The sequence below is a fragment of the Natator depressus genome, chromosome 1 (genome assembly GCF_965152275.1).
Source record: "Natator depressus isolate rNatDep1 chromosome 1, rNatDep2.hap1, whole genome shotgun sequence".
Taxonomy (NCBI): domain Eukaryota; kingdom Metazoa; phylum Chordata; order Testudines; family Cheloniidae; genus Natator; species Natator depressus.
The window spans coordinates 202,868,596-202,983,618 of record NC_134234.1 but is presented as its reverse complement, the minus strand read 5'-3'; the positions used below and the strand labels follow the sequence as shown (position 1 = coordinate 202,983,618).

The 115,023-nt window shown below is 47.6% G+C and overlaps 1 protein-coding gene and 1 long non-coding RNA gene across 2 annotated transcripts; one reads left to right on the top strand and one right to left on the bottom strand.

Moving 5' to 3' along the window:
* The first annotated feature begins 14,808 nt into the window (after positions 1-14,808).
* Positions 14,809-92,765, top strand: FSTL1 (follistatin like 1). The gene is made up of 11 exons (XM_074974629.1): positions 14,809-14,976; positions 15,139-15,195; positions 74,187-74,291; positions 75,787-75,916; positions 77,018-77,050; positions 80,742-80,872; positions 84,941-85,059; positions 86,264-86,376; positions 88,028-88,138; positions 89,832-89,929; positions 90,253-92,765. Exons 1-11 carry the CDS (start codon positions 14,974-14,976, stop codon positions 90,295-90,297), a joined length of 945 nt encoding a protein of 314 aa, XP_074830730.1. The 5' UTR covers positions 14,809-14,973; the 3' UTR covers positions 90,298-92,765.
* A 768-nt stretch (positions 92,766-93,533) lies between these two features.
* On the bottom strand, positions 93,534-109,010 carry LOC142000411 (uncharacterized). The gene is made up of 4 exons (XR_012642238.1): positions 106,589-109,010; positions 105,219-105,322; positions 104,521-104,774; positions 93,534-95,319 (listed from the first exon to the last, which is right to left on the bottom strand). It is a non-coding gene; the product is annotated as an uncharacterized LOC142000411 (long non-coding RNA).
* Positions 109,011-115,023: the final 6,013 nt, after the last annotated feature.

Sequence of the window (115,023 nt, the reverse complement as noted above, 5' to 3'; positions counted from 1 at the left end):
AACAGAACTCTAAGAAGAATGTAGGCCAGTTCTGCTCTTATAACTGCCAGACATTTGTATAATGCAGAGATCAGCAACCTTCGGCACGCGGCCCGTCAGGGAAATCCGCTGACGGGCTGGGGCGGTTTCTTTACCTGCAGTGTTCAGCCGATTTTCGCTCCCACTGTCCGCAGTTTGCCGTTCCAGGCCAATGGGGGCTGCAGAAAGCAGCGGCCAGCACATACCTCGGCCCATGCTGCTTCCTGCAGTCCCCATTGGCCTGGATCGGCCAGGGGGAGCTGCGATCGGCCAAACGCTGCAGGTAAACAAACCGTCCCAGCTTGCCAACGGATTTCCCTGATGGGCCGCATGCCAAATGTTGCTGGTATAATGTGTTATATGCTAATCTGACATATGTTTTGGGTAACAGGTCCCCACTTGTCACTCTATTGTTATATCAGGGCGACACCTTTGCTAAATTAATATATGACCCAGAGATAAGAACTTTTGTTTGGAACTTATACTCTTTTAGCAAAATGTGTAAGAGGCTGTATGTAATTAGTACAATTAAAACTAAATATTTTTTGTAATATAAGCAAAGCTTTAAATGCAACTTCTATCCTCGTGTGATAAATTATTTTGAATTTATTTTGAAAAAGTGGATTTAAGCATTATTATAGTCTGACCCATAATGCTACCTAAATGAGGAGTAAAACAGAAATTAGTGACATTACAAGCGAGGTAAATTTCTTGTAATTAGTTACTACACAGGTCCATCCATATTAGAAGTTACCTTTACTGCTGGTTGTCACTAGTAAGCTTTGCCAGGCAGGAGACAGGAGCAGCTAGCTTCTGTGTCTCATTGTACTAGTCTGAGTCATAGTGGCCACACATTGGACTCTCTATGTTATAAGTATCACATTGGCATACATATCAATATCCCTTAGTGGAACATCAAACCATGTGTGGTATTCTTTAGGTTTGCATTATTGAGTGATACACCAGTAGTTGAGGTAGATCCCAACGTTCCTTGGAGATGCTGTCCATTTGGTAGCAATTAAACATTAGTTAAATATTTGAAAGCATGAATTTTAATAACCAGTACTTCTTTTTTAAACATAGCACAAAGGAAAAGAGTATAAAGTTAAAGCAAAATGAAATTTAAATGTAGGTTTATGCAAACACTTTGAGGGTAATAAGTTTCATGACATTTGCTTGTGCTTGTCAGTATTCTGGACAGCCTGTGTCCCCTGGCTGACAGTCCGAACTAATGATGGCTTCTCACCTTCTGGGAGTAGAGGACAATGGTGAATGCCAACAATAGTTAAAACCTAGACTTGGGGCTGTTATCAGGGCAGATGGTTCATCTTGTACAGCAACATATGACCATGGATCTGGCCAACTAAAGTTAGGTATGAGCTTGTGCAAGGTGCAAGACATCAGACATCTGGGTCTCGTCAGTGGGGAGACAGTTTATTCACAGGAGCAATTATGTCCTAATTTTTTTGGGCACTAAAGGGGCCTGTTACTACTAGCTAAAGGACCATCAGCTGTTGCTGTAGCAGGAAATCATGGTACAGACCATGGAACAGTGTACTCACTGAAGGCGCGTCCCCTCACAGCTGGGCGTGGTGTAGTGGCTCTCCTCCTATTTGGCATCCTCTGCTGACTGATGCTCTGGCCCCACAGTGGTCTGCCTCTTCCTGTGTCTTGGCCCTCCAGCCTAGTCACTTTGGGTATATCTACACAGCAAGTAGACACCTGTGACTAACCTGAGGCAGCTGACTCGGGCTAAGGGGCTGTTTAATTGCAGTGTAGACTTCCAGGCCTGGGCTGGAGTCCAGGTTCCAGGATCCTGTGGGGTGGGAGGGTCCCAGAGTTCAGGCTTCAGCCACAGCCTAGAAGTCTACACTGCAATGAAACAGCCCCACAGCTGGAGCCCCACGAGACTGAATCAGCTGCCCTGAGCCAACCCTGAGGTTTTCTTTGCTGTGTAGACATATCCTTTTAGTCCAGCCTCTTCCAGGGAAACTTGAGTCCAACACACCACTGGCCTGGCAGCACCATAGCGGGGTTTGGTCCAACCTCAGGCTTTTGGGCCTTCACACCCCAGGGTCTTCACACCCCAGCCCTAACTGGGCCAGTAGGGGAACCCAGATCTGCCCTCTACACTGAGTTCCAGCCCAGGGACCCTGTATGAAGCAGAAGAGAAGTTTGTTCAGACCCTCTGCTGGATCCTTGGGCTGCTTCCTACTGTGGCTGGCAGCTAGGCTTTCCTCACAGTCTCTTCCCCAGCTGACTCTTCTGCTAATCCCAAAACAAAGAGGATCCGGACTAGTTACAAGAAACAACAGAACGGCTGCACCAGGCCTACCTGTCCCAAGGAGGCTGTGACCCTTAGGAGTCTCTAGTTAGGCCCTGCCCCAGCTGATCCTTCCAGGCAGCTTCAAGCAGTCTCTGGTTAGACTCTGGCCCCAGCCAGGCCTTCCTTCACAGGGCTCTCTCACAAGATCTCTCTCTCCCAATCAGTCACCATTGATTGTGTTTTCCTCTTTTATCTCCTCCTCCCAGGCTTGACACTTTACACATGTGTAATGGCGTGGGGCTGACTAGGCTTACAGGCTCTCATTAACCCCTTCTTGGTCAGTGTGTGGTCCATATACCCCATCTCCAGACATTTCAGTAAAGGCAGAGACTCAAGTTCAATGAACCCTGTGTTCACTTTCTGCACTATGGGGCTAGAACCTGTGGGTTCAGATGAAGTTCTACTGTTGGATCTAGAAACGGGAGCGCTGCACTTCTCCTGCAAATAATTGCCCTACCTCAGCCTTCCAACAGCTGTTAGGCCCCATCCCAAAGTTACCTCCGTAACCTGTCTGCCCTCCTTTCCAGTTCTCCTCTTGTGAGGGCGCTTTCATTATTGCCTTTTACTCCTGTTTTTCTTCCCTCCTCTGTTCCAATCTGGTTGGCTGTCAGAAACGTTACCTCTCATCTCCCCCATCCAGTCATCATACATAGCCCATTAGTGCTTCCTGGAGCATTGTGCTGACCCTGCACTGTGAGCATCATATTAGAGCTCCGTTTCCTGCAATGCCTGTTCGCTGATGGCAACTTGTCCAGTTTGGAATTGCAGCTCCTCATCTTTATTACATCCTGTCACCAGTGTTTCCAATCCAAGATGCTGGCTGCAGCCTCTTCATTTTCCTCCATAGTTGGAAGCTGTGACCGGTTTTTCTTTTACAAATACTTGCTCTGCTCTTGGGTTTAAATGCTCAAAAAAATCTGTGACCATCCAGTCTAATTGAGCAGTCTGGCTGTAATAAACAAAGGCCACCATTTTCAAATGGGGCTGTCTAAAGTTAGACTCTTCATCCATTCTTAGCCCCCTAAATAAGTGGCTAGATTTCCAGATGTGCTAAGCACCTACAGTTCCCAGTCACTTTAGTGGGAATTGAGGGGGGTCAGCATCCCACAGGATGAGACCCTAAATAACCTTTCTGACAGCACCAAAGAAATTCCTTCAGGGATCTTAAGTTTGCAGCTGTCCCACTCTATGGAAAAAAAGGGAGATATATAAACCTTTGGCTTTCACTGAGCTACATGGTGTTGGAAGGAAACACTATGCTCTCCTAGAACTGCTAAACAATGACACATACTTGTCTCTTGGGTGAGCTGTGTTCACTCACACATTTGCCTGATTAGCAGGGGCCAGTTACTTGAACATTATATAACTGTTAATGTGCTAATACACACAGTCCTAGACTGAATCGGTTTAGACCAGTCGATGGCTAAACCCACTTTCATTTAGCTGACCTCATTGTAGCCTGCAAAAGACTTTGGGTTGCCTCAAAGCCTGATCTCCCAACAAACACCCTAAGCAGCACTGAGGGCTAGAGTACTGTCTAGGTGTGTCTGAACATGTCTCCAGCTAGTGGCTGGCCCACACAGAGGCTTAAAGCCTGCTAATGGCTTTTAGCCCATGTAGAGGAGCCTTGGGGTTTTTCAGTGCTAATGGTTCTGGGTTCTGCTGATAATCCATGGGAGGGCTGGGGACAGTTATCATAGGTGCACAGTTAAACAACAGGCGGTGGGGAGCCTAGAGTAACAGTCACAGAAGCTCACTCTGACAGTACTGGTAGGTGTAACAGTAGCTGTGACTTGTTACAAATGTTTGATCTTTGTGTAGTTTCTTTTTTGGTTTGTTTTTCATCATTATACACAGTTCCTTCATGCAGTCAATTTGAGGAAGTTAACTTCCCTTGGCCAAACTATCACCATTAGACCATGGCCCCACCCCTCCTCTCCACCTGTGCTCCACTCCAAGGCCCCACCCCCAGCCTTCCATGCAGCCTCTTTTCCCCAAGGCCCTGACCACTGCTCACTCCTTTCTGCCCCCTCCCTGCTCACTCCTCTCCGCCCCTTTCTCCCCACCTGCTGCTTGCTTCTCTTTGCCTCCTGCCTCCTGGGGGGGGCAGAGCACAGGTGAAGTCGGGATGGGGCCTCAGGGCAGAGCAGGGGGTGGGGCCATGGTCCAGGCGCCAGGGCCCACAAAAGGTTACTTGAGCCCTGCCACTAGCATGAGTCTCAATATGTCGTTGAAGCAATAACCTCAGGAGGGTTTCTTTGCCGCTCTGCAGCAGCAGCACTGGCTGAGCACCTCCTCCCCGGAGCATTCAGGGTATGTCTGTGCTGCAATGTAAGCCCAGGGTTAGTAGAATTTGAGTTAGCAGACATGGGGTTTGTTCACCTAGAGCTCGAACATCTCTATTCATTTGTAACCCCAGGTTAGGAGTTGTTGACCCCTGGATCTCAACCTGGGGCTCCAGTGTCTACACTGCATTTTGCAAGCTGGAGTCAAACCAGCCATATCCCAGGCTTCCTAGCGCTCTTCCAAAATGTAGCTGCTCTAGCCCCTTTTTTGTGAGGCAGTGTGGGAAAACCTGACTGTCCCCCAAACCTGACTGTACTGAGGACAAATAAAATTGGCCTGTGGAATACTTCTGGCAGAGTCCCAAAGCATAAGTCCAGTGGGACTGCATCTACACTGCAAAGCAATAGGGCTTGAGCCCTGGGGTCCTCGCATGACAAAGGCTCAGCCCCTCCACACCCGCAGGATGCTGGGACATTAAATCCAAGTCCTGGGTTAGTGCAGTTTGCATGTAGATGAGAAGGGGGTTTAGGTTTGAACCTGAGTTCAATCCCTGTGCTTACGTTGCAGTGTAGACATACCCTTAAATAGCACTTCAGCTGTGGCTGCAAGCTGCATTGAAGTGGCACAAAAGGAGAAGTGATGCCACGGGAGGGAAAGGTGGCCAGATTATTGGGGAGGGAGATTCAAATCATTTTCTCAGCTCCAGTGGGAGTGGAAGAAAATTAGACCATTTCGGAGGTGGCAACTCATGGTGAGTGAGAACAGCATCACATAGCATAATCACAACAGCTTTGGCTTTTCCTTTCAGAGATGGACTACACTAGACCTTGGGGTGGCTGAAGTCTTTGGCAAAGCAGCTTTGCTCAATGCACAATCTTGTGTTAGCTGCCGGCAGAGCCATTTTTCTTTTGTTACTGTGCTCACCAGGCTCTTGCATCCTATAAAAGGACAAATGTACAAGCCCACACTTCACCCAACTAGCTCTCTGACACAGCATCTAAGAGCCACAAGCACCAATAGCAGAGCCATTAGCAAAAACCTTTGTCTGGTTAAGGGGGTTATTTTTTTCCCTTGTATCAAAACAGGAGGTCAGACTTTAGCATCTTGATGGGAGATGCCGGACTATTCTGCTGACCATAGCTTTCAAATGGCAAATGTGACAACAGCAGCTGGCAGCGTGATACATGACGGATATGTGGAACATTTGTATTTTGTTGCAGATCACACCACAACTGAAAGATTATAGTAGATTTAAAATCTGTTTTAAAAGATGTTTTCTTGTTGTATGAATTAAATAAATCAGTTGTTTTAAAAGAACACTGGACAAACCAGAAATTTTATGATATGCAATCATAAGGATGGCTGTATGGGTTCACAGCAGGGTTTGAACCCCTTACCCCATCACAGACCCCTTCTGCTTGTGCCAAAGGAGGAATTTTTACAATATGAGAACTACGATTTGTCCGTGTATTATACAATTATTTGCTAGTCAGCAACACAATGTTGGGAATAAGGATTCCTAGGATCTACTCCTGCCCCTGGAAGGGGAATGTGCTCTAGTGGTTAAAACAGTCCTTACATACACGGGAGCTAAGTACATCATTTTAGCAGACTTACTCTGAGAGGCTGAGGGGGGTCAAACTCGGGCCTGTCCTAATAGAATCTTGGAATCTAATCTACTAGAAGTGACTTTATGCAACCTCTCAACTAACTTATTTGTAAAATGAGCGGGTGTGGGAAATGATCCTGATCATCTACCTAAGGCACGGGTATAAAGTCATGTTTAATAAAAAGTGCTATGAAGCACACAAAAATATAAACAGCGATGTGTAGAAGAAGTGAGCTTAGAGCTTCTCACTGCTAGCGTAGAAAGTGTTTTGATAACCTACTGAGTGTGAGAAAGGGGAACAAATGAATACACACCCACCCCTGAAACATGGAATGTTCCACAAAATCTGGAACAGTTGAGGGGTTTGCTGCTGACTTGCTGTAGCAACCAGAGCAGGTAGATCTCATTAGCTCCAGCCAGGGGTGGGGAGGTGTATGGGCCCGTGGTGCCCGGGCTCCAGGAATATTCAGGGCTGGGGGCCCTGCTCCACCAATGTTTGGAGCTGGGTCTCTCCCCTGGCCCTGCCTGGAGCATCCGCCCCCAGAGCATCCCCCCTGAGCACCCCCACCTGCTGGCGCTCGCTGCTGCTGCTGCTGCCTCAGGCTACAGCACAGCACAAGAGCAGCGCTGGCAGCGGGCGGAAGCAGCTGGCGGCTGCTGCACCTCAGGAGGTGGAGGTGTAGGCGGAGGCACACGCATGTTCCCCTCCCCTGGCACCCACCAGGAGGAGACGCCACTGAGGGGGCTTCCTGCGGGAGACGTCTGGAGTGGACCTCACTCACCTGAGCAGCTGCTGGGGCTTCAGTGAGTGTTTGACCCTGTGATCCCCGCCCTGCAGCCACCACTCCTGCCCAACGCTGGGCAAGGGGCAGCCCCATCCCCCACCCCCAGTGAGGCTATGGTGAGGGGCAGCAGGGGAGGAAGGAAGCCACATGTGATGGCAGTCCCCTCCCCATGAGCGCCACACACCCCCGCCCCCTCCCAGAGCCTGCACCCCCACCCCTTTCCCACCCCACCCCCCTCCGGCCCCCAAACTCCCTCCCAGAGCCTGCACCCCTCACCCCCTCCTGCACCCTCCAGGCCCCAGCCCAGAGCCTGCACCCAAACTCCGTCCCACAGCCTGTACCCCCACCCCCTTCCCACACACCCCTCCTGCACCCAAACTCCCTCCTACACCCCCACCCCCTTGCCCCAGCCCAGAGCTTACACCCAAACTCTGTTCCAGACCTACACCCCCTCCCTCCGCACCGCCTCTCATCCCCAAACTCCCTCCCAGAGCCTGCACCCCCACCCCCAGCCTGCACTCAAACACTGTCCCAGAGCCTGCACCCCTGACCCCCTCGTGCACACCCACCCCCTGCCCTAGCCTGGAGGATGCATCCAGCACCCAAACTCCATCCCAGAGCCTGCACCCCCACCCCCTTCCTACACAGAGCCTTCCTCCCTCCCAGAGCCTGCACCCCTCACCCCCTGCCCCAGCCTGCACCCAGCACCCAAATTCCATCCCAGAGCCTGCACCCCAGACCATAGGCACCGACTCCGTGGGTGCTCTGGGGCTGGAGCATCCACGGGAAAAAATTGGTGGGTGCTCTGCACCCACCGGCAGCTCCCCGCCCCTCCCCTCTGCCCTAGCTCGCCTCCGCCCCGAGCGCACCGCTGCATCCTGCTTCTCCCCCGTCACTCCCAGCGCTGGTGCTGCGAAACAGCTGTTTCGCGCAGCAAGCCTGGGAGGGAGGGGGGAGGAGGGGGAACATGGCATGCTTGGGGGAGGAGGCGGGGCTGGGGTGGGGATTTGGGGAGGGGTCCAATAGGGGCAGGGAGGGGCGGAGTTAGGGCGGGGACTTTGGGGTGGGGGCAGTGCGCGAGCACCCACCGGCACAGAAAAATGTTGGTGCCTCTGCCCCAGAGCCCATCCCAGAGCCCAACCTCTCAACCGTCCTACACCCCAATCTCCTGCCCCAGCCCAGGGCCTGCAGGTAAGACCTTCTCCCCCGACCCAAACTCCCTCGCAGAGCCTTAGGCAGGTGCGGGGCAGAGTTCGGGGTGGGGAGGGGGCAGGCTCTGGGCATTCTGGGCACCACCAAAATTTCTACAAACCTGCCACCCCGGCTCCAGCTAAGGCATATAAAAGGCTGGGAGTCTTTCAGAGGCTAAAAGAATAAACTCTAAGAACAGTCAGCTCAGGAAAGAGGCTGGAGATAAAGTGCCAGATTTTTAGAGGCATTTAGGTGCCTAAAGATACAGCAAGGTGCCTAGTGGGAGTTTTGAAAGTATCAGTGAGTCAATCAAATATATCAACCACTAATGAATGCATTTTACATGGACCACATTACTTGCAGTGCCAGACTGGTAATAAAAGGACAGACAATGCCCCCAATAAAACCTGTTAAAATGAAGGCATCTGCTGTGCACAGAAAAACAATCACTCAATCTTGTTGAAACGAATAGATTGCGCATGCCCTGAAATACAGCATTAGGACATCAAAGATCAGTACAGCTGCTATAGCTGGGGAAGGAGAAGGATCTGGAGAAGACACAGTGGGGGGGGGATTAAAAGAGAAATGAAGCAAAAAATTAAACTGAAAAAGGAAAAAATTGTTACATTACAATATTTAACTAAGGAAAGCAGAGAACCACATATTGAAAGATGACCTAACTTCAGGGAAGTGATATCAGTGACAGAAAGAAATACACTATAAAAGGGGGGTGTAAATAGTCTAGACTCCATGGTATGTCTTCATTGCAGAGTTAACCCAGGCTCTGATCTGGTTTTACCCCTAAGTCCCCTACCAGTCACACAAAACCCTCTGCCCTGGGTTTGGAAATGCTTTAAACCCAGAGTTGCTGGGGATATACATTAACACCCAGATTCCACTTAAACTCTAACACCCATTTTGCAGAGTGGATGCAGGCTATATTTAACTCTGGGCCTGATCGTCATCCAATGACTTCCCACAATTCCCTTGGGGCCCTATTTTCCTGCCCTTCTACCTACTTCCTTCTGCACCAGCAGTCACCTACCAGTTTATGTACCAGTGTTTAAACCCTACATTTCATGCAACTTGCTACAGTTCTACACAGTACTTGAACAGAGATGCCATTTGGGAAATCATCCTCCCAGCATGCCAGCTCACCAGAAGCTGACATGAAGGCTCCGGTGAACCTCTCGGGTGAGGTCAGTAAGAAGCCTCATTTGGGGAGACACACCAGAAATCATCACGTCTAACCTGGCAGAGGAGGGGATTCAGGGATAGCAAGTCACTGCAGGGAAAGAATCAAAAACCTAAAGAGCATATACCACAAGGCCAAAGACTCTAATGGACAATCCAACAACTATCAACCTGCCCCTACCACAAGGAGTTTGACCAGGTACTTTGTGCTGCTCTGGAGCTCCATGCTGTGCTGGACAGGCTTTTGAAAGTAGTTGGTGATATTACTGGACTAGGGGCTCGTGAATGAGAGGAGCCAGAAGAGACCCTGAGGGAAGATAATCCAGAGGAGATGGGATAGATCCATGGGACAGATGAACTAGAGGAGATGGGACAGATACTTACTGCTTTGGGGCCCAGCCATTATGAACTCAGCCCAGAGTCCCAGGAACTTTTTGGGATGGAGGCAGAGGACTAGCCAGGAGAGGAAGTAGCAAAGGAAGCAGCATCACAATAGCTGGGTAAGATGCAACTGCCATCATTGTTATGGGAAAGATGGGCACTACATTAGCCTTTTTCCAGTCATCTGGGACCTCCCCCGATCGCCATGAGTTTTCAGAGATAATGCCCAATGGCTCTGCAATCACATCCGCCAACTCCTTTAGCACTCTCGGACGCAGCACATCCGGCCCCATGGACTTGTGCTCATCCAGCTTTTCTAAATAGTCCCGAACCACTTCTTTCTCCACAGAGGGCTGGTCACCTCCTCCCCATGCTGTGCTGCCCAGTGCAGTAGTCTGGGAGCTGACCTTGTTCGTGAAGACAGGCAAAAAAAGCATTGAGTACATTAGCTTTTTTCAGCCCTAGCTATCAGAGGGATGCTTGCTGGTTGCCTATACGGGGCATATAAACCAGCACTGTATTTGACTCTTTCCTGGCACAAGCTTTCCCTCTTCTCCTCACACATGTTCAGCAGTGAATGACAGGCCCACATAACATGAATGGCATTGGACACACTAGCATCCAAACAGGGGAACAAGCAGCACCATCTCACATTCAGTTGGACAAATGCAGACTCCATCCCCGGCCTGCAACTGTTCAGGGTGGAATTAAGGCACCTTCTGCTGTGTACTCTTAAACGGGGTAAGCTGTCATGAGCCAGGATAGTAGAGAACAGCCTGGGTATCCTAAAATGACTGTGGGCACACACACATCCCATGGATATTCATATTACTGTGAGGAAATAAAGTCCCTTCTTGTCCAATTTTGAAGATGCCAGCTCTCCAGAGTACCCTAGAGTCATGCATCCTCCCCGTGCATCGGGCATTGGTGTTTATGAACTTCCCTCAGTGGTCGACCAAGGCCTGCATAATGAGGGAGTTGTAGCCTTTCTGGTTGACATACCCATGTGCAGCTTGAGGGGGCAAGGGCAGACAGGGGGCACACGTGTGCCATCAGTGGCCCCCGCACAGTTCAGAAATCCATTCAGTCAAAGCCAGCTACTAGCAATCTTCACTACCTGTGGGGTAAATCACATCACTAATTGTCTTGCAAACCTCCATCACCACAGCAGTGACAGTTGCCTTGCCAACATCACACTTACTAGCCATGGACCGGTAGCGATCTGGGGTAGCCAGTGCCAGTTTCTAGATGGCTATAGCAACCTGCTTCTGTATTAGTACCGCCTCCCTCATTTGCATATTCTGGCACTGGGGGATTGGGGAAAGCTCCTCACACAGCTCCATGAAGGTCTGCTTTCTCATGTGGCAGTTCTGGAGCCGCTGCTGGTCATCCCAGGTCTACATGATGATGTAATTCCACCACTTTGGCTTTGTGATCCTGTTCCAGAACTGCCGGCCAGCAAAGGGGGAATCCATAGCTATTAAAACCTGCATAAGCTGTCCCCACTACACTATATCTGCATGCAGCCTGTGTGATCTCAACAGGGCCTGCCATTGCCTTCTCAGGGTGACAAACCACTTCCAAAATACCCTCCACCATCTTTCATGCCCTTCATTTTCCTGCTGTTGCCAAAATGAGAGTTGCATTAGTGCCAACACCTAGAAGAGGCCATTGTTCTGAGCTGGATCCATGCCTTAGCACCAGTTGGAACGAAAGCTGAAGACAGGAATCTAGAGTGTGGGAAGCCGAAAGTGCTGCACTTTACTGAGTTGTCAGACTAAGAACACTTCCACCCTGCTGCCTAGGAAGGACCGTCAAGTTCTCTCATAGAACACTGTGAAACAATCCATAGAGCAGCACAGTTTAGTGCAATATTAAGACCCATAGAATATGCCCCTACAGGTCCTAGTGCCTCACCTGGGCTATTGCAGCACCAGTGTGGATGTGGCTACACAGGTATCATTCAAGTATGATGTAACAGGGTGGATGATCACACCCAGGCTATGCTAACACAGGTGCCGAGGCCTGGGTACCCAATCCTGGAACACTCTGGAGTGAAGGCATACTCCATGAGACACAGAGAGCCTCATTTACATGTCTCAGAGTTCCAGTCTGGTTCCTGTCCTGGGGAAGCATAGCTATATGCTGTCCCTTCCTCCGGATGGCTTGTAGGGTTATAATCCAACCCCTAAAAAGTTCATTTGCTAATTCAGGATAACACAAATACCTCCACTTGCGCACAAAATGTGCCCCCTAACTACAACCATAAACATCAGCTATGGAAAAAACAATCCACAACACCATATTTCCTCATTACATCATCTAAACAACACTATTTCAAATGTTATAAACAGTAACTTTCCAACATGACAAACTATTTCCACTTAAAAAACAAAGAATTCCTTTAATTACCAATCATCCAATTAAGCATCAGCCAAAAATGTGCCCCATACACTCTAACCATCAGCTTCTGCCCAACAGCACCCCAATGCTCCAGACAATTAGAAATCACCCATTTCTAACCACTCCACACAGCCATGGTTAATGGGTGCACGTTTTGTATGGGGGCGGAAGGCAGAGGCATGTGTGGTGGATCTGACTGAGGTAACGTGGAGAAGGTGATATCATGGTTATAGGCTACAAGGGTTTGGGTGAGGACTTAACTAGTGATTTCCTGACTCTTTTATAGTTGTCTTGGTAACATATGCCCTGGCCTTGAGCAATATCAACTGGCTTTTAACAATGTTAGTGCTTGGGGAAATATATATATAATTTGTGGTCCTTTGTGACTCAGATACTATAGCTGTAAGAAGGAGTTTGGATTAATAGCAACAGTGATTGGAAATACTGATGTATGTAATTTTATTTCTGTAGAGGCAATAGCTTTCCTCTCTCTAGTGCTTCTGATCCAAACTCTTTGTTATATATACAATACATAAACCACAAGGATTCCTGACTGATTATGTTCTTGAGTACAGTATTTAGCTGTTATGTGCCCCTCACCCATGGTTTGCATTGTTAAATGTTAAGTTTTGAATTTTCAGCTATAGAAGTGAAAAGTATATCAAACAGTGTGCTGTAGTCAGTTATGTGACTGTTATGAGTTTGTTTTCTGTGTGCAGCAGTTTTAAATTTTTAAGGACTATGCTGTCTGTGGAGGCCATCAGCCATTTTGTGTACATTCTATGCAAACTGTGACAGAGAGATGCACACTGTACTCTCAGTGAGTTTACTTTTGTTCTTTTTTGTTTGTTCTCTTAATCTAAAGCAAATGTCATTTGGACTGAATATATATGGCTGGTCTTTGTGTATAGAAAAACATAATAATACCATTATTTATTCCTAAACATTATTGAGAGCCACAGTAGAGTGTTGAGGGTCTTTGCATTTTTCATACACACCCCTACACCTCCAGACACTCAAGGCCCGTATCACAGACACCATCTTTCCACTGTGTTGTCTCTGTTAAGCCAAAACGTAAAGGAATCAGAGAGAAGGAGGCCATGGCTGGCACTTACTGCACCCCAAGGGTGTAGGCATAGGTGGGTCTGGGTAGTCCACATTCTTCCCCCAATTACCACCAAAGCTAAGCCTGTGAGTCTGCACCACTGCTGCCATCGAAACTACTGATTCCTCCCTGGAGGAGTCACCACCTCCACTGGAAGAACCCAGCTCCCATCGGTTCCTGTGGGCACACAGCATAAGGCAGAAGGGGGCTTGAGGGCAGCCAGGAGCTGATGCCGGGTTTGTGCCCCAGAGACTCGAGGCACCTGTACCAGAGCAGCCCTGGTCCCGCTATGTGTCAGAGTGATGTGTGGGCTGAGCCACGCCAGCCATGGGGCCTGAGAGCCACCAGCACCACCTCCTTCCTGGAGAGGCCCTGAGCAGCCGCGCTGAATCCAGTCCCTCCTCGACACATGGAGCTAAGGCGTGTGCTGCTACCTGAGCCTGGCTGCTGCTGTCATGTGGAGACCTGAGCCCAGGAGTGAGCAGCGCCAGCAGGCCACTGGCGGCCTTTGCCTGGGGTGGGGCATTGTAGCCGTTTGCAGCAGTGGAAACTGTGAAGTTGTTTTGCCACAGGTTGGAAAGCAGGCGAGCATATGGCACTGGGCTGGGAGGTGGGAGGGCACTGGTCGTATTCCTGGAGGCTTCATCACATGACATAATTCTTACTAACATTCCTGGAGACTCCAGGATAAACCCTGGAGGGTTGGCAACCCTACTTGGAGCCCCCACTGCAAGAGGTCCTGCATCTCTGGGCCTGGCCCCACAGGGCCTCTTACTTGCAGGGCGGGTGTGACTGCCCCTCTGCCCACCAGGGAGCCACCAGGAGCCTCTGTGCCCCTGGGGCGCCTCACACAGTGGGTCAAGCTAGCGTGACTGCCCATCTACCGGAAGTTGGGGCCCCCCCAAAATTCAACTCCTAGCTATGTCATTGCTACACCCCTCTCCCTTTGTGCAGCTCCCACCCACCCAGATCGGAGCAGCCTTGCTTCACTGCTGGGGGAGACACAGGAGAGGACTCATCCTCCGCACCCCGCTTTCTTCCCCCTTCCAGCTGCTCAGCAACTCCCCCCCCACCCCTCCCCGGAGAGCACCTTCCTCTCCTTGTAGGGTTGCCAGGTGTGGTTGGACATGTTCCTGGAGGTCTCATCCCATGACAGCATCTTTAATTAAAGATTCATCTTTAATTCCTGGGGACTCCGGGCCAACCCTGGAGGGGGTTGGCAACGCTGACTCCGTGGCACAGCCTGAAGCCCCCCAGGAGGGGCTGGCAGGCTCGGGAGGGCCTGTGCCTGCACGCTGTAGGGATGCATGGAAAGCCTCCCTCAGCCCCATGGCTCCTAGCCCCATAGCAGCGCTGTGTCCCTCCCACCGAGGGAGCGGGAGCGGGAGCCGGAGCCGGAGCGGGAGGAGTCAGCGGCGGCTCACACACGCGCCGCGGGCCCCGGCTTAGCAGCCGCCGGGGCGGGGCGGGGCAGGGGGAGGAGTGGCTGAAGGGGGCCCGGGGGGGCTGGCCGGGAGGGGCGGAGCTGGAGGTAGATGCGGGGAGCAGAGCGCTTCCCTCCCAGCGCCCTGATCAAATTTCCAGAAGAAGAAGAAGGAAAAAGCAGCAAAGGTCCCTTCTCCGCTTCTCGCCCAGCCCGCCCCACTCGCGCCCCTCTGCCCGAGCCAGGAGCAACATGGTGAGCGGGGCGGCGGCTGGGGAGGGAGAGGCTGGTGGTAGGAGGGGTGGGGAAGGGGACCTCAGAAGAGGGGGATCCTGGGGAAGTTTTCTGGGGCGCCTCTTTCTTTCCCAGCCCCCCCTTGCCCCCTCACACGCATCTCTCTCTCTCTCTCTCTTGCAGATTTGGAAAAGTCTCTCACTCTTCGCCCTTGTGGCCGTCGCCCGGCTGCACGCTGAGGTATGTGCGGGGCTCCGGGCTCCCCTGGGCGCTTTTTACGAGGACTAGATTGCCAGCTCGCGCACGAACACGACATGTTGTTAAGTGTAGCTGCAAACACAGACGAGAGCCCGGGGATAGTTGGGGTGGCTCGTGCTCGTAGTCCAGCGACTCGCCAGCCGCTTTGATCCGCTGCAAAGTTGGGAGCAGAAATCTAGGCAGCGGATGCGCGTGAAAGCAAATGTTTGCCTTTACCAGGGGAGACAAAGCATCCAGCGCAGGGGGATTTGGGGAAAGAATAGATGGCGGGGCTGGGTATTTGGAGGAAGTAATGGATCTGGGGGATTCAGAAAAGCGCCCTGGATGATTTACACTTTCCTTCGAGCAATTTAAACAATTAACAGTTTCTCCCTCCAAAGCTTTCAAGCAGTTTCATTTGGTGAAAAATACACCCACAGTTGGGAAAAGTAATTTTTTTTCCTTGGGGTGAAAGTTTCAGCATATAAGTGTGAATGGAAATCCTTGTTATGTATTCCTTTGGGAGCTAAAGTTACATCTGTCTGGTTTACTGTTAGTGCGTTTTCATATTTTAAAAAGCATAACAGAATTTTGTTCCCATGCGATATATTAGATCTGAAAATCCTCTGCCAAAACCTAAGTCCTGTAGTGTGATCAGCTTGTGTTTATATTACTGCATTTTCATGCTTTCAAGTTTTAAAGTGAGACTGTACTTTTTCTGAACATTTCCTTTTTTACTGCATTGACCTTCTTCAGGAATTAAAAGCCATTAACTCCAAACTCATAAACCCAAAAGTCTGGTGATAGAAAATAAGTGGTATCTGAATTCCCAGTGCTACAGCCTTTGTGAAAGTGAGGTCTGAAACAAACTATTTTATAATTATAGCAGGAAAATGTGGAAGTGATTTAAAGAAAATGAACTCAAGCTGCACTAGGGAGAGAAACAGAATGTGCGTTTATGAAGAAAAGAGATCCCTGGGGGGGATCTTTCTTTCCACTTGCATTTTATCCGCCTTCACATTTGTTACAGATGGCTAGCCGCACCCTGAAGCATCACAATTTGGCTCTGCCTAAAAATGTATAAACACATCTGATTTCCAACAAAACAGCTGATTTTTTTTGCCTCCCATCCATTGTCCTCACTACCATGGTTATGGCAGAGACAGGATTTAGAATAATACAACAGATTTTTAAAAACCCAGAAACTAAAGTTCTCCAGTAAACTCCCCCACATATCAGCATCTTGCTGAGGAGATGAAAAATTCGGAGTACTGTGGCATGCCAGGAATGGAGGCGATATGGAAAGGTGATGGGGTCACAGCTAACACTGCCAAACCGGCCTTAGTGCAGTGTCCATGAAAACTGAGAAGGAGTGGATTTGAGCTATAGCATGCATTAACATTTCACATGTGTATGTGCATAATAATACAGTAATACTAGCCTTCTCTTAGTGCCTGACATACTTACACAGTCAGTATTTCCATACATCAAGAAGCTGGAATTCAAACGGGAAGCAGTTTTATTCATCTTCTTAGGCACGTCTACACTTGGAGCTGGGGGTGTGATTCCCTGCTCATGTAACCATACTTGCACTAGCTCTCATCAAGTTAGTGTGCTAAAAAGAGTAGTGTAGCTGTGGCAGCACGAGTTGTGGCAATCAGCGGCATAGACTATTTGCCTTGGGTACAAACCTCCCCGGATCCTGCAGGTACATACTCGGGGAAGCTAACGCATGCTGCTACTGCGGCTGCCCGTGCCACTGCAGCTACGCTATTGTTTTTAATGCACTAACTTGATGAGAGCTGGCACAAGTATGTCTGTGTGAGCTGGGAATCACGCCCCTAGCTCCCAGTGAAGATGTAGCCACAGGGTAGGTCAACACTAAGGCTATATCTACGCTACCGTGGTAAGTTGACCTACGCTACGCAACTCCAGCTACGTACCTTAGGTCAAGTTACCGCAGGGTCTACACCGCGGGGGGTCGTCGGGAGAAACTCTTCTGTCGACTTACCTTACTCTTCTCGTCGGGGGTAGAGTACAGGGTTGACTGGGGAGCGATCTGCTGTTGATTTGGCGGGTCTTCACTAGACCCACTAAATTGACCGACGGTGGATCGATCTCAGAGCATCAATCCCACCTGTAGTGTAGACATAGCCTTAGAGTGGCGTGTAGAGTACAGATAATACGTGCCCAGATAGCATGGGTATAAATAGCAGGGTAGGTGGTGAGGCACTGCTTAGGTGAGTAGCATAGAGTGCCATACATGCATGACCCCCAGGGTATATATTCTACGTGGTTCTCTAGAGTCTAAACACCCAAGCAGTGCTTCCCAAGTCTACACTGCCTTTTTTAGCGGTGTAGTGTCCCGCTGTCGGAGCCTTTCCTCACTGCCTCCCCAGGCCGGAGCCTTCCACGCGTAGGTACACACTGCAGTGAATGTGGACTCAGCCTGCCTCTGTCACTGTGGCGTATAGCTACATGTACCCTGCACGCCACCACAAGGGTAAACAAGTGTGGACAAGGCCTAAATAATAGTAAACAAACTATAATTAATTCTGGTCAATGTATAAGTCAAAATCTCTTTGTAAGACGGTGTGCTTTGGTACAACTGCAACATAAATGTTAAATAATAACCATGATAGTGGTCTGTGCACAAGAGTAGGAGCTAGTGGATTTGGATCAGGGATGAATTTGGACCCTGATGCCAGCTGTGCTACTAGTATTCTGGGTAGCCCAGGGGTTCTCAAACTGGGGGGGTCAGGAACCCTCAGAGGGTTGCAAGGTTATTATGTGGGGGGTCATGAGCTGTCAGCCTCTTCTCCAAACCCCGCTTTGCCACCAACATTTATAATGGTGTTAAATATATTAAAACATTTTTAATTTATAAGGGGGGGGGTCACACTCAGAGGCTTGCTAATGTGAAAGGGTTTGTAGGTGCCTTAATTTTTTTGATGCCCAAATTTAGGCACCATAATATCTCTGTGCCTTAATCTTCCCATATATAAAATTGGGATAATGAAAATTTTGGCCATTAAGTTTTTAAAACCAGGTTTAAAGTTAGGCTGTTCAGTGTGGATTTAGGTATCTGAATAGATGGTCTGATTTTCAAAAGTGCCAGGCACCTTGCATTTCCACTTCAGTCTATGGAAGCTGGTGAGTGCTCAGCTCTTTTGAATATCAAACCATTTAGATACCTATGTATGACTGGCACACACTGTGGGAAATCTTGGCCTACCTGTCTTATGAAGAGCTGGTTGTCTTTGAAGACTAACTAGTTAGTGTTTAGAAAACACTATGAAGTTAAAACCCCTTATCTAAGTGCTATGTATTATTATGTCTGTGACATGCAATAATATTGTATAAATATAAGTATGTTTTGTTCTGCAGTTAAGAACACATCATAGAAACATATTGTGTGCCTCTTTTAGATTTCAGAGATGATCACTTCTCTAGCTGTTGTCTGCTTTTGGTGGATTCTGTGTTCAGTGCCATTCAGTGTATTCATAAATTAACACTGGGCATTAAAACCTGTAGTCCCTATGTAGGCAAAATTGCTACTAAGCTCCACTGGAGTATAGCTCTCCCTACCTGTCTAGATTTTTATCCTCCGCTCACCCCAGTGCTATTGTTAGGCCCATTAGTAATCTTTCTTGAGAAGAAATTGTTTCAAAAAAGGTTCCTGGGATTCTTTTGTGAAGACTGGAAAATTGTAGACTTGCCAAACCGTGGGAGATTTTCTTGGCCAAGCTCAGAAACAATCACAAGAGCAATAGATCCTGAGCCCTACCACCCAGATGGAATCCAGCCATCAAGCTCATGTAGTTCTGTTTATCTTTCTCTTCTGGGGTCAGCATCTGGAATCCCCCTCCTGCCCCTGGTCGTGTTGGATGATTCAGTTGGAGGGATCAGGATCTCAGTGCAAGATTTGTATGCTAGTGTCGCAGGGGCTGCCATGAAGATAGGTCAGCTATGAACCCAAGCAGTCCCTTTTCTGGGTACAGGGGATGGTTCTGGGAAGCAGAGTTTATAGTGCGGTGACTGGATGGGATAGAAGAGAGGAGAGGGAGAGAGACTCAAAATATCTTTTACCTTCTCCATATCCTCTCCCATGGGAAAGAAAATGAGTGTATTAAAAGTTAATCCTTAAGCCTCTAAGTCTCCTATATGGTGCACATCTCATCCCTGGGTGCTGAAGGAATAGTATGTAAATACCCAGTTAACAAGAAATAAATCCAGACACTCTGTTCGGTTGTCTTTACGGGGTCAGAGGACTTGTATATATTGGAAAGTTTTACAAGGTTTTAACATACAGTATAACTATGACATGTTAAAACCCTATTGTAGACAGGACAATTTGTATTTGAACATGTGTTAGCTGGCAGGTGTCAACCCTACTAGTTTACCTTCACCAGCTAATGTGTGTCAGAACTACAGCATGCCTTTGTCTACTGGTATAGACATTGCTTCAAGCTAATTGGAATGTTGCCATTGACTTCCCGGGAAGCAATATCAGACTCAACATTTATCTGAATTTTGTCCTGTCTGATATTTGTGCTCTGACACCATCCACTGCCTTGGAATCCTACCTTTGCATCTCTGCTTGGCAGGTAGTTGGACCTACATGTCCATGGTGATGGGCACATTATAAATGCATTAGACAGAAAGAGAGAAGTGACTTAGCAAGTGCCACACAGGCCTGCTCAGGGTGCTCAGGCCTGCAGGGTGTTGAATCCTTTGGCCCAATCCAGCAAAACACTTAAGCATGTGCTTAACTTTAAGTGCTGCGCTGTATTAGGCCAGAGAGCTGAGCACCTTGCAGGACTGAGGTCTAAATCGGCAGGTGAGTCAGCACTAGAACCTCGGAGCTCTGTCCCAAGAACCCAGTGCCATGCTCTAACCCCTACACCATACTACCTACACGTAGGGATGTTACCAAGCATGAATTCAGAAGCCTAAATTCATGGAAGGGTGGATATTGCAAGCTTCAGAATATGACAAATGTAAGGTGTGTAATGCATGAGTGTATGTGACTCTGTGGCATCTGTCTGCAAACAAGCTGCTGTTTACTGACAAGTCTGGGCTGTGCAAATTCACCAGCAGGCAGCGAGGGCCTTCATCTGCCAGAGCACAAATTCTTTGCCTTTAATTAACAGGGAGCTGCTGGTGAGAGGCAGCGTAGTGTGCAGATCCCCTCCCCACACAAGACGAGGGGAGTGATTGAAACTCATAGTGTTGCCTACTGCTTGGGCTCCAGCTGCTGTTATTGGAGCAGCTGCTTCCCCATCAGGAGGGACTGGGGCACCTTTGATCTTTCTTGTGTGGTGTTACATGTTGAAGAACATTTTTCTTTGAACAGATGAAAGTTTGTGACAAAACTCTGCCAGATGCATCCTTCCAAAGTAATGTGACTCCTGTTAACCAGACTTTGTTTTCACATCCCATCCCATGAGCCAGATGAGATTCCCAGAAGTGCCTCGTTCAGCCAGATTGTGTCTGTCTCCACGGGGGCCTCTGTTATAGACGTTTCTGCCATATTCCAGAGTCTGAGCTGATCTAAGAACAAAGTGAACATTCTTTGTAAAGGTTTATCCCTCAGGCTGGTGTCTTTGGTGTTATCAAAAGAAAAGACTAAAACTGTTAATACTCTGGTTTATTTTAGAGACGGGTCTGAACAGCAGAGTTGTATCTAGATCTAAACTTTTGCAGAGTTTGTGGGTGCTCTGAGCTGTGGATATGGGTTCTTATGTATTCTATGTCATCCTGTGTGTCCTATCAGTTATGAGTTCTCTGGAGCTGGAACTGTCCTCTTTGTACATATCTGTACATACCCAGCACAGTGGGACCCTGATCCTTGATTGCAGTTCCTAGGCGCTACTACCATAGTATAAATAACTAGTAACTGAAAACCCTGGCTGTCACAGGGGTGTAAGTCATAAAGTCATGTGTTTAAAAAAAAAAAAAGGGCCAAAATGGTTGAGAACTTAAAAATTGGATGGTAACGGACCGCAAATCCCAGTGATAATTGAACCTGGTGATATTCTGAACAGAGAGAGTGCTCAGCCGTTCGTGTGGCTGTTTCCATCACTTCACACTGATGGAGCAGAGGTAACAGTGACACACAGAGTGACAATCCTGGAATCTTTTTATGTAGATAATGAATAAGGTGCTGGATTACCAGGCCTAGAGGCTTATGTCCTGTGTTTAAGCACAGACAAAACACAGTACGGGCTGTGGCGGTGCAAGCTTTTCCCACCTGTCACTCCATCAATGTGCCTCAATCCTGACCTTCTTTAGTGGTCAGAGGGGAGTTCCAGCCTGTGACCCATTCAGTCCTTGATCTCTCTGCTGGAACTGCCAGTTCAGATACCAAGGTGCTTCGAACGCATGGTGATGGGCACTGTATCAGACTGCAGATAATCGTTGTCATTTATGCTGGCACTGATAGCAATATGAGCTCCTAACAACTCTGAATTGGGCTGAGACCAGGCTACTGAGCAGACATCAGATAGTAATAATTGATTATTATTTGCTTGGTCTGCAACTCAAACCAGCTACTTAGAGGTCAATGTCTGCAGAGCCTATTCCCAATCCCCTGAGCCCTGTGAAGTATGATTTCCTATTCCACTCCTTAGTTCCCTAACTCCAGCAGTAAATACTTGGAGGCCAAGAATGTTGTTGCTGATTACTGTTAGTTACTGTACAGTTAAATTAAAGAATAGCCTTTGTGACCAGTCAGTCACAGCAAAGATATTGGGACTCACTGGGCTGGGACTCACGCTGAAGGCTCCTTTGTGACGAGCTGGCTAGGAAAGGGTAAGGGGTCAGGTGGATTTGCAGGGAAGGGGATCTCATGTCTCCTTAGCTCAGCTGTATCTGGATCCCTCAATCCCACTCTCAAGCATCTGAGCAAATGTGGTGGTGAAGCAAACTAAAGGCTGGTTTGAAAGCAGGAGCTAGCTTAATGGCTTTCATATCATTGGGGAGTAAACTACTCCTCCCTTGCTCTCTGAAACACACCCAGAATGCAACCAGACAGCCAAGAGATAGGAGTTACAGATGGAAAAGATCTTAGGTCCCATCCAGTCCATCTCCTGCTGAGTAGCACAGGGTGGTTCCCTATAGTGTGCGCTCCAGGGCTGTACCCAGTCCACTTTTGTCCCAAATGGTATGACGCCAACCATTCCCTTGAAACACTATTATACTGTCTAATGTTCTCATGGGTAGCAGGCTTTTCCTGCTGGTCAGCCTAAATTTTCCTTTGCTTATTTCATCCCATTACTCCGAGTAATACCACCCGAAAACTGTAAGCTCTCTGGCGTGGAGATTATCTTTTGGTTATGTGTGTGTACAGTACCTAACCCAGTGAGGCCTTGATCCCTGACTTGGATCTCTAGGTAGGTGCTCCTGCAATTCTAATAGATAGAGGGGGATCAGTGCAGACAGAGGATTTGAAAGACTAGGTAACATGACAAGAGAAAGGGGCAGGTTTCAGAGTAGGAATGCAGGGTGACTGTGCACACCTTGGTGCTCCACCATAGCTGTCCCAAGCTAGGCTAGGGCAGGGTTTGGAGCAGGCCAGAGGAGGGACTGAGGTGTGACCAGGGAGTCCATGAACTTTGAAGCATGGGCACCTAATCTTCATCCATTTACAGGAGATCATCAGTCACCGTCACCAGTGCAGTGTCTGCACAGCTCCCACACCAGAACCCCAACTAAATAGGTCAGAGACATTTGGACTCTAGATACTGCTGGAGTTATCTTGTTCTTGATGATTTTCCCCAGAAATTGGCATTTCAAGATATGCTGATGGCTGGAAAGATTATCTGCAGCCAAAGGTGGTTTCTTCATAATTTTACACTCTAGGTCACACAGAATCTGTGACAGAGCTAAGACTAGAAGCCAAAATTCTTGATGATGTAGCCAGTAGGTCTCACTCACTCCCCGCAGATTGCCTGTAAATTTGTGTGAGTATTTCTTTAACTGGCCTTCACTGGTAAATATTGGTGAGAACTCAAAACCATAAGCCTTCATCACAAAGCTCCATTCACTGTTGATTTCATAATTAAGTCTTCTCAGGTGCCTGTCCTGCCAAGTAGGAAAGTCCGTGGAGATTCAGAATGTCAGTTGGAGTGGGAGGTAGAGTAGCTTGATGCGAGACTGAAGCCCGGAGAGAAATGTGCCGATCTAAGAAATCTGTCCATCCTCAGGACACAGTATGGGACAATAAATATCCATCTGTAGCAGTGGCCCAACAAACTGCAATCTCAGGGCCAAATCTGACTCTCAGGATCCTGTAATACAGCCCTTGGCTAGTCCCTCCTTGTAACTTCTGCACAAGGATAAAGCTGATCAGCTCCTAAGACTTCAGGTGAAAAACGAGGAGTTTCTATGCATACATCAGGACAGATACAAATGAGGCAGAGCCCTCAAGTTGCTGGCACATTGCCAGCATGGCCCTTGGTGGTGCACAGTTTGGGTGTTGCTCCAGGTGTACAGTCTGGGGCTGTTTACTAGATGACTAATCAGTCTGGAAAGCAATTCCTAGAGGCCTTTCTGTGCCACTGGGACCCCTGCCATTTGAGCACAGGTAATTGTAGCCCGAAGCCAACTGCTTTCCTGCTGCATGATGTAACTCTTCACAGCTGTGCCAAGCTACCTTTGGGCTTTCTTCTTCTGCCTTGTCTTTGGCTGCTCTTTTCCTTTGTGGTTGAGGAAAGGGCGCTGTATATGAAGAACTGGTTTCCAGCCTTCAAAGCTCAGGGGTCATGTTGGCCACATCTGGAGTGTTGTCTGTGCTTGGGAGAAGGAACATCCTCCAGGGACAGTGGGAATGGATGATTTGAAAGGATTGTAATCCAGTTCCAAAGGGGGTAGACTGATGTTAGAGAACAGTTCATTGAATCCAGGAATCTGGACAGCTTAGTAATGAAACTGGACCATTCATCTTAGGTCACTGGTCTGAATTTGGCCTGTAACAGCAGAAACTGTAATATCTTACTGACGGGCAGACCAGTGTCAAGATAAAACCTTTTATTATGAACAGGGACTATGTACAGAAATGAGGTAACAAACTTCTTACTACCCTGTGTACTGTAGCTTGTGACTGCCCTGTCCTGGGCTGCTTTGTTTCTGACCCAGCAGGAAGTATGTCCCAGGAAACCCAAAGACTGCATGAGAGTGTACAGGAACTCTTGTAAGTGCATTACTACACTTCCTGGAGGATGTAGGCCTTGTCTACATTGCGGGGACTCCGGTTGTATAGCTAGGTCGGTGTAGCTATGCTGGCATAACTCTGTAAACATAGCCTACGGTGATGGAGGGGGTGTTCCCATCGCTGTAGGAACATCACTTCCTCGAGCGACAGAAGGTAGGTTGACAGAAACATTCTTCCGTCACCCTGGCTGTGTCTACACCAGGGGTTAGGTTGGCTTAACTACGGCACCCAGGGGGGTGGATTTGTCACATGTGAGTGCTGCAGCCTCACCAACCTAAGTTTTACAGGTGGACCAGACCTGACTCTGTAGGAGAGAAACTGCAAGTTACTCTCCTCTGATGGCTGTTTGGTTGCTGCATGTGATGTGAGCTGGTGAGCTCGTTCCTATCCCTAGAGGTGGTGGTAGGAGGCATAATAAAATAACCTTCCATATAGGGTACTCATTGGGGCCGTCTCAGCAGAGAGGCCAAGCACTGAATTGCCACAGAGACTCCATTTCCCTTTCGCCCCTGCAGGTGAGGCTCCAGGTGGGACTAAGTCATGTCATGTCAGAAGCTTGCTCTGCCACTGCCCAGGCTGCACCTATTCTGTGGCCAAAGAAGGGACTTCAGTGTTCAGGGTTGTCAGATACAGCACTATATCCACCCAGATAAAACCAGCTTCGCCTGGGAAGAGATCTGATTATTGTTACCTTGTGAAAACAACACTGTGGGCCCTACCACTGTGAGTGTCCCGGCTCACCAGGAGCGTGTGTGTGTGTGTGTGGTCTTGCTGCCAGCCCCTTGCTAGTCCAGTAACAGTTAATAGACATTCATCTCAAAAATGGCCACCTGGACTTCTAACTCCACGTAGCAGAGTGTGGCAGGGCCCCCTTGGCTTCTGCCTCTGCTAGGTTCATAAAGTCACTCTGAGACCCTGGGTTTAGTAACCACTGGTGCACATTATTTCAGGCTTGTTCCCACCACTGTTTCACCATGTACAAGTAACCCTTCACTATCTGCAGGGAGGGGAGAGCTACCTCTCTGCTTCCATTCCCTGCCTTTTCCCTTTCCTCCTGCTCTCCCCGGGCTTCCTTCCCCTGAGGCTTTGATGCAGCCCCAGGCTAATTAGCAGCTGTCTCTGCCTCCCCAGTTAGGGTCAGGTTACCTCCAGCCCGCTCTAGTTTGTTCCCCTAATGAGGAATGGGGGTGACAGAGGGCTGAATATGCAACCCTCTGCCCAGCACCCTGTCACACTCCACAACAGAGAAAGTTTGTCACACATTGTAATTGAAGGTGCAGTCAGATTGTCAGGCCATGACCTGGGGCTGGGTTTTCTGAGTTAGGCCCAGTGAGCTTCTCTGCTGCCCCAGCACCACCTCTTAGGAGAAGCGGGCAAACTTTTTTTATGTCACCTAAGGAGTCTGATTGCTAATGCCTGATGGAAGTGCTTGGAGACCTAAGTTCACTGCCCTTCTTTCCCAGGTGACACAGTTCTTTGGACAGGTGTGTCAGGGTGGGGGCACCTCCAGCAGGGGGCAGAGAAGAGGTATCGTACTCCTCATCACGCTGTTACACATCCCCGACTCACTCGCACTGTCTGTATTGTGCTCTTGAAAGAATCCTTGTGCAGGTCTCTGTGGTCACTATGCTGAAGAGTCAGGACTCTAATGTTACAAAATAAGGGTGTGCAGATGGCTGGGTTTGTTGTGTTTTCTCAGTCCTGTTACCTACAGAGCAGCCAAGTTAATTATAGGGCAGCCTGACAATCTGGTGGTGCAGGGCTGGCTCTGATTAGCCGAGAGGGCCTGTTTGGAGTATAATAAACATGGCCTCATGCTTTAGAGGCAGGATGGCCTAATGTTTCAGTCACTCAAGAAATGTGTGTAGACAGGATAAGCACACTCTCTCTCATGCAGCATTGTTTCCTACAGTGCACTTATTAAGCCACACTTTTCAAATGTGGCTACTGCCCAACCTGAGACACTTTAAAGGGGCCTGAGATTCAGAATTTGCTAAGCACCCACCTGCTGAAAAACTGACCCTTTCACAATGTCTCAAGTTGGTGCCAAGAATCAGTAGTCACTTTTGCAAATCCTGGTCCTTAGTGTCTTGTCTAGTCTAGCTTTCTGTGTCCCATATTATGCTGCCTCCTTCCTATTCTTTGCAGAGGCAATGCCACAACCTAATATCTCTCCAAAGTTTTTTTCTTCTTCTCAAATAAATAAATAAGGTAAATAAATAATCCCTTTCCTTATTTCATCCCATTAGTCTTAGTTATAGCCCTAGGTTCATGAATACATACCGTAATTCCCCTCCCTCCCTCTCTCTTATCTCCACCCTTCAGATATTACAGACCTATGTTGCCTCCACTGCTCCAACCTGTACATGTTTAGCTCTTTAATGTCCTCATAGCACAGTCCCTGCCAAAGAATGGTCACTCTTTCAAGTGTCTCCAATTTGGCCATATCTTTTTGGTAATGTGGTGCCCAGAACTGAACAAAATTGTCCAAGTGCATATAATGGTCTCTCCAAACACTGTGGAGGAAAGTGATTGGAGGTGCAGTTAGTCATGGGGCGGTGGGGGATGACATGTCAACCAGATGCCTGCATGGCAATGAAGTAAAGTGGGTTCCTCCCCCCTAGCTCTGTTATCTAATGTTTTGCCATTGACTGAAAAATCTCAGATGCTCTAACAGCCTAGGAGCGTATGAGACATCAGCATAGAGTCCTTGGAGAGGTGAATTAGCTGGGGTCATCATGATTTTTATCAGGACAGGTTTACATTCCGTCCACAGTATTACATTGTATGGGGCCCCTCTGCTGAAGCCTCTAGCCAGGACTTGCCAGAGTCACAAATGCATTACCGTTAGTGAAGCTCTTTGAGACCCTTGGATGGAAGGTGCTGTAGACATGCAAAGGACTATTATTACTTCTTTTATATTATCTGTTGTTATATTAATAACATTTTTCCAGCCCCACTGTGGGCTAAATTATTGACAAATGAACAGATGCACATGGGGAGTAACAATGAAATCAAGTTCTAAAATGGGGACGCCCCTCATTTGTGGATGGGATGGGGTACACTTGAATGCTGTCGACTGACCCAGAGATAGAGACAGACATCCATGGAGGTAGAGCTGAGGTAGTGTATGGGGGGGAGGTGCGTTTTCAAAGCTTGCTTCCTCTCTGAGGGGAGCAGGAAGCAGCTCTCATGGCTTATCACTTATTCATGGCTTTTGTTAGTAGCACAGAGATAACAAATGGAGACATGCTGTAGGGATGGCACTTGACATTATGATAATGTAGATTCTCCATTAATTTAATGTTGTAGTTAGGCAGCAGCTCTATGCAGAATTGCTTACTTTCCCTGACAGGTCTATCTAAGGTTGACAGGAGAAGAAGATGGGTTAGTGATTCCCATTAGTTGCTATGGCAACCAACGGAAATTACTTTCCTTCCTCCACTTTTTTCCTCCCCCTCTCCCCCAGCAGTGAAGATGTTGTTAAAACAACAAGGTAACATTTTTTAAATATTTCAGCTGCTGTCTTCTGATTTTAAAAAGTGTGTTGTTCATATTTTTATAGCAAAATCTTTGTGTATAGGAAAGTAGAGGCTATAGACTAGTGATTAGAGCAAGCAGCTACTTTTCAGAGACTCTGTTCCATGCCTGGCTCTGCTACCGATTCACTGTATGACCTTATGCAAGTCACTTATATCCAAATTTTTCAACTTGGAGGCCTAAAAGAAGGCATGAAAAGCCATGCTTAGGCACCCAAGTAAAAAATGGTCTGATTTTTTTAAAGGCGCTGCAGATCATAGAAGATTAGGGTTGGAAGAGACCTCAGGAGGTCAGCTAGTCCAACCCCCTGCTCAAAGCAGGACCAATCCCCAACTAAAATTATCCCAGCCAGATGATTAGTACTTCAGAAATATTTCCACGCGTAAGAAAGGAGAATACTCATACTTGCCTACTGCACAGTAGATCTTGAGGATTAATAAATTAGTGATTGTAAAATGCTTTGAGAAATTCAGATAAAAACACTAGCAAAATACAAAGTGTTGTTGTTACTGTTTTATGTAAATAAATATATAATCCTACCTCTAAAAACAGAAGTAATGCTGTGCAGAAAAGTGACTGTAAAAGTAGTACTTTTATATTTGTACAATACTACTATCTATGCTCTCTGAGATTCCAGAAGTAATCTGCTAAATTTAATATAATTAAATGCAAAAATCCTCTGTTAATGTAATACTGAGCCCATATGCAGAAACACTCAAAACTCAAGAAATACAAATGCTGACATTTTCCTAATAATGTGAACTCACTCATCTTGCACATATATACTATTTTCGTATTAATTAGGATCTGCAAATCATAGCACAGTATGTGTGACTTTAAGCACATGTGTTTTCCCATTAAAGACAATAGGAATAGTCACATGCTTGAAGTTAAACAGATCTGTAATTGTTTGTAGGACTGGGTCCTTAAAGCTGTTAAAAGCTACCTTTACTAATGTTAGTGAGCCCTTATTCACACAAGCAGTTGAAGCACAGTCTAGCCCAAGATGAACATCTAAATATATTGTTGCCCCTCTTCTGACCTTAGTATCCCATTTGTTACACCATGTTGCCCCTCTGCTGACTGGTAGCAGAGTTTTGGGGCCATACAGGTTGGCTTCCCAGGACCATGGAGTCTGGGTATATTCTAAGTGTAACTTGTTTTATTTATACACATGCACCAGTCCTCCTGGAATAGAGGTGGTCACAAAGAGCATGCACACAGAAATCACAGAATTCCCCTCTCACAGAAATCTCAGTGGAACACCAATGATAGGTTCCTACCAAGCTGCGCTGGCTCTCAATCTTGCTGATTAGAGTCAATCTAAGGTAGAGAGCAAGTTCTCGTGCTGCTCCCCAATGCTCTCAGAGGATTCTTATATAACCAAACTAACAACAATACAAGCATTTCTTCTAAGACTGAAAACTTGCTTGCATGCTGAGACAAAGAACTTGGAAGGCTATGTATGACCGTGCCACTTGGGGACACCTAGCAGAACAATATACAATATTTGCAATGTGAGTAAATGAATAATTTCTTCAGCGCGCAGATCTTATCTTCAGATGTGTTTGTGCAGTGCCTAGCACAATGGGACCTTGTCTAGACCAAGGCCTCTGGGTACTATTATCATGTGTATATATATGATACAGATACTAACGTCATTAGGACAACCTTTGTTTTTGCCTTCCCTGACTTTGTGTTTAAGTCTATAACTTTAATACTGTATCATTTTAGGGTTTGGCATTCAATTACCTTGTTTTTCCTTTTAAAGAAAGCAAAGGTAGAAAAGAGAAATTGCCCATGCGTGTTAGCATTTGAATGGACCCTGTTGGGCTCTCTGAGGGGAATAGGGAGACATGACCGTACATTCCCCCCCCATTGTTGCTGCTTTTGTTTGGTTGGCAGCATCTTTCTGCAAGGCTAGGTTAACAGGACAGCGCTATGAGTCAAGGGGCAGATCACAAGTAACATAAGGCAATGCCATTTTTACGTTTTTCTTACTAGTGGTGGCATGAATTTTTTGAACTGGGAAGCCTCTCATTTCTGGTTATGAAGCAACATTTTCAATATGTGCTCAGGATGTGAGCTCAAGACCCAGGATGTGAGCGCCTAATGTGTATCTGGCAGGAAGGGCGAAGGCCTGGCTTCTCAGAGGGACTTATGCATGCCATGCTGAGCATCATGGTGCCTAACTTTTAGGCACCTAGAAAATCACAGGAACAACACTGTGATCCATAAAGCCTGCATTAGACACCTAGGCTCCAATACAATGCATGGGGAGAGATAGGTGCCTTAGCTTCGAATGCGATCTACAAAAGCCAGCACACTAAGCAGGGAGACACCTAAACTACCCAATGAGAGATGCCGATGACAGAGGTGTGTCCTTAGCCCTGCCCTTTTCATGAAGTTCAGCCCCTATGTCCAAGCTGCAGGGAGGAACCTAGCTCTGCTAGCAATCCACAATCAGGAACCCCTCTCCTGGAGCCAGGCGACTTAGGTGTCCAAATTGTTTCTTGTGAGAATGAGTGAGTCACCTGCCTCGCTCCACACAAAACAGCTGGAGAAGAAGGAAGTGGTCATGCTGGTAACTTTTAGCCCAGTGGTTAGAGTGCTACCTGGGGTCCAGGTTCAATTTGCCCCTCTGCCTCAGGGGAAGAGAGGATTTGAACAGGGGGGTCTGGCCCCTCTCAAAGGGTGCTCTAACCATGGAACAATGAGATAGTTTGGTGTTAGGCTCCCTCCGTCTCTCTTGTTGAAGCTGTTCAACTGTGGATTAAATATTTAGAGTCATTGGACCAGAGAGAGAGAGGATGACTCTCCAGTCCAGTGGTTAGGGCACCCATGTGAGAGGTTGGAGACCCAGGGTTCAGTTCCCCTTCTCCAATGACTGTTTAAGTATTTATCCACAGAGAAACAGCTTCAGCAGGACAGCCTGAGGGAATACCCCCCAGACTAGCCCATTGCTCGTTCCTTAGAGCACACTCCTCGGAGCAGGGGGGAAGCACACTCCCTTGTTCAAATCCTTTCTCTCCTCAGGCAGATGGGAGAATTGAACCTGGGTCCCCCACATCCCAGGTGAGTGCTCTAACCACTGGGATAAAGCTTATTAGGTGAGTGGTGGCACCACCACCACCACCTCCTCTAGCCAGCTTTTGAATGTTTCCCAGTCTGCTGGTAGGTGGCCTCTGAGCACATCTACCGGGTCGGGCCCTGCCCGTGAGATAGGCAGATAAACGCTTATCTTCCCCTGGTTTGTGGATCACTCTGGGGTTTATGCAGGAGGTAGGCCCCCGGATGCCTAGTGGGGCAGCAATATGCATGCACCTAGGCGGCTTTTACTGCGAAAACTTAGGCACCAAGTGAGTTTGGGGTGCTACAGGGTTCAGCAGCAGCCAAGTGGGAGTTTTGTGGATTGCAGTGGAGCCTAAAACAGGGACTTAGGCCCCGAAGTACCTTTGTGGATCTGGGCGGGGTCTGAAGTGCTGTGTTACTGTGACAGCCATTTCCAAATCATGGGACCAAAGATTCTTCTCTGACTTGTGGCCAAACAGAACTAGGCCCCAGCACCGAGAGCGCTGATCCAAGCTCTGTCACTGACTGTCTGTATGACCCTGGGCAGATCACTTAACTGCTCTGTGCCTTGGTTTCTGCTTCTATACACTGGGGATAATATCACTTTCCTACCTCACAGCATGGGTTGCAGGACTAAATTACCTAATGTTTGTGTGGTGCTTTGAGATCCGTGGAGGGAAGGTGCTTTCTCTCGGTCAGATCCAATTAATTGCGGTCTTTATCAGCCACTATTTTCCTTCAGAATAGAGTTTGGATGTTGTCTGTACTGTTGTTCTTCTAATAAATGGTGCTTATAAGAAAATAAGAGCCCCAGTTCTTGTCACAGTGAACAGTCTGACTCCACAAAAGTGACCCTCCCTCTTTGTCCTCTGGCAGCTGAACCCCAGCATACAGGAAACTGTGTTTTAGAAATGAGCCCATTTACCTATAGAAACGACCTATTGGCGGGTGTTGAACATAGATTGAGATTCTTTTGCTGGCTCCTGCTACTCCTCCACCCTCTGTGTGTCTCAACGCTTCCCAGACTCCTTGGGGTGAGGTTAGTTAAAGTCTAGACAGTTTCTGCTGAGCCCTGCATTCCTTCCATGCAAACCGCTCAGTCCAGCCATCTGAACGCCCTTCTCCTTTCCCCCATACAGTGAAATTGCAGGATAGGCATGGTTCTCGCAGAGAAGCTGGGATTGATCTCGGGTTTGCCTGTGATACTGAGGGGGGTTAGTAGTAGCTCTGCTACTGGTAAAATGAGAGAATAATCTTCCCACACACACCCGGGTAAAAATAGAGCGAGCTTGGCCTCCACTGAGTTTACAAGAACCTCTAAGGCAAGCTGGCAGGCCTCATTTTCTCAGCAGGGGACGGCTGAGGTAATAATTGAAAAACCTGGAGATTGGAGGGGGCACATTGAACCTAGTGGCTTAGCCCAGCTCAAAGAGATGTAGTAATCTGGTGATCGATGCTCAGCCCTCTCTGTAAGGGATGACATGTAGCTGTGCCCCCGAGGGAAAGCCCTGAGAGTTGTCACTTCCAAGACTCAGAAAAACCAGCCCCCCCTCCCGACCAACAAAAAGGGTCCTTGCGTCGACTCTAGCTAATTATTCCTAAAATGTTTTAGAGAATCATTTGACACAAAAAATAACACAACCTGTGTATTTTTATGTTGGTCTATCATTTTTCTTCCCTTATCCTACCATGGCACTGCAATCTGGACTATTGGGATCTGTACTGTGGAGACCTCTGATGTGTCCCAGTGGGGGAAAAAAAAAGCCAGCATGTTAAATCTGTTCACCGGCAAGGCAGTACAGAAATCAGGCAGGCCAGTTAAAAATCGAAGTCCTGGGATTAAGCCTCAGTTGTGACTCAGGGGGTTGCTGCCCCACAGCACATCACTAGCCTATGCTCCTCATTTCCTGATGAGGTCACAGGGCAGCAGTGGTTTGCATCACCTTGGGATTTGCCCTCACACTGTTTGTCACTGGCTTGCACTCCCCATTACCCCCCACACTGTGGAGGGTGCAGCTGCCCTGGCTACACAAGGGCAGGGCTACAACAATCCTTGAATTCTCACTAAGCTGCCTGAACTAGTGAGAGTGCAACCAGGTGGGCTTTTCCCAGACCCTTTCCAACAGTGCTCATCCTGATCCCCATTCCATTAGCACAGGATGTCACCAGAACGACACCACCAGGCTCTTGGGAAAGGGCTACAAGGGTTTCAGCAGCTTTAGCTGCCCTGCGAGCGTCCTCCCTCCCTAAGCCTGGCAAGCAGATGCTGAGTTTAATTAGGGGAGATGAGAAGCATATCCAGAATAGTCTCAGGCTTTGCAGCAGCACGTCCTGGCATTGATCCAAAGAACATTCACTCACCCCCGGAGCAATTCGATCAGCACAGTGCAACGTTTTGAGAACCCCCTAGTGCAGGGCTTGGAAGGGGCCATGAGAAGGTCTTTATGATGCTTTCTGAAGAATGAAACAGCAGGGAAGCCTGGGATTTCCTTCCTTCCCCTTTAACCTCTTTCTGTTTCCTTCCTCTTACCATGATGTGCAAAGAATCCAGATGCATAAATAAGCCTAGAGGTGGGGCCAATCCCTCTGCACTGCACTGCCTGCAGCAAACTTATTCATCCCACACACAAACTCCACATTGTGTATTTCCCAGTCTAGGTGACTTATTCCATATTCAGGAAAACCACAAACAAAGGAAGAACAAAAATAAAGGGCCTGATTCTCCAGTGCTTTGCACTTTGTCTCATCAGTTATACCTGTGAAAAATGAGTGTACAATGTTATCAGTGATGCACGTGTGAGAGGAAGGATGGTCCAGTAGTTTGGGCTGTAGCCTGGGACTTGTGAGGCCTAGGATTTATTCCCTGATCCATTACAGACTTCCTGTATGACAAGTCACTTAACCTCTTTGTGCCTCAGTTCTCCATCTGTAAAATGGGATAATAGCACTTCCCTATCCTACAGGGGTGTTGTGAGGATAAATACATTACAGCTTGTGTGGTGCTCAGATATTATGGTAATAGGGACCATATAAGTATCTAAAATCAAATTCTGATGGGGTAATACTTTATTCAAGTGTAAAGAAAAGGCATAAAACAAAAGAGTCAGGCCCTATGTCTCTAGCTGCCATGCTCCTATTCCAGATACGGACTTGTTACACACATGGGCGGCGGGTATAATAGGCCAGGTCTCCCCTGGCCAGCTGCCGCTGACCCTGCCACCAGATGCCTGTGCTTTGGTGGCCCCTTCCTACTGGGAATGGGTTTCTGGCAGAAGTTTTTGCTTATTTATTATGCACCATGCAGGTTCCCAGGAGGCTGAGGAGGCGGTATCTGCTACTCAGCTTCGTGGGTCCCTTGGACTCACAGGGAGATTACTGATGAACCCAGGAAGCTGAGCAGCAGATAGCGCCTGCTCAGCTGCCGGGAAACCTGTATGGCGCATATAAAAGCTCAGCATTCTCCACCCGCCGCTGCCTGGCTGCTCCTCTCCAGCACTTCACCCCGCTCTCCAGAGGTCCCCGCCGCCGCTCGACAGTTACTCCTCTCCTCCCCGCTTGGCCCTCTGACCACGTGCGTCCCTCCTCTCCTTTCCCTCGCTCAGGCCCCTCCCACTGCCACTCGAGCAGGGAGGCGGGGGGGAGGAGAGGAAGACAAATGCATCCGGGAGGGGAGGAGAGGAGGGATGCGAGCGGGGAGGGCAGGGGAGGAGAAGAGGGACACACACTGAGCGGTGTGGGGGGAGCAGAGTGAGGAGGAAGGAGAGGAGGGATGCACATGGTGAGTGGGGAGGGGGCTGAGCAAGGCTTGGGGCAGAGCAGAGGTTGAGTGTGGGCAGAAGAGGTGGGATTGGGAGCTAGCCTCTCCAAGGGGAAGCTTCACTTGCCGCCTATGATTACACAGAGCTTGTTTATAACACCAGATGTATTTATCAAGATCCTTTATTGCTCTGCCAGGTACCTTTAAGTAAGGTATTTTACACACAGTGTCACCCAGTACAGTTTAGCATTCCATTACATCTTTCCCTTTAAGTTCTACTTTCCTACCATTTATAGTACTTACACTGTCATGCTGATTTGAAGTTCAGTACATATCAATCTGTTAAGTGTCTCTGAATTGTACTGGTTTTCTAATTACATGACCCGAATACGTAACACTTGGTCATCTGGCTGTCCATTAGTTGCCACGACTGACTCTGGTATCTTTTTTGTCTGATTTAGCTACTCTCTTCATGTTTGGGCACAATGGAAATAAGTTCTTTTCCATAGTTGGAACAGTAGTTCTGAGTTGTCTTCCCATCAGGAGTTGTGTTGGACTATATCCAGTAGCCACTCTTGTTGTTGATCTGTAACTCAGAAGTGCAAGGAATGGATTTAGGATTTTCTTGGCTACATCTCTCTCAGCCTCTCCATTCACTTGTGGGTAATGTGGGTTGCTAATAATATGACCAAAATCATGTTTTGTTTGGAATGACTTAAATTCTGCTGCAGTGAATTGTGGTCTGTTGTCAGTCACTAGATGTTCTGGAATACTGAAGTGATCAAAAGTTCACTTCAGTTTCTCAATAACACTGCAATATGTTATGTTTTTCAAGTTCATTATTTCTATATACCTGTAAAAATAGTCCACTATGACCAGCTAATGATGTCTTCTGAATTCACATAAATCTGCAGCTAGTCTATTCCAAGGCCTTTCTGGTAGGGGTGTTTTTACGTTGTATGGTTCAGCATTGTCTCTTAAGTTGATTTGTACTGGATCTCATTTCAAAAGTCCAATGTCATCAAATTCTCCATCAAGTTCTTCCACCTTTCTCATTAAGCCCATCATGGCTGCAACGTTGCAGCAGGGAACGCTGTTGGTCTGTGATCCTTTGATCACATACGCTCTGAATGCATAGCTTTTGTCTTTGTAAGTTATTTCTGTGGTGAACTGCCCATGCAGTTCAGAATACCTCCAGCTAGTCAGAGCTGTGTCAGGTGATTTCAGCTCAGGTAGTGGTTCAAGGTGACTGCAAGTCTCTTCTGAGATGACTGTGACATCAGCTCCTGGGTCAGTTTTAAAGTCAGTAGTCTTGCCATGAATATTCAGTTTCACTCTCCAGGCAGACTCTGTCTTCATAAGTGATAGATTCCAAAAACAATGGCTCTTGATTGTAATATGAGCCAACTCCATGACTGCTTTGGTGCAGCAAACAACTGCAAAATGTCTGCATTTTATGCCTGTATTACACTGTGTGCCTCTGGCTGGACATGCATCATCTCTTGGGATATTACTTTTTCCACACCTTGGGCATGTAGGCTGGCATTTGTCCCTCTTAGGGCTTGTCTACACTTACAGTGCTATGCTGCTGTAACGCTTAGTGAAGACACTACTTGCATCGATGGGAGAGCTTCTGCCATTGGTGTAGGTACTCCACCTCCCTGAAAGCCTGTAGCTATGTTGACGGGAGAAGACCTCCCATCGACATAGAGCTGTCTATAGTGGAAGTTATGTCAGTATAAATGCATCGCTCAGAGGTGTGGATTTTCCACACCTCTGAGTGATGTTGTTGTATCAACATAAATTTGTCGTGTAGACCAGGGCTTAGCCTGGGAGTTCTCTCTCCTTTCCTCAGGGGTTTTATGATGATGACACGGCTGCTACTCTGAAACACTCATGTGTCTGTCTGTTTATAGCTTCTAAGCTGGTTTCAGGTTTTTCAATTGCTCCTGCCTTTTGTTTTGTTTGATTAATTCTGACTGTTTTGCTATCTGTACATCTGTGTTTGGGGTTAAATCTCTCTTCAATCATAGCTGTTATGAAAGGTTTTTATCTTTTATCAATAACCAGCCCCTGTCTGTGATGTTTTCATATTTTGTATTCCCAAAATCAGTTTTCAGTCAATATATGCAGGGCTCTTATAAAATATTCAACATTTTCCCCTGGTTCTTGAATTCTCTGGTGAAAACATGTTATTTCGTAATCCACATTTCTCTGAGGTCTAACGTATGCATTAAACATAGCCAGAATCTTTTCATAGTCATCTTTGTGACTGTCTTCAATAAAGACAAAGGAGTTAAAGATATACTCTGCCTGTTTCCCCATATCATACATTAAAAACGATACCTATATATCTCCAGTTTCTTTGTGCAGCTTGGTAGCAATGTGAAATCTTCCAAAATATTGTGTCCAATCTGTCCATTCTGAATACTGAAGTTCTCTGGGGCATTGAAGAGCGGCCTGTTGATGAGATCCTGCCATGTTTGTTGCTGTTCCTTCTGTCTGCAAACTTTGTTGCTTTGTTCTTTCTATTTTTGTTCTTGTTTACTCCTGACACCGTGTCATGTAGCAGAAGTGGACCGGTTACACAGAGCTTGCTTATACACATCAGATGTGTTCACTGTAAGATCCTTTAATGCTCTCTCAGGCATAATGCAGCTGAGGGTCATTTAAAAAAGGTGTTTTACACACACTGCCACCTAGTGGCTGAACTGTATAGTGCAGTTTAACATTCCATTACACCTGGGGTTCTCAAACTTCATTGTACCGCGACCTCCTTCTGACAACAAAAATTATTTCACGACCCCAAGAGGGGGGATCGAAGCCTGAGCCTCCCAAGCCCCACTGCTCTGGGCGGGGGGGGGCCAAAGCTGAAGCTCAAGGGCTTTGGCCCTGGGCAGTGGGGCTCGGGCTTCAGCTCCGGGCCCCATAAAGTCTAAGCCAGCCCTGGTGACCCCATTCAAAGTGGGTCATGACCCACTTTGGGGTCCCGGCACACAGCCTGAGAACCGCTGCATTACGCTATCCCAGAGAGAGTGAGCACACTGTCTCTGTGCTATTCTGCTTTGGAACTGCAACACAAAATGACATCACAGCTGCCACTTCAGCATACAGTGACACTTCTCTACATTTAAAGGAGTGGTACACAGAAAATAGAAAGACATTTCCTTTCAGTTACATAGCTACAGTGAAACTATAGCTCCACCTTAATTTTGTTTTATTGGTGGGTTTTCCTTTTGTCTCACTTGGAGGGTTTTATACCTCTGTCTTTTAGATGAAATATAACATCAAGATCTTCAGGCATTTTTTGCAGTGCTAATGCAGTCCTGGTCACGTTACAGCTCAGTTAATTCCATGCAGTCTCCCTAAATTCCTCCTCACTTCCTGCCCTAAACTTTTGTATAGTTTTGGGCAGAATGGGAGAACTTTCCACCCCAGAGATGGTTGCATATCAATGGTGGGTGAAATGATCCTTGTGTATTTGATTTGTTGAGAACTTTGGAATTTCTGGAGGAGAGGGACTCTCCATATGCCAGTCGTCATTATTCATGGTGTTGAGCAATAGATTGTCGGGCACCCCATATGCTGCTGGCTGCCTTCCCGGTGTTAGTGTAGCCTGATCCTTCTGCACTGTAGTGTTTCAAGAAAATGACAATGAGTTGGCTCAAGTGGGGGTAGAAGACTAGGAAAAAGGCAGAGAAATATAGAAAATTCCAGCACTGAAGTGTGTAGGAGATTAGTGTTTGTTTCTTGGAGTGTTGCTTAGTACATTTGCTGAGGGATTAGGAGAGCAGAGAGGGGTCCAACTAACTGCTTACACTTCTGTGCATTGAAAGAGCCTGCGTTCTGTGGCAGAACTGCACTGATACTTTGGTTTGTCAGAGCATGTTAGGCATTTAAAGCTTGGTGGATTTGTGCTCTACTGAGCACTCATCTTATCCTGCAAACGCTTACTGCTGAGAGTAGCCTTTACTCATGTAGCAATCCCATAGCGTCAAAGGGACTACTTGCATGAATAAGAAATGTTTGATGACCAAGGTTAGGCAGATTGTGTGCTAAATTAATATCATAGCCAACATACCAAAATGAAAGTTTTCAGCATATCCAAACAGATTCTCTGTGCTTTTCTACTGTAAAAGATATAGGATTTGCAGTAAGGAGCTTCTTTTCTCTCTTTTTATTATTTTTATTTATTATTAAAGAAATAGCTCAAATTATTTTAAATCACCCAGAGTTAAGGATGACTGGGCTCAAGAGGCCAAAATTAAGTTAAGCTAGATTCTGGAGACTCTGATTTGAGTGAGCTGGACTTGAGAAGCCTGCTCAAGCGTAGCTAGGTTTGGAAGGTTTGAAATCAAATCACCCCAGAATGATAAAACTTACATCCTTTATAAGTGATTGTCTTTGTCTTTGTTTTCTTGTGAAAAACAAGCAAACAAGGATATCGCTAGCAAAAAAGGCTATGTTACTGCCCATTCGAAAGTCAGGCAAAAGCTACAGCTACAGCTGTCCACACAACCGCCGCTCCGCCCCATTAGGGGTATGCATTGTGGTTCCATCTGTAAGTACTGTAATTATACTATTTCTCAAATCACATTAAGTGTACCAGATCTATTTCCCTGCAAACTTACATATATGTGTAGCAATCTGTATTACTCCCATGTGTACAACCATGTGTATGTAGCACAGAGTATGAAAATGATTGCTGTGAAGAGTGTGCTTAAGCAGTGTCAAATCCTCAGTATTCAAAGGGTTACCACCTAATATCCTAGCTCTGGTTCACAGCCAGCTCCAGAAATATATTTTAATAGATGCTTTGTGTGTGTGAATTTCCGTGTTTGTTTTTTTAAATGTTTGTGGGGGAAAAAACCCTCTTGTACCTCCTGAGTTTCCTGGCTCAGATTCTTTAAAACTGCCTGAGCACACTAAAAACTCTCCCTCGGCCAAGAAAGCTTGACATGATGGAGTAGAGAATGTACTGAGCTAGATTTTAAAAAACACTGTTTATCTGTTCAGTTGATCACAGAGTGTCTGAAGCCGAGTGCCAGAAATTAGAGGGCACTTTTGAAAATACAGGCCTTGTGGCCAAATTCTCCTCTTCGGTTTGTGCACTTGCACTGGAGTCCATGGAAGATGCTCATTCACAACCAAGGGCAAAAGTTGGGCCCTCAGTTTATAATTAAAACTTATAGCTACAAAGCGCTTTTCATTCTAAGATCCCAAAGTGCTTTACAAACCGGGGACCCTTGTCACAGTTATTGGGCTAACAGCCTCTGACCCTTCCTGGTCTCTTCAGGTGGATCCCCTCAGGCATTGAGCTGTCACCTCTCTTAGTGTGTAATCATGCAGTTCTCCCACTCTCAGCCCAGGCCCCCTAGGCTTTACTCCATGTATTCAATTGTGATTACCTCAGCGGTTCAGTTCCCTCAGGGACAATGACAGTGATACCCAGTGACCAAACAGCCTGCTTAAAGCAAAGTATTATTTATTTAGAACAAAAGCATTCAAGAGAAAACAGATCTTACAACAATAAACAGACTGCATGCATGTCTAGCTTACCAGGTGTCTGTCCATCTTCCACGGGGCATTCCTGGTAGGTCTAAGCTTGCTATAGAACTCCCAAGACAGCGAGGGTCTGGGTGATATAATCTGTTCCCTTAACTCATAAGCCAGTTCTCTTGCCAGTGTTGAGAGAATGTCTTTTAAAAGCTGCTTAGTGCTTTTTATCAGCCCAGTGTATTTCAAGTGTATGCCAAGATGTTCTTATCTGGGTATCCATTGTGTGATCCTCCTATTTGTTCTGCCAACAGCCCTCATTGAGTTAAAGAGATAAAAGTCTGTAATAAATGTTCTGCCCCCCACCCCCTCTATATATGTTATACAGTCTATCTCAGTAACTAGGATACATATCAATATGCTTAGATTATTACATAGCAGATCCATGCCTGTCAGAGTCCAATTCTCCTATCGAACACTATAGCAAAACTCCCATTGGCTTCAGTGGATGCAAAATTGGATCTTATCTTCTCACAGGAATTCCTTCACCTGCCACTGAAATGTAGCTACTTCTGTGAAGGAACACAGCAGCTTTTAACAGTGTGTAGTAACACTGCACACAGTTTAGCACAGGGAGTAGAGTATCCTGATTTAGCTGAAACTGCAGGAGAGATTTAGGAAGGTAGATGTAATTATCAGAGGTGGAATGTGACCAGATCATGCTAACACCGCACAAAAAAGCCAGATATTTTGTTAATGGCCACAAGTGGTCAGGGCCTTAGTTTTAGGTCTCACCCCACAGTACTGTAGAAGGTATGCCATAGGCACTGTGGGGCCTTGGCATACTGCTGCCATGTGTCACAGCATTGATGCCATATTGCAAAAATAGAGCGGACTCTTTTCATAGTTATTTGTCTTGGTCATTTAATGGGATGTTTTCTCTTCTTTGTCAAATATCAAAGTTTACACTACATTAAACACTAAGAACTTGCCAAATATTTTGCGCTTGTTAACTTAAAATATGTCCAGACTTTTTTCTTAACTCTTTGATTGATCTCAGCATGAACTATGTAAATGCTAAGTTTCAGCCTAGAGCAAATGTTTCAATGGCAGTTATAAAACTCCACAAACGGGATTGGAACAGAAATATTAACTAAGCCATTACTATAACCTGCTTAGGCTTTATGGAACTGAGTGCTCTGAAATTTAGGGGGAATTATCCAATTTTAGGTTGCCACAGGTGGCCTGATTTGCAGAGATGATTGATACCCACATCTCCTATTGACGTCAGTGGGAATTATAGGTGCTCAGCATCTCTGAAAATCAGGTTATTTAAGGGCAAATCCTGACCTAGCAGCAGAACCAGTATGGCTCCACTGAGTAAGGAGAGACATGATTTGTGGGGGTCTTGCAAGAATGTATACAGGGGGGCTAGAAGTGAGAGGGCAAAGGACTGCCACACTGTCAATCCTCCAGTCCGTGACATGGCTACTTAAGGGGAATGGAAGGCTATTTCAGCCAATAAGCAAGGCTACATCAGCTGTGGGGAAGAATGGTACATGGTAGCTATGTTAACTATGTTGTGGCCACAAACCATGGCCCTAACTGGTTATAATCTTTGTTTAAAGGAGCCTAAGACAGCTCCAATTCATTGCTGCCTACACTAGGAAATTGAAAAGCCCCCACTGCCACCTTTTTCCTCCCTGTCACTAGGGAAAGTAAATTGACCTGGAATAAACAATTTTAAAAAATAGAACATGAAAGTAATATCTCCTGTAGTGTAAGTGAAGCTGGGTAGAGGTCAAGCTCAGTAATTCAAGAGCTGTTGTCTTTGCAGGAGCCAACTCTGTTCGAAGTGCCATTGAAAGTCCTATGATTTCAATCCCCTGTAAGCCAGAGGCAGTGGCCACTATGGCCACCCATTCACTCTGACTGCTTGGACAATGTGAACTGCTGAGTAAATGTTGTAAACGCCTATGTGAGCCAAGGATTTGTCACCATCTTACTCCATCTCCCCCACCCTGCCTAGGATGCCCCTTGTGGCACAGTGACATACTCCAGAGTTCCAGGACAGACATGCATGAAAAATGCATTTCTTCTGGGAGTTGTACACAGCTGAGGCATGGCTTGTTTGGTGGTTGCTGTTTATGTAGCTGGGGCACAGGAGTGAATTGCTTCCAACTGACAAAGCCTGGCTGCCCAGATGGACCCTGAGCCATAGAGACAGCAGAGCAGAACTGTGGACCAGGGGATACTGTCGTCTTACAAAGGCAGAGGTGAATGGACCATCAGGAGGGCAAAGATCCCAGAGAAGAGACTCAGGGATGCTGCAATACAGTAGTTTGTATAGCATCCTTCATAGACATGCCATCCCCAAATGTTTTAAGTGACACAATAACAGAGGCAAACAGTTGTGATTATACTTTGCCTTCCAGAGCACCTTCCACCTCAGTGTCTCAAAGTACTTTGCAAACTAACTAATTAAGCCTCATCCCAACCTCTATGAGGTAAGTCAGCCTTAAACCCTTTTTAGCATTGAGGAACACGAGGGACCAATAAATGAAGTGGCCTTTCCAAGGTCACAAAGTAGGTTTGGTAGAAAGCTGGAATGAGAACCCAGGATTCCTGATTCTTAGTCTCTGCTCCGACTACGAAACCGCACTTCTCTTCTTCAGATGTCAACAGAACCCTACAGTCCTGACTCCCAGTCTCCCCTTTTCTAACCCTGAAATAACATTTTCTTTCAAAAAAATACATAGAGAACAATAGCAGAGGGGGAGAGAGTAGCATCACAGTTACTTTGGCAGAGAGAATTGCTGAGCCAGGGATGCTGTAAAAATTCCTAAGACATCCCCTCTTCGTTCAGTACACAGGATAGATGGGGCTCACTGCATGAGAAGCTAGTTTGCTTTTTCCTCATTGTTCAAGGTGTGGCCCCAGGCCTCCCTTATTGTACACTATTCAAACCCTGCTCTGAAGACAGAATTATTTATTTCTTTGTGGATTTTTCTATAGCACTCATTGCTTTTTATGAATATTTGAATGCTTCATGAACATTAATTAGTTTATCTTCACCACATTCCTGAGAGGTGCGGGGTTGCATTATCCCCATTTTACAAATAGGAAACAGATACAAAGAAATTTAAGGTCAAAAGTGTCCTCACCTAATCTGGGGTGCCCAATTTGAAAAATCAGGCTTTAGATATCTGAGTATTTAGCGTTCTATAGTACTTTACATGTTCAAAGCACAACTCCCATTGACTTAATTGCTGTGAGCACTCAGCACATCTGCAAATCAGACCCCAGAGTCATGAGTTGAGCATCCAGAAAATGAAGAACACGCAGTTAGTGACCACCTGTGGAAAGTTTGATTTAGTCTAGGCTTTTTTAAAAGCACACTGAAAAACATAAATTCACATGACATCATATTGACATCCACAAGAATCATCAGCAGGGTTTGGACCTTTAGATCCACAGCACAGATTTCTGCTACTTGAGCTGTCGGAGAGTTACTGATAGCAGTAGTAAGTTGTCATCCTCTATGTGGACCAGCACCAGAGGGAGATGAGATACTCTGCTGGTGGGTTGCACAGCTATTTGCTGACAGCAGAGGAATGAGGAGACTCAGGAATCTTGGATTCCATTCCAGACTGTGGAGGTGAGTGAGCTAGGGCTACAAGCCTTATCTCTTCCGCCCTGTCCCCTCCAGCCTTCCATTGTCTCCTAGTCCTAGTGTTCTTGCCCAGCTGGTGCCAGTCTCTCCTGCCCCTCCAGCTCCCAGTCCCACTCTCCACTTCACCACCCTGCCTGCCTTAGAACTGGACTCATCTCCTGAAGCCATGAGGATATCTCATAATTTGTTAGTCTCTAAGGTACCACAAGTACTCCTTTTCTTTTTGTGGATACAGACTAACATGGCTGCTACTCTGAAATGTTGAATACTAAGAAAAGAATGATTTGGCTTTGGCTTTATAGTTTTCTCTTTTGTGAGCTTTATCAGAATTAACTCTCTCTTTTGGCAAACATGATGATTATTGGAAAATGTTAACAAAATAATTGCAGAAAAATACTTTAAAAGTATACTCTGAATATATATTCTTTGTTACATTAAGACATGATGAGATTGTAAGTGTATGGATGTGTTTGCATTCCATTCCTCTTACTTCTGCTTATTGTCCAGGCTTGGTTTCCTGGCCTGTATTTCATGGTAAAAGTGTGTAGCGTTCTCAGGAAAGGTGTACAGCTAGAAAGTGCTGGACACTGCAGTACAACCTTCCCCTGCACCACTCCAGTCCGTATCCCTCTGGAGGCACCACTCTTACGGCTCAAAGGGAGATTCAGTCTCCACAGCCCATTCAAATTTTGGCTTCTCTTCTATGGTTGCCAGCCAAGGGGTCAGATGGTGCCAATGAGTTCAATGCCATGAATCAGCCCTCAGATGGATATGACTTCTGGTTTCCAGTGACCTGGGCCACATTTGAAAACTGTGACCTAAAGGGTAAAGGATGCATAACTCAATCCATTGTGACAACTACCTTTTCCATGTCCTTCACCTTTTTCTGTGTATTTCTAAACACTGCAGATCTATGTGTAGGAGCACATCTCCTATTAGAGTTCATCTTGTCCTTCTGTCTGTTCATGCAAAATACTCAAACGCTCACTGTGTCAAGGACAACGTTGCCTAGCTCAGAGATTTAATATTATAGGATTTGCCCTGGGAAATCATATAATTTATTTTTAAAACAAAGCCATTATGTTGTCAAAAGTTTCATTTTCTGTGTGTTATCCAGCAGCCAGCAGTGATGTCTAGGGAAGGAAAGTGATTAGTTTTAAATTTTTCCCTAGCAAGAAAAATGGGATGAAAAGAAAATGAATCTATGATGAAATGGATTTATTAGCATGTTGGATTGATGGAGGTTTTCTGGTTGCTGCTGCTGGGTGGTTTTTTTGTTTTTTTTTTTTAACTTAGTGAATTTAGCGCCAGATTGGCCGCCCTGGAGACTAACGTCCATTATTTCCCCAAAGAACAGACACAGAACAGGCATCAGTAATGCAAGCTTCTTCAACGCTGTTCCCAAAACATTCCTCAATTCCTGGTCTGGAGGGGTCATCTCAACTGGGGAGAGGGAAATTCAGATTCCATGGTCCATTCACCCTCTCTGCTAAGGATGCCAACAAGAGCAAGTGATTTGCCCAGTGTCACACAGCAAGTCAGTGACAGAGCTGGGAATGGAACCCAAATCTTCTGACTCCCAATCCCAGGACTATAATGCCCCTCTAGATAGCAGCATTTTGTGGGGAGGGGCAGGACTTGGATCCATTTTCACTTGACCAATTTTCTCAATATTACCTGGGAAGATGTTAGGGTTGAGGTCACCACGGCTGTTGTGGGAATGTAGAGAAGAATGACTATATGTCTATACTGATTTCATATGAAGAGGGTTTGTGAGAAACCGGCAAGTAAAAAACGGTTCCTTTCTGTGGGAGTTAGGGCTAGGGAAGCAAAGTGTGAAAGCCAGATCTGAATTGGTCTGTGGCAGCTTGTACCCCTCCCTCCCTTCCCTCTCTTTCTAAGGAGTGGTTCTGGAGTCTTGAACACATTCCATTGGTCTGGGCCTGTGAGCTTAAATATGTGAAGAAATTCCAGGCCGCAACAGCAATTACCGCATGCAGAATGGTGATTTTAATTGCAGGCTGTGTAGCTCTGGTCATTAGGGAGGGGGGAACAATATTGGTAAATGCTGCTTTTCTTCTTTTGGGTACTGGCTGAGATCGTGGGGTAACTAACAGTGGATACCCACTTGCAAAAAGAAGGGTAATGTTTTGTGGTGGACCGCTAGACCTTCACAGTTTGTGGCTGAGGCTCGCTTCCCAGTATAAGCCCTGTTTCTAATCTCTCCCATAATAATGTCATCAAAACCAAACCAATCCCCCTGAAATTTTACATGCTGCTTCTTGTTTCAGGGTAGGGATTTTTTCTTGGAAAATTTGGGCCAAATCAGAAATTCGGGGGATATGGTTGATTTATTCTTCACTTTTGAAATTTTGGTTAAACTTTTTTTGTTGATGTTGCTTGTTGTAGGTCTAAAATGGCTTAATCTGAAAACTTCAAACCTGATTTATATTATGGTCCCTTACTAATAGCCATGCCTTTGACTGATATGGAGGGGTTTTGGATAACAATTATTTCTATATTTAAAGGTGTTACCAGGTAAAAAGCAAAACAAAGATGATCCTGAAACATAAGAACAGCCATACTGGGTCAGACCAATGGTCCATCTAACCCAGTATCCTGTTCTCCAACTCTGACCAATGCCAGATGCTTCAGAGGGAATGCACAGAACAGTATAATTATCGAGTGATCCATCTCCTGTTGTCCAGTCCCAGCATCTGGTAGCCAAAGGCCTAGGGGTTGCATCCCTGACAATCTTATCTAATTCTTTTTTGAATCCAGTTATAGGTTTGGCCTTCACAACATCCTCTGGCAATGAGTTCCACAGATTGACTGTGTGTTGTGTGAAGAATTACTTCCTTATGTTTGTTTTAAACCTGCTGCCTATTAATTTCATTAGGTGACCCCTGGTTCTTGCATTATGTAAAGGGATAAATAACACTTCCTTATTTGCTTTCTCTACATCATTCATGATTTTATAGACATCTATCATATCCCCTCTTAGTCGTCTCCTTTCCAAGCTGAATTGTCCCAGTCTTCTTAATCTCTCCTTGTATGGAAGCGATTCCATACCCTTAATCACTTTTATTGCCCTTCTCTGTACCTTTTCCATTTCTAATATATCTTTTTTGAGCTGGGGTGAACAGAACTGCATGAAGTATTCAAGGTGTAGGTGTACTATGGCTTTGTATAGTGGCATTATGATATTTAGTGTCTTACTATCTATCCCTTTTCTAATGGGTCTGAACATTCTGTTCGCTTTTTTGACTGCCGCTGCACATTGTGTGGATATTTTCAAAGAACTATCCACAATGACTTCAAGATCTCTTTCTTGAGTGGTAGCAACTAATTAAGACCCCATCACTTTGTATTTATAGTTGGGATTATGTTTTCAAATGTGCATTAGTTTGCATTTATCAATATTGAACTTTGCATTTATCAACATTGCTGTAATCTATACATATTAGTCAGTTTGCAAACCCCACAGGGAAATTTCTAGGCATAAAAAAGTTGATTAAACTGGAATTCAGGTTGAAAGAACCTGTCACTTAATCCAAAATACCCTTGAGAGAACACTGCAGTTTTCTCAAAATCACAAGCATTAGGAAGTGCAGGAAATATAAGTTAAGGTTCCATTTTTTACCAGCAAGACCAAAATTCAAGCCATAAACTCCCAAATATTCAAATATATACAAAGACCGGATCACCCAATCAATCTTAATGCTCCACCCTGAAAACAGCCAGTAATTGCAGAATAATGTATCTAACTGCCATGCCAAAAACAGCAGGGCAAGAAAAACATCAGAGTAAACCAAACTCTCCAAACTGGATGTAACCCAGCACCACACACATCATAAAAAGGAGTTTATTTTCATTTGGGGCCTAACTGGGGCCCCATAATACTAGTGCAGTGGCATAAAGGGACTGCAACAGGGGTAGTGTAAGCTGTTTTATGCAGCTCTGCTCTTCTTCAAAGCCTCCAGCACAGGAGAGTGCTGAGGGCAGGAAAAGGAGTGGCCAGAGTGCTCTGTATTCCAGGAATATCAGGCTGTAAAGCAGCTCACAGGCAGCCTGGACAAGGCCGCTGTAAGCAGAAGTGATTCTCAGCCTTTCCAGACTACTCTACCCTTCTTGGGAGTCTGATTTGTCTTGTGTACCCCAAGTCTCGTTTCACTTAAAAACGACTTGCTTATAAAATCCGACCTAAAAATACAACTGTGTCTCAGTGCGCTATTACGGAAAAATTGCTTCCTTTCTCATTTTGTCTGTATGAAATTTTAGTTTGTACTCACTTCGCTAGTGCTTTTTATGTAGCCTGTTGTAAAACTAGGCAAATACCTAGATGAGTTGATATATCCCCTGGAAGACCTCTGTGTACCCCCCTGGGGTACACATACCCCTGATTGAGAACCACTGAGTTACAGCAGTGTCTAGAGCTGTTCTGATTTGTGCCAGGGGATGGGACAGCCACTGGACCAGCCCAGAATTTGGGAGGTACAAAGATGGCATAAAATGACTCCACTCCCCACTGCACTGTGATTTTTGTACTGCACCCCTCATAGGTATACCACAGAATCTGGCCCTTTGACTCCTTAACACACCCTAACATTACTCTAACCAAGTGCTGTAGCTGGCACAGGGAAACTGTGGGGTTGCATAAGCTGGGGGAAGGAATCTTGATCTTAAGGAGTGGTCCAGAAAGAGCTACTGCATGACCGGATCTGAAAAAGCTTCCCTGCGCAGGGAGGCTGTTATAGTAACCTGAGCGTGTGGTGTACAGCCTGTATAGAAACACAGATTTTAGTGCGTGAAGATTCACAAAGAGAATACACAATGAGCCAAATGCTCCCCTCTGCCCAGCTGACTTCAGTGGAGTTCCACTCGTGGACCTTAAGGGAGAACTTGGCTTTATCGCTATTGTTTTACACACAAAATATAGTGTTACTTTACAGCACATCACACACAATGGGAACCGCGCTTCTCCCAGGAGAGACTGACCCCTTGCACAGAAAAAAATTCAGGCTGGAAATAAGGCACAAATTTTTAACAGCAAGAGTATTTAACCATTGGAACAATTTACCAAGGGTTGTGGTGGGTTCTCCATCACTGACCATTTGTAAATCAAGATTGGATGTTTTTCTAAAAGATCTGCACGAGGAATTATTTCGGGGATGTTCTATGGCCTGTGTTATGCAGGAGGTCAGACTATGAAATCAGCAGCTGGGACAGAGTAGCCAGGAAACTCTCTATTCCCTTGGCAGTTTCTAAGGCTATGTCTACACTAGAGACCTTACAGCAGCGCAGCTGTACCGCTGTAAGATTTCTTGAGTAGCCATTTTGTGGTAACGGGAGAGAGCTCTCCCATCAGCATAATTAAACCACCTCTAACGAGTGGCGGTAGCTATGTCGGCAGGAGAAGCTCTCTTGCCAACATTGCGTTGTGCACACTACCATGTACGCCCGCGAAGCTTATGTTGTTTGTGGGTGGTTTTTTCACACCCTTGACTGACATAAAGTTTTGCCAACATAAGTGGTAATGTAGCCATGGCCTAAGTAATCATACCTCCAAGTGAGAGAAGCTTACAGGTGTGAAGCAATAAGAAGACATGTCCCTGCTATTCCCGGCCCCTGCGACCCCCTTCCTGAGTGAAGTCTTGTCCCTACTGAAGTAAATGAGAGTTTTGCCTTTAGACTCATAGACTTTAAGACCAGAAGGGAACACTGTGGTCATTTAGTCTGACTTCCTCTTTCATTTCAGTGGGGCCTGGGTATCACCCCCTGGGTCCAGTTGATGCAGAGGGTCCTCACCCCTGGACTGCTCTGCATGCTGTTTTTTCTAGCATGTTAGTAATCTCCTGTCTTCATTTGTGGGGGGGAAGGCTGTTGTAAACGAGTGGGTTCGGCACCATGATCTGAAGTCGGCCAGGTTTTGGTTCACTTTTATCTCTGCCAGAAACTTGTTCCACAGACAGGGGCGTTCCTCAAGAACAATCTCTGACTCTCCTGAACTTGATCCTAAACTGCGTTAACTGCATTCTGCCAGAGGAGCAGAGCTGATTCAGAGGTCATGGAAGGTCTCTGATGTAGAGGTGGTCATGGAGGTCCATTCCATTGATGACTTTGAAAGTTAAGACCAAGACCTTAAAATGGCATTGGGGGCTGTCCATAAATTACATAAGATATTTTTGGTGGTTTTTTTCAAGCTCCACTAACTCCTTGTAACACTTTTTGTAACAATGAAACAAGCATGCAAAATTAAGTCCCGCCCCCCCCCCCCCGCCCCAATGCATTATGGAATTTATGGACAACCCCTTGGAAGTGAACTGGGAACCAGGGGAGGGTGGGCACATTGCTGTGAAATCCTGCAAAATGCTTCAGAAATTCCCCTTTGTGTGTAGAGATGGGCTTGAACTACAAAATTTGGAACCAGAATGAGATCTGGATCTGAATTTCCTGGAAGTGTTCGGATTCAGGGTTCTGATTTGGCCCATTACAAAGCTGGGCCCAGGATTTGAAGTATGGACTAGTAATTGAATTTGAGCTTCCCTCATGTTCAGGGGTGTTCATTCTCAAAGTTCTAGTGTAATTCAAGGTCTCAAAACTCTGTTTGGGGCTCATCCATAATTTTCATATGCAAAAGGAAAAGCTTCAAGGATTTTTGGGAGTGCCAATATTTACAATGCTGGCTTAGTGGAGGTGGTTGGGAAGACACCTACCACAATTCATCCCAAAGGCTGCATTTCATTAGTAGGCAAGTGATACATACATACATAGTCTGTGAAGTGCTTTGGGAACCTTGGGGACAAAAGAAATAGAAATGTAAGTGACTGTTAGGTAAGATTGCTTGCAACGAGCACCATGCCTTGTACATTTCTGTACACGGTCTCTTTAAGGCTATTCCAGTCCTCAGACAAAGTAGAGAGCAATGTTTTCTGCTCCATTAGTTCAGCCAGCAGGTCCCAGGGGGTCGCTGCAATTTTAAAGCAGAACTTTCAACTCCAGCCTTGTAGTTTCTGGCATACTCTGATTGGTCAGCCTCTCGGAGATGCTGAAGTCTGATTGGGCTGCCTGGTTTCTTTTCCTCCTCCAGCTGTGTATTTGCAGCTGCTTCAGGGAAAGTATGTGAGCGAAGAATGTGTAAGGAGGATGGAATCTGCATGAGGCCTTTTATCTTTGAAACAGCGTCTGGCCAGGCCCTGGGGCAGAAAGTAAAACAGGGCAGGAAAAGTTTAAGAAACATTCGGGAATACTTTGTGCGTTTGGGCCTTACTGAAACATTTGTCAGGTGATCTCCTTGCATAGAATGAGGGGATCATGAGCTCCAGGAGAAGTTAGGTGGCTTGGGGCATTGGTAATGGGACTCCAAGCCTTTTTTCTGTAGGACACTGCCTCAAATCCAGTGCCAGTTAATAGAGTAAAAATCGTTAGTGTCTGATGGCCATTCTGTGGCCAGTATGAAAAAAGAGAGGTTGGTGATCTCTTCTTGGGCAAGTATCCACATCGCAACAATAACCATTGCAGCTAGCACTAGCTGGTTCCCTGGCTTGGCAGTCTCAGCAGAGATGTCGAGGTTTGAATGGGCCATGGAGGTGCTGAGCCTATTTCTCTGGTTGACTGACTTCAGTGGGAACTGCTGGGTATCATAGAATATCAGGGTTGGAAGGGACCTCAGGAGGTCATCTAGTCCACCCCCCTGCTCAAAGCAGGGGGTTGGAAGGGACCTCAGGAGGTCATCTAGTCCACCCCCCTGCTCAAAGCAGATTCAATCCCCAATTTTTGCCCCAAATCCCTAAATGGCCCCCTCAAGGATTGAACTCAACCCTGGGTTTAGCAGGCCAAGGCTCAAACCACTGAGCTATCGCTCCCTTCCCACCCTTGCATCTTTGCAATTCAAGCCACCTATAAAGGTGCTCATATATGGATTTAAGAGCCAAACTTTAGGCAAGATAGAAAATTCTGGTCTGAGTGGATCACTGAAGGTCGCACAACAGAGAATGAAAAAGCTGGGAATAGAACCCAGGAGTCCTGACTCTTTCTCCTGATCTAACTTCTAGACATACTGTCTCTTAACATACAAACTTAATGTCATCCTAAATAAATGGGAGTGTGAATTGTTGCAGGACAATGCCAAACAAAACAATTTCTCCCTTTTTTCCTCAAAGCTACTAGCACAGGCTTCTAAGGAAACTGGGCATGGGAGAAGGGGGGGGGAGGGAATGAATGTTTGGGAGGGGGTTGTGATGGAGCAGAAGATGGGGGGCCTTGCAGCCCAGACAGAATTTTGACAGAATTGCCTGGTTATAACAGTGCTTGTACACTTAACTCAGTGGGTCTCAAACTTTTTTACTGGTGACCCCTTTCACACAGCAAGACTCTGAGTGCAACCCCCCTAATAGATTAAACATACTTTTTAATATATTTAACACCATGATAAATGCTGGAGGCAAGAGGGGTTTGGGGTGGAGGTTGACAGCCCGTGACCCCCAGTTTGAGAACTCCTGACTTAACTGGAGTGAGTCAGAGGAGAGCTGCTCCCACTGCAGCACAATTGAGTTTGTTTTTTAAAGAGAACCATGGAAATGTGCATCAATGTGCATGTGGCTAATAGACATTCCAAAGCCCGTGATGAGAGAGGGAGATGCTGGAGTCCTAGATGAGTTATTATTAGTTACACACCCACTATGGTGGAAAGGCCCAGATTCTTGCAGGGGCAGAAGGAATGGGGAAAGAATATCTCCACTTTAAACACAAAGTGATGATGTTTTAGGAGTTATTAGCGGTCAGTATACCCTAGGTTTATTCTTTAAACAATCACAAAACTCCTGCTCTTGAGCCCCCAGGCCTACCCAGTCCCATGCTTCATGTTCTCAGTGGCACATAATCCACATAGGATGGTTCTACGGACGTTAGAGCAGGGAACTAGATGCTATTCCTAGTCCTGTGAGGGATTGTGACTGAGGGGAGAGAGCAGGGGGCTGGGAATCAGGACTCCTGGGGTTTACTGCAAAAGAAACCCCCCAAACAATCCCTCTTTCTAATTAACACCGAGAACAATGTAGCTGGCATCCTTTGGGCATGTTTCTGCTCCCGCTTACATTTTCTGGTGTAAATCAGGAGTAACTCCTCGGAAAGCAATAGAGATACACCAGGGTAAATCAGGGCAGAATCCAGCTCTTTAGGTTTCCCTTGAGCTCATTGTTTAAAACCCCCTACCCCCTAATAGGCTTTATTTTTTAAAATCAGCTTCATTCTGCAGGTCTTAAGAGCTGGGTCCTGAAGTTCTCATGCAAGCTCTGTTCCCATGAGGCTAAATCCTGTGTTCCTTTCTCTGTTGCTGCTCTGCCCTCACACAGAAGTGTGTCCTTTGGGGAGTGCTTGTGCATTGGTGGTCAATTTAGCGGGTCTAATGAATACCCGCTAAATCGACCGCAGATGGCTCTCCCGTCGACTTCTGTATTCCCCTGGATCGAGAAGAGTAGGGGGGGTCGATGGGAGAGTGTCTCCCGTCGCGTAGTGTGGACCCCGGGGTGAGTAGGTCTAAGCTACGTCGATTTGAGTTACGCTATTCACATAACTGAAATTGCATAGGTTAGATCGGATTTCCCCTGTCGTGTAGACAGAGCAGTTTGCCTGAGTAAGGCCCTCAGGATTTAGCCCAATGTTCAGCTTGAGAGAGTCCTGCCTGGTGCAGTCTGTGGCTACAGAGATCAGAGTACAAGGCGAAGGGGATCATGGGTGCCTATGTGTGGTTCATGACCCCACCCCACTCCCATATCCGTAGGCATTTCCTGGGAAGACTAGAACCTTTTCCTCTGACCAGCAGTTGCCATAGTTACAGAGTGCAGGAGCGCATTTCATTCCATCTGCCTTCTTCCATTGGACACCCCCCTCCCCCGCAGTCACCACAGACTCCGTGCAGGCCCCTGTCGCCCACTGTGTGTGCACTGACTCTGAAGTACAGATCACTGGGAGGTCTGGGCACTTTGCATTGCAAGAATGAGAAGAGCTTACAGTCAGTCACTGAAAGGATTTCTAGAGGATTATGAGTATTAACTCATTCAGCTCTGCCATTTCCAGTCCTGGGCTCCCCACACAGTTCTGCCAATGCCCCTCGCTATTGACCTGCGGCCCTTCCTACTATCCCAGACCTGGGCCTCATCTGAGCTGAGGCTGACAGTAGTTCTAAATTCTATACAGTGCTTTATACTAGAGCTGTCAAGCGATTAAAAAATTAATCACAATTAATTGCACAATTAAATTAATTGCAATTAATCACGCTGTTAATAATAGAATACCATTTATTTAAATATTTTTGGATGTTTTCTACATTTTCAAATATATTGATTTCAGTTGCAACACAGAATACCAAGTGTACAGTGCTCACTTTATACTTATTTTTATTACAGATATTTGCACTGTAAAAAACAGAAGAAATTCACCTCATGCATGTACTGTAGTGCAATCTCTTTATTATGAAAGTTGAACTTACAAATGTAGAATTTTGTACAAAAAATAACTGCACTCAAAAATAAAACAATGCAAAATTGTAGAGGCTGCAAGTCCACTCCGTCCTACTTCTTGTTCAGCCAATCGCTCAGACAAACAAGTTTGTTTACATTTGCAGGAAATAATGCTGCCAGCTTCTTATTGACAATGTCACCTGAAAGTGATAACAGGCGTTCGCATGGCATGGTTGTAGCCAGCATTACAAGATATTTATGTTCCAGATGCTCAAAAGATTTATATGTTCCTTCATGCTTCAACAACCATTCCAGAGGACATGTGTCCATGCTGATGACGGGTTCTGCTCAATAACGATCTAAAGCAGAGTGGACCGATGCATGTTCATTTTCATCATCTGAGTCAGATGCCACCAGCAGAAGGCTGATTTTCTTTTTTGGTGGGTTGGGTTCTGTAGTTTCTGCATCAGAGTGTTGCCCTTTTAAAACTTCTGAAAGCATGCTCCACACCTCATCCCTCTCAGATTTTGGAAGGTACTTCAGATTCTTAAATCTTGGGTCGAGCGTTGTAACTATCTCTAGAAATCTCTCACTGGTACCTTCTTTGCGTTTTGTTAAACCTGCAGCAAAAGTGTTCTTAAAATGATTGACATGTCGTCATCTGAGACTGCTATAACATAAAATATATGGCAGAATGCGGGTGAAGCATAGAGCAGGAGATATAGAATTCTCCCCCAAGAAGTTCAGTCAAATTTAATTAACGCGTTATTTTTTCAACGAGTGTCATCAGCATGCAAGCATGTCCTCTGGAATGGTGTCCAAAGCACGAAGGGGCATACGAATGTTTAACATATGTGGCACGTAAATACCTTGCAATGCCAGCTACAGCAGTGCCATGTGAAAGCCAGTTCTTACTTTCAGGTGACATTTTAAATAAGAAGCGGGCAGCATTATCTCCCGTAAGTGTAAACAAACTTGTTTGTCTTAGCAATTGGCTGAACAAGAAGTAGGACTGAGTGGACTTTTAGGCGCTAAAGTTTTATGTTGTTTTGTTTCTGAGTGCAGTTATGTAACAAAAAAAAAATCTACATTCATAAGTTGCACTTTCACCATGAAGAGATTGGACTGCAGTACTTGTATGAAGTGAATTGAAAAATACTTTTTCTTTTACCATTTTTACAGTGCAAATATTTATAATAAAAAATAGTATAAAGTGAGCACTGTACACTTAGCATTCTGTGTTGTAATTGAAATCAATATATTTGCAAATGTAGAAAAACATCCAAAATATTTAATAAACAATAGACTACCAATTGAAATTTAACAGTGCGATTAAAACTGCAATTAATTGTGATTAACTCAAAAAAATTAATCGCAATTAAAAAAATTAATCACGTGAGTTAACTGCGATTAATTGACAGCCCTACTTTACACTGTCACCAATTTTCAGCTCCTCTTCCCTGCCAGATCCTTCACCCTATCACAGCTCCCCTGTTGTCAGTGTCAGCAAAGAGGCCAAGGATCAAATGGGACACAAAGATTTAACCCCCACTCACTGCTAGAAGGGCCTCCTCCTGGCTAACAATGGTCTGTTTCCAAGGCTGTCAGTTTGGCAGCATTAACTGAAGGAAAATAGCCAGTAGTAACTCAGGGTTCACAGTTCCTCTTGTGCTGGTCCCCAAATGGCCCAACTATGCTGTTCTGTGGTTATGCAGGGGAATCAACTGCCCTTTTAAATTGGGGGATCAGCTTGCCACTGGTTTGCTGTTTCTAGACCCTTGTGAGAAGAGAAAGTGTCCCTCTCTGAAGCATTGTATCCTTGGGAAGTCCCTTCTGCTCTTCTTGTGATGATTCTTCACTTCACTGAGCTCTTATAGCTAGGTTTTAACTCCCCTCCCTCTCTCTCCCAAACCCACACACATTCATTTGCTCCCCAGTCATCAGGACTTCAGTAGAAAAAATATCACATTGTAAAAGCCAAGAGAGCCTCCTTCACTCCTGTCATTACACAACTGCCCACCCCTCAAAAGCTGGCCCCCTTCCTAAGGGAGATTGTATGGCAAAGCTTTACAGCACTGGCATTCCTGCCCAAAACCCCATATATCTGCAGACCTTTTCCCCTGCACTCCCCTTCTTGGCAAGCCCCACCTCTCAGCAGAGCCCTGTCCTTCCCCAGATCCTTGATCTTGGGCAGCCCCCTCACCGGTGCCCTAACAGATGCTGTGTGCCATAGCAGAGCTACACTCTCCCCCAGACTCCCACACTTTGGCAGATTCCTCTTACTCCATCCCTTTTCAGAACCTTCCCATTGGCTGTTCACACACCCTAGCCTCCAGCCTGGGCACCCACGCCCCTTAAAGTGAGTGCCACCCATCGGAGACTGAAGTTGTAGAAGAGTTAAGACCAAATACCCCCAACTCTTGGTGTTATTTCCCATATGTTTTCTTTCCTTCTGAAGGAAATATCAGAGGGGGAAGATGGGAGCAGCTAAGAAAGTTCCTTGGGTCCCTTAAAGCTAGTCTGGGGGCTGTTCTTTAGGCTATCATTGACTCACTGTGTGACCTTAGGCAAGTTACTTCACCTCTTTGTACTTTAGTTTCCACCTTGTAAGATGGAGATAGTGTTCTGGATTCTCCGTCCTGCCCTGACCCCTCTGCTATGCCCCAGACAATTGGGGGCAGGAGTGGGCTCTCACAAGTAGTCCTAGTGGAAGGGGACTGCCTGGGTGGCAAAGAGTTGCCAGAATGTTTTTTTTGGTGGCCCACTGGCAGAAGGAACATTTCAAAGAAGGGTGGGGACAAGGCAGGCAGGAGGGAGCCACTGCTGCTTCAGCTCCCTGTCCTTTCCCACCAAACCCAGAGAAATTACAGCCTTGTGGACTACCGTGTCCGTGAATGAACTAGCCCTAAGGGGAGAGTTCCTACCTCTCTTATATGCAGCCAAGGGCTCGGGGCTTGGTCTGGGAGCAATTAAGGTTGTCATTTAAGCTCTTGCCAGCTCAGGCACCCACCCATGTGCAAAATTCCCAAGTATCATAAATCATGGGTATTTTTTTAAAAAGCAAACAAAAAGGACGTGAAAATCATAGATTCCATAACCCCAGGCATGACAACATGGGACCTTCCTCAATTGATCTGGGAACTAGAATTGCCACCCACTAAGAATAGGGAAACATGTCAGATTATATTGTCCTTTGGATATGAAAGGGGCTGACACAGCCCACCCACCATCTGGTCTTGTCGCTGGTTCAGGGCACTGAATATTTTTGTTCTGTTCCCAGCTCTGCCTAGTCACTGTGTGACATTGGGCAAGTCACTTCACCTCTGTTTCCCTATCTGTAACAGGGATATAATGGCCTAATAAAAACAGGGACTGTGAGGCTAAATTCATTAATGCCTGTAAAGTGCTTTCAGATCCTCAGATTGAAGTGCCGGATGTTTTTGATTAAGTGCAATACAAAATAAAACATGCTATGTGTCCCTCCCCACAGTATTCAAGCACATGATTATGGCCAGCAGAGTGACTCTGCAGCAGTGGTATCTTGCTGTCTCATAGCTCTTCCCTTCTGTGACAGGTTGGATCACAGAAGCCCCCTTGGGACTGCCAACTGATGTGCTGGGACTACCTCTAAGCCCCATTTTCCCTCTGGCAGCTTGGGACTTCAGAACCCTGCCTGGTTGAGCCAGACATGCTAGCCTGCTACAAACACAGACCCGGGTCTGAACCATGTCCCCCAGCAGCTGCAGGCTTAACTGAAAACCACTTAACAAGTATTTGTGGCACCTTAGAGACTAACCAATTTATTTGAGCATAAACTCACAAAAAGCTTATGCTCAAATAAATTGGTTAGTCTCTAAGGTGCCACAAGTCCTCCTTTTCTTTTTGCGAATACAGACTAACACAGCTGCTACTCTGAAACCAGCTGAAGAAGTGTTTCTGTCTCTAACACTTAGATGCCCAGCTCCCAATGGGGTTCAAACCCAAATAAATCCGTTTTACCCTGTATAAAGCTTATACAGGATAAACTCATAAATTGTTCACCCTCTATAACACTGATAGAGAGAGATGCACAGCTGTTTGCCCCCCCAGTTATTAATACATACTCTGGGTTAATTAATAAGTAAAAAGTGATTTTATTAACTACAAAAAGTAGGATTTAAGTGGTTCCAAGTAGTAACAGACAGAACAAAGTAAATTACCAAACAAAATAAAATAAAATGGGCAAGTCTATGCCTAATACAGTAAGAAAGTGATTATAGATGAAATCTCACCCTCAGAGATGTTCCAGTAAGCTTCTTTTAAAGACTAGCCTCCTTGTAGTCTGGGTCCAGCAATCACTCACTCACTCCTGTGGTTACTGTCCAGTCTCTTTCAGGTTACCTTTGGGGGTGGAGAGGCTATCTCTTGAGCCAGCTGAAGACAAAGTGGAAGTGTTTCCAGGGGCTTAAATCGACTTTCTCTTCAGGGTGGTCCCCCTCCTCTCTCCTATCCAGAATTCAGCTCCAAGATGGAGTTTTGGAGTCACATGGGCAAGTCACATGTCCATGCATGACTGAGTTCCTTACCAGCCAGGCCACATTCCTGGGAAAGCTCAGATGTGGATTGGCATCTCCAAGTTCATTGTTGGCTTAAGTGTTTCTTGATTGGGCACTTACTGAGACTAGTCTTTTCTCAGGAAGCTGACCAACTGCTTCACTGAGGCTACTTAAAATTAAACAAGTACATAGCCAGTATTCATAACTTTGAATACAAAAATGATACATGCATACAAATAGGATGAATATATTCAGTAGATCATAACCTTTACAGAGATATGTTACATGGCATATGTAGCATAAAACATATTTCAGTTATGTCATATGTACATTCATAAGCATATTCCCATAAAGCATTATGGGGTGCAATGTCACACCTTCCTTTGGGATCAAATCTGCTACCTCAACAGCTGAGACTGCAAGCTCAGCTTGGTGCCTGCAAATCAGTTTTTGCTCTTGCTGTCCAATGCCTTGTCCCTAACCAGCACTGACAAGGAAGTTCTTGCAGTGAGAGTTGGCTGGCAGTTTTGTTGCATGGAGTGGCACAGTGCAGTCCAGCTCCCTGCTCTATAGATGCTGCAGTGCCAGCTGGAGGAAAGGAAAAAGGCACCGTGGTTTTGGCCATTAAACTGCAGTTACTGTGGTTCAAAGAGGTTCCCAGGAGAGAGATGAGCAGAGCCAGGGGTAGGAGGGAGAGTGGTGCCGACAGAATCATTCTCTTCCTCCTACCAGTCACTTTCCAGATCAGTTTTTTTTCGCCTAGGAATGGCCTCCTGCTCAAGAATCTCTTGTGTCCTTGTCCCATCTTCAGGGCATCACAGAATGTTCCTTTGGGATTTTAGATTTAAAATAGGAGTTCCCAACGCTTATGAGGCATTGATCAGATATTCGTGCTAGCTTAAAAGAAAAGCCAGAATCTTGTTACCATGGAGCCTCTGATAGTGACATGTTCTTCTCTACAAAAATAATTCTCTAGAAGCAGAATTTCACTATAAAGGAGAAGCTCTGCCTGGCAAAAGATTCTCTCCTCTTCACTAGAGGGTTGGGGCCTGGGCTCCGTTCACCTCTGCAGTTGGAAATGGATGCCATATCTTTATGGATGCCAGTGGGAGCTGTAACAAGACCAGCTCCTCCTCACTCCCCACTGGGAGCACATGCAACAAGACTAGGTGTGGGTGTATGCTTGTCAGAGTTACTGTGTCTTGTAATACACCTGTGACATGTCTAAGGATTCTCTCTGCTGTGAGGCCCTCCATTTTGGAGATCAGTTTCATTTCAAGAGAGCAGCTGTTACAGAGTGAATCACACGGACTGGGCCAGATTACATGTTCAATGGGGGCTGCACAGGAATGCAACATAGAGCTATGTGGATCAGCCCTACTCTGCTCCTGCTCTGGGGGAATTCTCCCAGGGAGCACTGTGGCCTCTTTGCATTGCTGTGAGCATTACATGTTAGTTAACATGTTTTCTAACATGATACATTTCTGCAGTGTGGACATGGCCTATGTCTTATCTCCTACTAGAAATACAGTGGAGTCGCATCTTATGCGGGGGTTAGGTTCTAAAGTCAGCGCATAAGGCGAAAATCATGTATAGTCAAAATTACCCTTGAAAATCCCTTAAATCGCCAATAAATACAGTATACTGTATGTGGTTTTGTGTATACAACCCTGTACAGTAATATGTATAATGTATACAGTAATGTACAGTATATAATAGAGTACATATGCAAAATATAATTTTACAGTACTCTATTTTTAATTACAGGAGGTAATTACAGGGTGTCGTCAGGGCTTGATGTCGATCCAGGAGACGGAGGTGACAGAGAGCGAGTCGTAGACAAAGTGGTTGGCTCTGGTTCAGCTCAAGAAGTTGATTTGCATAGGCTCGTCTGCTGCTGGTTGTTTTTCCTTGAAAAACATGGTGATCGGCAACTGTCGCTGTTGTCTCTTGAGCTGATCAAACATTTCTTGATATCGTCTCAAATCATCCATAATACTACGTGTGATTTGAGGCTTCGTTCCGTAGAGGGATCGTATTCAGAAATTAAATCATTCAAGTGTTTCGCTGCTTGGAACACTTCAGCAAATTTATGAAGATTCCAACTTGCTGGCTCTTCCTGTTCGTCGTCGTCATCTTCGTCTTCTGTAGACGATTTTATCAGTTCCTCTAACTCTTCGTTAGTCAGTGTTTCTCTATGGCTCTCAATTAATTCTTCAATTTCTTCCTCAAGGATGTTGACAAAGCCATCACCACCCACTTGCCTGGCCACCTGAACAATGTGTTTCACTTCTTTGTTAACGGTCAGGAAACTCTTAAAATCATTCACCCATTCTTTCCATAGGTTTTGGCAACATGCATTGACTGTTTCAGGCTTGATTGCATCCATTGCCTGTTTAATATAAGTGATGCAATCAGTAACGTTGAAGGACTTCCAATGCTCCATCACATTAAGATTGGGATCAGCATCCATAGCGCTATGTATCCGTGAGAACATAAGCCTTGTGTACGTGGCCTTGAAACAGCGAATCATGCCTTGGTCGAGAGGATGGAGGTGGCATTGGGTGGGGAGAAAGACTACTTCAATGTCAATATGCGCAAACCGGAGTGCCGCAGGGTGGCCAGGAGCATTGTCTACAATCAGCAACACTTTAAAGTAAAGTCCTTTCTCTTCAAGGTACCGCTTGACCTCCGGAATGAAACACTTGTGGAACCAGTCCAGAAATAATGCTGCCGTCACCCAAGCCTTTTTATTTGATTCCCAGAACACAGGCAGGAGATTTTTGTTCTTGCCTTTTAGGGCACAGGGCTGTGCAGCCCTGTAGAGTAAGCCCAGCTTTATTAAATACCCAGCCGCAGAGCCACAAAGCAACACGGTCTTTCGCTGCTTTGAAGCCAGGGGTTTGTCTTTCTGATTTCGAAATGTAAGTGCGGTTGAGCATTTTTTTCCACAAGAGCCCAGTCTTGTCAGCATTAAAAACTTGTTCCAGAAGAGAGCCCTTTTCTTCTATGATTTTCTTTAATTGTTTGGGGTAGGCTTTTTCTGCCCCTTCATTGGCAGATGCAGCTTCACCAGTAGTCTGCACGTTTTTGAGGTTGAAGTGGTTCCTAAAACTGTTAAGCCAACCTTGGCTGGCTTTGAATTCCTTCTCATCAGAAGGCTGTCCCTCTTCGGCGGGAGGTTTGAACAGCGCGTAGAGGCTAAGAGCCTTTTCTCACAACGTGTTGCTATCCATAGGCACACGTTTATGGTTCATGTCTTCCAGCCATAAGTTTAATGCCTTTTCAGTCTTCTTTAAAGTCTTATCACGCACATGGCTCGTCAGCTTAGCAGTTATTGGAGCACTTGATGCAATGGCTTGACGAATTTCTCTCTCTCGAATCTTGATGGCACGGAATCTAGATTCGTTGCAGCCATATTTACACGCCACGTTGGAGACAAACATACCGTCTCTCAACAAGTCCAACACAGCCAGTTTTTCCTCCAGCAGTGGAACACATCGCTGTTTCTTCGGTTGAGCACCAGATGAAGTAGTTGGCTTGCATTTAGGGGCCATGTTGTATGAAAAATACGTGTCTTTAAACACTAGAATCACAGTCAGTGCGGCGAGACGCTCCCACTATGAGAGGCACACAGGAACTGAGACCGACTGAGGGAATAGCAGATTCACATCTCCCATCTCACGCTCACTCCGAGGCATACGCTCATTGAGTGGAATGGTGGGCGGAATCGCCTGCACTATTTACAGGTGTCTTGTTATTTTTCCTTTTTTCTTGCCGAGTGCATATAGTTGAATTCGCATAAGTTAAATGCGCGTATGATGCGACTCACCTGTACTACCAGGGCAGCCTTTTTTGCAGTATTACAGCACTTCTACTCCCTGATGGAACAAAGAACTAAAGGCCAAAAATGGAGGGGCAGAAACAAGAAATATTCTCCTTTGAGTCCTAAGAATTTCAAGCCAGTTCTTCCCTGGCCTGTCTGCCTCTACTTCTAGGCTGGGAACATGCCTTGATTTCCAGCATAGTTAGAAATGCCTGCCTTTGTCTTCCATTAGCAAAACCTAGCCTCAATTAAATATTCATATTTTAAGCATTAAAAATCTTCCAGGAGCTGCATTTTATTGTGTGTTTCATTTATAACAACTGAAACAATCCCCTGGTGTTAGCTGAGAACAGGAGCTGCAGGAAGTGATTAAGGTGGCTCACGTGCATTGTTGCCGTTGGATTGATGGATTTGGAGCACAGGCTTCTCTGCAATTGGGGCTTTCCCAAAGAAGGGCTTCCATTCCTGGCACCGTGGCATACTGGCTGTTAGCAGCCCCTCTGCATTGCCAAGCACCCATCCACTTCTGTTGGAACTTTGCTGATCAGTGAAGAATGAAACAAAATGTTTTGACAATGGAGGTGGTGTTAGAGGCAGATTAAGTAGGGCTGCCAACTTTCTAATCGCACAAAACTGAACACCCCCACTCCGCCTCTTCCCCGAGGCCCCATTCCTGCCCTGTCCCTTCTCCGAGGCCCCACTCCCACTCGTGCCATCCCCCCTCCCTACGTCGCTTACTCTCCCCACCCTCACTCACTTTCACCAGCCTGGGGCAGGGGTTTGGGGTGCAGGAGGGGGTGAGGGCTCTGGCTGGGGGTGCGGGCTCTGCGGTGGGGCCAGGGATGAAGGGTTTGGGGTGTGGGATCAGGCTCCAAGCGGGTTGGGGTGCAGTAGGGTGTGGGCTCTGGGTGGGACCAGAAATGAGGGGTTCAGGGTGTAGGAGATGGCTCCGGGCAGGGGCAGGGGGTTGGGGTGCGGGGAGGTGAGGACTCCAGCTGGGGGTGCAGGCTGTTGGGTGGGGGGTACAGGAGGGTGCTCCGGGCTGGGGCAGGTGGTTGGGGTTCAAGGGAGTGAGGTTTCTGGCTGGGGGGGTGGGCTCTGGGGTGGGACCGGGGATGCGGGGTTTGGGTTGCAGGAGGGGGATCAGGGCTGGGGCAGGGTGTTGGTGTGGGGTCGCGGAATCTGGGAGGGAGTTTGGGTGTGGGAGGGGACTCCTGGCTGGGGCAGGGAGTTGGGGTGCTGGGTCCCAACGGCGCTTACTGTAGGTCCCAAGAAGCATCAGCCAGGTCCCTACCGCCCCTAGGCAGAGATGCAGCCAGGCGGCCCTGTGCAGTGAGTGCTCTCCTCGCACCCACAGACGCCGCCTCCACAGCTCCCATTTATCGCGGTTCCTGGCCAATGGGAGCTGCGGTGCCAGCACTAGGGGCAGGGGCAGCACGCGGCGCCTCCCTGGCTGCCTAGGGACCACAGGGACCTGGTGACCGCTTCCGGGAGCCGCACGGAGCTAGGGCAGATTGTGAGCCTGCCTTAGCCCCCCGCTGCGCCACCTACTGGACTTTTAACAACCCAGTCAGTGGTGCCGACCGGAGCCACCAGGGTCTCTTTTTGACTGGGCCTTCACAAGCTCCATAATGGGTAAGGCCCATGACTGAGAGTCAGGAGATCTGGATTCTTTTTCTGGATCTGTGTGTCTTTGATCCAGTGATTCCACCTCTAAGGATCTGTTTGCAGTGAGAGGAAACTGTTACAGAGGCATCAGTTGGAAGAAATGTTTAGTTCCCTCACATGTCCTTGAGATGGTTTAGCAACTTCACAGCACATCTTACAAATGTGGATGTGCCAGTGCATTCTGGGACTCCTGATACACCTCATTGTGCTCATCACCACTAGTAGGAGAAGAGTCTTTTGAGTACTTTCCAAACACAAAGCACTACTTTGTGAGAAGTGGGAGGAGGACTGGCTGAACCAACATAGCTGCAGTGTTTATTTTCTCCTGTCTGTCTGGAGAGAGACTGTTGTAAATTGCACTGATTACACCTAAACTACAACTTTGTCCCAGGCTTTGCAACCAACTGATGCAACCACCTGTGGACTCAAGGGGCTGCATAAACTTTGTAAATGCAGGGTGTTCCAACCAACATTTTGTTGCAACTTACTTTTGTCTGCAGGTTCAGCTGATCACAGCTCCCACTGGCCGCCCTTCCTGCAGCCCCCATTGGCCTGGGACAGCGAACCGCGGCCAGTGGGAGCTGCGATCGGCCAAACCTGCAGAAGCTGCAGGTAAACAAACCATCCCAGCCAGCCAGTGGATTTCCCTGGCAGGCCACGTGCCAAAGGTTGCTGATCCCTGGTCTAGTGTATGCAGGAGCGTCTGTGCCTCATTTTTCCCCCTGTATAAAATGGGCATAATCTTGAACTGCTTCCCAGGAAGGCTTGATTCATTAACATCTGTAAAGCACAGTGACCTCCTTGGATTTTGAGCAGGACAGAAATGCAGTCTTGTTATTACAGTGAGCAGTACAGAGATTTGTATAAGGGGGTCTGGGAATTTTACTAAATTCCAGAACTAATTTTGGCAGAGAGGAGAAAAAGGAAGAAAGCCCAAAGTTACCCGTTGATGTCAATTGCTGCAGGATCGGGTCTCAATTGAATAGCGTGAATTCCCTTCCCATTGTAGCCAGGACTGTAGGTAAGGGGGTAAGGAGAACAGAGAAGATTTTACAGTGTATATATCTACACCAAATTATCTGAGTGGTTTGTTTTCTAGCTTGTTATTAAGGCCCCCCAATGTAATGTGTTGGTTTCCTTGCCAATTTCTCATAGCACGTGTGCCATTGGGAATACCTGCCTTACCATAGGACAGGTTTGCAGGGGGGCAGAGTGGACATAGGGTCACCTGTACTGTACGTACCCACCGTTCTCCCCTCCATACATCCGTTTTTGTTGTAGAACTGCTCACGTTTCTGCCTTCCCCAGATGTCACATTCATTTTGGGAAAGTCCCCACATCTAATTTGGAAGTTTGTAAAATGACAGTGGCTAATGTGGCCCAGCTCCTAGCACAGGTGTGAGCACCAGGCAAAGCAAGGAAAGGTGCAGTGCATACAGGCTTCCTGGAAGAACGTGTTAGGCTAATACTGCCCGTATCTTGAGATAGTTGCCTGTCTTTAATATAAAAAGAAAGGGAGTACTTGTGGCACCTTTCTTGCATCCGATGAAGTGAGCTGTAGCTCACAAAAGCTTATGCTCAAATAAATTGGTTAGTCTCTAAGGTGCCACAAGTACTCCTTTTCTTTTTGCGAATACAGACTAACACGGCTGTTACTCTGAAACCTGTCTTTAATATGCAACTATAGCTCCTCCTGCAGACTTATGCTCACGTACACATGCACCTACAGTCACAGACACGCTCATGTACACACACACGTGCACCCTTCCATGCCATTCCTACACCGAGAGACACGCTTTTGCTAGCGCACGCACACAGGTATGGTGCCCCTCCCTCCGTACTTGGGAGAGAGGCCATGAAATGCTCCCATGGAAATCCTGTGCGCTTCAGACACTTTCATCGCTTAGTTTGTGCTGAAGAAGAGAAGCAAAAAATATAAACCCAGCTGCCTAAGTTTAGAAATCCACCTTGAAGCCTGGCATTGTCTGTTGCCATGGTGATTCCTTGTAGCAGCACATGCCTGCTGAGCACCATTTGCCTACAGGTACCTGGTAGATGTCACTTTCCTGCCCACTCACTTTCTGCAGCTTGGGAAGTGGCTGCTGAGGAAGGAGGCATTTTATGTGTCTCGCTGCAGGCCTTCCTCTGCAGTACCAGGCCCCGTGCACAGCACAGCACTGCCCTCCTGACTGAACCATTCTTAGACCCCCCCCCTTGCAAGAGTGCTTGCTAAATGCTCTTTAAATAGAGCTTGTTCCCATCCACACTGCCCAGCCTTCCTTGAAACCAGCTAGATAGGTAGGTTTCCTGGCCCAGTGTCGATAGTCTTGGATAATCGTGGCTGTGTGTGAAGCTGACCAGGACATGGCTGCTTTGGGTTTTGTCCCTTCCACTCCGTATACACTGATGGTAGTAGCAAGCAGCCTTCCCCATGATCTCTGAAAAAATAGCTAGTGAGTTTATTGCCACTGCAGCACGCAGGAAGAGACCGATAGTCCTGGATCCCGCTTCCCAAAAACACTGGGGTCTGTACTCCGTGGAGAATGAGAATCTAGAAGGATTTCAGTCCCCATGCTGGGCTCCTCCCTGCTTCCTCCAGGCAGATGAAATGTGGTAATTTACTGACTGCTGCTGAGCTGTAACTAGGTGTCTTGGCTGCAGTGACTGAGGTGCCTGTCTGACCTGAGTCTGAAAAGGAAAACTGGCTTCTTATGGGTTTCCTTGTAAATGTCGCCACACAGCAGTTAATAACCCACTGCCCTTTGCTTTCTCTCTATCCAAGCACTTTCTAGACATTAATTAGTTAACCCTCATAAACCCACTGTGATAGATGAGGAAACTGATGCACAGAGAGGATGCAGTCTTACCAATCCCAAGTGTTCAGAAATCACCAGTCAGGCCTACAAATATGAGATTAGTTTAACTATCATAACATTCCAAAAATACACTCTGCGTTCTTTTTATTTGCCTTCTGGTGTTTGTGCCTTTATTGGTCATGTTTTCAAGCTTCTCTCTGCAACCATGAGGGCTAACTTTGTACTACTGAATGAAAGCTGGGATTCTCACTTATTCACATGACTCCAGGAGTTGGGGCTTTAAGACAAACACCAAATACCACCAGACTCAAGATACAATTATGAGAATTTATATCACTGGGAAAGTACTTGCCCAGTGTCATCAGGAAGCCTGAGGCAGAGCCAGAGTAGAATCCAGAAGTCCTAATTCCCATGTCTAAGCTGTAACCACTAACCCATTATTTAAGTTTCCCCTGAGTTGCTCCCCAGACTCCACTTAGGGGATCCATGCAGATAGCCCAAAATGTAGTCGGGGGTGCAACGGGCTGAGTGGAAGCTGGAGGAAGAATACATCATAGTCATAGCTGGGCAGGCAAATCGGATTTTTTTCAGTCATTCAGTAATTTCTACAAAGAAACCATTCTGTTTTCATTTTCAGTGTCACGCCTGAGGGGCCCCTCAGTCAGTGTAGTAGGGATTTAAATGCTGCTCCTCAGCCTGCCACAAACTAGGGGTGTATGGACACAGGACTGGAAAGGACCTTTTGGGTCATGGAGTCTAGTCCCTAGCTATGAACAATCCGGGTTAATTCAAAACACACACAAAATACCTCACTTTGATTGAAAATTAAAATCAGAGCAACTGGATTTTCTATTCTGGCAGCTCCATTTGAGAGGCAGGTTGTCCTTGGACAAGTTGCCTTAAAAGATCATTTCCTGCTGTGTCATCCTGCCAACATTCCTGTCCCACGCCTGGCGAGCAGCAGCCCTTCTCCTGGGGTACAAGGAAGGTGTTGCTGCCAAGGGTGGGATATTGCCAGCCCACAGCGGGGTGGTTTGAGGAAGTCTGAGAATTCCAGCTAGCTTGGCTGTGCCCCCTTCAGGCGCCTATAGCTTCATCTCCGGTTCTAAACCGCAGCTTAATGAGAACAGGAGACTGGTTTGAATTTCAGAGGAGGCACATACAGAGCACACATGCCGCAGCACACTGGAGAAGCGGCTAGGGAGAGGGAGGATACTGCCACCTGTTGCTAGACACTTGAATTGCAAATCTGGTGGATTTAATTTCAAAATAACATACAGCACAACTCTATTTCTTTTTGTTCTGGAATCTGGTCTTGTGTGCTCCTTAGTATGGTGCAGTGCTTGGCACTATAGATAAAAACCTAAGATATATTATTAAGGAGCCTACAGCATATTTTCAAAGAGTAGATACCCTATCTAAATTCCAGCTTGGGTAGCTCCATTTTGCTCCCCTAACACCATTCCAGAGGACATGCGTCCATGCTGATGACAGATTCTGCTCGATAACCATCCAAAGCAGTGCGGACTGACGCGTGTTCATTTTCATCATCTGAGTCAGAGGCCACCAGCCGAAGGTTGATTTTCTTTTTTGATGGTTCAGATTCTGCAGTTTCCGCATCAGAGTGTTGCTCTTTTAAGACTTCTGAAAGCATGCTCCACACATCGTCCCTCGCAGATTTTGGACGGCACTTCAGATTCTTAAATCCTGAGTCGAGTGCTATAGCTATCTTCAGAAATGTCACATTGGTATCTTGTTTGCATTTTGTCAAATCTTCAGTGAAAGTGTTCTTAAAATGAACAACGTGTGCTGGGTCATCATCCGAGACTGCTATCACATGAAATATATGGCAGAATGCAGGTAAAACAGAGCAGGAGACATACAATTCTCCCCCAAGGAGTTCAGTCACAAATTTAATTAGCGCATTATATTTTTAACGAGCATCATCAGCATGGATGCATGTCCCCTGGAATGATGTTTGAAGCATAAAGGGACATATGAATCTTTAGCACATCTGGAATGCAAATATCTTGCAAATATCAGTGCCACACAAACGCCTGTTCTCATTTTCAGGTGACATTGTAAACAAGGAGAGGGCAGCATTATCTTCCGCAAATGTAAACAAACTTGTTTGTCTGAGCGATGGGCTGAACAAGATGTAGAACTGAATGGACTTGTAGGCTCTAAAGTTTTACATTGTTTTGTTTCTTGAGTGCAGTTATGTAATAAAAAAAATCTACATTTATAAGTTGCACTTTCACGATAAAGAGACTGCACTTCAGTACTTGTATTAGGTGAATTGAAAAATACCATTTCTTTTGTTTTATCATTTTTACAGTGCAAATTTTGTAATAAAAAATAATATAAAGTGAGCACCTTACACTCTGTATTCTGTGTTGTAATTTAAATCAATATATTTGAAAATGTTGAAAAACATCCACAAATATTTAATAAATTTCAATTGTTTAATAGTGCGATTAATCACGATTCATTTTTTTGAGTTAATCGCATGAGTTAACTGTGATTAATCGACAGTCCTATTAAAAATATTGTTGTCAGCTCAATAAGAACATCAGCTATTTGTGCAGCTGTGGTTTAAAAACACAACAACAAAATGTTAGAGTGTATAAGCAATGGGGTAGAAAATAGTACTGAACATATTAGAAGGCCACTATATACACATCAATAGAACAGTCTCATCTGGAATAGTGTGTTCAGTTGTGGTCAGCTCATCTCCAAAACAATTAGAGGCATGGAAAGACTTTCAGATAAGAGGCTAACAAGATTAGAACTACATAGTTTAATAAGGAGAATAACAGACAGGATGTGATTTAGAGAAATAAAATAAAGAATGGACTAGATAGAGTAAATGGGAATGTCCAATTGACTTATTTTGAAGGTACTTGTATGGCCCCCTATTACTATAGTACTAAGTGTCTGTGAAGGGGTCTTCACTGCAAGTGCGCCTCCTTGAGGCTAGGTCTAGGAATTAGCTGTCACCTCATCTAGCACCCCCTGCTGTCAGTTGCTCGCACTGTGGCCTCTCTCTCTCCATGACTCAGGGTGTTCCCTCTTCATGACTCAGGTCATGATATAGTCCAGCCAGGTCATGATATAGTCTCTCCAGCCAGGTCATGATATAATCCTCCCCTTCTGGGGTATCAGACTCTCACTGGACAAGCTATTTTAGGCAGTCTTCCAGTTCAAGTCTAGGTCCAGTGTCACTTTCCCAGTGGCAGGTTGGGGATCCCGGGCCCACCCACCACTGCGGGCTCCAGTCCAGGGATCCTGTGACTAGCAACCTAGGTCTCTACTCACGATCAGATCCTGTTGCTGGTTCCCTAGGCTCCTTCCGACCTCACCTCTCTATCTCCTTGTCCATGTCTAGACTTTACCACCAGGGCTTCCTCCGCTTCCCTCGGCTACTTCGCCCCACTCAGCCTCTTGTCAAATTCCCTACTCGAGGGCAGGACCCAGGGCTTATTCTCCCCCTGAATTTCCTCCTTGACCCTGGCCAATTCCCTTCCCTTTAGGGCAGGGTTCTCCAAAGCGTGGGGCACACCCCCCCTAGGGGGGCATGGAGGACCATCCAGCAGGGCAGGGCCCAGGCCAGCCTCCACGGGGGTGGGGAGGGAGCGCCACCCAGCCCCTCCCCATCCCCATCCCCAGCCTTGGCGCAGCTCTGCTCCCAGCCCTGCAGCAGCCTCAGCCACTGGCCATGGCTCCATTCCGGTCTGGGGCCGAGGCTGGGGACAAGTCTGGGAGCAGAGTCACACCTGGCCATGGGTCTGGCTGCCAGCCCTCACCACAACCTGGCTGCGGCTCCGCTTCCACCTCAGCCTTGGCCCCTGGCTATGGCCCCGCTCCCAGACCCACCCTCAGCTGCGGTCCCAGCCTCAGACCTCTTACCCGGTCTGTGTCCACCCCCTCAGCTGTGGCCCCACTCCTGGGGGATGGAGGGGCACAGACAGGGGTAAGGGGGGGGTGACCCTCAAAAGATTGGGGACCGCTGCTTTAGGAAGTGACTGCAGACCTCATCCCTGCAGCCCATCTTTCCTGCTTTCACTTCCTGGGTTATAATCCTATCCCAGCTCCTCCTCCTGCTGGGCTTTATCTGCCATTAAACCCTATCAAACCCTGGTTCCCCTCCAGGTGTAGCATATGGGGTGAATTGGTCCCTTCTGACCCATATTAACCCATTCAGGGCTTGTGTGAGGTGGACCAGTATTCAGGAACGTGGGCCTGGCTCCACCAATGTTTGGGTTTATATTTTTAGAGCTGTCCTGAACATAGGATGGACCGGGGCAACCACCCTAGGCCCGGCACTTCAGGGGGACGCGGGTTCCAGGGTGGCCTGGGGGGTTAGCAGGGTGGCTTGGTACCGGCAGCGGCGACTGACCCAGCCCACCCCACTCCGCTCCGCCCCGCCCCGCCAGCTCCCAGCATCACTTGGGGGAAGGGGTGGGTTGGGGGTGGGAAGAGGTGGGGCAGGACAGGGCGTGCTGGGGCTGGGTCGCTCGCTGCTGCTGGCTCCAGGCCCCCCACTAATCCCCTAGGCTGCCCTGGACCCCACATCCTCCTGAAGCACAGGGCCCGGGGCGGTTGCCCTGGTCCGTCCTATGGACGGGATGGCTCTGCTTGCACCTGTTCTGGGCACCACGAAAAATTATACAAACCTGGTGCCCATGCACCCCATCACAGTGCCTGGTAACTAAGGCTACGATTTTGTCATGGATATTTTTAGTAAAAGTTAGGGACAGGTCACAGGCTTCCGTGATTTTTTGTTTCTTGCCCGTGACCTGTCCCTGACTTTTACTAAAACCCTCCCTGACAAAATGGGGAGGGAGGATTTGGGGATGTAGGGGATAGTCATCTGAACATGAGCTCCCAGTGTGGACAAAAAAGCTAATGCAATCCTGGAATGCATAAACAGGGGAATCTAGAGTAGGAATAGAAAGATTATTTTACCTCTGTATTTGACACTAGAAGACTGCGTACTGTTCTGGTGCCCACAATTCAAGAAGGATTGGAGAGAGTTCAGAGAAGAGCCACAAAAATGAGTAAAGGATTAGAAAACATGCCTTATAGTTAAGGTTAAGATTTTGTTACAAGTATTTTTAATGAAAGTCACGGACAGGTCATGGGCAAAATTTCATGGAAAATTCACGGAAGCCCATGACCAGTCTGTGACTTTTACTAAAAATGCCTGGAAGGGGCAGGGAGGACTGACAGTGGGAGCCCCACCGAGGCTGACTGCCAGCCACTGCTCCAGCCCCGTTGCTGCTCCTGCGCTGGAGGCTGACTGCTGGTTGCTGAGCCAGTCCTACTGCTGCTCAAGGCATGCCGCTGAAGCAGGCTGAAGCTGAAGAAATCACAGAGGTCTGTTAAAGTCACAGAATCTGAGACCTCTGTGACACAATCATATCCTTACTTATAGTGACAGACTCAAAGCACTCAGTCTATTTAGCTTAACAAAGGGAAGGTTAACGGGTGACTTGATCTCAGTCTATAGGTATCTACGCAGGGAACAAATATTTAATAATGGGCTTTTCAGTTGAACAGACAAAGGTATACCATGATCCAATGCCCAGAAGCTGAAGCTAGATGAATTCAGACTGGATAAAGGCATAGATTTTTAACAGTGACAGTAATTAACCATTGGAACAACTTACCAAGTGTTGTGGTGGATTCTCCATCACTGACTATTTTTAAATCAGGATTGGATGTTTTTCTAAAACATCTGCTCTAGGAATTATTTTGGGGAACTTCTATGGCCTGTGTTCTACAGGAGGTCAGACTAGGTGATCACAGCAGTCCCTTCTGGCCTTGGCATCTATGATCCCATTTTACAAATGGAGAACTGATGCACAGAGAAATTCAGTGACTTGCCCAAGGTCATTCAGGAAGTCTGGTAGAAAGGGAGCTGAACCTGGGACACCCAAGTTCCAAGCTAGTGTCCTAACCAAGGAACCATCCATCTTCCTCTCTCATAGTACAAGAACAAGGGGTCCTGCAATGAAATTAAAAGGCAGCAAACTAAAAACTGATAAAAGCAAATACACTTTTATAGAGTGCATCACAAACCAGTGGCAACCATTGCCTTTGGTTGTCATTGAGTTCAAGAGCTTAATAGTATACAGAAAAGGACTGGACACTTGTAATAGTCACAAGAATATTTGCAGTGACATTGGATAAGATAAAAATGTATTAGACAAATAAACCTCATGCTTCAGGTCATAGGACATATAACTGTCCATATAACTAATAACTGTCTGGGGCTAGGAAGAAATTTCCCCCATAGGAAAGTTATTGCATAGTTATCCGTTATGGAATTTCTTCCTGTGACGCACCCTGATACTGAGCTACTAGTGGAGGCAGGATCCTGGGCTACATGTGCTGGTGTAGTATTGCAGAGAGACACTGGGACAAGTAAGCCATTGGTCTTATCGGTGGTGATTTCTCTGTTACTGTTCAGGATTGAACTCTAGAGTGTATTCTCTCCAGGGCGCTGTCCAACTTACTTTTAAGGCTCCCACACAAGAAAGCTTCCACCCCTTCCCTTGGGAGATGATTTCACAGCCTAATAAGTCTCACTGCCAGGAATCTATTCCTGGTATTCAGACTAGATCTTCTGCTCAGATTCACCCCATCCCTCATTATATCCCTTTGCATCACTCTGAGCAGATCCTCCCTTCTTGGAATTTGCACCCTCTGGAGCAGTGTCAGGTTCTCACAAGTTCTCAGTCGCTGGCTGGCTGAGCTGCACAGACAGATTGGTCATTTCCTTCTCATTCGTTCATCTATGAGATGCCAGTTTGTGCAATTTGGTTCAGTCTAAAATGTGCATGAACTTTGCAAAAAGCTATGACCCACTGTGAGCTGAAGGTGGGACTGTTTTCAGTAACACTGTCTCTGTCTCTCACTTTTTATCCTGAAGGAAGAGCCAAAGAGCAAATCCAAAATCTGTGCCAATGTTTTCTGTGGAGCCGGGCGGGAGTGCGCAGTGACGGAGAAGGGGGAGCCCACCTGCCTCTGCATCGAGGTAGGACATAGAGCAGCTTCCAGATGACCGGAGGGAGAGAGGAGATGGGGAGAGGGGACTTCTTGAGGTCAAAGGGATCCAGATAAAATATAATAGGGCTCAAGCACTAGCCAATAGAGTTTCAATGGGAGTTGCTCTTGAGCAGCCCCAAACCAAGAGGGGCCCTTCAGTCTCCAGCCCCTTTCCTTCCCAGCCCTCCCCTGCCAATTCCTCCTCTCCAGTCACTCACACTATCTCTACCTCTGTCATCCACTCTGATACACTCCTCTGGCACACCCAGAACTGGCTCCTTTTTCTCCCCTCATGAGCCCCCAGTGCCATGCCACAACCTGGTGCTCTCCTCTGGTGCATTGCAGCACAGATGCCAACCCATGCCAGGAAGTGCCAGTGTGGCTGAGTTGCCTATACCCTCGCCACTTACCTCACAGCCCAGAGTGTCAAACTATGCAGGGGAGAGCTGGCTGGAGCACTCCTCATGTGGGGAAGGTGTGCCAGGGTGTCAGCACACAGTTGGACTGGTGTGGGGAGGTGCACATGCTCTCAGCAAGCCAGCTGTCAGCATAGCCAGTCTGCGTGAGTTACAGAAACCAGCACTAAGCACTTTTTTAAAATAAAAAAATCTCTACAGGTATACTGAGATGGGCCTTGAGAGAAGGGACAGTTTTAGGGACACGGAACCTGCCCATTTTGCTGTTCTCTTCCTCTTACAAAAAGCCATACATTCTTACACCAATGGAACACTGTTTTTTAAAGAACCCCTCCTGTCCCCCCGCCTCAGTGTTCGCAACCCGGATGCTGCCATCCTGGGACCTGGAAAGTGAAAGGAGCTGTAAGCAAACTGACTGGGTTGATTACCTTTACCCAAGCTAAGAGAAACACAAAAAGGAAACCCCCAGCCCAAACGCTGTCAACACCAAATTCCTTCTCTTTGGATAATCTACTGTGCCCCTTCCAGGCAAAGCCCCAGGTTCTCAGCTGCGAGCCTACCTTCAGTTCCACAGCAGAAACCTTGAGATCGTGTCTGCAGCCCATGCAGATAGATCCACCCAAAGAAAGACTTACACATACACACACACACACACACACACACACACACACACACACAAAGTCACTTAGAGACAAACAGGTTTGTGCACACAGACAAACTCACACACACCCAGAAGCAGAGACAAACATAGTATAGATACTAGTGATTAACTTCTGTGTTCTTCAGTAAATCTGCTTCCATTAAGTCACCTGAATGGTGGTAGTGCTGGGGGCTGGGGAAACAGATGTTTCCGGGTGAGGGGGTCCCCATTTTACAGACCACTTGGCTCCTGCACAAGATCTTATAGGTTCTGGGTGGTTAGTATCTCTCAGTCCCTACTTGCGCTGAGGGAGATGTGCACAGTGCCCATGAGCTGGGCTGATGCTGGGGCTTACACACTGCCTCCCTCCAGCCATCCTGGGATCTGTGGCGGTGGGTAAAGCTCTTCTCTTTCTGGCTCTTTTTCAGCAATGCAAACCTCATAAGAGGCCTGTGTGTGGCAGCAATGGCAAGACGTACCTGAACCACTGCGAGTTGCACCGTGATGCCTGCCTTACTGGCTCCAAGATCCAGGTGGACTATGATGGCCACTGTAAAGGTAAAGCCAGCCCTGAGGGCTTTGGACCTACTGTCACTCAAACAAGACCCTGGGAGGAGGTGCAATGGAGGAGAAAACAACCTTGTGCCTTCTGTTCCCTGACAGAGATCACAAATGAGATCAAGGGGCCCCCGTAACATGGCTTCTAGCTGCGTCTTCCTTCCAACAACCAACACAATCAACATGCCCTTTCCATCCGTCAAGGAAGGTCCAGGTCCACTAAATGATGTGGAGAAGTGGCCAGTTCCAAAAGCCCTTCCTGAATCCTTGCCCAGGCAGAACTCTCACTGACTCCAGGAGACAGAACTCACTTTATGTCTACACTACCGCAGTAGGTCGGCCTAAGTTACACATCTCCAGCTTCCTGAGTAACGTAGCTCGAGTCGATGTAGTTTAGGTCAACTTACTGAGGTGTCTTCACCGCACTGGGTTGACAGGAGACACTCTCCCATCGACTTACCTTACTCTTCTCGTTCAGGGTGGAGTTCTGGGGTTGACTGGAGAGCCATCTGCGGTCGCTTTGGTGGGTCTTCACTAGACCCGTTAAATCGACCCCTAATGCATCAATCCCTGGAGCATCGATCCTGCTGTAGTGTAGATGTAGCTTAGGGTTTTGCTTACTTGAGTGTTGCTCTTGGGCTCCTAGCCAGTTGCCCACATGATCCTCTGTGTCACACTGTATGGGTGCCCTGAGCTACAAGAAATCTGTGCCCATGTCCTGACACCACCTGCACCAACGAGGGACAAGAGGAGTCCTGACCTTTCAAAGGACTCACACTCTCTATGGTAACACTGGGCTGTTAAAGGAGCAACTCCAAAGAGGAATATGAGGGAATGTGCTAGGGAGCGCAGTCCAGAACTGCCTGATATCCTTCCTGCTGAGATAAGCCCCACCATCACCAAAGGTGCCCTGTTGCTAGGAAGTAACAGGGGCCTTCAGAGGCTGCAAACTCACAGAGCTGAATCCCTCCCCTCTCACCATTTGTTCCATGTGAGGGAGAGTCTCATGTCACTCTGATACACCGTGTCAGGATGTAAATGAAATAGTGAAACCATTTTTTTCCTGCTCATTAACATCCGTTCCCATGTTTCCACTAACAGAGAAGAAGTCTGAGAATCCAGTCGCAAGCCCAGGTAAGAAACCATCTCCTCCCCCGCCACATCTGAGAGCTCTGAATTCCTCCCAGCGTATTTGCATGGTAGAAGAATGGGCAGTTTGACAGGGAACTGCACAGCTTTAAGGTGGAATGAATAGAAAAACACGTCTGTTCCCAGAGTGGGGACAGAATTTACCTGCAGACTTTCACATTACAGAGCCTGTGCCTGGCTAAGGGACAGGGAGATTGAGAGGTACACCGTAGTGGGCGGAGCATAGGACTGGGAACCAGGAGTTTTCACGTCTATTCCTAGCTCTAATGCTGATTCCCTATGCGGCCTTGATCAAGACACTTCACTTTCCTGTGCCTCAGCTTCTCTGTTTGTAAAATGGGGGTGATAATACTAATGGTGGTAAAGCACTTTGAGGATCGATAAACGTACATAATTGCGAATAATAATAATAGATTGTTGTTTATTTTCAGATCGAAGATAGGTTAGAAAAATGACTAAGTAAAACTGGTCCTTCCTTACTCCCCAGATGGGCTACCTGGATGTAGCACAGTCCAAGCTGCTGAATCTACTGACTGAAATATGATCTGACTGATTTTTACTCCTGTTAGCCATGCAGAGCTCTGTGTTGGTGAGGATAATACCTTTTAATGGGATAACTTCTGCTGGTGAGAGAGACGAGCTTTTGAGCTTACACACAGCTCTCCTTCAGGTCTGAGAAAGGTACTCACAGGGTATGTCTACACAGCAAAGACAGACCCATGGCTGGTGCATGCCAGCCAACTCAGGCTTGGGCTCGGGCTGCGGGGCTGATTCATTGTAGTGTACACTTCTGGGCTGTGGCTGGAGCCCGAACTCTGGGACCCTCCCATCCCACTTGGTCCTAGAGCCTGGACTCCAGCCCAAGCCCAGAAATCCACACAGCAAATGAAACAGTCCCTTAGCCCAAGCCCTGCAAGCCTGAGTCGACTAGCATGGGCCAGCTGCGGGTTTTTCTTTGCTGTGTAGACATAGCCACGGTGTCACAACTACATACAAGGTGGAACCAGTTGTTTAGCATAAGTAGTTAACACACATTTCAAAAAAGCTAATGGTGAGGCTTTACCACCACCCCTAGCCTTTCCCCCTACTTTCCCCCTTACGACTGGAGAGGTGTTAACTGGCCACTTCACTTTGAGTGGTCCTTTGAAATATGTGTTAACTACTTACGCTAAAGTTGGGGTTCTCAAACTTCATTACACCACAACCCCCTTCGGATAACAAAAATTACTACACGACCCCAGGACGGGGGACCAAAGTCCGAGCCCACCCAAGCCCTGCCGCCCCAGGACTGGGGAGCAAAGCCGAAGGGCTTCAGCCACAGACAGTGGGACTTGCGCTTTGGCCCCGGGTGGTAGGGCTTGGGCTTTGGCCCTGGCCCTGGGCCCCAGCAAGTCTAATGCCAGCCCTGGCAACCCCATTGAAATGGGGTTGCGACCCACAGTTTGAGAACTGTGCTAAACACTGTTCCACCTTGTATTTAACTATGACTCTGAGTACATTTCCCAGATCTGAGGGCAAGTCTACACTACAAAATTAAGTCAACCTAAATTACGTTGACGTACAGCCACTGCAGTAACTGAATTGGTTTTACATGTCCACACTACACTTCTTGTGGCAGCAGTGCGCGGCCTCACCAGGAATGCTTGCACCGATTTAACTGTCAGCGTGGGGCATTGTGGGATGGCTTCTGAAAGGTAGCAACAGTCGATGTAAGCAACGCGGTGTCTACACTGACACTGCATCCACCTAACTACATCGACCTAAGCACTACGTTTCTGGTGGAGGTGGAGTTATTAAGTCCGTGTAGTGGGAGAGTTACATTGTGGGAGCTGCCTTACGTCAACCTAACTGTAGTGTAGGCCAGGCCTGAGTGAAGAAGAGCTTTGTGTAAGCTCAAAAGCTTTTGTCGTACCAACAGCAGTTGGTCCATTAAAAGCTATTACCTCACCCACCTCGTCACTTTAATATCCTGAGACAACAGCACTGTATACAGAGCTCATACAGCTTTGGTAAAGGGAGTCCGATGCTACTGAGGCTTGTGCAGAATTGTTAACAAAGTTCCCATTGCACAATCTTTAGTGTGAGGGGTACGGAGGCAGACTGCTCAACTGCACTTTGATGGTCAGGGTTACTGGTGATGATGCACAAGATGAAAAGAACCCAGCTTGACTCTCAGGAACCGGGCTGAGTTGGTAGTGCTGATAGATAAAGTAGCCATCCTGTTCCCTGAGCACATTTGATGTGGAGTCAGATACACAGTAAAACATGTAGTCCCATGTCCCATTTTTATGCAGACGCTTTCCAAAGTATGCTTCAAGGATGGCTAGGTTATTATGCCATTGAAACAGGGCAGCACTGTTTTGTGAATAGGGCACTGGACTGAGTCAGGAGACCTGGGTTCTCTTCCACCAACCTGCTGTGTGACTTTAGGCAGGTCTTAACCTCCCTGCACCCCCCGTTTCCCCTCCCATTCTTTGTTTTGTCTGTCTATACTGTAAGCTCTTCAAAGCATGGACTATCTTTTACTATGTGTATATACAGTGCTTAGTACAATGGGGTCTTGATGTCAGTGAAGGCCTCTAGGAGCTGTCATAATACAAATAATAAATAATAATAATCCTTATAAGACAAATCAATTCCTAAATGCAAACCTAAGGCAAAGGACCTTCTCGGGGCGTGACAATCACATTATAACAACCAAAGAATTCATAGCTGACCTTACAGAGCCCCCAGCTACTCTCTCCCTGTCTGTCTGGTTATGGGAGGTTTTCTTTTCAGCCATAAGGACTGGCTCCTTAGGGCCAGATCCTCAGCTGGGGTAAACTGTCATAGCTCCATTGACTTTAATGGATATGTGACAATTTACACAAGTTGAGGGCCTGGCCCTAAATTTTTGGTTTTCTTAAATAAAAGATCAGATTCTGGCACATACGACTGCAGCCAACATGGGAGCGTAGTGGCTTAGCAAACAAACTCAGTTCAATCTCTGATGAGCACTTACTCTCTTCCTTTTTGTATGCAGTGGTGTCATAGCCATGACAGACATAGTGGAGAGGCTTGGAGACTGAAATCCCCTCCCCCTGAGAGATGGGCTCCTCAAGTTCATTGCTGGGGGACACTGGCAGAGGGTGTAGTAGGGGAAGTTTGCTCAGCCCAGGCTATCCCAAGACTGTGGATGGAGATCTTTATTCTCTCCATGGCTGCCAATCTGGTGCCCTTCGCCAGTGCTAAATACATTTGCTCTCCCCATGGCACAGAGACTGGGGGGACCAGGATGGTCAGCCTCCTTCCCTCCTCAGGCTGGGTGTTCTGTCAGCCCCCTGGAGGATAACATTGTGTATGACCAGACAGGAGTCAGCTCTGGATCCATCTTTGTCATCTTCCACCTGCCGCATGACAAGAGGAAGAGGAAATCACCAAAGCAAAGGGGATTGAGAGGATTAAGTCATTACCATTCTCCTGCCTTTCCACTGGGTGTCACCCTCATCCCAAACATTGCTCACCACTCAGCACCTCCAGCTGGGTTTGGAGATTGCTGATCTCGGTTCACACCCCTTCTGTGATAAAGGGAAACTCTGTTACTTGTAACCTGGTGTTGGTTTTTCAATTGTTTCTTTATGTTCTCTCAGTTGCATTTCTTCTTCGCTCACCCTTTCTTTCACTTCTTCCTGAGCAGTTGTCTGCTACCAGTCTGACAGGGACGAGCTCCGGCGCCGCATTATCCAATGGCTTGAGGCTGAGATCATCCCAGATGGCTGGTTCTCAAAGGGCAGTAACTACAGTGAAGTCCTGGACAAGTATTTCAAGGTAAAGAGGGCTGGGGCGGCCCTAGAGATGAGCCCTTGTTTCCTTCCCTACGCTGTTATGCAGTGCTGCTGGCACTTTTCAGTGACATGCCAGGTGGCTATAGTAAGTGAAGCCCCTGCAGTGTGGGTAAGGCCAGAGTGTCTGGGGCGGTTCTTATGTAATATAAAGAGTGACCAAGTACAGGCCTGGAGCTGCCTGCAGCAGCACCGCCCGCCTCCCCCTTCCCCTCCCCCCCTGCCCACACACACACACAGGCAGCTGCCCCCCCTCTTCCGGTAGGTGGGGGTGGGGAACTGCAGAGGGAAAACTGAGGAAAAGGGAGAGGAAGATGTAAGTGCTGAGCCTTCAGAGACAAGAAATGTAGCAGGGAGGGGCAAGTGGAAGTGAGGCACAGGGAAGAGGTTGGGGGTGGTCCTAGCCCTTTGCCCCAATTCAGATTGGGGTGGGAGGCATGTGGGGGCTTTTCCTTGGGAGCCCAATCTCAAAGGATAAAGCCCCTGATGCGGCAAGAGACTCGGCTCAAATCCCAGCCAGGAAGAGAGAGAATAGCCTCTTACACTTCGCAGCATTTTCATTCAGCGCCTTCCTTGGAGTCAGTAAACTCCCGTCCCTCCCTCCTTCCCTCCCCTTGTGTAACTGGCAGATCCCACACTCCCTGCTTGCTTCTGCCACCGTCAGCACATCGCCCCCTCCCTATCCTGCCGTGGCCCAGAGCCTGCGGGGAGCTGGGGACCAGATGGTTTAAATAAGGAGGTGTTGACAGTGAGAGATTAATGGCACCTGGCAGGAGTTAGCTCTGAAATTTGCCATGGCGATGGGACCCCCTGGTGGGACCTGAGAAACCAGCCTCTTTGCTCCCTCCCTGCCCCAAGCTCTCAGCCTTTATAGCCATTAACACTGGTGCCTTATATGGAAGCCCTCCAGTGATTCACTGCCTCAGGCTCACCCTTGGGCACCTGCCGTCGCCCCAAATGATGGGATGACCTGCAGGATAGAGCTACGCAATCCCTCCCCCCCACAAACACACCACCCCCAGCTCCCTCCTCAAAGGGCCGCCCTGTGCCACAGGCTGTGATGTATTATCCAGAGCCAGCCATGTGCTCACTCCGCTGATGTCAGCACTCTGAGGAGCACTCCCCCTGCTATGAGCCCAATGAAAACCCGTGTCTGCAGCACAGAGGCAAACCAGCTCCTGCTCACTTGATTGAGCATCTCACAGTTTCCTCTTTCCTTTGTCCGCTGATTCCAGCCTCAGGCTGGGGAATGCTCCTGTGACAAAGCCATAGCCTTTCTCAGCAGGAAAGCAAAAGCTAACACCCCTTGCCCCCAGTTTATCCTGGGCATTTAATGGCATCCACCAGGTAACACCCATTCCCCAGGGGCTTTACAATATTTTGGGATGAAATTTAGTCCGTGTGAGAACTGGGGACTAACAGGGCTGATGTGAGTGAGGCATAATAAATGGTGGCGGAGATTGTGCAAATATTCCTACATAGCTTGACAAATACATCTCAACCCTGACCTGTAGGAATTCTGCTGTAGCCATGGGAACCTCACCCAGTATTGGCCAATGCCCCTCACTCCTGCCCTGCAGCCCCCCAGGCTATCCCAGTCCTGGGCTCCCCACACAGCTCTGCCAATGCCCCTCACTCCTGCCCTGCAGCCCCCACACCCCCCAGGCTATCCCAGTCCTGGGCTCCCCACACAGCTCTGCCAATGCCCCTCACTCCTGCCCTGCAGCCCCCGCACCCCCCAGGCTATCCCAGTCCTGGGCTCCCCACACAGCTCTGCCAATGCCCCTCACTCCTGCCCTGCAGCCCCCCAGGCTATCCCAGTCTTGGGCTCCCCACACAGCTCTGCCAATGCCCCTTACTCCTGCCCTGCAGCCCCCCCACCCCCCAGGCTATCCCAGTCCTGGGCTCCCCACACAGCTCTGCCAATGCCCCTCACTCCTGCCCTGCAGCCCCCCCACCCCCCAGGCTATGCCAGTCCTGGGCTCCCCACACAGCTCTGCCAATGCCCCTTACTGCTGCTCTGCAGTTGTTCTTCCTCCCCACCCCCTGCTATCCCAGTCCTGGGTTCCCCACACAGCTCGGCCAGTGCACCTCAGTCCTGCCCTGCAGCACCACCTCTTCGTCCACTGTGGATACTGCAACTCATTTTTGCTGAATTCAGTAGCAGGGAGTGTCAGAGGCAACTCGTTTCCTCTTCTCTTTCAGTAGTGGTCAGCAGTTAGGGGGCTCAGCCATTTCCCTTATGAGACCCTGTCTTGTGAGATTCATTAGTGTGACTCAAGTATGGGACATGAGCCACCAAGGGCTAGACCTGCAAAGGGATTTGTGTCAAGTGCTATTAGGCCTCTTGATCCCATTCAGGGACCTCAGGGCAGCAGGGGGACATGCAGTGCTGGACAAAGCAGACTTCACTGAACCTGATTTTGTGGAAACTGTGGCCCTCCTTGTAAACAATGCTGGGGGACATGTGGTGTTCAGAGCCCATGGAGCTAGAGACACATTAGCAGGACCGTTATGCACTGGCTGCAGAGAGGATAATAATTTTCCCTGCCCTACCACTTTTCATCCGGGGGTCTCAAAGCAATCTACAGGCACTGATGAATGGAGCCTCAGGACACCAGAGGGAACTAAGACACAAGGAGTGGAAGTGTCTTGACCCAGCCACACAGCAAAATTTCTCCAGCACCCCTTATAGCATTCAGTAAACAGGATTCTTTTCTCCCACCTCTGCATTGCAACCGCCTGAGTTGGGAAGGGACACAGCAGCTGCTGAAAAGTGCACTGCAACACTATGCACCAGTTTAGGATAGGAAGTGAAAAGGAATCCTGAAACTGCAGAAGGAATGTATGAAGGTAGAGTGTAAGTACTCTCCTTGGAATTTAGCTAGGACACTGTGGCTAAACACTCCACTCTTAAGTGACGTGGGACCTTCATGGCCAAATGCGGCTACTGTGAAAATATCTGTTCTTTTTCTTTAAATCAATAGCTGGAAGACAGGCACATGGGGGCCGAGGATGGTTCTAGGCAGAAGCTCTGCAGTGAAGCAGAGGGAGACAGAGCAGCTTGAGGGATAATACTCGTTTCCTTATTCTAATGAAGTCTCTTGTTCAGAGTTAGCAGAAAGTGACTCTTCCTGTGATTCTTTGCCATTAGCACATGACAGTCAAGACCCTGGTTTTACACCTGTCTGAAAGTTTGCACCAACCCAGCACCACTAAAATATAATTGGTCCATTTCATGCCAGAAAATGTATGGAAGCTAAGGGCCACCTGGAACAAAGGGAGGAAATGATGTGATCGTGCTGCGGCTATAAAGCAAGCAGCCAGAGGTGAATGAGAATCAGTGTGGACCAGCCGCCAGTGCAGAGGAGTGGGAATCAGGACTCCTGCATTCTCATCCCAGGTCTAACACCAACTCTCTGGGTGGTATAGATAAGTCACTTCCTATCTACAAGCCTCGGTTTCCTTTTCTGCAGAATACTGGGGAATGATATCTGCCCCACAAAAAAGTTGGGATTTGAAGATGCAAAGTGCTACACAGCGCTAAGTATTCGCAAATAGAGCTGGATGAAAGTTTTTGGACTTCTAGTTTATTTGATGAAAATTGTAGTTTGGGGTGACCAAAACTATTCAGAAATTTTACCCAAATAGTTTCAGCCATTGACAAAATGGCCAGAGGAAGAGGAAGAGATGGTGCTGCAGCTGCTGGCACTTCCGCTTTCTTTCCTTTTCTCCCTTTCCATCCCCTTCTTCCCCCCACCCTATAACCTTTAGCCCAGAGAAGGGCACTCACTTGGGATGTGGGAGACCCAGGTGTGAATCCCGGCTGTAGAGCAGACCCGAAAGGGCTTTGTCAATTCACCGGAAATTCCAAACCATTTCTGATTCAGTTCAGCCCACACCAAACTTTGTTTTTCCAATTTATTGGCATTGCCACTGAGCCAAAGAATCGGTCATTCACCCAGCTCCATTTGCAAGTGTGTGTGGAAAAGGGAAAGGAATGGGAATAGGACAATGCCTCAGCCCTCTTGTGTCCATCTTCTCACCCCTATAGAGCTTCGATGGTGGGGATTCTCGCCTGGACTCCAATGAGTTCCTGAAGTTTGTGGAACAGAATGAAACTGCTATTAACATCACCACCTATGTGGACCAAGAGACTAACAAGCTACTCAGGTAACCTGGGGCAGGGAGGCAAGCGGGAGGGGCAGCAGACGTGAAGGGAGAGCTAGCTGCCAATCATTAGTCAAACAACCATTGGGAAGTGACACTCAAAATGGCAAGAGAATTCACACCAACCTCAAGTATCAGAGGGGTAGCCATGTTAGTCTGTATCTACAAAAACAATGAGGAGTCTGGTGGCACCTTAAAGACTAACAGATTTATTTGTGCATAAGCTTTTGTGGGTAAAAAACCCACTTCATCAGATGCATGGAGTGAAAATTACAGATACAGGCATAAATATACTGGCACATGAAGAGAAGGGAGTTACCTCACAAGTGGAGAACCAGTGTTGACAAGGCCAATTCAGTCAGGGTGGATGTGGTCCACTCCCAATAACTGATGAGGAGGTGTCAATACCAAGAGAGGGAAAATTGCTTCTGTAGTGAGCCAGCCACTCCCAGTCCCTATTCAACCCCAAATTGATGGTGATGGTGTTAAGTTTGCAAATGAATTGTAACTCTGCAGTTTCTCTTTGAAGTCTGTTTTTGAAGTTTTTTTGTTGAAGGATGGCTACTTTTAAATCTGTTATTGAATGTCCAGGGAGATTGAAGTGTTCGCCTACTGGCTTCAACCTCAGTGTCTTGCAAATCCAGTCCTCCTTGCTTTCCAGACTGCCTGAAATAAAACAAAAATCATGTCAGGATTAAGCATTTAACCTGACTTGAAATTTTTTCAACTTTTCAATTCACCATAAATTGAGAAAAACATGTGTTTTCGGTTTGACTCAAAAGGAAACATTTTTTTGATTTTTCAGAGTTGCCAGCAAAATGAAAAGTCCATTCCGGGCCCATCTCTACCTGGGGTGCTGATGGGTGGGAGGAGGGGAGGCAGAAGTTCACAGCAATGCCTTCGTTCTGCAGTGAAACTAACAATAAAATAGCATTGATAAGGCTGAGCTGGAGATTTGCTTCTGCTACTAACTTGTTCAGAATAATCCCCCATTCCCTGCCTTCCCCAGCAAAGTAGCAATCGGAGCCTGTTTCTCCTTTCTATATGTGGTAGAGTCTGTTACAACAGTCACTTTGCTGGCCTGGCCCCGAGTCCCAGCGCTTACTGCCCTGCGCTTCCTTGTCCAGATCCCTGCACCGGGAAGAGCAGGGGCCATAGCAGAGGCAGTACCCTGAGCCCCATGCCCATTGTATCTGTTTCCTTTCAGGGGACTCTGTGTGGACGCCCTCATTGAGCTGTCTGATGAGAATGCCGACTGGAAACTCAGCTTCAATGAGTTCCTCAAGTGCCTCAACCCGTCCTTCAACCCACCAGAGAAAAGTATGATCTTCTCCCCTGCACCAGGGAACAGACCGGGGCTCCAGAAAGCAGGGAAAGAATAGAAGGGCTTAGAGCCAGACAGAGAAGGCAGGCACTGTACAGCTCGTCCAATACACCTCACTCCTGCCCTGCAGCCCCTCCTGCTATTCCAGCCCTGGGCTCCCCACACAGCTCTGCCAATGCCCCTCAGTCCTGCCCTGCAGCTTCCCCTTGTATTAGGGTGTATGGGACGTGGGTTTCAGAAAGGCATGTCAGTGGGGAATGTATGTTTGGGCGATCAAGTAAGGGGTTCAGCAGTGGGGAGATGGGTCATGTGAGGAGAAGTGCGTGTCTGAACAATTGAGGAGGCAGGGCACTGGGCAGGTCTCAGTCCAGAGAGAAGCCTTGCCTTGCTCTGGCTTTCAATTACCAGATACCCTCCCTGACCAACTTCCTGTAGCTCACAAGCCATCTGAACCCAATGTAGATTTGCAATTTACATGGAAACGGCTCAGCGTTCTAAGGATTAAACATAATCTAGCAGCTGATCTAATTGTCTCACTAGGGAGTATCCTCACCAGTAGGCCAGGAGGGCCTGGGTTCATAGAATCATAGACTTTAAGGTCAGAAGGGACCATTATGATCATCTAGTCTGACCTCCTGCACAATGAATCTCACCCACCAACCAGGGCCGGCTCTAGGATTTTTGCCACCCGAAGCAAAAAAAATTTTTGGCTGCCTCTGCTTTTTTTTCATGCTCCACCCCCCCAACCCCTTCCCCAAATCCCCGGCTCTGCCTCCTCCCCCAGGCTTGCCGGATCCCCCCCCCATTGCTTCGTGCGGCTCCCCACACACACACACAAGCCCCCGCCCTAGCTCACCTCCGCTCCGCCTGCTCCCCTGCACACGCTGCCGCTCCGCTTCTCCCCCTCCCTCTCAGGCGAGGGAGAGGCAGCGCGTTCAGGGGAGCAGACGGAGCGGAGGTGAGCGAGGGTGGGGGGAGCGCAGGAAGTAACGGGGGAAGGGGAATAGGAACCGCTCCCTGCCCCAGCTCGCCTCTGCTCCACCCGAGCGGCAAGCCTGGGAGGGAGGGGGGAGGAGCGGAGTGGCGGCGGCGTGCTCGGGAACAGGCGGAGGCGGAGCGGAAGCGAGCGGGGGCACATTTCTGGGGGCGGGATGGCCGGCGCTGGAACGCCGCCCCTAGAAATGTGCCACCCCAAGCACCTGCTTGTTTTGCTGGTGCCTAGAGCCGGCCCTGCCACCAACTCCTGTAACAAACCCCTAACGTATGCCTGAGCTATTGAAGTCCTCGAATCGTGGTTTAAAGACTTCAAGTCCTACACCAAGGCTTAGTCTCAGTGGTGCTGATACAGCGCAGGCCATGGTGATACTGCTGGTAGGACAGTAAACTGAACTCCCTCTCGCCCCTTCCAGTGGAAAGTCAGACATCCCACAAGCACTCCCTGAAAATGCTGTCCATGGTGCTCTTCGACAGAAGATGGGGCTTCATGTCCCAGGGTGGGTGGGAGTGATGAATAGAGGCTGTGACGGCCCCTGCAGTCACTGTACTCACTCACAAGTGCTTTGGGGGAAACAAAGAACTCCCAGAATCCAATTGCCTGTATCTGCCCTGTACATCAAAGCCAATTCCCCTTGTTCTTGCTCCTTCTAGAATGTGCCCTTGAAGATGAGACCTATGAAGATGGAGCTGAGACCCAAGTGGAGTGCAACCGCTGTGTCTGTGCCTGTGGGAACTGGGTGTGCACTGCCATGACCTGTGAGGGTAGGTACAACCTGCAAAGGGCTGGGGCAAGAAGGAAGTTACAGAGGAAGTTTTGTCTTCTGGTTTATGCAAGGCACTGGGTTTCTGGGCCTGTGACTTCTATTCCCACCTCTTCCTCGCAATCACTGTAAGACCTTGGGCAAGTCACTTGCCCTCTATGTGCCTCAGTGTCCCCAGCTTCTGTAAAATAGGGATTATGATGCTGTCCTACTCCAGAGAGAGGTTAGGAGACTTAATTTATGACTGTTAGAGAAGTGCCTTGAGAGCCTTCAAATAAAAGCTCTCACAGAAGAAAAAAGAATTATTATTTGTGTGAAGGGAAGTATCCTTTATAATGAAACTTGACTGATCATCCATCTCTTGTCCCTTGTGGTGTCTCCTCACATCAGTTTCAAGCTCTGAGAGCAGTGCTACAGATGGGGAAGCCCCAGTGGGTTTCTTAATTGGACGCCTTACATCAGGAGGATCAACTCATCTCACAGAGTTCGTTGCGCATTGGAAGCCAGTTGGTCCCCCTGTGTAAGACTTTGGGAAATGCTTTATTCTCTTGATAAACAGCTGGGCTCTCCCTCACAGCACTGCTCTGCATTCTTCTGGCCTCCCTGCTGCTTCTGAAGGGCCTTTGCATGGAAACAGCACCTCTGTTTCTTAAGAACACATTACCTCTTAAGACTGTCGGTACCATGGTAGCTCCCACTGAGAGAGATGCCAGCACCATGAACAGATGTGGAAATAGTAAAACAGTAACAAGTGTTAACAGAATTACTTCAAAAATTAATTCAGTGCTACACAGTAGAGGCCTCTGAATTGATTCACCCCAATGAGCAGTTTCCTTTTGCCCCTAGTAACAAGAATTCCTGATTCAGAGAAGATGCTGTTTTAGTCCTGATGCTGTTGCTTAGGGAGTTGTGGATCCCATTGTGTTATGAGGCAGGCCCATGCGGGTGGGTGGCTGGGAGAGAGACTGTACCTGCTGCCTGCCCAGTGCTAGCATCAGAGGTGCTGCAAGACACCCCGCATGGCCACCTAGCATGGGTCGTTGAAGTGGAGGGAGAAAACAAGTAGCTTGCAATGGGCTAACAATTCTCGCCCTTTCTGCCTGTGTCATAGCTGTGGTGGGACCAAAGGCTGCTGTCAGAGGAGTAAGCAGACCAAAGGGGCATGAGAGTCAGGCAGATCTGAATACCAATAAATGAGCAGAAAGCATCTCCATTAAGTGAAATTAAATATCATTGGGCTTCGCTACATTCCCTGAGAGAGGTCCTGAATAAGCAGATGTGCCAATTACATGGAGTGTGTCATGTGTATTTCTATCTGCCCAAGATTTGTTTAGCCAGTGAAGGCGTCAGAACTAGCCACTGGCTTTCTTTTTCAATAATAAGCAGGGAGGGTAGAGCCTAGTTCATTTCTGATGTATTTATCTTTTACTCTTGGGGGAGTTGTATGGATGCACACCTCATGTACCCCAGGATGGGACAGACTCCTCCCTCTTTCCTGACAGCAAAGAAGAAGGGGTCAGAACTCATCAGCTCTCACTTCTCCAGACAAAGCAAGCCCCAGTGAACCTGAGATCTGTTGTAGCATGACACAGGCTGAACCCACCCTGGCTCTCTCCTGGCCTCCCACCTCTGTATCACCATCTGAGAGGTGTCCTAACACCTGGGATGGCTCTAAACTTCACTTGTGTTTGCAGGGAAGAACCAGAAGGTGCCTGTAGGGGGGCAGCAACCCGAGGAGGAGCTGACTGAGGAGGAGCTGGCCAGATACGTTCAAGAACTGCAAAAGCATCAGGTTAGAATGGAATCTCTTTGTCCAGAATCTGTGTTGGAAATTTCTCCTTGCTAGAGACCTTCTTCCTCTGGATCTCAGATATTTCCTAGCAAAGACGGGGAGTGCACTGGCTCATGGTAGGGGGAACTCCCTATCTCCCTTTGGGATGGTCCCTCCACGGCAGGGGTGAGGCACATTTGATGGAGGTAGTTTGAGGGGTGAGCCTGCTGCTGCCCATGTTGTACTGTCCTATGGAGAAACAGAAGCCTTCAGTCTGCTGGCACCTCTCACCAGCATTAATGTGGAACCACAGGGCCTCAATCTAATGCTCTCTCTCTCTGCAGGAGACGGCTGAGAAGACCAAGCGAATGAGCACCAAAGAGATGTAAGGGGCCTCCTCACTGGAGGAGCCCAAGGGACAGGCCAGATCCACTGCCCTGTCCTTCAGCGCCGAGCTCAGTATGCACAAGTGTCTGCTACAGTCGCCCAGTCACGGATATTTACGTTGTTTAGCGATGAGGTTTTTGTTTTGTTATTAAAAAAGGAAGCAGGGGAGGGGAGCACAGTCCACCTGGTCGGGGGAGTCACTGCTGGAGGCTGGTGAGGACAGGAGGGAATTACAGCAGCCTCCAGAATACCCCTCACAGAGGACGTCTTAAGGCAATGAGCAGGGAATTCTGTGCCAAAAGGAAAACCTGGGGAAGGGGGAGGTAAGTGCTGGGGGGGGCGTTAACCTCCTGGGAATCTTCTAATTTCTAGGGTTTAGTGTGCACCCGCCTTGGCAGCAGGAACATGTAAGGGAAAGTTCTGTGGCTGAGCATGCATCCTGTGGGGAACAATCAGCCAGGGATGTGGCCTCAGGTCACCACCATCTTCTTGTCTTCCCTGTACCTTTCTGCCTTCTCCCAACCTCCTCCTCTCCTGTTCTCCTTTCTGTCCTTTCCCCATCCTCCCTGTCCACCTGGCACCGTCCTTCCCCCTCCAGCTTCCATGGGCCTCACCTCAGGCATCTCCCCTTGGGCTAATTGACTTTACTTGACTCCTGGAGTTCCTAGTGAGCTGCCCAGCATGCTCCTCCCTGCCTGCAGCCAACCAATCCCTAGCTGCTCCTCCAACGCCTTGTGGGCTCCAAAGTCACACTATTCCCTTTGATGTCCTCCTAGCCCCCTATCTCTCCAGTCCTCTCACAAAGGTGCTACATTACCGTATTTTCTCTGATCACACATCCTTTTTTTTTTTTTTACAACTTTATTTTCTAGGGTAGCAACTGAGCTTTTGTATTTTTAGGCAGTAGCTTTAGATCTTTCAAGAAAGCAAAACGATTGGTTTTGCTGGTTGCTTTTGAAAGTGCTGCGATTCCTGTGCACGGATTGCATTTGCCTGTATCCAGCACGTACAATCAGAACAGCTTCTGAGTCCAAAGCTTCAGGGCCCTTCTCAGCTTGGTGCTGCAGTGTCCCTCACAGTGGACAGGGTATAGTAAATATAAAGGGGGTTCTTTATTGAGGCTGCTGGACGCAGACAGACCTTGTGGGTCTTTCTCTGGCTCTCTAGTTTGCAGACTATCCCATCCTGTGCTGCCAGGTTTTACTGCACGAGGTCTCCCTAAATCACATGAATGCCTGGAAGGGAGTACAGGCTAATACACTAAACAAAGGACAGAGGGACTGTCCAATATTTAGTTTGCTATCTAGCTAGCCCTTTTAATATATCTATCAGCTGCAGCCTGCAATGTGAGTGATCATCTCTCTCCCTCTGTCCAATTCAAGGGTAAATCAGCCAGATTGTCTCTGGCCTGTATTCTGAGGTTCCACCTGAATTGGGTTAAGATCAGGGACCTGCGCACATCCCCCTCTGGCAGCCTGCCAGGCCTGTGTGCTCAGATTAGTCCATCTCTGACCATTGTAGCTTCCCTTTCTGGATCATTTTCTTTTGGCCACTTTTTTTTTTCTCTGAACACTGGGCCTAGTTACAACTGTGATACTCTTTGAGGGAATGGTATTGTCAGTGATCTCGTCCCCTCAAGCCCAATGGGTTCTCCTGTTATATTCAACTTTACTTCATATACACACACATACACACCCATTTCCCTGTTCCAGTTATGCCTTGTTGCACATTCCCAGTCATTACACTTAGGCTGAGTCAAGATGATTCTGGCTTCAGTCTTCTCCCTTTGAATAAGCTGAACGATCACCTCATGCCCGGCACTCCCTAGTGATTACTCAAGCAAACCTCCCATTGGCCTCAGTTAGAGTTAGTTCTGCTTGAGGCAAGATGAGCAAAGCTGAGCTGTAGCCTTCCCTTTATTCAAAGCGCTTTCCAGGCAGAGAAGGGGAAGAGTTAGTTAGTGTAGGGAAAGAAGAAAGCTTGCACTGTGGTACAGTTATCGGCTAGTCTCTTGTACTGTTGTCTTGGTCTTGATATTGCTACTGTCTCTTCATACCATGGACTTCAGAGAGACAGGGCCAGACGCTGATCTCAGTTACACCTGTGTAACTCTAAGGTATCTCCATTGACTTCAGTGCAGTTACTCCAGATTTACACCAGCAGGAGATCAGAATCTGCCCACAGTGCTTCGAGGCTTTGGAGTAATAAGACAGTGAGCTGATTCTGCACTCATGTTGGTGTAAATCAGGAGCAATGTCAATGGCATTACGTCAGATTTACACTGGAGTAGGTGAGAGGTGAATTAGTCCCTAGAACGCAGGGGGGGACGACACCCAGTTTGAGGGGGGGAAAATGCTACTCTGGGAATTCAGAGTGAAATGATTTTTGTTCCCTCTCCCTCATTAGTGGTATCAGAGGAATTGGTTGGTGAGATGGGAGTACCCGATGGACATGCCCCCTACTCTTCCCACCTACTCTACAAATGGATGTATAGAGCACATTGGGTCTGGAGTCACTGGCACACTGTTTTAATTCTTTGCCTTAGTCTGAAATAGTGAAAGTAGCTCATACCTCCCACCTCCTTTCCTACCACCTTCCAGCTGAGACCACTTGCCCCATTAAAGTGCCTTAGGGAAAATGCAACAACATGCCTTAAAAAGCAAACATTTTCATCAGTGGGAAGAACAGCTTATTTCCCAACCAGTAAGATCCCAAAGTAGGAAGGGTCAGTTGAGGAGCCAAGTATGTGCAGTGGGGGGGGGGGGGTATTAAACTGTGGCTGAAGACGTTATGCAGTTTGCAGAGTTTTATGCAACATGGCCTGTGAGAATCCTCCAATGTACTGTAGGTATGTAGGCTGTGGAGACTACAGGTCCCAGCATGCAATGCAGTCAGGCTGCTCAGGTCAACGTGGAACATTGCATGCTGTGATCTGTAGTCTCAACAGCATGACCCTAATAAAACAGTAGCCACAATCTGCTCCAGTTTATGCAAAATATGTGGTACCCCCTGACAAGCCACGAGAGTGACCCTTGGTGCGGCAAAGTCTGGGCATGTGAGATTTCACTGCCACACAGATCAGAGCAGGACAACGGGGGCATAGTTAATTGCTCTCTGTAGACACAGGGCTGCCTCCTACAGAACCTTTTCATTTCCTTTGTGTTCCCTAAGAAGAAAAATATCATTTAAGATGTAACATGTTGAAAACATTGCTGGTTTCAAGGGCTATTGTACCCAAATGGTGCATGAACATCTCGCGAGTCGAAGGGTGTGGCCCCAGTATGTTATATAAGGAACAGCCCTACCCAGGCTGAGTGGTAAAAAACTGTATCACACAACAGACTTTTCTATCTCGAATTCCTAGGGTGTGATCTGGCCAGTGAGTCAGGAAAATGCCAGTTCTCTGGGATATTCGCTGTAGAGTCTGCAAGGGGCGGGAAAGGCATTTTTTACAAAGGCCAACACAAAATAACCCCTTCTTTCTCTCTCTCTCCCTTGTGTATGTGTGTGAAATTTATCAGTATTCTGTAGGTTTCATTCGTGCACTTATGTTACTTGGTTTTGTATTTTTTGTGGGGAGGGAGTTGGATATAACTGCCAAATAAACAAAACAAAATCATAATGTTTCATTTGTTCCTTTTTTTTTTTTTTTAAATAAGACCAAAGTACAATCCGCTTTAGGGTTTCTCAGCTCCCTTGACAGTCCTCACAATCGCTCTTCCTTTCTCAACAATAAAAATAAGTGTTCATTACTTGCACTTGCAGACTGTAACTGCTTTCCAACAAGGCTCAAAGCACTTTACAAGGTGGGTCACTATCATTATCCCATGTTATAAATGGGGAAGCTGAGGAAGGGATTTGCCCACAGTCATGCAGAGAGTCGGGGGTAGAGAAGGGAATAGAACCTAGAAGTCCTGAGTCCCAGTCACTTGCTCTAGTCATTAGTTGCTGCTGCTGCCTCCCAGTCTGCTCCATGCCCACTTCCCAATCTGCTCGTTCAGTTACTCATGCAATGGAGTCAAAAAAGGAGGCCAGCAAATTTCTCACCATGATGTGTCTGTACAGTACCAAGCATGAGGGGGCCCAGCCGGGATGTGACCACACGAACAGTAGTTAGTAAGGATCCAAGGGCCTCCCTTCTCCATGCGCTGTGGGTGGGTTGGTCGGGCAGAACAAACCCATGGCCAAACGGCGCAGGATTTTTAATCCTAGCACTGACATTGATTCACTGTTGTGTTTGGAGGACAGTACAAAAGACTCCATGCCACTATCGAGTGTTCAGTACCGCACACAGCATGGCTACGTGACCTTGAGCAAGTCACTGCATCGTTCTGTGCTGGGGGTGATCAAAGTACCCTACATGCGGGTTGGCGGGATCAATGAATTGATGTTTGTAAAATGCATATTATTCTCTCCCCCCTTCTCCACGTCGGAGTAGTTCTCCCGGACCTGAGACAGAGCTTTACATAGCTAGCAGAGTGCACGTACCAGCCCCACCACCCCATCTCACACTTGCAGCTGTCCCGCACAGCAGGGGCCCCGGTAGTCACAGGTTTCATAGCTCCTGAAGCAGGCTCTGACCTGTAGGGGTTTGCATCCATTCTGTGTCTTGTGCAGCAAGGTACTGTTGTGAAATTACAGGCATCGTTGGTGCCTACTGCTTGCAAAGACAGGTCTGAAGTCGGCACCTCATCTTTGTAGTGCTGTAAGCTGCAGGGAGTATTCGAAAGAATCCACAGCAGGCACATGAGAGGGAAAATCATGTGGCAAAGCCACTTTCCAGCCCATCATCCCAAAGCTATTGCTCCAAAACTCAGCCACGCTGGAGCCGTTTGTGTACTCAGTGGGGAAAAGTCTCAATGTGCACGAATTCTCTATTTCCTCCAGCTGCCATGGCCACACCTCCTTCCAGGCCAACCATGCCCATTTTGTCTGTACTGCCACCCGGTGGAGGGCAAGTTGCAGCCCCTTATGCCACAGCCAGTGCCTGCTCGCTGCGTTTCTATCACCAGGGCCCATGTGTCCTGTCAGAAAATGAGGTGAACCCATCCCTTGACTTATGCCACTGTGCTTCACCGTCACTTTTCCCTATTGGTGTCACTTACCATCATCCTGCCGGCTCTCCCAGTGTGTTTAAGTCCCTCTGGAATTTCACATGATCCACTGTAGTTTTTACCAGGTGAAGCTACATTGTGCGAGTAACAAACATCACCAGCTCAATGGCCAGTCCCCCCCTCCAAATGATTCAAAAATGTACGATAGATAAAATATTCAACCCCCTTCCACTCCATGGAGCAACTCAATACATGCCTTTCTTTACTGTCACCTAACCAAGTGTCATTTACAGAAGTTGTTGTTCCTTACCCAGCAGTTATGCAGGTCCCTTAATACCCACTTATGAGGAACCTTATCAAAAGCTTCATGAAACCTCAGGTAAATTATGTCTAGTTGGTCACTTTTATCTATCTTATTAACATTTTAAAAAAGCAAAAATACCCTTTAATAGGCTTAAGGGGTGCAATAATCACAGATGCCAGGCTGGTTTGCTTCTATCAAACTATACTTACCGAAGTGTTTAACTACTCTTTACAGCTGTTCCCCTCATATGGAGGTGAGGCTTGAGGTATGTAATTCCTGGGATCCTGTTTGGATCATTTTTAATAATAATTCCATTTAATAACCTTTCAGCTTTCCCCCCCAAATTTGATAGACTATTAAGGATACACAGTTAAGCACTCAAAAGTTAAACAATACCAACGTTAAGGCTGAACAAACAACCTTAACTCTGCCAGCTTTTGTGCAAGCTATTACAAAATAGTCTTTAATTATATGCTCACATTCTAGTGCTTAGATAATATAACATCATATCTTTTTTTCCACAATCTTAAATACATACATGTAGCATCTTTAGCTACGGTATATTATCCTGTGTATGCAACAGTTCGTAAGAACAGATGCTCGGAGTGCCTGTCTCATTTGCTGTGTACTTTGCAAGCTAGAAAAAGCTAAATGATATTATATGGTCTTACATGACAAATAGCAGGTAATCATCTAAAGACTACAATTTGAGCAAAGGGGCAGAGTTAAGGTTGTATAAGCAATCATAACTTTGGCATTTCCTGACATTTGAATGCTTAACTGTGCAACATTAATAGTCTCTTAACATAGTTTCTTCTTCGAGTGCTTGTTCATGTCTATTCCAATCCGGTTCCATGCTGTGAGGTGGAGCGACTCGAGGTTCGGGTGCCGGAGGTGGCTGTGATCCTGCGTGATTAGGTCCGGGACGAGTGGTAGGGTGACTGGAGTTGCCATGGACATTCCTGGAGTGATGTGAACCAGTGCTGGTGTGGCCAGGCCAAAGCTATCAATATCACTAGGGCTCGGTCCCTGTGGATCTTGAGGAGCACCCTGTGAACGAGAGGAACTGGCGGGAACGCGTATAGGAGACAGCCTTCCCATGGAAGTAGGAAGGCATCCGCGATGGAGCCTGGGCTCGTGGGGCTGTGACTCAGGAAGGAACAGAATAGCTGACACTTCCTGTTGCTGTGCATGGCGAACAGGTCTACTTCGGGAAAGCCCCAGTGTTGGAAGATTGAGCTCACTATGTCTGGCCGGAGGGACCACTCGTGGCCGTGAAAAGACCTGCTGTGACAGTCCGCCAGCTCATTCTGTATCCCAGGGAGGTATGATACCTGCAGGTGTATCAAGTGCGCTACACAGAAGTCCCACAGCATGAGGGCTTCCTGGCACAAGGGAGAGGTGTGTGCACCCCCCCATTTGTTGATATAAAACATTGCCGTGGTGTTGTCCATGAGGACTGATACACATCTGCCTGAAAAATGGGCTCTGAAAATCTGGCAGCCAGGCGCACCGCTCTCAGTTCTCTGACATTGATATGCAGAGTGAGGTCCGCCAGGGCCAGAGGCCTTGTGACCTGAGGTTTCCCAAATGTACCCCCCATACCAGATCTGACGCATCTGTCACTAATGAGAGGGATGGCTTGGGGCTGGTGAAGGGGATCTCTGCACATACTACCTGTGGGTCGAGCCCCCACAGGAGGGAGTCTAGTATCAGGCAAGGCAGGGTTATGATCCTGTCCAAAGCGTCCCGAACTAGTCGATATACTGACACTAGCCGTGGGCGAAGCCTGAGTCTGGCATGCTGTACTACGTAGGTACAAGCAGCCATGTGCCCTAGGAGCTTCAACCAATTCCTTGCTGTAGTGGTGGGGAACTGCCCGAGGCCCCGTATGATGTCGCCCAGTGACCGAAACCTGGCTTCTGGGAGGTATGCCCTGGCTTGAGTTGAGTCTAGCACTGCCCCTATAAACTCAATCCTCTGCACAGGGGACAGTGTCAATTTGGCCTCATTTATAAGGAGACCCAGTTTGTCTAATGTCCTTCTTATGAAGGCGACCTGCGCCTCCACTTGAGATCTGGAGTGGCCTTTTTTTATCAGCCAGTCGTCAAGGTGCAGGAACACCTGTACCTGCCGCTTGCGCAGGAATGCCGCCACAACTGCCATGCACTTGGTAAACACCCGAGGTGCCGCTAACAGGCCAAATGGGAGGACAGTAAACTGATAGTGGCTGTTGTTAACCACATACCTGAAGTATTTCTATGAGGAGGAATTATTGCTATGTGAAAACACATGTCCTTCAAGTCGAGGGCAGCATACCAGTCCCCTGGATCTGATGAGGGGATAATGGAGGCCAAATGCGGAACCTGAGTTTTTTGACGAACTTGTTGAGTTCCTGCAGGTCCAGGATGGGCCTGAGGCCACCCTTGGCTTTCAGTATTAGGAAATACTGGGAGTAGAAGCCCTTGCTCCTTTGCTCCTGAGGAACCTCTCCCACTGCCCCTACCGAGAGGAGCTAGTGCACTTCCCATGTAAGAAGTTGCTTGTGAGAGGGGTCCCTGAAGAGGGACGGGGAAGGTGGGTGGAAGAGTGGGAGGGCACAGAATTGGATGGAATATCCCCTCTCTACCATGTGGAGCACCCAGCGGTCCAAGGTGATATGGGACCATGCACGGTAAAAGGAGGACAGTTGGGACGAAAAAGTAAGAGAGGTTGGATCCAGTTTCAGTACTGGTGCACCGTCCTCGACCACACCCTCAAAAGGCTGGTCTGGGGCTGGGCGGTGGCTTGGGCTGGCCCAAGCCCTGGCCTGAGGAGGGGTGCTCCCTCCTTCTACCACTCCTATTCCTCCTAGGAGGAGCGTCCTGGCGGTTCTGAGGTTGGTAGAACCTGGAGAGAGGCTGTGGCCGGAAATGCCTACGTTGAGCGGGCGGCAAATGGAGCCCCAAAGATCTGAGGGTGACCCTTGAGTTTTTCAGACTATGGAGTCTCTTATCCGTCTTATTGGAAAACAGGGCCAAGACCTCAAAGGGGAAGTCCGGGATTGTTTGCTGGACCTTGTGGGGCAGATCAGAGACCTGCAACCAGGAATGTGAGGCTGCATCTGCTGCATCCAGTGCTGCCTGTAGGGACACTCAGGAGACCAGCTTTCCCTCCTCCACCACCAATGCCGAGAACTCTGCGCGAGAGTCCTGCAGCAGGAGCTCCGCAAACTTCGCAATTGCAGCGCAGGTGTTGTGTGTGTAACTGCTCACAATGGCCTGTTGGTTTGCGATACAGAGCTGTAGTACCCCAGTGGAATAAACCTTCCTGCCAAAAAGGTCAAGTTTTTTTGCCTTCCTATTCTTAGGGGAGGGGTCCTGGTAGCCCTGGGACTCTCGCTGATTTGGCTGCATCAACCACCAGGGAATTGGGGGGGTGCGTGGGTGTATTGATAGCTTCAGCCTGGCCACACCAGCACTGGTTCACATCGCTCCTGGAAATGTCCATGACAACTCCAGTCACCCTACCACTTGTCCCGGACCTAATCATGCAAGATCACGGCCGCCTCCGGCACCTGAACCTAGAGTTGTTCCACCTTACAGCATGGAAGCTCCATGGCTGAACACCGAGCTGTCCTGCTCTGATCAAGTCAGACAAGTTCTCCTGAGCAATAGAAAGCCCTCCACAAGGGCGACAGACCTTGCCAAGTGGAAGAGGTTCTCCTTCTGGTTGGAGCAACACCGTCAGTCTCCGACGCTCGCCTTGGTGCCATTTATACTGGACTACCTCCTCCATCTTAAGCAATAAGCACTGTCCATGTCGTCAATAAGGGTTCACTTGGCTGCCATCTCCACCTTCCATCTGGGCGCAGACGGCTACTCAGTCTTCGCAAATCCAATGGTCAGCGATTTCCTTAAAGGTCTCAACAGACTATCCCTGCAAGTACGAAAGCCTATCCCAGCTTGGGACCTCAATCTAGTCCTTTCCAGACTTACGGGACCACCATTTGAACCACTGGCGACGTGCTCCCTGCTTTATCTCTCATACAAGGTGGCGTTTCTGGTGGTGATAACCTCAGCTAGGAGAGGGTCGGAGCTCAGTGCCCTTATATCAGAGCCCCCTTACATGGTATTCCATAAGGACAAGATTCAGCTCAGACCTCACCCGGCCTTTCTCCCAAAGGTTGTCTGCCAGTTTCACATCAACCAGGACATCTTCCTCCCAGTATTCTACCCTAAGCCGCACTCCAGTGGCAGGGAGCAGAGGCTTCACTCACTGGATGTCCGTGGGGCGCTAGCCTTCTATATCAAGAGAATGAAGCCGTTCCGAGAGTCTGTCCAGTTATTCGTGGCCGTGGCCGACAGAATAAAAGGCCTCCCTGTCTCATCACAACGTATCTCATTGTGGATCACATCATGCATTCGGGAGTGGTACAACTTGGCAAAGGTGCCAGCTCCGCCGATCACTGCGCACTCCACCAGGGCTCAGGCCTCCTCAGCAGCATTCCTGGCACAGGTCCCCACACAGGAAATCTGCAGGGCAGCAACGTGGTCCTCTATACACACTTTCACCAAGCACTATGCGATCACTCAGCAGGCCAGAGACGACGCGGCCTTCGGACGAGCCGTGCTCCAATCAGTGGATGACTCCGACTCCACCTCCTGAATTTAGGCTTGGGAGTCACGTGATTGCTATGAACATGAACAAGCACTCGAAGAAGAAAAAACAGTTTCTCACCTTCTCGTAACTGTTGTTCTTCAAGATGTGTTGTTCATATCCATTCCAAACCCACCCTCCGACCCCTCTGTCAGAGCAGCTGGCAAGAAGGAACTGCGGGGATGGCAGGTCGACAGGGTCCTATATTGGTTCCATGAAGGCACGACTCCAGGAGGCGCCCAGGCCCACCCTACGGACGCTGCTAAGGGGAAAATCTTCCAGCTGGCATGCACGTGGCGAGCACACACCTGATTGGAATGGACATTGAAAACACATCTCAAAGAACAACAGTTACAAGAAGGTAACCATTTTTTTCCCCAGTGGAATTTCCTGGGATTTTAAGGAAAAAATAAATTCCATTACCTGAAACAATTTGGCTAGATGGCATTAGAATACTCTGCCCTGCACAAGGTGTGCACTCAGCGACACAAGTACCCCTGTGTCCTTTACGCCTTTTATACCTCCACCACTGGTTCCTCCTCCTTCCCTCAGCCTTTCTCCCAATCATTGGCTCCTTCTTTCACCTCCCAACCTCCAGTTCCCATTGAGATTCCCCTTTTGTATGGAGTTCCGCAGCTACAGAGAATACTCCATCCTGTGTGCTTTCTGAGGTCCACAGGAAAAGGGATTCTTTGTTACTTTTCTGCAAAATTCCTGAGCTCTGCAGAAGAGGAAATACTTTGTACCTGATCCCCCACAAAGTTCCTGGGCACCTTCTGCCAGTGAAAGAGCCAGTGCACATGGGCATAGTGTAGTGCAGCTGTCTTCTCTCCACACACTGGTAGAAGTGCTAAAAATGGATCTATATGGAAGCTGCATGAAGAAAGTGGGATTTTTTTCACCAGATGCTCAAAGGGGGTTTCCCCTTAATGAAGGCTCTTATCCCAGCCAAATGTCACCATTCTGCTCCTAATATTTTTTTCCTCCACTCTTTCTTGTCTTAAATGGTTGAACCATTTTACCTCAAATTTGACAGGGGGAAAAAAAGTTCCCTTTGAGCACGCTTAGAAAATTTCAACCTGCTACCTCAGACCTTTGGGAAGTTCTGCGCAACCAAATGTAGGATATTAGAATGCAACAACCCTCACAACACACTACAGCTACAATACTTCATACTTCTATAGCATATTTCAGCTGAGGACTTCAAAGCACCCTGCATACATTCATTTATTAAGCCTCCCAACTGCAGAGTGAGGTAGGTAATTAATTATTTGTTTTTTTCCTTTATGGGTGGGGAAAACAAAAACACAAAGAAGTGAAGTGACTTGTTCAGAGCCACGAGCCTGCAAACACTCATAAACAGACATAACTTTACTATAGTGTGACCAGACAGCAAATGTGAAAAATTGGGGTGGGGGGGGGTAATAGGCGCCTATATAAGATAAAGCCCCGAATACTGGGACTGTCCAAAATCCAGACATCTGGTCACCCTACTTTACGGATAGGACCATTTAATTAAGCCCATTTCTACCCAACAGGTGCTACAGTGACACAGCTACGGCGCTGCAACTGTGCCACTGTAGCACCACGGTATAGATGCTTCCTACAGAGATGGAAGTGGGGTTTTGGTCACTGTAGTTAATCTACTTCCCCAGTAGCTAGGTCGATGGACCGATTCTTCTGTTGACCTAGCTGCATCTACACCAGGGGTTAGGTCAGCTTCGTTGTGGTGCTCAGGGGGTGTGAAGTTTTCACACCTGAGTGACATAGAATCATAGAATATCAGGGTTGGAACGGACCTCAGGAGGTCATCTAGTCCAACCCCCTGCTCAAAGCAGGACCAACACCAACTAAACCATCCCAGCCAGGGCTCTGTGAAGCCTGACCTTAAAAAAACCTCAAAGGAAGGAGATTCCACCACCTCCCTAGGTAACCCATTCCAGTGCTTCACCACCCTCCAGTGAAAAAGTTTTTCCTAATATCCAACCTAAACCTTCCCCGCTGCAACTTGAGACATAGCTTGGTCAAGTTAAATTTTAAGTGCAGACCACGGTTAAGCGTTTGCAGGATTGGAGCCTCACGCCAAGTCTATATACAATTTTTTGTCAGTATAGCAAAGCTAGTCAGGGGTGTGAAAAAAACAACCACAAGCCAACATAGCTATGCTGACAAAATCCTTGGTGTACACGTAGCTATGCCCAAGAGAAGATGGCTTCTGGCAACATAGTGAATGCCATTCAGGGAAGTGGTGCTATGCTACTGACAGAACTCCTCCTTCTTTCAGCGTATGCCACGTCTATCTCTACCCTACAGCACGTAAGCCAGCAGAGCCCCCTTGTGTAGACGCAGTGTACACAGACAGAAGGGGTTTTTCTGCTGACACAGAAATACCACCTCCCTGAATGAGTGTACGCATCTACACTGGGGTTTTGTGGGCACAGGCATGTCACCTGGATGAGTGTGTGATTTTTTTCACACCCCTTACCAACAGAGCTATGCTGGGATAAATTTTAAGCATAGACCAAGCCTTCATCTATACTAGGGGGCTCTGCCCGAACAGATGTTTTAACAGAACCTGTGTAGTGTAGACAAGGCCTAAGTCAGTGTCAGAGCCAGGAACAGAAATCAGATCATATTGGGTCAGACCATGGTCCATCTTGCCTAGCCTCCTGTCTCTGATAATGGCCTCTACCAGAACTGCAGGGGAATGAACAGAACAGGGCAATTATGGAGTGATCCACCCGTCTTCTTGTAGTCAGAGCACTCAGAGGTTTAGGGTTATCCCAAGCAGAGGATCTTGTATCTTGGCCAATGTATCTTGGCCAATAGGCATTAATGGACCTATCCTCCATGAACTTAGATAAGTTCTTTTTTGAACCCTGTTATAGTCTTGGCCTTCACAACATCCTCTGGCAAGGAGTTCCACAGGTTGACTGTGCGTTGTGTGAAAAAATACTTCCTTTTGTTTGTTTTAAACCTGCAGCCTATTAATTTCATTTGGTGGCCCCTAGTTCTTGTGTTATGAGAAGGAGTAAATAACACTTCCTTCTTCTTCGAGTGATTGTTCACGTCCACTCCAATTAGGTGTGCGTGCGTCGCGTGCACGGACGTCGGAAACTTTTCCCCTTAGCAGCTCCCGTCGGGATGGCAGGGGAGCCCCCGAGAGTGGCGCCTTTATGGTGGTGTATATAGTACCCTGCCAGCCCGACCCCCCTTCAGTTCCTTCTTACGGTCCACGACAGCATTGGAACGTGCTCTCTCGCTCACAAGCAATTCCTTACCCTATTCAGTTTTCTAGTTAGAGTAGTTCTTCGATAGTTATCAAGTAGTTAAATACAGTTTGTAGTTTCAGGTGTCTGGGAACTAGTTCCAGCACCAGCCTTGGGCTGCAGGGTATGCTGCAAGCCCAGGGTTTCAAAGTTTGCACCACTTGCCGCAAGTCTATGCCTAACAGTGACCCCCACGACTCCTGTCTCTGGTGTCTGGAAGAGGCACATCAGGCTGAGCGCTGCAAGATCTGCAAGGCCTTTAAACCGTGCACTACGGAAGAAAGAGACTTTCGTCTTAAGCAGCTGCTCATGGAGGCCGTGCTGCAACTGGCGGCCCCAGACCACCCGGCACCGGGCCCGGGTTCCTCAGTGAGAAGTGTCCTGGCATCGGTGCACGATCCGGCACCGCCCAGGCACCGTAAACCACCAGCACTGAGGCAGGCCAACCAACCTCAGCACCACTCGACCACTCCGGCACCGGCTAAGCATCATAAGAAGGGGGAAAGAGGGCGCTCTCCCCAAAGAGTAACCAAGAGGCTTAGAGAAGCTCCTGGCACGCAAAGACAAGATTCAGGCCCCCGCCAGGAGCCGGCACCATCAACTCAGGCGCCACAAGTCCCATTGAGTCCGGTACCCAGCGACTTCAGTGCCAATGAGTGTCTGGAGGTGGTCCTGGAACCCCCCCCTCCACGCCCGACACATTTGAGGCAGCCAAGGACCTCATCAAGCTGTCGGCGCCAAATCCCCTCCCATGCAGGGAGAAGCCTCTGGCACCGCACTGGCGGGTGCCGTCCAAAAAAAAAAACCAGCAATGGTGCGCCGCTCGAGGTCACTGATCCAGCACTGCTCACGGCACCGCTCACGGCACCATTCCCGTTCCCATTCGAGCTCGGCACAGCGCCACTCCCCAGCACCTGCGACCTAACACGAGGTTACGGCGCCAGAGGCAGACATACTCACGGCGTGCTCGCTGGCGTCTAGACACCGTTCCACGATGCCGTCGGTCACCCAGCACTGGAGCGCGGCACCAACCACCTCCCCGGCACCGCACGAAAGGCACCAGTCCCGGACTCAGGACACCCAGTACCATTCGCAGTCCTTATCATCTCTGCACCAGTCCCCAATCCGCACCCTACGGCCGCTCAAGGATCGGCACCACCTTGGTCCTCTCCATCGGCGTCCTCCAGCTCCGAAGCCGACTCTGGTAGCTCCAGCTACAGTAGACACCACAACATAGCTAGCAGAGAGTCCCACACAGGTTGGCAGACACAGTGGCCACCTCTGGGACAGTGGCCTTTCTGGACCCCATGGGCCTACTATCAAAACAGGGCACTCTTTCCAGAGCGTCTAGATCTGGACACTCCACGCGACACCACTCCAGGTCGCGATGGCGAGAGAGGCAATGCTCTCTAGCCCACCCTCGGATCCCCAAGAGTGGCCGACGGCGGCAGGTCCAGTGCCCGTGCCGTTACCGAGACAGACAACATCTCAGGAGGTGGCAGCCTCGTCGGGCCCCGACGCGAGCCCAGGCCTATGGGGATTTACAGGATGGTCAGGACGAGAGCAACCGACAGCAGCTCACGTCCTCCTCTTTCCCAGATGAAGCGGTGGCTGGTACATCAGTTTCAGGACCACCACCAATTGACCATAGGGCTCACCAGGTGCTTCTCCGCAAGATCGCCCTCAACAGGAAACTGTCGAACAGGAGGACCTGATGGTGGACATCCTGGCTCCTGAAGGTCCCTCCAGAGTCGCACTCCCTCTGATAAAGACCATTCAGAGCAATTACAATACTATCTGGCAAACCCTGGCTTCCATCACACCAATGGCCAGGGGGGTGGAAAGAAAATACTTCGCCCCATCCAAGGGCTATGAGTTCTTGTTCTGCCACCCAACGCCCTGCTTCCTGGTTGTTTCAGCAGTTAATAAGAAGGAACGCCAGGGTCACCAAGCCTCGGCTTCAAGGTCAAGGAGGCCAAATGCCTAGACCTCTTCAGCTGAAAGGTTTACTCATCGGGGGGCCTTCAACTATGCATAGCCAACCAGCAGGCGATCCTTAAAAGACACAATTTCAACTCTTGGACCGCTATGTCCAAGTTTAAGGATCGCCTGCCGCAGGACTCCCACTTGGAGTTTGCCACGTTAATCAAGGAAGGGAAGGCAGTAGCCAAAACATCGCTGCAAGCCTCCCTCAATTTGGCCGACTCTGTGGCCAGAACCATAGCCTCAGGAGTGGTCATGCAACACTCAGCGTGGCTGCAGGTGTCAGGCCTCCCTCCCGAGGTCCAAAACACCCTCCAAGACCTCCCCTTCGAGGGCTCGGGCCTTTTTTCCAAGCAAACGAACTCCAGGCTACACAGCCTTAAGCACTCCAGGGCCATGGTGAAGGCGCTCGGGATGCATACACCAGCAACCCAGAGGAAGCCCTTCAAGCCCCAGCCTCTGCAGCAGAGGCAGTACCAACCTTGCCCAAGGCACGACCCATATCACAGACGGGGCAGGAATAATAGGCATAGACCGCCAAATAACATGCCTAACCAAGGCCAGAATAAACCCCAGCCAGGGAACAAGCAAGGCTTTTGAAGGCACGCTCAAGGACAGCCTACCAACTCAGTTCCAGGATCCATCCCCCCCGGTTTTTAAACCAGCTATCCCATTTCTACCATGCGTGGTCCCGTATAACATCGGACTGCTGGGTCCTACGCACGGTACAGGTGGAATACTCCCTCCAGTTCTCCTCCTTCCCTCCCTCCCACTCCCCTTCCCCATCCCTCTTCAGGGACCAGTCTTGGCCGTGGCAGCACTGGTACATGACCCTCCTAGAGCTGTCCACAGATGCCCCGATAGCCCTGCCCCTCTACCCAGATCTGATCACACAGGACCACGGGCACCTTCTCCACCTGAACCTACAGTCTCTGCACCTCATGGCTTGGAAGCTCCATGGCTAAATCCCATGGAGAGCCAGTGCTCTCAGCCAGTGAGACAGATTCTCCTTGGTAGTAGGAAACCTTCCACCAGGGCAACTTACCTGGCAAAGTTTTCCTGCTGGTATGAACCCAAATATCTTCAACCGCTTCAGACTTCTATCCCGATTATTCTGGACTACCTCCTATACCTCAAGCAACAAGGCCGTCTCTTTCGTCCATCAGCGTGCACCTGGCGACTATCTCAGCTTTCCATCTGGGGGAATCTGGGCTCTCGGTGTTCTCAAATCCCATGGTGTTGCGCTTCCTTAAAGGACTAGAGAGGGTGTATCAGTATTCTTGTCCACCAGTCCCAACTTGGAATCTGAACCTCGTCCTCTCCAAACTCATGAGCCCACCATTCGAGCCCCTAGCCACTTGTTCCCTCCTCTACCTTTCATGGAAGGTCACGTTCCTGGTGGCCATTACATTGGCAAGGAGGGTGTCTGAGCTGAGGGGTCTCACCTCTGAACCCCCTTACATGGTGTTTCATAAGGACAAGGTACAGCTCAGACCGCACCCTAAATTCCTCCCCAAGGTGGTCTCCCAATTCCACATGGGACAGGACATTTGCCTGACGATGTTCTTTCCAAAGCCCCAAATGAGCCTGCATCGCTGTGGCCTTCACACGCTGGATGTTCGAAGAGCCTTAGCATTCTACATAGAGCGCACAAGGCCTTTCTGCAAATGGACCCAATTGTTCATGGCCATAGCCATTAGAATGAAGGGCCTTCCAGTTTCCAGGCAACGCATTTTGTCCTGGATCACAGACTGCATTTGCACGTGCTATGAGCTGGCCAAGGTGCCAGCCATCACGGCCCATTCGACCAGAGCACAAGCGTCTTTGACTACCTTTCTGGCACAAGTCCCCATCCAGGAGATCTGTAAGGCAGATACTTGGTCATCAGTGCACACGTTGCTGTCAACCAACAGGCCAGAGAAGATACGGCGGTTGGCAGAGCTGTCCTCCAATCAATTGTTCCATGACTCCTATCTACCTCTGATGGTAAGCTTGGAAGTCACCTAATTAGAATGGACGTGAACAATCACTCGAAGAAGAAAAGACGGTTACTTCCCTCTCGTAACTGTTGTTCTTTGAGATGTGTTGTTCACGTCCATTACAATACCCACCCCCTTCCCCTCTGTTGGAGTCAACGGAAAGAAGGAACCAAAGGGGGGTCGGGCCGGCAGGGTACTATATACACCGCCATAAGGGCGCCATTCTAGGGGGCTCCCCGCCATCCCAACAGGAGCTGCTAAGGGAAAAAGTTTCCAACACTCGTGCACGCAGCACGCACACACCTAATTGTAATGGACATGAACAACACATCTTGAAGAACAACAGTTACGAGAGGTAAGTAACCATCTTTTATTTACTTTCTCCACATCAGTCATGATTTTATAGACCTCTAAGTTATCCCCCCTTAGTCGTCTCTTTTCCAAGCTGAAAAGTCCCAGTCTTATTAATCTCTCCTCATATGGCAGCCGTTCCATACCCCTAATAATTTTTGTTGCCCTTTTCTGAATCTTTTCCAATTCCAATGTATCTTTTTTGAGGTGGGGCGATTACATCTGTATGCAGTATTTAAGATGTGGGCATACCATGGATTTATATAGCGGCAATATGATATTTTCTGTCTTATTATCTATCCCTTTCTTAATGATTCTCAACATTCTGTTCTCTTTTTTGACTGCTGCTGCACATTGAGTGGATGTTTTCAGGAAACTATCCACAATGACACCAAGATCTCTTTCTTGAGAGTTAACAGCTAAATTAGATCCCATCATTTTATATGTATAGCTGGGATTATGTTTTCCAATGTGCATTACTTTGCATTTATCAACATTGAGTTTCATCTGCCATTTTGTTGCCCAGTCACACAGTATCCCTTTGTAACTCTTCGCAGTCTGCCTGGGACTTAACTATCTTGAGTAGTTTTGATTCATTTGCAAATTTTGCCACCTCACTCTTTATCCCTTTTTCCAGATCATTTATGAATATGTTGACTAGGACTGGTCCCAGTACAGACCCATGGGGGACACCACTATTTACCTCTCTCCATTCTGAAAACTGACCATTTATTCTTACCCTTTGTTTCCTATCTTTTAACCAGTTACCAATCCATATGGGGACCTTCCATCTTATCCCATGACTGCTTACTTTGCTTAAGAGCCTTTGATGAGGGACCTTGTCAAAGACTTTCTGAAAATCTAAGTACACTGTATCCACTGGGTCACCTTGTCCACATGCTTGTTGACCCCCTCAAAGAATTCCAGTAGATTGGTGAGGCATAATTTCCCTTTACAAAAGCCATGTTGACTCTTCCCCAGCAATTTATGGTCACCTATGTGTCTGACAATTTTTTTCTTTACTATAGTTTAAACCAGTTTGCTGGGTACTGAAGTCAGGCTTACTGGCTTGTAATTGCCAGGATCACCTCTGGTGCCCTTTTTAAAAAATTGGCGCCACATTACCTAACCTCCAGTCATCTGGTACAGAAGCTGATCTAAATAATAGGTTACAGATGACAGTTAGTAGTTCTGCAATTTCACATTTGAGTTCCTTCAGACTCTTGGGTGAATACCATCTGGTCCTGGTGACTTATTACTGTTTAGTTTATCAATTTGTTCCAAAACCTCCTCTATTGACACCTCAATCTGGGACAGTTCCTCAGATTTGTCACCTAAAAAGAATGGCTCAGGTTTGGGAATCTCCCTCACATCCTCAGCCATGAAGACCAATGCAAAGAATTCATTTAGTTTCTCCGCAATGGCCTTATTGTCCTTGAGTGCTCCTTTAGCATCTCGATTGTCCAGTAGCCCCACTAGTTGTTTCACAGGCTTCCTGCTTCTGATGTACTTAAAATTTTTTTTGCTATTATTTTTGAGTCTTTGGCTAGCTGTTATGACATCACAAGAATCAAGAGAGTGAAAGTTTACCAATTGATTGGGGAAGGGCCTTTTAAAAGCTTGTGCTAAATATTGGGAGACCACCAGTGAGACCTGCAGTGCAATTAAATTTGATATTTCTGAGATTTCTCTGGTAAAAAACACTTAGAAAAAACTGTATGAAAAACCCTTTCATTGTGGCTTTATGCATCGTAAAGATGCATAAAAGAGCACAGCCCCCTCTACTTTGTTACTAAGCTCAGTCTCTGTTAGGGCTAAAGGTTGATTTCTCAGGAAAAGTGCTCAGGAATGTCAATTTACCCATTGTGAAAACACTTTGCTGCTTATGCAGATAAGTGATAACTGATTACACATCTTTTAACCTGTGTCCAATGGGCCACAAATTGAAATCAAGGAGCTCAAATGCCCTGCTAAAGTAATGCCCAGTCATTGTGGGCTCAGACTGCATCAAGCGCTTACCTGCCAAACAACAATGTTCCTTTGGAACATTTCAGTCTAAGGCTGGCTGCTCCTCCTCAAGCAAGCATCAGATTAGGGAAGTTCCAATGGGAGCTGTTTACAGCAGATAGCCAATGAACCATTGAAGAACTCCATTTTTTACAAACAATGGGACAAATTCCCAGGGAAGTCTAAGGTAGTGTTCTCAACCAGAGGTACATGTACCCCTGGGGGTACACAGAGGTCTTCCAGGGAGTATATCAGTTCATCTAGATATTTGCCTAGTTTTACAAGTTACATAAAAAACACTAGTGAAGCCAGTACAAACTAAAATTTCATACAATGACTTGTTTACACTGCTCTATATACTATACACTGAAAAGTAAGTACAGTAAAAGCTTTTTTATCCAGCATGTTGGTGGGAGGTGCTGGTAAATGAAAAATGCCACTTAACTAAGAGGGAGGGAGTTTGGTGCGGGAGGGGGCACAGGACTGGGGCACAGGATGGGATGCGGGTGTGGGCTCTGGAAGGGAGTTTGGGTGTGGCAGGAGGTACAGGGCTAGGGGTTGGGGCACAGGAGAGGGTGCAGGGTGCCAGATCTGGGGGGCCCCTCTGTCCTGTCCTGCCTGCTCCTAGGTGGAGGCGCAGCTAGGCGACTCTGCGCGCTGCCTCCAACCACAGGCACCTCCCCTGAAGCTCCCACTGGCTGAGGTTCCTGACCAATGGGAGCTGGGAAGCCAGTGTTCGGGGCGGGGCCAGGGCACAGAGCTGCCTGCCGTGCCTCTGCCTAGGAGCAGCCAGGACAGGTCGCTGCTTCCGGGGAGCCACACGGAGTCAAGTAGGGAGCCTGCCAGCCCCGCACCAACCAGACTTTCTATGAAGATTAGAAATGCCGGTTTATAGAGCTTTCCAGTTGGTACAGGACCAGATAACACAGCTTTTACTGTACAATATTTATATGCCAATTTATTTATTTTTATAGTTATATGGTAAAAATGAGAAAGTGAGAAACTTTTCAGTAATAGTGTGCTGTGACACTTTGGTATTTTTATGTCTGATTTTATTAACAAGTAGTTTTTAAGTGGGGTGTAACTTGGGGGTTTGCACAACAAATCAGACGCCTGAAAAAGGTACATTAGTCTGGAAAGATTGAGAGCCACTCATCTAAGGGACTCTCAGCATCTTGTACTTTTTTCTAGGCTCCTCAATGTTGCACTAAGGCTGTGTCTATGTTTACACTTAAACCATTACATCAGCACAGCTGCAGCTATGCCGCTGGAGCACTTCTGGGTAGACACTCGCTATAGCAGTGGGAGGGGTTCTCCCATCCCTATAGTTACTCCACTTCCCTGAGAGGTGCTAGCACAGGGGTGGGCAAACTTTTTGGCCCAAGGGCCACATCGGGGTGCAAACTGTATGGAGGGCTGAGTAGGGAAGGCTGTGCCTCCCCAAACAGCCTGGCCCCCGCCCCCTCAGAACTTCTGACCCATCCAACCCCCACTGCTCCTTGTCACCTGACCGCCCCCTCCTGGGACCCCACCCTCTAGCCAACCCCCCTGCTCCCTGTCCCGAGACCCCTATCCACACCCCCGCCCCCTGACAAGCCCCCCGGGACTCCCACGCCTATCCACCCCTCCTGCTCCCTGTCCCCTGACTGCCCCCCGACCCCTATCCACACCCCTTCTCCCTGACAGGCCCCCTGGGACTCCCATGCCCTATCCAACCCCCCCTGTTCCCCGTTCCCTGACCCCCCTCAGAACCTCCACCCCATCCAACCTCCCCCTGTTCCCTGTCCCCTGACTGTACCCCGGGACCCCCTGCCCCTTATCCAACACCCGCCCTTACCATGCCGCTCAGAGCAACAAGAGCTCACAGCCCCGCCACCTGGACAAAGCCAGCTGCACTGCCTGCACGGCGGCGTAGCTGCAGGGGAGGGGGGCCAGCAAGGGAGGGAACAGGGGCTAGCTTCCTCGGCCAGGAGCTCAAAGGCTGGGAAGGACGGCCCCATGGGCTGGAAGTGGCCCGCAGGCCGTAGTTTGCCCACCTCTGCACTAGCAGTAGCTAGCTAGAATTCTTCTATCAACAGAGCACGGTCTACTTTGGGGGTAGGTCGGCTTAACTATGTCGCACAGGGGTGTGAATTTTTCACACTACAGTAACTCCTCACTTAAAGTCATCCCAGTTAACTTGTTTCATTGCTGATCAATTAGAGAACATGCTTTTTGATTTAGTTGGGGATTGGTCCTGCTTTGAGCAGGGGGTTGGACTAGATGACCTCCTGAGCTCCCTTCCAACCCTGATAGTCTATGATTCTAGGCTCATTTAAAATTGCGCAATGCTCCCTTATAACGTCGTTTGGCAGCCGCCTGCTTTGTCCACTGCTTGCAGGAAGAGCAGCCTGTTGCAGTGAGCTGGTGGGGGCTTGGAACCAGAGTGGACGGGCAGCCCCCCCATCAGCTCTCCGCTCCCCTAAGTTCCCTGTGCGGCAGCCATCCAGCAGGCTATCAATTGCCCGCAGTTCTGCAGTCCCTCCCCCCACTGCCATGTGCTGCTCCTGCCCTCTGCCTTGAAGCCAGTGATTTCCCTACACCTCCTCTGAATTCCCCCCCCCCCCCCGCATTCAAGTGATTTGTAACCCAACCCCAGCCAAAATCTATCACTTGGGCAACACAGCTCTGTTTGCTGGATACCTAGGTAGACTAGGTATGAATGTAAATGCAATCTGGTCCTGAAGCCTTTCCCCCCAGCCCCAGCTCATCACTAGCTGTCAGGGAGAGCTCATTTAGACTTTGCTTACAAATCATCATTTGAAATTATTAGGTTGGCCAACATCACCGAAATGAATGCACTGACACTGTCATAAAAAACAACAGCTGTATAAGGAAGCTAGTCTATGTTCATACTTTTCAAATCTATTATACTTTTTCAGATACACGTATTTTATACACTGTATATACTTTTAAAGTTTGTATTAATGTTTCAATTTCAATTCAAATTTCTAAACAGTCACTAAATTGGCATGCTCACTGTCCCTCTCCACTGTTTAAAGACAGAGCTGATTAGAGTCCATAGATAGTCTTTTTTTTTGTTAAGTGACAACTACAGCTGAAATCACTGATAATCAGGTCTAAGTGCTTAGTCCTGCTGTGGGGACAGTGTTTCTGTGGAAGAGACGGCCCAGCCTGCACTAGCAGCAAGGTTCCCCCACTGAGATCTCAGCTGAAATCACTGAGAGCTGGGAGGAACCTCAAGAGACCAACTCGCAGAGGTCACAGTGGCAGGTGGCAGCAGAAGGTGATGGAGCAGGGCCATTGGCAACAGAGTGATGGAGTGAAGGGTGGCACAACGAACAACAGTGGACAGAGCGAACAGTGAGCAGCTGGAGGTACGAGAGAGGTGCCTTCTTGCCCCCCACCTGGGAGCTGAACTCATGTGAAAGCACCTCTGAACTCAGAGTCTCCACTGACCAAGGACGACATCGGTGAGTGGGGTGAGGTGGAGGGAAAAGTGAGGGGCACGTTAAATAAACATTTGTTTGTTGGACTATATTTTAGTAACTTTGTTCCAGAATGCTAGATTTGTGACTGAGAATGGAAACTTATATAAATATGTTTCCTAGTAGGCCAAGATTTTTAAAATGCGTTATTTGCCAAGGTTGTTATCTCATATCGTTGCTATCTTGAGAGGTCATTATGTTGGGAAGTTTCTGTACTAAACATTTTTATTATTATAATTAATTTTTACATAAGAATGGTCATACTGGGTCAGACCAATGGTCCATGTAGCCCAGTATCCTGTCTTCTGACAGTGGTCAAGGCCAGGTGCTTCAGAGGGAATGAACTGAACAGGTATTCATCAAGTGATCCATCCCCTGTTGCCCATTCCCAGCTTCTGGAAAACAGGCTAGGGACACTCAGAGCATGGTGTTGCATCTCTCCCCATCCTGGCTAATAGCCACTGAGGGACCTATTCTCCAAGAATTTATCTAGTTTTTTTAAACCTGCTGCCTATTAATTTCATTGGGTGACTGCTCATTCTTGTGTTATGTGAAGGATTAAATAACATTTCCTTATTCACTTTCTTCACACCAGTCAAGATTTTATAGACCTCTATCATATCCCCCCTTAGTTGTCTCTTTTCTAAGCTGAAAATTCCCAGTCATTTTAATCTCTCCTCCTGTTTCATACCCCTAATCATTTTAGTTGCCCATCTCTGTACCTTTTCCAATTCCAATATAGCTTTTTTGGGATGGGGTGACCAGATCTGCACACAGTATTCAAGGTGTGCACGTACCACGGATTTATATAGAGGCAATATGATATTTTCTGTCTTATTATCTATCCCTTTCTGAATGATTCCCAACATTCTGTTCTCTTTTTTGACTGCCGCTGCACATTGAGTGGATGTTTTCAGGAAACTATCTACTATGACACCAAGATCTCTTTCTTGAGTGGTAACAGCTAAATTAGACCCCATCATTGTATATGTATAGCTGGGATTATGTTTTCCAATGTGCATTACTTTGCATTTATCAACATTGAATTTCATCTGCCATTTTGTTGCCTAGTCACCCAGTTTTGTGAGATCCCTTTGTAACTCTTCGCAGTCTGCCTGTGACTTAACTATCTTGAATAGTTTTGTACCATCTGCAAATTTTGCCACCTCACTGTTTACCCACTTTTCCAGATCATTTATGAATATGTTGAACAGTAATGGTCCCAGTACCGACCCCTCAGGGATACCACTATTTATCTCTCTCCATTCTGAAAACTGATGATTTATTCCTACCCTTTGTTTCCCATCTTTTAACCAGTTACTGATCCATGAGAAGACTTCCCTCTTATCCCATGATGGCTTACTTTTCAAAAGTAATTTAAATTAAATACATTTTTTTTTAAATTATATTTTTTTAGAAATCTAGACCTGTTATGTGTTTTGGTGTAACTTGCATTATCCTTATTTTAAATTTGCATTATCCTAACAAAAAATTTATTTCATTCATATCTCTTTTATATGTTGCAGGTCAAAGTGAAAATGAAAAGACAAAAAACAATACAACAATTTTTCCACTCAAAGGCCTCAAAAACTAACCAAGGTGGAGAACACATCAAGAACCAAGAATATATCAACATGTCATCTGAAGGGTCAAAT

What these genes read in the sequence shown, in the direction of transcription:
- FSTL1 (XM_074974629.1), top strand. An exon ending in TCGCCCGGCTGCACGCTGAG is followed by an intron (nt 15,196 to 74,186) that starts GTATGTGCGGGG and finishes TTTATCCTGAAG; the next exon opens with GAAGAGCCAAAGAGCAAATC. An exon ending in GAGACTAACAAGCTACTCAG is followed by an intron (nt 85,060 to 86,263) that starts GTAACCTGGGGC and finishes GTTTCCTTTCAG; the next exon opens with GGGACTCTGTGTGGACGCCC.